Consider the following 142,485-nt stretch of genomic DNA (forward strand, 5'->3'; position numbering starts at 1 on the left):
CAGCCACCAGAAGCTGATTTTCCCCTGGAGCCTTCAGTGGGAACACAGTCCTGCCGACACCATGACTTGGACACAATGAAACCGATTTTGGAATTCTGGCCTCCAAAACTAAGAAAATAAACTTCTGTTGTTTTAGGCCACAGTGTCCATGGCATTTTGTTACAGAGGCCACAGCACACTAACACACCATGCAAATAAAAGGCCAATAGTAAGAGAGTCAAGAATGTAGCACTGGAAAGAATTTAATCCAATCCCTCTGTTCCTGTTTTACAGATCAGGAGACTCAACAGAGTACCATGTACCATGTCAACAGAGTATCAAGTACCAAGTACCATGACAAAAACCACACATAGTGGGAGGCAGAGCTAAAACCAGGTCTTCTGAGTCTCACAGCTCTTTCTTACGAAGGGAGGTCAAGCCTTCGGCCTGCATGGGTACCCTCCTAATTTTCTCAGAATGTTTCCAGCGCTGTACAATACTGTCCAATATGGTAGCCACTGGCCACGTGTGGCTGTTTAAGTTTAAATTAATTAAAAGTAAATGAAATTTAAAATTCAGTCCCTCAATCACACAAGCCACATTTCAACAGTCCTACACTCACATGTGGCTACAGGCTACTGAGTTGCACAGCACAGATATTACATAAATATTTCCATTATTATAGGAAATTCTACTGGACAATGCTGGGCCGACACACGGAACACCCAGTAGACTACTCACTGAACTTATAAGCACCATGTCTGTTGGTTCATGCTATGTTCCCGACACCTTGTACACTGGCCTGCATGCCCTGGGGATCCCATAAAGATTTGAATGAAGGTGCAGAGTGACCCTAGGGGCTGTGACTGCTCATACCTTCTCCTTGCTGAGTAGGGCTTTCCTGCATGCTCTGAGGGACACTGCAATATGGGTCAAGGACCACATCCTGGGAAACTCCCTTGTCTGGGCCCAGGAGCAGCACAGGGAGGCCGAGTATAAGACAGTGGGGGCTAGACTCTCCTTCAGAGCATCCCTAGACCCAGCTCATGCTCCAGGAGGGTCTACAGAGCATTCAGGGGCCACTCCCTGCTTGTTCTGATGCCTGTTGGGATGCCAAGAGATGTCTGACACACTCTCTCTAGAAAATATCAACGAATATTTGCATGGCCCTGCATAGTTCAAAATCAATGCCAGAGTCTCCTTTGATCCACCCAACAACTGGTGAAGCAGAGAACTCCATTTTATAACTGAGAAAATTGGGGTTCTATGGCATAAGGAGAGATAACCTGCCAAAGATATGCAAGGAAGCCAAGATTCCAGTGAAAACTTCTGACTCTGAAACTTGCCTTTCACACCACCACCTCCTTCTTCCTTCTTCCCCGAACACACAGAGATATGTCCCAGGCCTTCTTGAGGACACAGGTGGGGTCTTGCTAACCTCTGTAGCCCGGGTGATATCTAGCAGTGCTCTCCTCAGTTAATCAAATGGTCCTTAAGCCTGTGTTTCACATATCACTCTCTTCCCCTGGGGAAAGTTGAGAAGACAAATCAAGTCCAAAGGAAAATGAGACAAATATATGGAATTGCACTTCTGAGTGGTCAACTCCAAAAACAGCAGTACAAATTCACTTCAGAGGAGTGAATTCCTTACACTGACACAGGAAGTTATGTATCACAATTGAGATGGGGTTATAAAGACAGACAAGAGGCATCTGTCTCCATAAGGCCGTGTGCTTGAGTTTCTAGTTTTCTAACACATACATACAAGCTAGGAGTCTATGGATACTCACAGTATTCCAAGATCACCACATGTGAAATGTGATCATTTGATCCTCACCACAATCCTATGAGGTAGGTACTATAACAGTCTCATTTCACAGTTGAAGAAACCGAGGTTCAGAGACTTTAAATGTGCACTCCATCACTGCAGCTCAGAGGCGACAGAGCTGGGATTAGAATACAGGTCTGTCTGATTCCAAACTCCTGATCATGGCAGTGTTCTGACTCTCAACAAAGTCTGAAATAGACATTTTGGATTTATGGGAATTTGTCATGGAAAATAAGGCCCTGGGGGGAAAAAAAAGCCTTCAAAATAGTTATGAGTAGGTTTCTGTGTGGGCACATATATATCATATTTTGAACACATTTTCTATTCCACTCCTAGCATTTCCACAGTCAACATCTCTCGTTTTTGAAAGGCTGCCCTTTGTCTTCAGCAGAAAAACCCAGAACCTTTCAGAGTCAAAAAATTCAAAACAAATCTTAAGTATTTAGGAAAAAAAGAACCAACAGTACTGACTCCTTTCCTCAGAAAAATATGTATTTATGACAAATCATATTTCTAGATGAAATTGCTTCTTGACTCTAAACATCTAGGGCTCTTAAAAAAATTTTTTTATTATGGAAATTTTCAAGCATTCATTAAAGAAGAGAGAAAAGTATAATACACCCTTATGAATCTACCATTCAATTTCAACAGTTATACACTCATGGCCAGTCTTGTTTCATCTAATAACCCCACACTCACTTTGTTTGCTGGTATTTTAAAGTAAATCCCAAACATCTTATCACTCCCCCTATGAATAAAACCATAATGCATATTTAACTGACAAAGACACCTTTTTAAATGTAATCACAATGTCACTATCACACTTAACAAAATTACAGCAATCTCTTAACATCATCTGAAACCCAATCATACTCAAATTTCTCCAACTGTCCCCCAAAATGTCTGTTTTTCAGTTGGCTTGTTCCCATCAGAAGCCAAACATGATTCATACATTTGGTTCTTATGTTTCTTAGGTTTCTTAATCTTACACCACTCACAAAAATGCACTCAAAATGGATTAAAACCTTAAACATAAGACCTGAAACTGTAAAGCTCCTAGGGAAAAAAAAATAAGAAAAAACCTCCTTGGCACTGGTCTTGGCAACAGTTTTTTGCATATGGCATCGAAAGCATAAGCAGCAAAAGCAAAAATAAACAAGTGGGACTACATCGAACTACAAATCTCTGCACAGCAAAAGAAACAATCAACAAAATGAAAAGGCAATCAGAATGGAAAAAAACATTTGCAAACCATATATCTGATAAGAAGTTAATATCCACAATACATAAGAAACTCCTACAACTCAAGAGCTAAAAAAACAACCAACTTAAAAATGGGCAAAGGAAATGAATAGGCATTTTTCCAAAGAAGACATATGGATGGCCAATAAGTACCTGAAAAGATGCTCAACATTAGTAATCATCAGAGAAATGCAAATCAAAAAAACCACAGTAAGATAACACCTCACATCTGTAAGAATGGCATCAAAAAGACAGGAGATAATAAGTGTGGTAAGGATGTGGAGAAAAGGGAGCCCTTGTGCACTGTTGGGATATTGGCAAATATGAATCCTCCATGTACAGGGCAAACATTCCAGGAAAAAATAGCCAGGTCTAAAGCTCTCTATACAGAATGTTCCACTTTCTCAGTCCTCTACCCTACAGTGTTGAGTACAAAGCAAATACTCTGAGAATTTCATAATGGCTTTGCTCCAGAGTTAAGTAAGATTTTGCTGTCATATTCAATATGACAATCTCTCACGTTAACACTTCCTCAATATAATATATCACCAATAGGAATGTTCTCAAAAACCTCAATACAAAAGCCATTTCAGGAAAGTGCTTAAAAATGCTTAAAAGTTAACTGCAGAAAAAGAACAAAGCCAGAGAAGTAGTGATAAGAGTGGAGGAAAGGGAGTTCCCTGGTGGCACAGTGGTTAAGAATCCACCTGCCAATGCAGGGGACACAGGTTCGAGCCCTGGTCTGGGAAGATCCCACATGCTGCAAAGCAACTAAGCCCGTGCACCACAACTACTGAGCCTGTGCTCTAGAACCCGCGAGCCAGAACCACAGAGCCCGCATGCCACAACTACTGAAGCCCACATGCCTAGAGCCCGTGCTCTGCAACAAAGAGAAGCCACTGCAATGAGAAGCCCACGCACTGCAACGAAGAGTAGCCCCCATTCCCTAGTGGCTCAGCGGTTGAGAGTCTGCCAGCCGATGCAAGGGACACGGGTTCATGCCCCGGTCCGGGAAGATCCCACATGCCACGTAGTGGCTAGACCTGTGAGCCATGGCCGCTGAGCCTGTGCATCTGGAGCCTGTGCTCCGCAATGGGAGAGGCCACAACAGTGAGAGGCCCACGTACCGCGAAAAAAAAAAAAAAATTTTTAAAAAAGAGTAGCCCCCACTCACCGCAACCAGAGGAAGCCTGTGTGCAACAACGAAGACCCAACGCAGCCAAAAATAAAAATATAATTTAAAAAAAAAAAAAGAGTGGAGGAAGGTTTTTAACTTCAAAGAAGTAGTCATTTTAAGGAAGTAGTTAGATCAGGAATAGTCTAAGTCAAATTTTCATGTGCATACAAATCGCCTGGGCATTTTGTTAAAATGCAGATTCTCAGGAATTTCCTGGTGATCCAGTGGTTAGGACTCCACGCTTCCCTGCAGGGGACACGGGTTAGGTTCCTGGTCGGGGAACGAAGATCACATCGCTCGGCGAGGCCAAAAAAAAAAAAAAAAGATTCTCAGTCGGTAGGTCTAGAATGGGGTCTAAGACTGCATTTCTAACAAACCTCCCGGGTGATGCTGAAACTGCTGATCCATGGACCAGTTAAGTAGCAAGAGTCCAAACATCGATGAAGACACCTGGAAAAGAATGCTCGCAGGCTTCCCTGGTGGCGCAGTGGTTGAGAGTCCGCCTGCTGATGCAGGAGACACGGGTTCGTGCCCCGGTCCGGGAAGATCCCACATGCCGCAGAGCGGCTAGGCCCGTGAGCCATGGCCGCTGAGCCTGAGTGTCCGGAGCCTGTGCTCCGCAACGGGAGAGGCCACAACAGTGAGAGGCCCGTGTACCACAAAAAAAAAAAAACAAAAAAAAAGAACACTTGCTCCCTAACAACTCCTCTCTTTGCCATGCCCTTTTTATCTCCCCTTTCCTTCCAACCCCTTTCACTCTCCACTCACTCCCTAGGAATAGAAATTATTCCTTTAACTGTTTAAAATACAACCATTCCCAGTGAGCAAGTTAAATTTTATGCATGGGACATCTGTTTCTGGTAATATGGATGATTAGATCATCTGAACAACTTCCTACTAAAAAGCTATTTTAAAATACTAGAGCACATATTTCAAATGAGTTTTTTAAGGTACAGTTGAGCTCACAATAAAGTAAAGAAAATCCTTGAGGGTTGAAAGCACTGTTAAACCAGAAAGGTACGAGCATCAGGAGGTGCTGTGCATCCTGGACAAGTTCCAGTAACCTAGAAATAGGTTTTCATTCACACACTGAAAAAAGATGGAAGACACTGGGTCTGTATGAGGAGTGGTGTAGGAAGTAAGAATACCACATAGTGCCAGGACCACCAAAGGGTATCCCCTCTAAGAAAAGGAAACTAGAAAACATCCACTCACCAGCATAGGGAGACAAGAGTAAAGCCAAGACTCATCTTGGGCTCTGAGCAGAAAAAAAATTTTCACCTAGAATTCATAACCTTGAGTCTTCCCCCACCAAAACGTGAGCAATTTTCATTACTCAAGTGATCCAGAAATTCCCAACCAGCAAAATTAGCATAAAAGGTGGCTCTGAGTCAGTAATACCTCTGTGGTGCCTAGTAGAGGCAAATATAGTAGAGATACACCCTCAAGTTACACTGTACGAAGTCCAATTAAATAAACTCTGCTAAAGATATGCTAACAATAAAGGAATTAAAAACACACAAGGAAACAATCAACCATGAGGAAGAGACAGCAAACAAACAGAAGCATTAGATATCAAAAACTTCAAATAATAGAACTATTGGATAAAAACTATTAAAAAGGAAACTATCTTTAAAAAAATAAAGAGTTGAAAACATATGAAATAGCTTTGTGAAAAAAGAATGGGTAAATTTTGAAAATGTACCAAATAGAACTTCTAGAAAGGGAAAATCAGTCATTGAAATAAAAAACTTGATGGGTTGTTTAAATAAGCGAAGGAGGGCTTCCCTGGTGGCTCAGTGGTTAAGAATCCTCCTGCCAATGCAGGAGACATGGGTTCGAGCCCTGGTCCAAGAAGATCCCACAGGCCATGGAGCAACTAACGTGGAGTTTTGCCTGCTTCAATAGTGGGTGAGTTAAAAGGGGCCCGTGGATGGTGTGAAAAGGGCTGGAGCAGTTTAGCCCTTGTGAACTCTCAAAACCCACCCTCCAGGGTTCCCTTCCAGGACAAGATCCCACCCTGGGGAGGAAACGCAGGAAGCAGAATAAAGGCTGAGCAGGATATGACAACAGAGGTAAGGAAAAGTGAATGCCCAGAAAAAAAATGAAAGAGTAAAAGCCAAGGAATCTCAGAAAGCATAGCATTTGTTTAATACTATGCAAAACCAATAAGACTTCACACTGTCAGAAAAATCATCCGAATCAAGACTCCTTCTACAAGCTCAGAAACTATAAGGGTGCAAACTGTTATCATCATGCAAAAACCCAGGGAATATTGTTCCCATGAGACCTTCCTGAGGAATCTGCTGGAGAATAAGCTTCAGACATCCAAAATGACTAGAGACATATTAATATAAGACTAGCAGTGAGCATTAAATATACTTATAATATATATAATAAAGTACATTGAAAAGGAAAGAGTGTAGCATGTAATGGCAGAAAAGTATTTACTACAAGGTATTAAGTACCCCTACTTAACTACTGAGGGGGATGAAGAAACTTCAGGAACAAATCCCAAAGCCACTCTGCAGAGCTGGGTATATGTTCCTGACACAATTAGGAAGCTGCCTAGCCAAAAAAAAAAAGGGTGGGCGGGGGGAACCGCAGCAACAATGGCTGCCCCTCTGACTGCTCCCTGTGTGCTAGAATCCACACCAGCTAAATGGACACCTGATGCGCTGCTTCTCTGGCACCTTAAGTCAACTTTAAACTCAAGTCTCACTGGTGAATGGATACTAATTCGTATCTGAAAGCCTGACTGTAAGGGAACCTGAGAAAATGCAGCACTGAGCTTTCCCTTCTCAGTAGTTTGGGGAGGCATGTGGAACTGAGGTGGAGAAAGTCCGTCCATAACATGTACCACAGGAAGAACTTCCTTAACAACAGACAGGTGTTTTCCAAAAACCTACTACAAACACGTTCTCCGTGAAATGTTAGGATTTAGTGTCAGTAACAAGAGAAACCTGGTGTTTCTATTAAACATTGTACTAGATGCCCTAAGTGCAATTAAAAGTAAAAAGTCTGAGCACTGGAAAGGAAGAAGCAATACTGTAAACATTCACAAGTGACATGATTGTCTACATGGAAATATCTAAGATAAACTATAAACTACAGCAAGCTTTCTAGATATAAGATCAATATAAAGAAATCAATTCCATACCTATATACCACTAACAATAAGATCAAATATGTAATTTTTAAAGCACCACTTAGGAACAAATTTAGCAAAAGATTCATGAGATGGTTATTTAAAAATCATAAAAATTTATTTTAAAACATAAAAGACCTGAGTAAATTGAGAAATATACTATGTTCATAGACAGAAAAACTTAATATCATTAAGATGTATTAATTATATGTCTATAGCCATTTGAGGTGTAATTTAGAAACTCCTAGTAAAGTTGAAGATGCATACCTTACAGCTCAACAATCGAAATCCCAGGTTATACCCAAGAGATTCTCTCACAGATTGCACAAGAAGACATGTAAGAATGCCAATTAAAGCAGTTTATAGTAGCAAAAACTTGGTGTCTCAATGATCATCAAGAGGAAAATGCATAAACAAACAGTGGTACAGTTATACAATGGAATATTATATAACAGTTAAAATGAGTAAAGAGCTTCATTTATCAACATAATATTTTGTGAAAAAAGCCAGCTTCAGGGGGGCTTCCCTGGTGGCGCAGTGGTTGAGAGTCCGCCTGCTGATGCAGGGAACACGGGTTCAATCCCTGGTCCAGGAAGATCCCACATGCCACAGAGCAGCTAAGCCCGTGCGCCACAACTACTGAGCCTGTGCTCTACAGCTTGTGAGCCACAACTACTGAAACCCACACGCCTGGAGCATGCGCTCTGCAACAAGAGTAGCCACCGCAATGAGAAGCCCACGCACTGCAATGCTCGCCGCAACTAGAGAAAACCTGCGCACAGCAATGAAGACCCAACACAGCCAAAAATAAATAAATAAAATAAATAAATGTATAAAAACAAAAGCCAGCTACAGAAGGCTACACACATCATGACAACTTCTAATTAAAATGTTTAGACAGGCAAAATAATATAGTTTATGGATACTTAACCTATAAATGAGAAGTATAAAATCATACATGGGAATGAAATATAGCAAAGTCAAAATAGTTACCTCTGACAGAGAAAGGGAATGGGATCGAGGTGAGACACATACCCAGGCAGCTTCACCCACATTTGTAATGTACTATTTCTTAAAAAAAAGAAAAAAAGAAAAAAAAGAAAACAAAAAACATCACAACCCTGAAACATATATGGCAAAATATTAAAATTAATAAAGCTAGATGGTGGGTACCTGGGTGTTCATACAGCATCTGTATTTTTCAGTAAATCTGAAATATTTACTTTACAAAAAGAATGGCAACATTCACGCAGGGATGTGGCACTCTCCTCTGGCTCTTGTGTCAGAGGGGATCCACACGGAGCCAATTTCTTTTATGAGTGAGAGCAGCTCAGCCATATCGCTCTCACTCCCTGTCTCTCTACCATCAGTCTCATTTTCAGCCTCCTGTCTGCCCATGTGACCAGCTGCCAGTGAGATCAGACTTGAGCTTAGAGGAAGGAAACTACCAGCCTCCAGCCTAGGCCACCAGCCTCCAGCCTACGCCACCTGCTCCATCTCTAATACCACAGAGGAGGCAGGAGACTGGTAATAATAAAGCATCCCTCTGCTTTCGCTTTCACTCACATGTCTCTTTCAGTGACCTCACTGGGCATGCCTGTGGATGAAGGCAGGATTTGGCCTATCTGAACCCCTGGACCTCATTTAAAGGGCACCAATTTCCATCTCAGGGCAGGGTGGAAAAGGGAGCTCACTTGGGACTTGGGGACTTGTTCTTTTGCTAAGACTGAATAATCTCGGGTGTGTCCACCTGGCAGTCCAATGACATCACTGGGGTTCGCCCAAACTCTTTCTCAGGAAACTAATTCTGTGCTTTGAGCTAAAAACCCCATGGAGATTAACCTGATTTTAAACTCCATTTATGAAGGGTCAGAAGAAGCTCAACTTTCTCTCCTCAGTCTTAAGTAGAACTGTGTAGTGCTCCTTGCAATAAATCATTAATAAATTTGTTGTGACCAGAACATTAGGGCTGACAGTGTTCTGCAAAATTAGATTTCTCTGGAAAACACTGGCTTGAGCTCTTCAAGAGATGGTTCTTTATGACCCATAGGCACTGGACACTAGGTAAACCTATCACTTCACTCTGCAGCCCACAGAAACCCGACAATGTCTTCCAGTGCCCTTGAAAGGAAAGCCAACTCTGTACCAGGACTTAGGTGGTCTTTCATAACACAAGACCCCACCTGGACTATGTCCAGCTTGTTCATCACTGCATCACCAGCACCCAGCACAGTGCCAGGTGCTTGAAAAAGGCAAGAGAGCATAGGACCTCTGACCCTCCCTACCCCTCTCTCCCTCCAGCCTCTTAGGCTTCTACTACAAGTGGCAACTGAAAAACAAATTTAAAAGCCAGAAATCCCTAGGAGGAAAGTGCTCTTTCTCTAGCAGCCTGGTCCCCTCTTCTGCCACATACCAAGCATTTCACTGTGACCCGCCCCACCCCTCTGCCATGGCCCTGCCCAAATGGGACCACCCCAAGTGATCTGGTACATTCTACCAAGGTGCAGGGGAAGTGTTTCTATTACTCCAGTTTGAATGCACTTATAAAGAATAACAGTATTGAGCGAGCCCTACTTTGTACTAGCTAATTTGCTAAGACCTTTACATACATTATCTCAACTAATCCCCACAGTAACCCTATGTGATAAGTAATGATATTATTCCTCATTTACAGATTTGGAATGTGAGGCTTAAAAATTTTTAAGTAACTAAACTTGGGTTGAATTAGTTTCACCATAACCATTCTTCACCCAGCCACCAGACAGATCTTTGTAAGATCCCAATTCCTTGCTGTGGCTCCCCAGGCCCTGCCCACCTTCCTCTTCTTACCTCTGTCCCCTCTCTCCCTCACCCGCTGTGCACCAGCTCCACAGCCTTTTCTGCTTCACAAACTCCCTTCCTAGAAGGAGCTAGAAAAGTAGAAAGGGCTGATATGGCCAAGGCCTTGAGTGTGCACATTATTGTACAGGGATTAGGACCAGCTGGAATATTCAGAGTAGGACATGAAAAGCAGAGTGCAGGGTTTCTCTGGCAGTACAGTAAGTCCCCTCTATACCAACCTTCAAGTTGCAAACTTTCAAAGATGCGAACGTGCGTTTGCATGTCCAATCACGTAAGTTAGTTCACGTGTCTGGTGTACATTATCACGTGTGTGCATCCTCTACAAGTGGTTGTGCTTTTGTGTACTTTCCTGTACAGTACTGTATAGAGTACAGTAGTACAGTATCTTTATTTCTTGCCTGTTCACTAGATGCCAGCCCCTGTATGCCAGCTGTTGTACTGTACTACTGTACTTTTCAAGGTACTGTACTGTAAGATTAAAAATGTTGTTTATTTTTAGTGTTTGTTTGTTTTTTATGTATTATTTGTGAAAAGTATTATAAACCTATTACAGTACAGTACCATATAGCCGATTGTGTTAGTTGGGTACCTAGGCTAACTCTGCTGGGCTTAACAAACAAATTGGACTTACTAACATGCTCTCGGAACGGAACCCGTTCATACGTAGAGGACTTACTGCACCGGGAGAGTTGGTTGTCTAGAGGAGGCCAGACCAGAGCAGGGAAAGGAGTTCTGAGCGGTACTTTGTAACCTTCAATTTAGCCTCCATTCTCCAGGGATACGATATAGTCCTGTTAGTAAAGGTGGTGTCTTACAGCAGTCAGAAAGAGATGTGAAGGTAGGAAGCTAAGACCTAGATGGGATGGAACTTTAAAGGGAAAATGACACAAAACAACAAAAACATCCGGGCCAAATTTCCCTGACAATCATAGCTTTTTTAATTGCAAAACAAAATTATCTCCTACTGATTACTTAGTGCTTAGTAGGCCTGAGGTAAACAACACAGTAAACTAGTCCGACAACCTCATTTTAAAAGTAAGAGTTGGGGCTTCCCTGGTGGCGCAGTGGTTGAGAGTCCGCCTGCCGATGCAGGGGACACGGGTTCGTGCCCCAGTCCGAGAGGATCCCACATGCCGCAGAGCAGCTAGGCCCATGAGCCGTGGCCACTGAGCCTGCGCGTCTGGAGCCTGTGCTCCGCAATGGGAGAGGCCACAACAGTGAGAGGCCCATGTACCGAAAAAAAAAAAAATTAAAAAAATAAGAGTTGAAATCCAGACTGAACAACCTGTGAGAAGTCACACAGCCAGGTGACAACTCAGAGACAGCCTGTGCCCATTTTTGAAGGTCCCCAAAGTCCTTGAGATGGCTACGAAGGTAATGTGATTATGGAGAGGAGGGTTGAGGACAGGAGGCATCTCAGCTCCTGAATTCTGCTGCTGGGGCCCTCAGGGCAGAGGCAGGTCTCATTTCCTTCCTAAACCACCTGGCATATGGTTATTCGCTCCTCTACAAAATGACACGCCCTGGAGACTCTCTGAACTCCAGGAGTCCTGGACCACAGCTGCCCTGTCACAAAAGTCACATCACAACACTCTCACTTTAGCGTTCACCTCAGTTACAGGAACTGTCAACTGACCAAACGCTGGAAGTGAGAAAGGCGACAATCGGGGCAATCAAATGACTTGCAGTCCCTTCTGTGCATCAGTGGAGTGCCCTACAGGGCAGGTGCCAGCTGATACCAGCTCAGGAGAGACCCCTGTGCGCACCTCTTCCCAACACCACCTTCAGCTTGGTACCTTAAAATCTGCCATGGCAGGAGTATTTACACTACGGGAAACGGAAGAAGCTGCAAAGGAGTTGTTCCATTCTGTTTTTTGTTTTTTTTTCTGAGAGCCAGTTATTAAACATTTACCAGCTTATCATTGGTAACTGGTGACCATGTTAGTGTGTCTGAGCTTTTGGTGCTCAGAAAGCAGAAACAGAACCTCCTAATTCTTTGGAGAAGAAACAGCACTGCGTCCTGCACAAATAGGTATTTAATGCTCTCTGAAAGGAATACTTAACATTTCCTACAGTGCTTCAAGTTTTCAGAGTTTCTAATTTGCCTTCTGGAAAAAAAACATATCACTGTCAGCATGAACCCTGAATCTCATCCATTTTTGCATCCTCAAAGACTTGACTCCATAAATGTATCCCTCTCTCTTTTCTGGCATTCTTTCAACACATACCCATTCCCAAGTGTCACTCACCACTTCTTTTGATTTTGTAAAAGACTGTCTCGGGCTTCCCTGGTGGCTCAGTGGTTAAGAATCCGCCTGCCAATGCAGGGGACACGGGTTCGAACCCTGGTCCAGGAGGATCCCAAGTGCCGCGGAGCAACTAAGCCTGTGCACCGCAACTACTGAGCCCACGTGTCACAACTACTGAGCCCGCGTGCCACAACTACTGAAGCCTGCGCCTCTAGAGCCCTGCTCTGCAACAAGCCACTGCAATGAGAAGCCCATGCACCGCAACGAAGCGTAGCCCCCGCTCACCGCAACTAGAGAAAACCCATGCACAGCAACGAAGACTCAACGCAGCCAAAAATAAATTAATTAATTAATTAAATTAAAAAAAAAAAAAAAAGAAGACTGTCTCTCAACTCTCCACTGCCCTTCCCTTCAGAGCCAAGCCTTTTCAAAGGTGCTTGAATCCTCCAGCTCCACCCGGACTTCCACCCACTTCTCCACACCCCACACCACACCATTCTAAGGTCACACATGACAGAGGAACCAAATCAACTGGTACCTCAGCCCTTACTCTGACCCAGTGAAACTCCCTCCTCCGTAACTACCTGGCAATCTGAGGCACCTTCCCTGTGGTTTGCCTTCTACCTCTATGCCTGCTCCTTCTCTGTACCAGGGCTCCTTCTCCTGTCCTGAAATATCCATGTAAGTGCATAAGACCCACCCAACTGTCAACTACAGATTCCTCTCGGGAGTCAAGTAATATAGGGTATAAAGGGTTTCAAATTTTTACTCTGTAAGACATAAATTGTTTGAATGTTCCATAAAAAATGAACTTATACAATTGTTTTTTAAGTTAAGTGACCCCAAAGTTTCATTCTGGTCTATAAAACACCACTCACAATCCACTGTCAACATGGGCCCATGGGCATTAGCTGCCACCTGCATGCTGCCCTCTCTCAAATCTGCTCTAGTCCCGGTGACTCTAACAAGCTCCAGGTTTGAACACTCAAAAGTCTAAGAGCCATCTCCATCCGGATCTTCCCCACACACTGCAAACCCAACACTTCACCACACCTCTGCTGTACTCCCTCCAGCTCAGGGCAGGGACCATCAGCATGAAAACACAAATCAAAAGCCTACGGCTGGCCTTCCCTGGTGGTGCAGTGGTTGAAAGTCTGCCTGCCGATGCAGGGGACACGGGTTCGTGCCCCGGTCCGGGAAGATCCCACATGTCGCAGAGCAGCTGGGCCCGTGAGCCATGGCCGCTGAGCCTGCGCGTCCGGAGCCTGTGCTCCGTAACGGGAGAGGCCACAACAGTGAGAGGCCCGCGTACCGCAAAAAAAAAAAAAAAAAAAAAAAAAAAAGCCTGGACTCTTCTTAAACCCTCCACCTAGTCAGTCATGCTGACTCTAGGTCCAAATTCCCCTCAAATCTAGTCCCTCTTCTATTTTTTTTTTAGAACATGTTGGGGGTAGGAGTTTATTAATTAATTTATTTATTTTTGCTGTGTTGGGTCTTCGTTTCTGTGCGAGGGCTTTCTCTAGTTGTGGCAAGCGGGGGCCACTCTTCATCGCGGTGCGCGGGCCTCTCACTATGGCGGCCTCTCTTGTTGCGGAATACAGGCTCCAGATGTGCAGGCTCAGTAGTTGTGGCTCACGGGCCCAGTTGCTCCACAGCATGTGGGATCCTCCCAGACCAGGGCTCGAACCCGTGTCCCCTGCATTAGCAGGCAGATTCTCAACCACTGCGCCACCAGGGAAGCCCTCTAGTCCCTCTTCTTGATCCCCAAGCCACTTCTTTAACTCAGGCCGTAATTTCTCATTTACGTTGGGGCAAAAACCAAATTGGTCTCCCATCTCTTCCAATTTATCCCCCAAACCATAACCAGAAAAATATTATTAAAATACAAATTGAAACACATCATCCTTCCAACTAAGGCCCCTCCACAAATCCCTAGTCACCATTTCTACTTCCCCAACTGGTTATCGTAGCACTGAAGATAAAATTGCAACAGAATTCAAAGCTGTTTGGGATCTTCTTCCACCAGTAGTTCTCATATTCCAGTCAGGCTAAACAACCTTAAGTTCCTGAGAAAGTTCCATTTTCACTGTTTGCCAAAGGTCACCTTTGCTAAGGAGCCTTCTTGGAATGGCTCCTTCCTCCTGAAGGCTGGGCATGGATGCCCGATGTTTTCCATGACACCTACCTAATCATGGTACTTACTACACTACTGTAATAGTCAACTTGTCAGTTTACTACAAGCTTCTGAAGACAAAATGTCTCACTTCTGTACCTGTTCTGCCTGACACTTGGGGGAGGGCTGACTGAATAAATATTCATAAATCTCAGTCTTGAAAGGGACCTCAGAATTCTGCTTCTTCCTCCATGCCTTTATCGAATGTCTGTTACCCTGGGTAACCCCCTTGCTAAATGAATGTCCAGCCTCTTGAACACCTCTTGTGATGGGGAAATCACTACCAAACACTGATGCCCAACAAGGCCTCCTGCTGCACATGAAGGCAGAGTTCACTACAAAGAGCTCATGGCTCACAGTCTGCTGACACCTCATCCAACAGGAAGTTCAAGGCCCTGCTGTGGCCATGGCTGGAAGCTGGCTTCCAGACTGTCACAGGTCTCAGAAACACCCGGCGAAAGGAACACTGGCAGGATGGCTGCTAGAAATGAGACTGGGAAGAAGGGCCCTGTGTCCAGCAAAGAGGAGGCACGCGTGCCTAAGGTTGATGCCCACGAGACAACTGGCACCCAGGGTGGGCACCTTCAACCAAACGGAGAAGCTAAGTCTGCTGAGACTTAAATCCTAGCCAGACACAATTTTACCAATGCTAAACATTTAACCTTTTGGAAAAGAACTCTTTAAAAACAATAAAGTTGGAAGACTTTCATAGAGTTAACACAGCTGGGATTTCCCCAAGCTCTGTCTGCCCTAGCTGTGCCTTCAACGTTTAGGCTCCAGAACTGCCACACTGCAAAAAGAGAAGTCTAACGGCACCATTTTGCCCTAATTCCAAGAGAGTCTAAGAGAACAGAGAAAATATGATTAGAATCAATGATTTTATTGAGGGAGATAAGTTACTCAAATGTTAACGGGCTGTAGGCAAAGGGAACAAACACGTTAGAAGTCTCAGGTGCGGTGGAAGAGGAGAGAGAGTACTAACGGCTCTGCCCAACCAAAATTCCAGATCCAGGGCTTCCATACTTCTCCAAGGCTCGATTTCTCATGGGTCACTTTCCATTCAAAGGATTCTGAAGACCAAATGCAACGGGATTCCTTCAACTACCACCCAAGAGTCTTTGGGTCTTCTCTCAGCCAAGGCATCCAATGAAAGTATGATCTATTTTTCAGATTCCTCTGGAGGATTAAAAAGTCTCTTTCGCATTGCATTGCCACGCTCCCTGCTCTTGTTCCTCTTTTCCATGTACTAGAAAATAAAAGGAAGGGGGGGAGAAGAGAGACAATAGATTACATCATCATTTACATACGTTAAATATTTAGATATATTTGCAAAATAAAAATAACATTTTTACTGACAAAATTTCTACATGGCTCTTATTTCACTGAATCTGAGATTGGAAACAGTGACCTTAGAGGCCATCTAGTAAAATTTCATTCAATACAGTACAGCACCTAACTCCTAATAGGTGCAGAAATATTTGCTGAGTTAATTTCCTCCCAAAACGTGAATTCAATAAATATTTAGGATGGATGAATCTTGTCCCTGTTCTCCAGAAGCTCACAATCTAGCATGTCATCTAACCTCTACTTGAACACTTCTTAATCAGGAGGCTCCCTACCCTGAGAGGCAGCCTGTTTAACTGTTGGACACTTCTACTTGTTCCAGAGCTTCTCGTGTTGAACCAAGTGTTTCCCTGTAAATTCTCCTACTTCCCTCTATTTCTCCTTGCCTGCTACAATCTTCCAAATATCTGATTACAGGTAACCCACTCACTATCTCTTTTACAGGCTGAACGCTGCTGGTTTCTACAACTGTTCCACAGAACACAGCTTCTGCCTTCTAAAGTCTTATCTGTAAAGTGCCTTTTATACAACACTTTAATATGAATAACCCCTTATAAAAAAATACCACACCAGAATTAAATACTCTAGTGCTCTAAACAAAGTCCGGCAGATATGGACTACAGGGGGCTTTCTAGTTCTTATGACCTAAACACACCATATTTCTATAAATATTGCCAAAAGAGTAACTGGCTGTTAGTAACCATATTATCCTAATGGTTCATATGGAAACTTATAGTCAGCTGAACTTCCTAGGATTTTTTCATCATGAATAGTCATCAAACCCAATTCTCCCCAAATCTTATGTTTCTGTAATCGGTTGGATCTAAATGTAGTTTTCACCTTGGAGGATTTTAGCCTAGTATTCTGATCTGGCCAGCAGGTTATAACTAACAGGAAACCCAGAGCCTGGCACTGAGAAAAAGTACTTGTTTAAAGCAGAGAAACTTGAATGTAAGTGGTTTCATACGTGTATATTTACATGCTTATAATAAATACACCAATAAAGACATATTTTAAAGGTGCAAGAGGGGTTCTTAGGCAGAGTGGAAAAAAAGGAAAAGCAAATTCAAGTTGAAAAAACTGAGTATATGTGAATAATTGGACATCAAAATCTTTCAGCTGTCAGAGATATGGAAAGAAGCCATAGAAGCAAAAGATTAGTGACAGCACTAACCAGGGACTCTGGCTGCCCTCCCCTGAGTCCTGAGATTAACACCTTTGAGTTACTTCATCTTCTGGGCCAGAAAGCTCAAATGTAAGGAGTTGGGTTAGATAATCTTTAAGAAGTTTTCTCGGTCTAAAGTTTTGACTGAAGAGTTCTAACATATCTTCTGGAATAGTAGCAGTTTTCAAACTTTTTTTTTTCCTCATCAAAGGGCCATTTCAAATAACAGATGAAACACCAGGTCCCTTTAACCAAAACATTCCTTTTATCCGTCATACATTAATTTTCTTCATAAGACTGTCGGTGGGGAGAGAGGAAGGGCGTTTCATTGCTTTAAAAGGTTAAAAAAAAAATGTTGTAGAACATGGAGGGATACCTGCTCTGAGAAAAATATTTGATATCCCTCTTTAATCATATGAAGCCTCCAACAATCAGGTTCAAAGGAGGGTCTAATGGGTAAGTCTTCAGAAGACAATACTCTGTAGCAGGCCAATAAAATAAGTCATAAAGCAAATTAAAACAGAGTGTATATTAAAATACATGTTACGATATCTCCAAAGGGAGTCAACATGGCCCCTGAATAAAAGAAGAAAAAAAGGGATAGCTATAATGTTATTCACAAAACACCACCAAACAACGCAGATAGCATGGAAGGTCAATTAGCCAAAAACCAAACCAAACCAAACAAGTAAGAGAGACAAAAGAGGATGCTGCAAAAGTAGTATTAGCGATTATTTCAATAAAAAGAACAAAAGCAGCAACAAAGCAGCAAAGAGAGCATCAGAAAGAACTGGCCGGACCTTTTTTCTAGTTAAAGCTTCAAAGAATGAAGTACTTAAATGACACATGAAGGAAATGGTAGGAGGAGAGCATTAGAAGCAGTAAATGGGAAACTGGGAAGCATTAAAAGCAGAGAGGAAATAAATGAGCACAGGTTCGGAGAATTGAAGGATGAAAGAACAGACAGAAAAACATCTATAACTCAGGTAATGAAGCAATATAAAAAACTACATAGAGGACTTAGAAAGCAGTCAAGGAGAAAACCTGACATTTATACGAAAACAGACTCAGACAAAATAAGAAAAATATCTACACATTCTTCTACCAAATAGGAAAAAAAAAATTTCATATGAGGATCTAATCACCAAACCAATGGCAAAATCACTGAAATGTAAGGGAAAAAAAAAATCTAAACTTAGGAAAAAAGCTATCTTATACAACTGAAAGCATGTAAGAAACAAACAGCTATACCAAATAAAACACTATGGGTTTTATTTTTCCATAATCTTACTAAAACAGGAACACAGCCCTAGGTTTAGTTTCCATATAAACTACCATTTACATATGATGAAAAAACTCTTTTCAAAAACCAGTTTAAAACACTTATACCCATTTGTTCACACAAAGAAAATTATCAGAACTCCAGGAAGTTTTTCAAACAGGAAAGATGTTGTAAAGGGATTCCAGGAAGGGCGGGATGGCGGGGGGAGAGCCCCAAAGTGGAAAACACAAAAAATGATTCATAGATGCTGAATGGCTTCAAATATCATATCTAATACCTTTCAATATGAGGCTCATAGGGGAAAAAACGTTCAAAAGTACAGAAAACGCAAATTGGAGGGCAGATTTTTAGTAGTTATATATTTTTAAAGGTTCTGGACCTAAAATATCTGATGAACAAAACAGAAATGGAATTAAATTTCTTTTCAAAGATTTAAAACGCACTCTGTTCAGTTTGCAGTACCTGCAAAAAGACAATAAACTTTGGCCGTTTGCCCAAGTCCAAGTCATAGCCTAAAACTCTATTCAGGAAACGAGTCTTTCCAAACAAGTCAAACTAGATCCCTACGGGTTGTACATACTATAATTATAAAGAAATTCAAAATTTTAAAGCTGGAAAGAGCCTAAGTCTAGCCTCCTCATGTTATACAAGGAAACTGAGGCCCAGAGAGTTTTAGTTACCTGCTATAGCTAAACACTGACTAACAAGTCTTTCTGCTGAACAGCTTCAATGTCCTAAACCTTAAAAATCCATCCAAAGGAGTTACAGTGACTATTATAAGATAGTTGTTTTCATTTATGTACATGCAATAAAAAATCAGCAATGTCCCCAAACTGTCCCCAGAAGATACTTTCATTTCTCCTCTTGGTTTTAGGGGAAGACATACATATAAAGTCAATTTTTGGTGTTATACAAAAATTTGCAAAAAACTCAATATTGTTCCAAGATGTTCTTTTCTATTGTTCAACCATTTCCATCCTTTAACATTTTCCTTACCTCATTCTTCAAGCATTTTCTCATCTCCCGATCAAGATCATTGCAATGACCAAAAAATTTCAGAATGCTGTGCTAAAAGGAAGAAAAGGTGTAAAATATTTCATCCTATAATATGCTAAGGTCTCTGGCACACAGAATTGAAACACTTATTCCTACAGAAATGGGTTTCATGGGTCACGTTGTCAATAAGCAAACAGTTAATAGTTAAGTCACAAGTATAAAATATACAAATAAACAGGCTTATTCTGGCATTCCTACAAAAGAGGAATAAATGCTCTATAGGTAGAAATGAAAAATAAAAAGACTTTTCTTTGATAAAAGAGAAGATTATTAACCTACCAAAACCTCATAATGACCGAGTGAAAAGCATTTTATTACCTAATACCCTTTCTTTAAGGGCATGTTATCCATCCTCTATTATAGAGTGATGTCAAAGGGCAGTGTTGCCATATTGACACGACCAGTAACTTCCTTCACCAGCAAACACTCCTGTCCCATAGAAGAGTTACTTATGGAAAGCTTGGTGCCAAAGCCATTCTCTCATTTGCCTCCATTCAAAATGTCATCAAAATAAATTAGAAACACATAACACTATTATTAGATGGCCTGTAAGGGCCACATAACCAAGCCAGTAATTCACAATATAAGAAAATCAATGTCTGAATTCAAAGTCTGCTTTGTTTGAAAAGCAAAGATAAAAATCTTCTAGTGGTTTCAAGTCCTGTGACTATCATCATGGCAAAAAGTATATATGCTCCAAAGCAGATAAAGACTGACATCAAGAACCTGAATTTTAGTAGGGCCATAATTACTGTGTTTGCACGTCACGATTTTTATGGGCAGGTCGGACAGCATGGTGATCTCCTATAATGACATGCCATAAATGCTGAACTTGTAACAATAAGCACATCTTTTCCTTTTCTTTCTAATTAAGGCTTTCATGGAAACCAGACAACACATAATTAGTAATAGTCATGCTACTTCTTTTTTCCCTGTTTCTTCACCACTTTAAATGTACTTTTCTGGTCCACATTGAATAAATGGTCAGAGTTTTTCCGGCAAGCATTTAAGATCTCCTACTGATTACCTAATTACCTTTTCAGGATAAATATTTCCTGTGTATAAACTACCTCTTTGACAACAAACAGGGACAATGCTTTTTCACACACCTTCTGGCCAAAGAGAAATACCAGAAAGGGTTAAACTTTTAGAATGTAAGGTAATATTTCATAGTTTAGTTTATATTTATTCATATCATCCCATACACATACATCTTATTTTAAAATTCAAGACAAAAACTAATTTATATTTTCACTTTCACCTCAACATTAGCCCAAATGAGAATTATACTCTTGTGACATTATGTGAAAAACAAACCCAAAACGCCCCAGTGGAGTTGGTAAAAGAAATGCCCATGGACTGCACTTCTCTTGTATACACGTGCATAAGCCTCCAGTGCCTGGTGTCTGTTCATAGAGAACAAACTGGTAGAGCAACTGACTGAATAAGTGAATCAATTAGTCAGTGTCTGGAAGACAGTGTCCCAGGCACTAGGGACACAACAGTGAGCAAGGTGGACCTGGGCCCTACTCTCATAGCTCAGAGTCAGAGGAAAGAGACAAATTATGAAGTGATTGCTATAAAGCAGCGGTTCTCAAAGTGTAGTCCCCAGGGCTACCCAAGACCTTTCCAGGGGAAGGTAAAATCTATCTTCCTAACAATTGAAGATCTTATTTGCTTTGCTCACTTTCATTCTCTCACAAGGGTACAGTAGATTTTTCCAGAGGCTACATGAAGTGTAACATCACCACAGATAGAGTGCAGAGACAGATATGAGAATCCAGCTGTATTCTATTAAACTAAACATTAAAGAGAACTGCAAAAATGCAAAAGCAATGTCACTCTTCCCACCGTTTTTTTGTTTTGGAAAATAAGGTCTTTTTTACGAAAAATAACTATTAACATGTAATGGGTTTATTATTATAATTTTTAAATAAATTAGTATTTTTCAATTTCTCAATTTTAATTTCTAATTCACTAAATATTGGTAGATATAGTCCACATAAACAAAAGTTCTTTGGGGTCCTCAATAACTTTTAAGAGTGTGCAGGAGTCCTGAGACCAAAAAGAGTAAGAGTAACTGCCATAACGTAGGAAATCTATTCTGTACAGTATTACTGGAGTACAGAGAATCCGGGTCAGGAAAGAAAAGGAAGAGGAAATGACAAATTAAGCAGAATAAAGCCTGGAGGATGATAAAACCTGATCAAGCAAATGAGAAGTTGAGACAGTGAGGAAGGCTCTAAGTTAAGCATAGGAAAAAAGCAAGTACAAAGGCTTAGAAGACAAAAACATGCTCCAGTACAACTGCAGACAAGAACACGCAGGAAGGATGAGGGGTGCGGGTGGCGTGTAGTCAAGCCCAAGAGTAAGTAGGGGCCAGTACATGAAGGCCTCGAAACACAAAGAAATTTTAGAGTTTATTCTACAGGCAAAGGGAGCCATTAAGGGGAACAGTGATTAAACTTACGTCTGAGAGAGAACTCCAGATAGAGCATAGAAAGTGAACTGGGACAGAAAAGAGGACAAAACAGTCATGGGACCAGGTGCCCCAGTAAGATAATGTTGGAATCAACTGGTGTTAAGAACAGACATATAAATCAGTGGAACAGACTAGAGAGCCCAGAAGTAGACCCATTCACATATGGTCAGCTGATTTTTGACAAAGGCACCAAGGTAATTTAGTGGGGAAAGGACAGTCTCTTCAACAAATGGTGCTGGAATAACTGGGTATCCACAGGGAGAGAAATAAACCTTGACTCATACCTCACACCATACACAAAAATTAACTTGAATCACAGACCTAAATTTTAAAAGCTAAAACTGTAAAACTTCTAGAAGAAAAAATAGGAGAAAATCTTTGTGACCAGGAAATATACAAAGATCCTTAGAACACAAAAAACAAACAATAAAAGAAAAAACTGGTAAATTAGACCTCATCAAACTTACAAACGGCTCTTTGTAACACATCTTTAAGAAAATAAAAAAGGATGCCACAGACTGGGAGAAAATATTCACAATACACTTATGAGACACAGGACTTCTATGCCAAATGATAAAAAGAATTCTTACAATTCAGTAACAAGACAAAACAACCCAATTTTAAAATATGGGCAAAAGACGTTATATGAATGGCCAATAAGTACATGAAAATATGCTTAAAGTCATCAGCCCCCAGGGAAACACAATTTAAAACCAAATAATATACTATGACACATCCATAGAACGGCTAAAGTTAAAAAGACTTACAATATCAATTCTTATTAGTTATCTATTTTATACATATTAGTGAATATATGTCAATCCCACAGTATCAATTCTTAATCTAGATGTATGGCAGAAATAGTTTACCGAAAAGCATATTGTCATCAACAACATTCTTTGAACCAGTATAAATACCTGACTTCACAGGTCATCGGCATTCCTTACTACCTTAATTTTAGTCTTAAAATTTTACTCATTTAAATAATACTATTATTGGAATCTGATATATCTACAGTTTATGAATAACATGAAGGAAATAATGCATCATGCAAAGTTAAAGAAAAACACAAATGCTCCTTATAACTGTCTCATACATCAAACACATGAAAAAAGCTAAATAGTTGACATTGGGAAAAATATCAGATTAATTTAACGCATTCCAAAAATGGGCTTATTTTCTATTTTGGTTTTAACCATGGAATTTTATTTCCATTCCACTAACAACTAAGTAAACCTGTCAAATTAGGCCAGTCACAATTTAAATCTAGTTAACATATAATTATAAAAAATGTTTCAACTTCCTTTAAACACAGAACTGTAGAAGTCAAGGACAAGGAACAGGGATTCTAATTACTATGTATCATTTCAGAAGCTCCCTAATAAACTACCATGCTTGATTTCTACTCATCATAAAGGGAAATGGTTTCTAAAAAGATCACAAGCATCAATCTTTACTAAGCTAAGACCCATAACTAAGACATTATCATTTCCTTCCATTAATGGAGATAACGTTTTACATAGGTGTGCTGTACCTAGGTTTCATTTTTGCTTTATGGTCATTTTCTGAACTCTTACATTTTTGTGACATTCCTTAAGCAAGTTAATCAAGACGTTGCATTCTTCAGTATGCAAGTGTGGAGATAAGTCAGGATGCATCTTTAGGAGAAGGAGATGGAGCACAGCAGAGCAACCTGTGGATACAAGAGTGTCTTGAATATGTGTGACTGTACTTGTTAATGCGACCTAAAAGTATTTTCAGTAAGAACCTGCAGTGACTTTTATCAGAAAAGAATGCTGACCTCAGGCAAATTATTAAACTTGAGCCTCAGCTTCCTTATCCAATGACTTAACAGATTTGGCAGGTTATCAGGAGTGTTTAGAGAATATGCAGGTTCAGAAAAAAGCGGACTCCTCAAGAGACCCAATCCTGGAAATAGGTGCTCAAGCAGAAACAGCTTGCCTATATTAATAAGTGTGCCTTCAATTACTTTTCCCACATTCCTGAAATTGATTACAACTCATTTTGTTCTGATGAAATTCTACCAATGACGAGAACTGGCCTATTAATCCTTTTTAAATGTATAAGGGTTAAAGGGCCATTACTCAGTCTCACATCAGTGTGAATTAATGTAGACTGCTTTCTTCCTAACTAACATCTGGCTGAGAAAATCTAACTAAACCATGAAGAGAAACAAGAAGCAGATGTGGAAATTTTTTTCTCAAATTTAGCATATATACTCATAAAATGCAATTATTACAATGAAAACAAGAACCTAAAATCCCTGAAATTAAGTTTAATTGCTTCATTTCACAAAGAAGAAAATTAGCAGCCAAGGTCTAAGATAAAACATCATTTTCAGGTTTTGCTATATTTATGCAGCACTATTCACCTATTCTTTTCTTAAACCTATTCTTTTTAACTCAGAAAAGATTACTACACATCCACCAGAATAGCTATAATCACAAAATCAGACGATACCAAGCACCGGTTAGGATGTAGAGGAAAGGGACCTTACTCATTGCAACTGGGAACACTAAATAGTACAGACACTTTGGAAAACAATTTGGCAGTTTCTAAAGAAGTTAAACACAGACTTAACATATGACCTGGAAACTGCACTCCTAAGACCACACCCAAGAGAAATGAAAACATATATCCCCACAAAGACTTATATGTGAATGTTCATAGCATTATTCATAATAGTCAATATTGGAAACAATCCAAATGTCTAATAATCAAGTAATGGATAAACAAATCGGTATATCTATACAATGGGATACTACTACCTAGCAATTAAAAAGAATGAACTTATACGTGTGCCAACATGGAAGAATCTCAAAAGCACTAAATTAAATGAAATAAGCCATATTCAAAACACTGGAATGTATGAGTCCATTTATATGCAATGTCTAAAAAAGGCAAATTTGTAGAAACAAAAAGCTGATCAATGCCTAGGCCCAAAGGTGAGAGTGGGGATTAATATGCAAATGGCACAAAGAAAACTTTGGGGGACGAAAATGTTCTAAAATAGGATTGTGGTAATGGCTGCACAACTGTAGCTTACTAAAATCACTGAATTCACTTAGAGTGAGCGAATTCTATGGTATGTAAATTATACCTTAATAAAGCTGTTAAAAATAGTTCCAAGAAATTCAAACTGCCCATCAACATCCCACCCCCGACAAATAAAATCTTTAAAAATGACTAAACAAATAATTGCAGAGAATTATAATATACCTATTTCAGATTTCAAGTGATAAAAATATCAGAAGATCACTGTTCCACTGAGTCACTACTAAACACACACACATACACACACACACACACCCCCCACAGCTAAAGATCACAAATCAGGCCGCTGTGCCAAGTAAGTATTTGAGTATTTGAAATGGAAACTGGAAATGCAGCCAAGTTCAAGTTCTGTTTGCCTGTCACTGACGACAAAGTCTTTTCAATGATATAAAAATTTTGCCTCAGAAAAATGAGGTCTCATACAGTCCAGCAATTTAAGTCATCTAATATTATACCAGTATTATATACCTACACTTATGTATATATTAGTTATCCTACTTCTGCCTTGCTTATTTTTTCTGAAGGGAGATGTACACTGGTTTAGTCACCTAGAAAATGCCATTAACATTTTATTCTGTAAATATATTTGACAAAATATTCTTGCATATTTCTATCACCCAGCCCTCAAATGTGTGCTTTTACAGTTCAGAAACAAGCTTCTGATGTACTGAAATGACCTCTCTCATTGGTAAGGTAAAACTTAAGAACACACTTGGCTGCTGAGATAAATATACACATGCACCTTGTATATAAGCGTAAATGTATATCATGATACATACTTTTCCTCCCTCCACAAAAGTTTACTTCAAACACGTACGTTACTGTAGACTCAGTCATGGTGCCAATGAAACGTCTTCCTGTCTACCTACTTATCCTAGGTGATTGTGTCAAACAAGAAAATGGTTTCATATAGTTTCCTTTTCCTATTCTTCTTGGTGAAAGCTGTGACTTAACCTAAAGCTCTAAACACTTACCTATCCCTTATCTAACAAATTCCTTGCTTTATCAATCATTCCCCTCTTGCCTCCACCCTATCTTTATAGTTAGATATTCTCTTTTTCCCCTTTCCTTCTATCTACTGGCTTTGGCTAACTGTTGGTGTATATGCAGATGCACTGCTATACTCTTGGGTGTAATATACAAAACATAACTCTAAAACAATGGCATTGTTCTTAGAGCACATTTAAATGAGTGCTGACACCCTCCAGTAGTCATCTTTAAAAGCTTATTCTATTAACACTATTGTAACTCAAAGTAACGTTTTATGAACTGAATAAAAGCTAAATATATATTGCATATGCTTATTTTTAAAATTCCATCAAAGCCATAAGAATATATCCACATTATTAGAGTAGAAAATAATTTCTTGAACACTTAACCACCTGCAGGCACAAGTCTTATAATCCTCCCAATAACCGGAGGAAGTAGGTACATTTTTAAGTTCAGTTGAACCATAAGAAAGAGCTTTTTTGTAGGTCAAAATACGCATTACTCATATTTTCATAGCAAAACTAAGCCCCGGGTCACACAGTAAGTGACAGAGTTACTACCCAACGTAATCTCCCACCGTGACAGATTTTTCCCGCATTCAAAATAGGAAAGACATGCCTTCCCAGCAGTTTGTGAATGAAATAAATTCAGATAGAAAAAAAACTATTTCCCAAAGAACCTCTGGTTAGCTACAACTTCAACAGGGACTAATTCTAGGCCTAGGTTCAAAGAAGTCAATGTAATATTATCCTATATTATTAGAAATACAGGATCTGTCTACATCAAGAAAAAGAAAAGTATTGTGTTTGTCCTGATCAGCCATGTCCAGAATACTGACAATTTGAGTACCCCCGGGGGGAATGCTCAGGATGGAGATGGCTGTGACACTAGGTTTAAACAGGAAGCCATTCATGAAATTGGGAATATTTACTAACTTAGGGAAACCCACAACAGAGGAGACAGATAAAAAGAACAGCCTGGTTAAGTACGACAAGTAATGGATTTCAAGGGAGAAGATGTGGGTCTGAAGGCAAAGGCTGTGGACACAGCTATTCACAAGTTATATCACTTTGGCTAACTTAATCTGAGACCTAAGTCTCTTCTTCCATAAAATGGAATTAGCTCTTGACCTATATCATAAGGTTTAAAATAACATATGTGAGAGTATCTGAAATAGTGAAGAGTGAGTGCGACAAAGGTAAAGTATTATTAGTATATCTGAAATGCCCTGTCACCTGATGGGAAAGGCTGAACTGAACTGACTCTGAGATGTGTCCGAGGACAGGACTGGAAACCAAAGTGTGGCAGTTACAGAGGCAGTTGTCATCTTCCTGGAGCTGTCCAACAATGAAACAGGCTGCTGTGTGAACTTCTCATTTATCTGTCCTAATGTGCCCAAGAGACTGGCTAAGTTAATTAAGGATGTTACAGAGTATATTCTTACGTTGCATCCTTACCTTTCTTCTCAAATCTAAGTTCACAATTAAATTTAAGTCATTGCCAAAAATAAAATTTGCCCTCAAGGGATAAACGCTAGTTACTACTGATAACACAGAAAACAATCTCAAAAGGCAGCACCAAGGTAATTATGAACATCAGCCGCACTGTTGAAGCAAAGGTGAAGGGAGTGTTCATTGGTGACAAGACTTTGTGTACAGGTATTTGCAGTGAGAAAGACAGGGATAAATTCCATTCAAACTGTTAGTACTTAGTTAAACACAAAACTTCAGTCCCACTTTTACACTGGCATTTTGAAACCATCAGAATGGTTTACTTGTCACAGCTACAACTCTTCCTTCCCCATGCCAATCCCATCCACTTCCTCAGGTATGCACACATTGATACCACAACAGTCCACTTAAACTCTTAAAAATGTTCATCTGTGACAATTTGATATTTTGATAACTGGCTAATCGGCCCCTGCAAAGCAACTGTAACTTTTACTTGGAGGTAAGCTGGGAGGGTTTAAGCAGTAGGGTGCCCTCACTAAAGATATAAAAACTATAGTCTTATTTTATTCACTGCTTCACCTTATTTTACCAAGACGCTGAGGTAAAATTTTTCTAACGAGTATTCTATGATAGGCAGAAGACTTCAACCACCAGGTGGCACAATTTTAGAAAATAAAAAAGCTGAGAGTAAGAAATACATTAACACTAGTGAAGAAAAGGGAGGAAGCATTCTAATAACACATTTCAGCAGAACTATGATCACAAGGGGGAAACCCTATATTTTAATGCCACTTAGGCTTTCTTTAGAAAGATTTGGCTATTGTGTGGTCCCACCAGAAAGAAATTTACACTACAGTTATAATTTCTAATGTCATTTTAAAACAAGCCCAGAAAAGCTCTTGTTCAGAGTCTGAAGAATCTGTTCTCCAGGAAAAATGATAAAGTAAGAGTTAATGCTTTCTAAAAGATATTTTTTTAAGTCTAATTTCAGAAAGCACTGGAATTAGTTAAGTGAGTGTTTCTCTACTTCAAACTGCCCCATATTCAGTAGAGGTAGCAAACATAGCAGGGGACTCCCTACCCTACCCACTTTTACTTATCACAGCTGCAAAGTCACCAAATCTAAACAGATGCTTTTGAGTGACAAGTGCTCCCAGAGTATAGACCATGCCCCACTGCTACTGAGAGCAACCCACATAATTTCTTAAGGAATGGGCCCAGGTGCAGCTTTCCCTGAACTAATATTTACCAGCACTTACTTGGTGCTGAGCACTCTGTCAGATCACTTGAATTTCAGAAGAAAAAAAATTAGTCCATGAACTTCAACGAACACACAGGCTAGTGAGGGAAGGGCCATTCCCCTAAATGCACATAGTAAATGCCCAATAAATGTTTACTGAACGTTGAATATAGGATTACCATGGATTTGAGAATTGATTCAGACATCGACATAGTTATTTTTTTAAAAAAGGTGGGAAATGAGGGTCACTTTAAATCAACCAAACAAGTGCAGAAGCCTGTGTGGATAGAAAAGGAGACACAAGGGGTGTCACAACAGAATTCCTTTGCCAGCGCAAACTTCTTTTATGCATTTAAGTCTTCAAATGAAGGCTTCCAGAACTCGGATTTACTTAAGACTCTTCATAAACCACTTACTGTGAAACGACAAGCTCAGTAATCTTGAAACCCAATAAACGAGATTTGAATGTCACTTTCCTTGAAAAGCGTACTGAGGGTGATCTCACTGGATTCTCGCATCGCAAGACGGATTAGTGGGAACTTTCTCTGAAGCTGAGATGCGCCCTAACAGGCTCCCACCTACCACAAGCAAATCCTAAACGCCTGGATACCCAGTAACAGTAATCATCACACAACGTACTGAGCGCTCACCGCGTCAGACACGGTGTTCAGGGCTTCCCTTCTCACAACCGAGGCGCTGGGTTATACCCATTTCACAGGCGAGGAGGCTGACGCTCGGGGTGAGGAGGAGCTCGCCCAAGGTCACAGGCTCGAGAGCGGCGGCGAGGCCGATTCCCGCAGGCAGTGAAGGTCTACACCGAAGCCGGCTCTCAACTACAGCGCGCGTCCCAGAGAATGCCCGAGAGCGGGGAGCTCAGGACGACTCCAACGCCCCGGCAACACCCAGCGCAGTGGTCCCAACCCCCCAGGCGGGCGCGAAGTCCCGGCAGGATGGCACACAGCGGGGCGCGCGAGTTTGGGACCTGAGGGGGGACAGGTGAGTGTCCCGCGGCCTCCCCTCACACCTCGGCCACGAAGAGAGCGCTCCTCCGAACGGCCCGGACCCCCGAGACTCACCCGACTGGCGGCCACACCCGGAGAGTGGAAACGGTATTCACCGGCGAAGACTCTGCACCCAAAAGCCGGCGGCCAGGGCGCCGGAACCCGAACAGCTCCGGGTGGCGAAGGTTCCGCGCCCTCCACGCCTGACCCCGCGCGGCCAGCCCCCACCGCTCGCCGCCCGATGCGCATGCGCCATCCGGCCTGGACAGGCCCATTTTCTGGCGCTGTAGGGGGAGAGAGAGCGAGTCCGCGAAGGCGCGGCAGAGCCTGAACTTTAAGTCGAACCGACGAGCCAGATTTCGTGGCTGGGATTAAAGCATTCAAACAATATTCTCTGCTAAGAAGAGTGAGGCGGGGACTCGGAGAGTTTCACTTCCGTCGCTCTCCCCACACGGTCCCCTGTGCCGAGGGTACAGTCCAAAGTTTTGGCTCCGCCGGGAGGGGCTCCAGGGCGGCGGGAACTGCAATTGGTGGCTTTGAAGGTGCAGCAGGCGGGAACATCTGATGAGGAGAGAGCCGGCCGGCGATGTGGTACGGTAAGAGGACCCCTGGCGGAATGGCATCGGGCCCCCGAGCGTGGAGGAAGCCTTGAAGAAGCCACGTCCCACGCCTCTGAGGCGACTTCTTCGCGACTGCCGCAAGTCCCAAGGTGTGGGATTGGCCCTTGCTCTCGGGCCGGAGGCTGGGGACTACAGTTGAGGCTGAGGTGAGGAGGGCGATGACGCTGGGCCGTGACGTAACATCCGCCCGTGGTGGGGCGGAGCCTTACGTAAGGCCTGCGTCACGCTGGAGCCGCGCCGAGCTGTCACCGGCTAAACTATCCCAGCCCTGCCTGGGTTGCTGCTTTCCCGAGTTGAGTGTTCTTGTTTTTGGTTAACCTTGGCGTCCGTCCTTTTTAGTCTTTGCAGCCTCTCGCATTACTCCTGCTGCTCCTTGTGGCAGCTCTTAGGCTGTGCAGATTTCCAGGAAAGTTACTTAAAAGGGACCTTTTTTGTCATGCGTTCATTCAGCTGTTATATCTCGAGCACCAAGCCAAGCACTGTGCTAAGCGCTCAGATGTAAAAAGAAGTTAGCTAATCACAGGGAATCAGAAGAGTTTATTCAAGGGTTTTCCAACTTTATTGATGAGATTGTGTGGACTCTACCAGAATTCTTTAGAATGGCATTCCCAAAGTTTAGCGGGAATTAAGACTCTTAGTCTTAAAATGCAAAAATCTCAAGCCCTTCTCGGTCCCCCACCCCACCCCCAGTTTAAATCGTTGGAGCCCAGGAATCTGCATTTTAACAACCACCATCTCCAGTGTTTTTGATGGGAGACGCTGGCTTGATATTGTCACCGACTGTTGGACCCTAATCCTTCCCAGGTTGTTTACCTCCTCAGGCACGGCTGCTTCAGGACAGCCTCTAAGACTTCATTCCACAAGTATTTCCACTAGACAGTTCTTGGGCTGACACTGTTCTAGATTCTAGGAATGCAGCTATGAATAAGACAAACATAGTTCCTGCCCTAGTGAAGCTTAATCAAATATTTAATGCAATAAAGCAATAAGCAAGATAATTTCAGATAGTTCTGTAAAGACAAGGTGGGGAAATAACTAGATTGGGTGGTCAGGGTAAGTCTCTCTGTGAAGAAGCATGGCTGAGACCTGAATTACAAGAGCCATGTGAATATGTGCAGAAGAACCTTCTAAGCAGGGGTCACCGCAGATGCAATGGCCCTTAGCTGAAGGGATCCTCTTGTAATAGAGAAACTAGAAGGGCAGTGTAGCTGGAGCTCAGAAAGCCAAGGAGAGAGTGGTGGATGACAGGGAGGCAGGAACCAGACAACGCAGGGCCTTGTGGACCATGGTGAGGATTTCAGTCCTGACATTAAGGCAGGTGGGTCCTGCATCTGGACAAGGAAATGAGTCAGGCTCAATTTTCATGATCCTCATGCTGCTCCCACATTCTTAATTCAGTTATTTTTCTCTCTAAACAACTAATCATTCCTCTTTATTTTTAACTATTGTTTTTAGTATCTTTTCAAAGTATTGGGTTGGCCAAAAAGTTCGTGTGGGTTTTGCCATAAGATGTTACAGAAAAACCCGCACGAACTTTTTGGGCAACGCAATATATTCAACTACCCATATATTTTCAGAAGTGGGTGATGGTAATAAATTATATGCCGTGTTCAACACTTAAATGGTAGAAATACGTCGCAGCCAGGATTCTTTTAGGGGAATCTCCTCTATTTGCCCTTGGAAATCCCATAGTCGTGGTGGAAGCAGGTGAGATTGACAGACTGACTTCTGCCTCTAGTCATAAAGGCAGCCCTTCATGATCTCTGACCTCACCTCCTCCTCTGTGCCTTTTCACTCACCACTCTGACCTCTCTGGAGGCCTCCTTCTCCCTGTCCCTTGAAGACCCCGAGGCTTTTGCACTTGCTGTTACATCTGCCTGGAAAGCTCCTCCACCAGCTAGCCCCATGGCTCACTCTCCCTCCCCCAAGGATTGGCTCAAATGTCACCTTCTCTCTGAGGCCTGCTCTCCATCCCCACCACCCATTGCCAGCCTGCTCCACTTTCACTGCTTCCTAACACCGCTCCGTTTTCTCCTCAGCACTTATCACTTTTAACATTTTTTGTGATTTTCCTGTTGCCTGTCTCTCCCAACTAGAAAGGACGCTCCATATTGGCAGGGATTTTTGTCTTTTTGGTTAAAGCTGTATCTATCCCCAGTGCCTAGAAAAGTGCCTGGCACACACAGATGCTCAATAATTTGATACATGAATCAGTAAATGAGTGAATGATTCACATGTCATTGCCATCAAAAGATCAAAACACTCTAGCCAGGAAAGGAGGGAGAGCACTAATTTTTAAAAACTCTAAAACATATTTAAATGTACGCTTAAGGAGAAAATAGTTTAATCCTCCTGTTGGAACACTGTTCGCAGAGCGCCTGAAAAATGGTAAACATTTGGGTGCTTGACCTACAAATCAAAATTCTGGCTAAAATATCATGCTGAAAATTCACTAAGTTACACTTTTGTGTTTGGTTAATACTTTATCGTGCTGTTTTTGGTTTTGTCTTTACGAAAGTGCCAAACAGATGGATGAAACTGTTTCCGAGTTTTTCAGGAGGACCATCTTGAAAATCCCATTGACTGAAATGATGACAATACTAAAAACCTGGAATTTTTTGTCTGAAAATCAACTGCAGACTGTAAACTTCCGGCAGAGAAAGGAATCTCTTGTTCAGGACTTGGTTCAGCTTTGTGAGGTAACAGTGTTCAAAATGATTAACCTTGAACATGATGCTACCCTTTGGTTTTTTTCTTTCCTTTCCTTAGTCCAAAAGAGATGTAAGGTAGCTGCTAGGCTGTGAAGTTAGGAGGGCTACGTACCACGATAGCGGAAAAGAAACTAATTTTTTTTTTAATTTACTTTTGGCTGCGTTGGGTCTTCGTTGCTGCGCGGGCTTTCTCTAGTTGCGGCAAGCGAGGGCTACTCTTCATTGCGGTGCACAGGCTTCTCAGTGCGGTGGCTTCTCTTGTTGTGGAGCACGGGCTCTAGAACACGGGTTCAGTGGTTGTGGCGGACGGGCTTAGTTGCTCCATGGCATGTGGGATCCTCCCGGACCAGGGCTCGAACCCGTGTCGCCTGCATTGGCAGGTGGATTCTTAACCACTGCGCCACCAGGAAAGCTCCTCCTCATTCATTTTTAAATAAATATACTTTATGACCCAGCAATTCCACTTCGAAATTTACATATATGGAAAACATAATTAAAAAAAGGAGGTATATGTAATATCATAATTGATAAACATTTATATACCTAGTTATAGATATGTAAATATCTATATATAAAGATGTTAACTAGCATTGTTTACACACAAAAAATTGGAAACAACTATACTTAGGAGATTAGATAAATAATGATATGTCCACATAAAATATTCCTTAACCATTAAAAAGAATAAATTAGATCTTTCTGTATAACACTGAAAGAAACTATATAATATGTAAACATATAAATATGTGTGTATAGAGCAGTGGTTCTCAGCTGGGATGATTTTGTCTCCCAGAGGACACAATGTCTGGAGACGTTTGTGGGTGTCAAAACTGTGGGATTGGGGTGCTGCTGGCTTCCAGTGGGTAGAGGCCAGGAATGCTCCTTTACATCCTAGGACAGCTTCTACAACACAGCTTTATCTGACTCAAAATGTCACTAGTGCCTGGTTGAGAAAACCTGGGATAGAGGAAATCTAGACGGATACCATAGATTAAAAAAAAAAAAGTTAAAAGTGATAAATGAGGATTAGATCGGGGGAGAACAGTTGTGAGAACCTGTAATGAGACACGAATCAGAAGGTGTATGTGTTACTTAACAGAAGAGCAGAGATGGGAGACAGGTTGTCAGTAGAGTACTGAGAGGGCCCTCATCTGCTCTAAGCATCCTAAAATGTGCTGTAGATGGGGTAGAACCACACCTATCACCACGATTACTAAAAATGGTATATTCTCTTTCAGGAAAATCGTGCAAGTCTCAATGATGCAGCCCTTTTAGACATCATTTGTAAGTTTTGGTGATTTGTATTTACGCTTAACCAGTCCAGTTTCATCAGAGAGGCAGTTTTGTATGTAACGGCTCAGATTCTAGTCAAGTTGACCTGGTTTCATATTTCACCTCTGTCACTTACCAGTCTTGTGTCCTTTGCCAAGTCACACGACCTTTTTTTAAGCCTCAGACTTTTCCTAAGTAAAATGGACATAATAACAGCTTCTACTTCACAGGATTGTTATGAGGGTTAAATAAGATAAGACTTGAAAAGCCCTTAGCACAGTAACTGGCATACAATAAGCACATAGTTAGTGTTTGTTAGGCTTTGTATTATTATTAACAGAATTTGAAAGTAGATGTCTGCGAATGTGTTCTAATTACAGTGCAGCCTGTAAGGAACGTAAGGATTAACAGTGACCGTACTTGCACATAGAGTGGTCATGGGGGCACTAAGTGGGAGAGGCACACATGGCTCTGGTGTCTGCATGTGCAACTAGAAGGAAATTGGGCCCCCGGCTAAGATAGGAGACACTAGAGGTGGACCAAGCTTGTCACAAATATCATGGATTAGTCTAGCATGTGTTCTATTTGAGGAAATATCTGCATTTGTATTTAAGTCCTTGCCATTTATCATGAACTTCTACACGGTGTTTAAAAGAATCATTAACGACAAAAAGTTTTTAATCTCCATTATTACGACAACAACCTTATTCAAAGATCATTTAGCAGGCCATCTGAACTCTGAAACAGAGAACCAAGGAAGAAAATACCGGAAAGAAACAAAACCCTTTGGATGCTATCTTTCAGGGCAGGCATCACATTATACCTGATTACACCTGTTTTGGACAGAACTGGATAATCAAGAATTGTCAGGCCATCGCCATAAATGGGGTGGGATGGGGAGACAAGGATGCCAAGGCACCAAAAAAAGAAAAAAAAAAAAAGACACAGGACAAGAAAAGTAATAAGACAAAGGCCCAGCAGGTTGGTGCCCTTGAGTATTGGGGCCAACAGCTCCTCTTATGGGGTGCAGAGCACCTTGGGCCTAGGTCCAAAGACACAGGGATGCAGACCGAGGTCAGCACAGGGATAGAGTAAAGCCAGGATGACAATGTGTTGGGACTGAACTCAGTAACTTCCTAGGCCCATTTTTACTCCAAGGTACTCTTAAGTTTGTAACTCCTGGAGGGTGTCTTCTATATCATACATTCATTCATTCATTCATTCATTCATCAAATATATATGTTTAATGCCAGCCAGTGGCTAGATGCTGGGACTACAGCAGTGAACAAGACTCAGTCCAACATCCCACAGGTACAAGAAGTGTAAAAATGAACATCTAAATGTATGCTGTAATGTCAGGTAGTGGTAAGTACTATGAAGGAAACTAAAGCAGGGCGGGATGGGGGGTCGATTTGGGTAGGGTGTTCAGGGTAGGCCATTCTGCACTGTGGCATTTTAGTAGAGACCAGAATGAGATGTGCAGCGAGCTAGGAGAAGAGTGCTCCAGACTAAGGAAAGCCGATAGAAACACCAGTTCCAGGAGCACATCATCCCTGGCTTGCTGCGCAGATGCAGCAGTCTATGGAGTAGACCTGTGTGGACAGAATAAATGGTCTAAGAATAAATGCTAAATCTCTACTATGTTGAGTAATTCTTTATGACTTGTTTTATTTGTCTGGAGTAAATTTGATCCATTTAAAATTTATATTTTGAATAAAGATCTGTATAACTTAATTTGTAAATTACTGTTAATTTGCTCCACTTTCACATTATTAAAAATATGTATTTATAAGTTGAAAGTTCTCTGATATGATAGTTACTCGAAAGTTCTCCTGATATGATAGTAATAAGCTCTTCCTCCCTGTCTCAGATACTCAATTTCATCGGCATCAGAAAGTTTGGGATGTTTTTCAGATGAGTAAAGGACCAGGTAATGTTTTCCATTTTTAACTGAACACTTGTATTTGATGTTTTGGCAATTTAAAAATAAGTAGCAGTTTGTTCCTCGTAAGTCTCTTTTCTTTCCAAATGCGGTGATTATTACTCATGTATAAAAAAATGAGAAATATATCTGGTGACGCTCTGTCAGGGGTACCAGCAGCGTTTGTGTGATTTGATCATTACTGCTCTTTGAGGTTACACCAAATGCTTATCTTCAGGATCTTTGTAAATGTATTGAAGACACTGTAGCTCCCTTGATTCTTCTTGATTTTTCTTTTCATTTTGACAGGTGAAGACACTGACCTTTTTGATATGGAACAATTCAAAAGTTCATTCAAGAAAATTCTTAAGAGAGCATTAAAAAATGTAAGATTAAAATTTATCTGAATTTCCATAAAATTCAATTTCATGGCATCTGTGCACTTAAAATTCGCTACTACATTCTTTTTTTCAATTTGTAAGAATTTCAGTTAGTAATATTCCATACTGTTCTATTCCGTATCAAAGACAAACTCTACTCAGTGTAAAAACTTTCCTCTCCCCTTACCTCTCAATTCAGGGGCACTGCTTCTTTCTCAAGAGCAGCACTGCCCGGTAGGACTGTACAACGATGGAACTGTTGTAGATCAGCACCGTCCAGGACCCAGCTAGTAGCCAAGTGTGGCTGGTGTGACTGAGAAACTAAAATGTTCGTCGTGTTTAACTGTGATGAATTTTAGTTAAATGGCCCTAGGTGGCTCGTGGTCACAATGTTAGGGTAGCTCGAGAGCACAGAAGAGTCCTCAGCTGCCAGTCTGTTTCCACAGGTACCACCTCAACATCTTATCCTAGGTTGAGGTGATTGCTTTTTTTTTTTAATTTTTATTTTATATTGGAGTACAGTTGATTAACAGTGATGTGTTACAGGCATACAGGAAAGTGATTCAGTTATACCCATACAAGTATCCATTTTTTTCAAATTCTTTTCCCATTTAGGTTATTACAGAATGTTGAGCCAAGTTCCCTGTGATATGCAGTAGGTCCTGAGGTGATCACTTTTTAACAGCCTCCCCTCCTTCATTCCCTTTCCACCTTACTCTGCCTTAGTCCTCCTTGCATATAAAGACATGCCAAAACTGTCCCATTCACTGTGCACTGCCTGTCCTCTCTGGCATAGCGGTGTTCCCTCTTCTCTGATAAACTCCTTGACCTGTCTCTCCATCCCCTTACCTCATCCTGTCTCTAACTGTTCCTGCTTTCTACTTACCCACCTGTCACCGAACATATTCCCTCATCTCCTTTCTTATAATGACCCTCTGTGTGTGCTGTGAATCCATCTCCTATGTCCTCATCCAACAGACCTGCTTTATTTTCCTCTGTTCTCTTGCATCCTTAATCTCTTGCCTCTTCTGATTCCTACTATACTGCTTACAAATGTGCTCAGGTCTCAGTAAAAGTACATCCTTTCCCCAGGCTCATCCTCAAGCTCTGTGCTTTCAGCCACAAGACTCTTGGAGGGAAATATTTCTTCTTGCTCCAGATGTGTCCCACACATGGAAGCAATCCCACTGGCCCCTCCTCACCGCCCCCTTCACTTTCCTCCAGCAGGAGCAGGGCCTTAGCCTGAGTGAGAGCAGCTGCCTGCAGGCAGCACCTACTCTGGTCTGTTCCTCCAGGGCCGGCTCTGCCCCTGCAGGGAGACCACTCAGAGCGGTCCTGCCAGTTACCATGGAGGCTGCTCTGCCTGCTTCTGGATTTGGTATCAGGAGGGCCACTTGCCTGGAGCAAACTCCCCATTCCTTTAATCGCTGTATTTTTTAAAACATTTCAATAACCCTTAAGACAAGTCAACCCGGCCCCTACCCCCAATTACTCTTCTTTGTCAAAAATGTCCTAACTGTTTCTCCAGATGAACCTTAGAAACATTTTCTCAGGTTTACAGAAAACAAAATCTTCAGCCGTTTGAGTAGGGGTGCATTTATTTATTTTTTGACTGCGCCACACGGCTTATAGAATCTTAGCTGCCTGACCAGCGACTGAACCCAGGACCTCAGCAGTGAGAGCGCAGAGTCCTAACCACTGGACCACCAGGGAATTCCCTGCATTTAATTTATAAATTAATTCAAAGAAAATTGTGAACCAAGAGAAGGTATGTCTCCTTTTTTTTTTAATTTTGTGAATAAGCAAGCACTTTTTTTTACCTTGCTCCTAAGTTCTTATTTTGGATTATATTATTTGAAAACTCTTCTTACCATGAAATTATGAACTTTGCAGACATTACAGGAGAGTCCTGTCTGGACTGTGGCTGTGGCACATGCACCTGCTTTTTTTTTTAAAACAAAGAGCCTCATTACCACATGACCCCTGGCCAGCCCTCCACAAGTGTTGTGGATATGTGGTTTGGACCCTTCTGGAAGCAGCCTTCTTATGAAGCTGAACATGACTGGCTAACTCATCTTGAGAAACACTCGTCTCTCTCTCCTTCTCTCTCTCTCTCTCTCTCTCTCTCTCTCTGGTCCAGTTCAGAGTTTATCCCATCTTCTCTCCCAACACCTTCTCACTTGATGGTCTTTCCTGTCCCTGTTTTAGGCATCAGGCACTTTTGTTCTTTTAACCCCAGGCCACTGCCCTCACCAGGCATGGAGAAAAGAGTCTGAAACACTCACATTTATTCCCACTATGATGCCCATGTATTTCAGTTGTTAGATTTCTCTTTTCTTATCACTACCAAAAGCTTTTGCCTCCTGAATGAATTTCAGGCACACTAGCGGGGGAGGCTGGGGGGACAAAGGAGCTTTTTTACTGATCATATCTGTCCTGCTTGAAAGGCCAGCTAGAGAGTGACGTGCTTTGTATACTGCAGGTTTTAGATGAGGATGACCAGGTAAAGGCCGTGTGTCTTCTCTGTCTCCCCGTCCCTCTACTCCAAGCTGGCCCACGTGTCCTCAGCCCTTTCCTCAACTGACTGAGGACTCCCGGCTTATCTTCACCTTCCTCCACATAACTTAACTAGTGGCTGGATAACTCCACTTTCCCAAAGGCTGATGATGGTGACGTCATGACAAATAGCACCTCCTGGTGCCCAGGAGTGAAGAGTGACTCACCTGCTGCTCTAGGACAGGCACCTTAACCTTTCTGTGCCAAGGACCCTTTGGCTATTAGTGAAGCTTATGGACCACTTCTCAGAAGAGTGTATTTAAATGCTATAAAATAAAATCCATAGACTCACAGGGGAAACAAAAGGTATTAAAAATACAGTTAAGGTATTAAAATGGCAAATTGTGATAAGTAATGCATGTGCTTCTTTATTAACACAATAAATAATCTCATGATGGGTCTAAAAGCAACTAGTTTCAAAGTACTAATAGGTATAAATGATATCTTTGAGGCATGTGCAACAATTATAATATGATAAGAGTATTTGGGATTTCTATGGACAACAAAGTAACGGGTCTTAAAATTCCACTGTTTTGATGCCTACTTTCCAGTTGAAGGAGATGCTAAATTTCAGTTAGAAATCAGTACAAATAAAGATGAAATTTTTCCCCCACCAAGTCCACAGATGCCCTGAATTCTAACCATGGACTTCAGGTAAAGAACTCCTGCCCTGAACCAATGGGGGAGAGAAGCTGATATGAAAGGACACAGGGAGCCTAACTGGGGAGTGATGGGTGGAGAGTGAGTGAGTGAGTGAGTGAGTGTGTGAGTGTGTGTGTGTGTGTGTGTGTGTGAGAGAGAGAGAGAGAGAGAGATTGACTGCACATCATACCAGGTAAAACTCTGCAAAATACAAAGTTCTTGGAAAAACTTACAAAGAAGAGACAAACTAAAAACTGCTTCAATCGTAAGGGAGCACCTTTTTTGTCCCTTTCTGTGCCTGTATCATGTAGTATAATAATGATGGTCTGTGTTAAGTATGTTAATGTGTTAAATATGTGGTGATTCTTTGTATTGTAAGCTTCCTTTGATTCTCACGCCAAACATACGTATGTTCAGTAGCTTGTGGGCCTTGGCCAGTTACTGACAGTTGATGGCTAGTGGAGGATACCCTGGCCAAGAGAACAGTCCCAGTTTCGCCAAACCACTTAGGACCCTTGGCCACACTCGTTTATGTCATCTTAAATTTTTTTTTTTTTTAATTTTTTGCCTGTTCCACATGGCATGTGGGATCTTAGTTCCCTGACCAGGGATCAAACCTGCACCCCCCGCATTGGAAGCACGGAGTTTTAACCACTGGACCGCCAGGGAAGTCCCTTGGCTGCACTCGTTTAAGCTTGAGCAATATTAATCTGAGCTCTCCTCTGTGAAACGCTTTATCCCAGGTATTGCAGGAGGATATCCATTGAGGTAGTTTCTTGGGAAAATAATAAATATCTATATTTGGGCCCTGCCTCTACGGGTATCTGAGTATCTTCTTTACTTTAAGAATGTGAGATGGAGCATCGGCCAGCCGGGCCAGGATTACACTGACTCTGTGGACGCCCTTTCCTCTTAGCCTATTGATTTTTAACCTTTTTTTGGACTATAGACCCTTATGAACATTTTGATAAGTGGCACAGCATATCTCTAGAAAAGCATACCTTTAGACATGTCCATCCAACGGTGCATCCAATTCAGGAGGTCACAGACCTCTTTAAGTCCCTTCATGAGCCCTCACTTAAGTTATCCTCATTCTAGACTAGAGACTACCTGACTCCGTTGAATGCTACCAATTTTCTCCTAGCGAAAATGTGCCCTCCGTACACTACACTCAATGTTGACTTTACACACTTATTTTCTTTTGTAATGTGATGCAAAGAGGCTATTCAGAATAAGATCCTGTCCTCTTCCATTCAAGCTGGCAGAGGTCCACTGCATGCCTGCTGGGGCCGAGAGCTGTGCTGTTCATCTAGGGGAAGGTCAGACTGCTCTGTACCCTCCATGCCCCTCGTCGTGGGTTCCTTGTCTGATACACTGAGGAAATTTGGGGAAGCAACCAGATAAAGAGTGGGCAGAGTCAAAATACAGTCGGCCCTCCCTATACATGGGTTCAACATCCATGGATTCAACCAACCACAAATTGAAAATATTCGGGAAAAAAAATTCTAGAAAGTTCCAAAAAGCAAAACTTGAATTTGCTTTGGGTCAGCAACTGTTTACATAGCATTCATGTTGTACTTATGATTATTTACATAGCATTTACTTTCTATTAGGTATTATAAGTAACATGGAAATGATTTAAAGTATGTGGGAGAATCTCACAGGTTATTTGCAATTACTACACCATTTTATATGAGACTTGAGCATCCTCGGATTTTGGTATCCTGAGAGGGGTCCTGGAACCAATCATCCAGAATCCTTAGGGCCAACTGTAACTGCCTTCTTTGCTAATGTCAGCAGCCATGTGATCACCAGGAATAAGATACAAGAGGGAGGAAATAAAGAGATGTGGGCAGGGGATTCCCTGGCGGTCCAGTGGTTAGAATTCCACGCTCTCACTGCCGAGAGCCCGGGTTCAATCCCTGGTCAGGGAACTAAGATCCCGCAAGCTGCGCAGCACAGCTAGGAAAAAAAAAAAAAAAAAACAGGGATGTGGGCAAGCCAAGTGTGCCTGTCTCAAGTATCTCCAGGGTCTGAGCTGCAAGGGGGGCTAATAATCTAGGAGTGAGCTATTAATTCCATAGAAACTGGCAATCATATTTAAAAGTTTAGAAAGGTCTATATTTTATCCATGAAATGGAAACCACGTAGAATTTCTTATATTCTCGCTATGTAACTTTGCTTTGGGGTAATTTTTAGCACCTGAGCTAAATGCGTAAAAGCATTAGGATTAGTATTTTTTTAAGCCCATTGCTACATAGAAGTCTTACTATTAAACTTTACAGTGCATGCTAGGTCTGTGTTCAATGCTAAAAATGCTTCCTTATAAAATATCTCATTTGTGAGGCTGCTTTGCTTCATAAACTCTTATAGTTTTTCAGGACAAAGCCCAAGAAATTACTGAAAATTTCTGATGTCATATCCTGCTTGTAGGATTTAAAATTTTTTTCCTTCCAAAAGACTTTGCAAGGCACGAATGTATCTTTACAAAACGACCACAAAATATTTTCCCAAAGATTTCCCAAAACACTGTAATGAAGAGTAGGAGAGGGACTTCCCTGGTGGTCCAGTGGTTAAAACTCCATGCTTCCACTGCAGGGGGCATGGCTTCAATCCCTGGCTGGGGAACTAAGATCCTGCATGCCTCACAGCACGGCCAAAAAAAAAAAAAACGTAGGAGAAAAGACTGCCAGACCTCAGCCGGTGTGCAAGATTATAATAACATCCTTCACCCCTAAAAAGCACCTGTTGTTGGTGCCCCATGAGATTTTAATTAGGAAACTTACATCTTTTTTTTTTTTTTTAAATAAGGTGACAGTCAGCTTCAGAGATGCTGAGGAGAATGCAGTATGGATTCGAATTGCCTGGGGAACACAGTATAGAAAGCCAAACCAGTACAAACCTGCTTACGTGGTGTATTATTCCCAAACACCATATGCCTTCACTTCTTCCTCCCAACTGAAAAGCAATCTACCCCTTCTGGGTCAGGTATGGAACCAATTACTATAAGTTATAATGCTGTATTATCCTTATCTCAGGTCCGTGTAGGTTTAAACTGCTCAATATCATTTGATATAAAATGCGACCTGTAGGGGGACTTCCCTGGCGGTCCAGTGGTTAAGTCTCCGCGCTTCCACTGCATGGGGCACAGGTTCAGTCCGTGGTCAGGGAACTAAGATCCAGTATGCTGCACGGTGCAGCCAAAACAGAAAATACCACCTGTAATTCTTTATCTCCTAAAATAAGAAGCAGAAAACGTTATTATTCTACAAGTGGGAGGACAGCATAAGCATTGGTTTAGAACTCTTCATTACTGTCTTGTAATTGAGAAGTAGTACACAATCAAGGTAAAAATCCAACCAACATAGAAGTCTCTGAACAGTCTTTTTTTTTTTGCGGTACACGGGCCTCTCACTATTGGGGCCTCTTCCGTCACGGAGCACAGGCTCCAGAAGCGCAGGCTCAGCGGCCATGGCTCAGCGGCCATGGCTCATGGGCCCAGCCGCTCCGCGGCATGTGGGACCCTCCCGGACTGGGGCACAAACCCATGTCCCCTGCATCGGCAGGCAGACCCTCAACCACTGCGCCACCAGGGAAGCCCTCTGAACAATCTTTTAAGACTCCATACCCTTCTGCGCAATCCCATTCACCCAAAATAACTGCTTTTAACAGTTCTGCTATTTCCTTTCAGAAGATGTTTTATTACAAAAACCACACTGGTATATAGGGTCTGTAATTTGCTTTTTCTAACTTAACAGAACATTTCAATGAGGTTACATATGAATGTACCTCACTACTTTTTCATGACCTCATCATTTACCTATTAATGAACATTATTTTCATTTGTAACCATTTTCCCCACATTGCGTACACAAGAAGCGTGCTTTAACAGCAGATGGTCCTCTGGTCAGAGCCTGCTTCTGTTTATGGTTCTGCCTTTGGTGTCATAGGCTTCCTAGCATCTTCCCCCAAATAAGCCATCCCTAAATTAGCCTGGCAACTGCTGCTGCTTCCACCGTCTTAACATTCACAACTACAATGGTGCTTCAGTTGGTTCCAGAGCTGATTGTAGATAAGCAGCTCTGCCATCCTGGCTGCATCATCTCTAGTGCCAAGTAGAACACCAAGTCCTCCAGGCAGGCGGACTTGTCATTTAAATTCCTTAGGTGTTTACTGAAATGGCAGAAAGATTGCTACTGCTGCTCACTTCTATTTCTTTCTAACACTTAACTCTCCTTTACATTTGGAGTCTCTTCCTCCATAATAAATGGTGGTTTTCCATCCACTGACAGCCAGGTGAGTCCACCCTGTCCCACCTAGTTTAAACATCACCCCAAAAGCTAATGTTCTTTTCTAATGTGTATCTTAAGGCAAACTTATTTCTACGCTCTAGTTCCAGGTAAATACCTTATTCTATTAATTCTGTTTCAGTCTTCCAACTTGTTTCCCCAGACGATGGGAAGCTTTTATAAGTTGCATTTAATTTGCACTTTTTTCTTCAAAATTTGTCCTAGAGCGTACACACATATTTGCATTTTTGTATGGCAGTATCGTAGTATTAATGACTAGTAATCAAAAATGGTAACATTTGAGTATTCACTGTTTATTCTTAACTCTGAATTTCATTTATTATAATTCCTAACTTTAAACAGGATCACTTTGGGACTTCCCTGGCAGTCCAGTGGTTAAGAGTCGTGCTTCCACTGCAGGGGGCACGGATTCGATCCCTGGCTGGGGAACTAAGATCCCACATGCTGCTTGGTGCGGCCAAGAATTTTAAAAAAAAAACTTTTTAATAAAAAAAATAAACAGGATCACTTTTCTAAAAATGGTATTACAAAAGACCTTACATTTGTGAGAATCTTAATGCCATTAGCCCCTGTTTTTGTTTTTCAAGCTGAGTAACAGGCCATGAGATTTAATTGTTCTGGATTTTTTCCTGAACAAGTATTGTAAATACAGAGATAGACACAGTAATGCTAATAGTCTTGCTAATTTTCACTTCAAGGCACTGACAATTGCTAGCAAACACCATCAGATTGTGAAAATGGACCTCAGAAGCCGGTATCTGGACTCTCTTAAGGCTATTGTTTTTAAACAGTATAATCAGGTGAGCCCATCAGTGACTCTATTTAAAGTTAAGTCTCCATTTTCTCTTTCACACATAATTTAGAAGCTGAGCAGGTGGGAAAGTCTACCTCCAGCGATAGGAGATCACGTCAGATATCCCTGGAATGCAGAAAGTTTTCAGTTAACATGAAAGGAAACAATATAATTTCTCTCTCTCATCTTTTTATAGTTGCGTTGTATTTTATACTGCCCATTAGTCATTAGGGTCTATGTTATAGGTCCCCGTTTCCAAATCATCTATTCCAATCACAATTTATTTTCTCTTCAGAGTAACTCGACACTGTCTTTTGAAGCTGATTATATTATTCTGTTCTGCAAGAGAGAAGCAGAATTTTTTGTCCCATCAGTCAAGCAGGTGATACAGGAGTTGGAAGTAAAGGAGAAGGCATTGGTTTATTAAGTCCCACAATTTATTTGTCAAAATTATTTGAACACATTGTTCCCCTTTAATGATAAGAACGGATCTGGCTCAGGGGGTTTTTGTTTGTTTGTTTGTTTTTTCCTCTGCATGGCATCTGTGTGCTCAGATGTTCACATTCCTATAGGATTGTTAAGGCTCTGTGTATATCTTTGAGCCCTTAGGTATGTTATACTTATGTATTTTCATCTGTTCTAAGTAGAAAGAAGTGATGGCTCTCTGCAAGCTACTCTTTAAGGAAAAAATCTAACATTAAGAAGTTAGATAATGATTTTCTCCCACAGCAGCCCCTCCCTCTTACCTACCACCCTCCTACCAAATTGCTATCAATGGTTCTCCTATGACAGTTGCATTTCTAGGAAAATTCATATTGTCAAACACTTAATTATAAAAACAATGGCTTCAGTGGGGAAAGTAAGCGAAGGGGTCTGAGAGGTTCAGACTTACAATAGGAAAGTTATTTTTCGATAAGGAATCTCAGCAAATTTTTTACAGTTATAAAGACATATATATAAAGCTGAAACATCACATTGTAAATGCTGCCTCTGATTCCTCTAGCTTTTGCATTCACCAGCTATACTTCTTCCAGATCCATTTTTTACATTAACAAGGTACAGAGCTCCTCAAATAAAGCAGCCATGTTGCTGGCATTCTCTGCCAACATCGCTCTAGGAGAAATGCTCAACTCAGTCTGCAAATGGCCTCAAATCTTTGTGTTGGGAAAAACTAAAGATAAGATTTGCCATATTTTTATGCATTAAAAGCAATTAATATCTATACTTCAAGGTGATAAAATTAGGAAAACATTCACTTTTTTCTTTTTTCTTTTTCCTAGATCTTTGAAACTCACAACTCTACTACACCTCTACAAGAAAGAAGCCTTGGGCTAGATATAAATAGTATGTGTGTTTTAAGATAAAAACTGAAATTTGGAAGGACATTCCTTTTCAGATTTCTGTCACCCAGGAAAACATTTATGTACCAGGATGTGATTCAAAAGTATTTACTGTTTTCAGAAAATTGAAAATTACATTTCTGTTGAAGTGGGGAAGATAAGCTACCATAATCTCTTTTAGAATTTACTAGACTGGCATCTAATAATAATCAGAACAAAAACAAAAATTAACTAACAGTTGTTGAGCATTTCTTCTGTGCCAGGCACCATACTAAGGTGTTTATATGAGTCATTTCCTATTTCTTCACAGCAGTCCCATGAACAAGCTCTTTTCATCAGGAAACTGGGTTTCAGAGAGGTTTAGTAACTTGTGAGGCAAAATCACATAGCTAGGAATCGGCAAAGCCAGGAGTGAAATCCGAATCTGAGTCTGGAGCCCAGGCTCTTAATGCTTCCTGAGTACTTTATTGCATCTCACAGGTATTACGTTATTTACAAATTGAAGGTCTGTGGCAACCCTGCGTTGAGCAAATCTCTCAGCGCCATTTTTCCAACAGCATTTGCTCATTTCACGTCTCTGTGTCACATTTCCATAATTCTCACAATATTTCAAACTTTTTCATTATTATTATATTTGTTATGGTGATCTGTGATCAGTGATCTTTGATGTTACTACTGCAAAAAGATTACAACTCCCTGAGGGCTCAGATGATGGTTAGCATTTTTTAGCAATAAAGTACTTTTTAAATAAGGTATGTACATTGTCCTTTTAGACATAATAGTGTTGCACACTTAATAGACCTCAGTACAATATAAACATAACTTTTATATGCACTGGGAAACCAAAAACTTCATGTGACTCACTTTATTGCAGTGGTATAGAACTGCACCTGCTTATCTCTGAGGTGTGCCTGTAATCAGAATTGTTACCCTGTTGCTACTCACAGGTGACATGAGTCCTTTCCTAGAAAACCCAGGAGAATATAGTATGAAACTACTAATGTAGATCAGAAAGTTCAGAAAAGTGATGGGGTACAATATAGATTTATAAAAATGAAAATGTTCCTCTCTCTTGGCAGTGACTTGGCAATAAAATGAAATGGTACAGCCATTATGAACTAAACATATTTATGACTTTCCAATGGCATAGGAACTGCTATTGATGTCATGTTAAGTAAAGAAAGCAGGATACAAAATTGTGTGTATTTTATAATCCCAGTTTAAAAAATACATATCTTTTTATTCACTGAAAAAAGGGTTAGACAAATAGATTAAAATGTTAACAGTACTTATCTCTGTGTGGTGGAATTATGGGTGATTTTTATTTTCTCTTACCAGCCTATACTTTCCAGCCTTTCAACAATAGGAAATTATTACAATCGAGAAGAAACAGTAAACATTATTTTTAAGTTATGCAAGCAAGTTGAAAGGTTAGCAATGAAAGGATGATACTTTATGGATGAAATATATATTATTATAATAATATTAAATATATAACAGCTGTTTCTCTTGAAATCTTCCATCTGTAGTGGATTCAAGGATCATTCATGAAAACAAAACAGAAAAAGAGAGGGTCCAGAGAGTGACTCAAGAAATTTTTGGAGACTATCCACAACCAAGGCTAGAATTTGCACAATATAAGGTAGGACACTGCTATAAACTAACTACAACTTATCAAGATTTTTTAAAAAGAACTAAAACTAAGTGGAAAACAGATCTAAGCAACTGTCTCTTATTCATTTGTCACTTTAATGTTGTATAAAAAGTTTATGAGTTAAAATAGACTTCTTTATCATATTTAGTAAGTTCCTCTGTTGCAAAGGAGACCTTTGGAAATTTTGAATTTGTCTTTTCATTTCACCTTTCATATTAATTCAGTTATGTATAACCAGCTGTGATCTGTATTTTTGAGAAAAAAAAAAAAAGGTAGGTTATACCTTTCTAGCCCACCCACACCTAGAACAATGCTTGCACATGGTCAGTGCTCATAAATACTTATTAAATAAAAGAGTGAATAAATAAGTCATTACAAAGCCCAGTTGGCATCATGTGGAGAAAACCCAGCAGCCTGCAAACCTGGCTCATTACAGAAGCTTGCCCACCAGGAAAGCCAGGTGGGGGGCAAGCCCATGGCCACCATTAGAAGAATTCAAGGCTTATATCATGATCACGCTAATCTAATACTCATGCTCATACTCGTAACACCCTCCTCCCCTCAGACCTTCCAATAAAATTCTTTCTGCTTAGAAGGAACCTTCTGCAGCTACGGACCACACTTTAAGTCTACCATTGATCTGCTCACTCAGGCCCAGTGCCTGTTTGGTTTGATTTGTTTTTAGTGGGAAAAGTTGACTGACACCTTTCAAGTTATGCTCCCTGAATGGCAGGTTTCAACCCATTTCTTTTAAACAGCTCACACTCTTAAGAAAGTCATTCTCAAAGTGTGGTCCCTGGACCAGCAGAATCAGCCTCAGCTGGGAATACGGGTAAGAAAGGCAGGTTCTTGGCCCCATTCTAGTCCTACTGGATTGCGGACTCTGGAGGTGGGTCCCAGACAGCTGTCTTCACAAGCCCTCTAGCCGATTCTGCACAGAGAACCACTGATCTAGGATACATAAGATTTAGTCCACAAAACTTCTCTTTATACACATCTTAGAATGGGTCTGTTCTATAAGTCAAGGCATACATTTTTTCATACCTGCTACTAATTTTTCCCTACCTTTTCTATTTTGAAAAATGTCAAACCTTCAGAAAACATGCAAGAATATTACAATGAGCATTCATTTCCCCTTTGTTTCAAAATTTACTAATGGTTAACATTTTGCCACATCTGCTTTCTTTCTCTTTCTTTATTCTGAACCATTTGAATTAACTGCAGACATTACTCACCCTCTAAATATTTCAGCATTCTGTCTCTAAATTTTAAGGATCATTTTAAGTTAAAAAAAAAAATAAAATGAAGTTAGAATCTAAGAGCCAAGTACCTACTGAAGTAACAGTACTTATATATTTGATGATATGAAGGAACTGTTATTAATTTTTTTAGGTGTGGTAATGTTATGGGGGTGAAGTTTTGAAAAAGAGTCCTTTTTAGGACTCTTTTAGATACATTGAAATATTTGCAGGTGGGATACTATGGTGTCTTGGATTTGCTTGGAAATAATCCAGTGGGGGTGGGCAGTAGGGCACGGAAGGTAGGGTAATAGATGGAACAAGACAAGTCATTGTTTCAGCTGGGTGATATGCACATGGGGACTCATTACACTGTGCTCCTCACTTTTGTATGTTTTCTAAATCTTCTATAATAAGAAGTTAAACTGCGGTAGTGACTCAAAACACAAGACATTTTTACATCGAAATGACAGATTACAAAAAACTGCTCATTTTCCATTAAGAATGCAAACCTAATGCTCAGGTAAAGGGCATCTGAGGGCAGAACTGACATGCAAGGTCTCCTGTGTGTCAGGCACTGTGCACGCTTGGCTTTTTGCATGCGATATTGTTGGATATACTGGTTGCCCTCAATGTTTGCAATTAGCAAATTAAATGGTTCCCACCCCCATTAGTCCCTGTGTTTCTTGATAACAAGAATTAGTGAAATACATAATCCTATTTCTTTATATTTTGCCATTGCAACTGATATATTTAATCGTCACTTAAAAATATATCTGTTGACAGCTTGAAACGAAATTCAAAAGTGACCTAAATGGGGGCATCCTGGCTGAGAGAGAAGAACCCCTCCGGTGCCTAGTTAAGTTCTCTAGCCCCCATCTTCTGGAAGCACTGAAATCCTTAGCACCAGCCGGTAAGTAGTCAGGACACTTCATCAGCCAGAAGAATTAACAACATACTACATTCGACCCTCTCTTTGCTGACTAATTGCCCCTGAGCTTTCTCATGGCTCTAGTCTGCTATCCCATCATGCCCTGTTTTGCATATTCTGCTTCACTTAATGGGGGTCCATGATCCACCCTCTAATCTCGGTCATTTTTAAACTGACTCAAATCGTTGTCCCTGTGATTATTTTCATTTTCTTTTCTTTTCTTCTTTTTTTTTTTTTTTAATTTCAGGTATTGCAGATGCACCACTTTCTCCATTGCTCACTTGCATACCCAATAAGGGAATGAATTATTTTAAAATTAGAGATAAATAAGATGTATGTGGTTTTGTAAGTACAGCTTGACTGTATTGCATATGCATTTTATAATGACTAGCTGGATAGCTTCTATCTGCAAACTTGTTTTAGAGATTAATCCTTGATGTTGATGATTTAGAAATGTTCAGTATAGTTCTTGGGACTGATTCTTTCCTCCTCCTGCAAAGCATAGCAGTTGTGGGACTTTAAGATGTGACAGGATGTCATTTCTCTCACTCCTGTCTCTCCTCAATCCTGGAGAGGTCTGGTTCCAGTTGCTGGTTTCCAGGGATTTTCTCTTAAGCCTTGGATCACAGAAAGAAGCAACAAGAAACTATACCCAACCCAAAACTTTCCAGGAGAACCATAAAATTGGTCCATTCAAAAGGTAGAATTGGGCCCATTAAGTTATTATTGCAGGAGGTAGCCTATCAGTTGATTCAGCTATATAAAATAATGATTTCATTGTAAATATGGTACTTCTCGTCTATTTTATCATACATATGGCATTCGAACTGACAGATAATATACAGGTTTGTGAATAAAGATATTTAAAAATGGGTGTATCGGTCACTTGTGGTGAAAATCCTACAGTGATCATCACTAAATTGCATGTCCTTTTACAATAACACTTTAAAATCTACTCCCTATCTTGATCCACAAAGGATTTGGGGTTATAACAACATATGTTACAATTATGATAAAATTAAAAGGTGAGGGGCTTCCCTGGTGGCGCAGTGGTTAAGAATCCAACTGCCAATTCAGGGGACACGGGTTCGAGCCCTGGTCCAGGAAGATCCCACATGCCGCAGAGCAACTAAGCCCGTGCGTCACAACTACTGAGCCTGCGCTCTAGAGCCCGCGAGCCACAGCGACTGAGTCCACGTGCTGCAACTACTGAAGCCACGTGCCTAGACCCTGTGCTCCACAACAAGAGAAGCCACCACAATGAGAAGCCTGCGCAACACAACGAAGACCAAACACAGCCAAAAATAAATTAATAATTAATTTTTAACAAAAAATTAAAAGGTGAGGAAATCTGGGCAAATGAAGGACAGAAAAAGAATAGGAGGACAAAATAAAACTAGAGGTAAGATTACCACGTAAGAACATACAAGTGCCTCCTCAACTGCTAGAATAAAAGGAAAAATTTGGATGGTGTTAGCCAGTGGCCAAAGCAGAGGAGAAAAACACCAATTTAAATGAGATATTTAAAAACTAGTATATCAGTTACTTCTGATGAAAATCAAAAAGAGGCTTAATATACAGATATAAACACAATCAGAAGGGGCTAAACAACGCTTTATACCAATATAATGTATTGGTATTGTCTATACCAATAGGTATTTTATGTGAAATATATTTGTTTAGATTTAATTAGCAAATGGCTTAGACACTTCAGTTATCTCAGAGTGAGGCACTGAGTCTGTAGGGGCTTAATAATGCTAATTTTTTTTGTAGACCACAGTCATGGTTTAGAGCATCTGTTCCTATGTGCACACATATGGTAGGCACTTCTACTCAGTGCCTGAATGCCCATATTAGGTCTGTACAGAGGCCCTGCAGGTTCCTGGGATGGTTTCCCATAGGCTCACAGCCCTTTCTGGTGCTTTGCAAGGATGTGCAATGAGAGCCTGAACGAGAAAGCCACTATTCATATTGGGTTGGCCAGAAAGTCCCTTTGGGTTTTTCTGTAACATCTTACAGAAAAACCCAAAGGGACTTTCTGGCCAACCCAGTATTACCCAGCCTAGAGTGGAATCACTTGAACCTGCACCCTGCAGCCCTCCCAGACAGAGGCTTCTGCTTCAGGAAATGAGATACAGGGAATGCTTACCTGGTATGTGCTTGACGGTCCAGAGACACATACGCCATTCAGATGCAGTCGTGGGATCAGATGGAGTAGTAAATGCAGATCCAAGGATCTCTAGGCCAAAGGAATTTAATGCACATTAGGTAGGGTCTCCAAAAATGGAAAAAGAGCTCATGTTTACTGAGCACTTACTATGTGGCAGGCGCTGTGCCAAGTATTTTATACGCTTTGTCTTATTTTCATAATAATCCTATAAGGCAGGTGGCATTACTAGTCTCACTCTATTGGCGTGAATACCAAAGCTTAGTACTAGCTAGTAAGTGACTGAGCCCACATTAACCCCAGGCAGTTGGCCTCCAGAGCCTGCCCTCTTGGACACTGCTGGAAGAAACAATAGCCCGTGGATGCTATCTCTCACACAGATGTCGGGGGTTTGGGGCCCACAGTACTTTTTAATTCAGAATTCGTTACTGTGAAGCAGAATAGTACCCTTCTCAAAGATGTCCACATCCTGATCCCTGGAATATGTAAATCTGTTACTTTACAAAACAAAAGGACTTTGCAGTTGGGGAGGTTATCCCGGATGTCCTGGATGGACCCAGTGTGATCACAAGGGTCCTCAAAAGTGGAAGAGGAATAGAAGAGAGCAGAGGGAGACCTGACTACTGAAGAAATCAGTGATGTGAAGAAGCCTCAACTCACCATTCATTAATGACTTCGAGAAGCTGGAAAAGGCAAGTAAACAGATTCTTCCACAGAGCCTCCCGAAGACATGCAGCCATGCCAACACCTTGATCTTCACCTAGTAGACTCATTTCAGACTTCTGACCTCCAGAACTGTAAGATAACAAATCTGTGTTGTTTCAGGCCACCAGGTTTGTGGTGATTTGTTATTGCAGCAATAGAAAACAAATAGAGCTACTAATATATAAAAGCTGGGAGTTTTCACATAAAAATCTTGAAAAATAAATCCTGCAATACCAAAGACGAGTAGTAGCCACTGCCCCCTTTAAACAAAGGATGTAACTCCCATTCCGCTGCAGTCCTCACCCCTCCCTTTTGACTACACCTGGCCTCCTACACTCATTTAAATGACCTATCTGGTGGTCCCTCTTCCGACTTAGGATTTGGAACCCTCCTCTGAGCTACACTGTCTCCCAAACAGTAATCAAATTTCAGCAGTTAAAATACAGGCAAGTAAATCTACCCTCCCTAAAATGATTAACTCTGTCAATTATAACAATCCTTTTTTTTGTATGTGACCTCGGGCTAGTTACTTACTTCTCTTCAAATATGGGAAAACTTATAATACGTACCTGCTAGGTCTGTTTCGAGGACAAAATGAGATACTGAATGAAAAGTGCATTCCCAGTGTCTAGTAAACAGAGATAGTTGTAATGCACATACTCTCGCCTCTCCTCCTGTTGAACACTTGGGTTATTTCCAATCTTTGGGAAGTAAAGTTCCTGAACGCATTGCTTTTTCTTCTATCCAATTGTGGCCTGAGGTAAGATTTCTAGGAAGGCGAACAATGGATCAGCGCGACCAATACGTGCTACCTGTCCCCAGGAACCCCTGTGACGTTTTGTAACCCGCCCGCCTCATCTGGTCGTGGCTCCTGGCAGACGCGCCCTCCGCCACCCGCACGCGACGCCGCGGCCGCCCGGGCCCGCCGGATGCTAATGAGCCGAGAGGCCCCGCCCCCTTCCGGAAGTCGCTGCGGCGGGAGGCGGGGCGTCCTAGCTGTCCGGACTGAGGTGCGGGAGCCATGGCGGCCTCTGAGGCGACTGTGGCGGCGGCAGCGGCGGCGGCGGGGCCCACGGCTCTGGCCTTGGGCGCCGCGGCCGTCCCGGCCGCCGGGAGGGGAGCCGCTGCCGCCCCCGGCCCGTGGGATCCCCCCGGGCGGCTGAGGGGCAGCCGGCCGCGACCCACGGCAGCGAGGCAGCAGCCTGCGGGTGCGGCGCCGCCGGCCCGGGAGCTCATCCAGCCGTCGGTGAGCGAGCTGTCCCGGGCCGTGCGGACCAACATCCTGTGCACGGTGCGCGGCTGCGGCAAGATCCTGCCCAACAGTCCCGCGCTCAACATGCACCTGGTCAAGAGCCACCGCCTGCAGGTGAGCCCGCTGCGGACGGCGCCTCCCGGGGCCTGACGCGACCGACCGCCTGAAGCGGGCGCTCGGGGCCGAGGGCGGCCAGAGTCGCGGACGGGAAGGCGCCAAGGTCCGGCCGGCGTCGGCGGGGGCTTCCGAGGCCCTAAAGGGCCGGACCGGGGAGGGGGTCCGGGCGGGGAGAGTGGGACCTAGGAGGCAGGAAGGCGCTGCGGTAGGAAAACCCTGTGTCATGCCACTGCGCTGTCGGGCTCGGGCCGGCCGGACCACCGGCCTCGCACTTGGCGTCGCGGGCATATCTCACGTTCGTCTCGTGAGCTCTCACGGCACCTTCGTTCTACTGCAGAGAAACCGATGACGCACCTGCGTAGTGCTGGGCTTTAAACCCGGGCTCGGGTCGAAGCCGGTGCCGTTTGCACCGCACCCACACTGCCTCCTCCTCCGGGCGAGTTGTTAGCAGGGAGCTGCAGCTTTGGCAACATGTTCCACAGTGTTGGTAAACATCACCTTTGCTCAGGGATGAGACCTAAGGGAAATTTCTCCCGTGAATCTTGTTTAAGAGGGGACACGGTATATAATAACAGGACAATAATCTGAACGTCCCTTCCACCTTACGTAAAATGGGGCGACTTTCAGCCTTCAGTGCACATCTGCGGAAAGCTTCTTAAAAATCCAGATGTCCAGCCCCATCCCAGACCTATTAAATCATGATTTCTCAGTCATTACAATGGGAAGTTTACTTGCACCACTTCTTCAAGTCTTTCTAGGCCAACAGGGGCATAATTCCAAAGAACGTTACTGAAAGGAGTTTTGCGACTATGTAGCTTTCGGTGGTCTGAATTGATTCAGGAGTAAGTTTAAATTACCTCGCCTCTTGCATGTCCCGTCTGCCCTTCAGGTAAATCTTCCTCAGAAACGTTTTTAGAATCAGGCTTCTGATAAGAATTTAACAGCAGAAAGTTTGAGGTGATGGTCTCTAGTAGGGCAGATGTGATGCCCACGAAGGGCAGCCCCCTACTAGCACCAGCTGGATACAGAGGCAACAACGTCCTGAAGTGACGATTAGGGAGGCCCGATCGGGAGAGGTACATGGAGGTAGGCTGGGGAAGACCTTGCAGGTGGGGCTGCAGTTTTCCTGCAAGTTCTGCGTTTCTTCCACAACACAAGTGAAGTAACTCTGGGAATGGTCTTCGTTCTCCTGTTTTCTCCTCCATCCCGAATTTTAATTAAACACTTCCTTTTCTTAACCATATTTTATCTTGAGTGGATGAACTGTATATTTGCAGGAATTCTTCAGCCTAATCCCTGGGTTCTCTTCAGCTCATGTATAACAGCCATCATCCACCTTTCAGTATCCTCCCCTCACTGGTAGACAACTAAGGCAGACATTACATCTCTGAGCACAGAGGAAGCTGCCAGTCTGACCACGACTCTCTTTGTGTTGGCCTGAACATCACTCTCGCAAGCACTTTTTAACAGTTTACATTGTTCTTTTCTATGGAATTGCTCTCAGGGGCTGTGTATCTCTGCAGACTTTGTGAAGCATCTGTTAAGCGCAAAGATACCATTTACTTGTCAGGACTAGTATACAATGGGTTTGGTAGTATGCAGTAGGTTTATTTCTAATAATGTTTTTAAAATATGTAAAGTTCAGGAATTCTGAAGCTACCAATCCGAAGCATATAATAGGCCTAAGAAGGAGGAATATATTCGAGGCAACTGTAAATTTTAACAGTCAAACCTTTACTTGGACCTTAGCACGGCAGAGAATCAGCATCCCCCCTTGCTTAGTACCTGTGTGAAGCCATTTTTCCAGTTTTAGTCATTTTTTCAGAGTTCTCTTGGCTGCAGACAGCACAGTACGCTCAAAATTGCTTTCTGAACAGCAAATCTTGAACAACCGAAAAATGGACTCTCCTGAGTTTCCTTCCTGGGTCACTAGAGAGACCTGTTTCAGCAGGAATTAAAGAAACCTCACCCTGAACCATCGTTGTTTCTTCCATGTCAAACAGGCTCACTTTCCTGCCTTGTTCCGTCTTTCTAACCATGCAGCCCCTGAACATCTGCTGTCTTGGTGGAAAGGGGGTTCTTTTTTTTTTTAATGAAGGTAGCCTATGTGACAAAATAGCCATATCTGTATAGTGTTGCCCCAGTGTGGTGAATCTGTCCGCACAATTGGGAGCCAAGTAGTAGGCTCTTGAGTTCAAACATCATGCTTGACCCTTGATGTTCTCAAAGTATTGGGAGGAGGGAGGGGGAAGAAGGAGGCCTAATAAGGACAAGAGCTGACTGAGAGCTCCCTGTGGCTTTGAAGGTGGGCTGCGTTTGGACCAGAGGCTCCACTAGCAGTCCAGTGTGCTCCTACGGGCCCTGAAGCGTGAGTGTATCTGCTTGGCAGATCTGCGTCGTATTCAATGGCAATTTTTCCCTTTGTTCTCTTGGTTACGGCTACTTACATAATTCTAGTTTCTGTCCTAGTTGTTGTGGGTTTTTTCTCCTAGATTATGATAATATATATATTTTTAATTTATTTTATTTATTTATTTTTGGCTGCTTTGGGTCTTTGTTGCTGCGCACAGGCTTTCTCTAGTTGCGGCGAGCGGGGGCTACTCTTCGTTGCAGTGCGCGGGCTTCTCACTGCGGTGGCTTCTCTTATTGCTGAGCATGGGCTCTAGGCGCGCGGGCTTCAGTAGTTTTGGCTCGTGGGCTCAGTAATCGTGGCTCGTGAGCCCTAGAGCACAGGCTCAGTAGTTGTGGCGCACGGCTTAGTTGCTCCACAGCATATGGGATCTTCCTGGACCAGGGCTCGAACCCATGTCCCCTGCATTGGCAGGCGGATTCTTAACCACTGCACCACCAGGGAAGCCCCTATGATAATATTTTATTCCCGTCCCCATTATTTGTTGTAAGTTTCTTATTTATCTCTAGTCTTCAGAAGATACCCTGCCCTCAATCAAATACTCCCTTCTTAATGATTAACAAATCCTTCTGAAGGATGATGAATAAAAGTGGAGATAGAGTTGTAAGGTGTAAGGTACATGATACCTTTTGGTTTTATGTGGGTTCTTAAGATATATGTCTATATTCCATATCCTGTAAGTAAATCTGGAAATATCCTAGTCCAGCCTTGCCTACAAGGGGTTCCATGGAGAAATGAAAGCTGGTGATTCAGGGAAAAGAAGACTAGGAGTAAATGGGCATTTCTTGATTCTTTTATCCCTCACGTTTGAAAATAGTGAAGGGGACAGGGGCCCCCTTAAAGAACCTCTTATCCAGCAACACATATTTTTAAAACATGGCTTAGTGGATTTTGTGTTATGTTCAGTCCAGGGGTTTGCTTTTAATGATTTGCCAGGAATTTTTTTTTTTTTTTTTTAAGGAAAGACAACGTTCCAAGTTGCTCTATAGATCATAGTGTACAAAGACTTCTAATTTTAAATTTACAATAAGACAACAACAAAGCAAACTACTTTTCTTCTTGGATGTTTTTCTGTGAAGGCAGAGAGATGCTAGAGTAGCTATAATGCCTTTTCTTCTTTTTTTTTTTTTTTTTCCCAATTTGTGCCAGTTCTTACACTCCTTTCCTTTTATCCTCACTTCATTGGGGGTCCTTCCTCTTGCTTTGCTTTTCTTCTCTTCGTTTAGTTTTGTCCATCTTGTTTTTCAGTTATTTCCTCTCATAGGTTCTTTTTCAAATTCTTTTACTTAAAATGTTTTATAAACAGGTACCCAAAAGGTACAGAAAGCATGAAGTATTTTTTGTCATTTTTTTCAGTTATGCACACAAAAGGCACAGTTAAAAAATAAGTCTGCTAAGTTTTATTCTAGAATGTATATAGCACTTCAGAACAAAAACATCACTTTCTTACTTCAGTTCATGTCTTATTGTGCCATTACCATTTCTTATTACCCCATTCTAATCTCAGAGCTTATTTTCTAAGGACAAGAATGGGAAGAAGGTCAGGAACTGGGGAAGAGAGGTGATGATGGGGAGGAATGAGGAGTTGGCCCTCAGAAAGCAGGAAAGCAAACAGCGTCGGGTTGTTTCCACACCTGTAATGACAGCAACAAGGAGATGATGTTGATGTCCAATATGACTGCCTTTAGTGTCTCATCCTGGTGTGTGATACAGTTTTGACTTAGATGGCCACTTAAACATATTCAGTATAATGCCCCAAGTTTTTACTGAACATTTACTCTTTTTAAAACATTCCCAAGTGCAACAAAGTTATAAATATATTCCTCCTTTTGAAAAGGTTTGGGGAATTTCAAGTAATTCCATTAGATATAACAGAGAAATGACGGAAAAGAAGCATAGTTTGAAGCTATATAGTACAGGACTTTGGATGTCCCAGTGGCTAGAGGAATTTGGACTTGGGGAGTGTTGGGGTGCCGTTGAAAATGTTTGAGTGAGGTAATGTCATGATCAGAGGTATATTTTAGAAAGGTGAATGTGGCAAAGTGTGAATGAAAAAGAAATTGAAGGTCTAGAAATTAGTTAAGAGGTTAGTGACAAAGTCCAAACAGAGAGTCAGGAATACTTGAACTAATGGTGGTAGCAGTGAGAAAGGAAACGCGAGGAGGTGGTAGGAGACATTTTTAAAGCATAACTGCCAAAACTTGGAAGCACCCAAGATGTCCTTCAGCAGGTAAATGGATAAATGAACGATGGCACATCCAGACAGGGGAATATTAGTCAGCACTAAAAAGAAATGAGCTATCAAGCCATGAAAAGACATGGAGGACCCTTACATGCGTATTACCAAATGAAAGAAGCCAATCTGAAAAGGCTACATACTGTATGATTCCAACTAAATGATATTCTGGAAAAACCAAAACTACAGAGACAGTAAAAAGATTAGTGGTTACCAGGGCTTAAGGGGAAAGGTGTCATGAATAGGTGGAGCACAGAGGATTTTTAGGAAAGTGAATATACTCTGTATGATATTATAACGATGGATAGCTGTCATTATACATTTGGCAAAACCCATAGAATGTGCGGCACGAATAGTGAACTCTAATAAAATCTATGGACTTGGGTGATAATGACGTGTCAGTGTAGTTTCATCAATTGTAACAAATGTACCACTCTGGTGAGGAATGTTAATAGTGGAACAGGCTGTATTGGGGTTGGGGGGGCGGGGGCGCTACAGTGTATGGGAACTCTCTGTACTTTGTGCTCAATTTTGCTGTGAATCTAATAAAATTTCTCTTAAAAAATAAAGTTTATTAATATTTTAAAAAGTGAAGTGAACAGGTATATTGAGAACATGATAGGGAGTTTGAAAAGGGATAATAAAAGGATTGCTAAGCAAATTGAAGATGTATTAGAAGTAAGCATGGGGACTTCCCTGGTGGTCCAGTGGGTAAGACTCCATGCTCCCAATGCAGGGGGCCCGGGGTTCGATCCCACATGCATGCCACGACTGAGACCCGGTGCAGCCAATATAAATTAAAAAATTTTTTTAATTGTCCTAGACTTAAAAAAAAAAAAGAATTTTAAAGCTTTCTTAATATTCTCTCCGTATTTGATTTTTTCTTGCAGATAACACTAGAAGGAAAATAATATGAGTTTAAAAGTATTTCATTTAAAAAAAGATGAACTGGTAAATGGGATGAGTTTGGTGATTGAGAGACAGTGTTGGTTGTCATTAAAGCTAGCAGAGGCCAGTGTTTCAATAAAAGCAGCATTTCAATCAGACTTTCACAAGGACAGTATTTTTTTTTTTTGAGATGAATCCATGGATTTTTCTTTCTTTTTTTAATTGAAGTATGGTTGATTTACAATGTTGTGTTAATTTCTGCTGTACAGCAGAATGATTCAGTTATATATACTTTATATATATATATTATTTTCCATTATGGTTTATCACAGGATATTAAATGTAGTTCCCTGTGCTGTACAGTAGGACCTTGTTGTCTCTCCATTCTCTATATAATAGTTTGCATCTGCTAACCCCAAACTCCTAATTCGTCCCTCCCCTACCCACCCTCCCCTTGGCAACCACAAGTCTGTTCTCTATGTCTGTGAGTCCATGTCTATTTCATAGATAAATTCATTTGTCATATTTTTGATTCTACATATAAGTGATATCATATGGTATTTGTCTTTCTCTTTCTCACTTCACTTAGTATGATAATCTGTAGTTCCATCCATGTTGCTGCAAATGGCCTTATTTTGTTCTTTTTTATGGCTGAGTAGTATTCCACTGTGTGTGTGTGTACACACACACACACACACACCCCACATCTTTATCCATTCATCTGTCAATGGGCATTTAGATTGTTTCCATGTCTTGGCTATTGTGAACAGTGCTGCTGTGAACATAGGGGTGCGTGTATCTTTTGGAATTATAGTTTTGTCTGGATATATGCCCATGAGTGGGATTGCTGGATCATATGGCAACTCTAATTTTAGCTTTTTGAGGAACCTCCATACTGTTTTCCACTGTGGCTGCACCAACTTACATTCCCACCAACAGTGTAGAAGGGTTCCCTTTTCTCCACACCCTCTCCAGCATTTGTTATTTGTAGACTTTGGTGATGGCCGTTCTGACTGGTGTGAGGTGGTACCTCGTTGTAGTTTTGATTTGTATTTCTGTAATAATTAGCAATGTTGAGCATATTTTCATGTGCCTGTTGGCCATCTGTCTTCTTTGGAGAAATGTCTGTTTAGTTCTTCTGCCCATTTTTCGATTGGGTTGTTTTTGTTGTTGTTGAGTTGAATGAGCTGTTTGTATGTTTTGGAGATTGAGCCCTTGTCGGGTCCGCATCATTTGCAAATATTTTCTCCCATTCCATAGGTTGTCTTTTTGTTTTGTTTATGGTTTCCTTTGCTGTGCAAAAGCTTGTAAGGTTGATTAGGTCCCATTTGTTTATTTTTGCTTTTATTTCTGTTGCCACAAGGACAGTATTTAATGTAAAGTACTAGTTTAGATTAGCTTATTGGCCTTAAGTTGGTTGGCAGAAAGCAAAAGAAGCAACAAAAATCTCCACAGCCGATAACTAATAGCTGTAATAATTAATTGAGTGATTATATGATAAGCACTGTTCTAAGTCTCTTAAATTATTCACTAAATCCTCACAACAACCCTGAGGTAGATTGTACTATCATGCCTACTTCACAAATAAGGAAACCAAGACAGTTAAGTTTTTCAAGGTCACAGGAAAGGAGCAATGTAGAGAATTCCATATTCCAGAACCCATGCGTTTAACCACTGCACCATGGTTCTTAAGCTAGGCTATACACTGGGATCATCAGGGGAGATTTTTAAACCAAATACCAAACCAAATACCAAACCCACCCCAAACTAATTATATCATTACCTGGGACTGGGACCAGGCACAGGTATTTTTTTTTTAACGCCTCAAGTGATTTTTCACAGGCCGCTAGATTTCAGAGCTGCTGCCCTACACTGGACTGCCTTTCTAAAAGTGCTCTGCCTTTAGTGTGCAGTCTAAAGCATGAAAACAGTACCAAGAGGTGTATAAATTAGTTTCTGCCCTTAAGAAATTTAGTTAAGGAGGCAGGAATTGTAGAAGAAAACGATAGTTTACAAGTTAAGTTAGCTGCTACCTTGGAATTCAGACAAGGAATAGAGCTGGGTGGTGAGCAGAACAAGGGAGTGCTATTTATTGAGAATGTGAGCGGGCTCCATGGCAATCCAGTACTAGATAATCCTGAAAGTTAACTATTCTCTCTGTTTTTGAAATGAGCAAACTGGCTCAGAGATTAAATAACCTGTCTAAAGTCATGTGCCTAATCAGTGGTGGAAATGGCTCACAGGCCTCTCCATGCCGTGTCCTCTTCCCACCGTTGCATTCTGCCTGAACCGAGACAGTTATCCGAGAGTCGCTGTAGAAGGTGGAAATGGAAGTGGGAAGAGTGTTTAGGCTGAGCTGGGGAGTGTATGAAAAGGGAACAGAAAAAGATATGGTCATAATGGTAGATTGGAGGCATAATGAGATGGGATTTTATTTTTTTTATTTATTTATTTATAAATTTTCTTTCTTTCTTTCTTTCTTTTTGGCTGCGTTGGGTCTTTTGTTGCTGCGCGCAGGCTTTCTCTAGCTGCAGCGAGCAGGGGCCACCCTACATTGCGGTGCACGGGCTTCTCATTGCGGTGGCTTCTTTCGTTGTGGAGCACAGGCTTTAGGCACACAGGCTTCAGTAGTTGTGGCATGCAGGCTCAGTAGTTGTGGCTCGCGGGCTCCAGAGCACAGACTCAGGAGCTGTGGCACACAGGCTTAGTTGCTCCGCGGCACGTGGGATCCTCCCAGACCAGGGCTCGAACCCGCATCCCCTGCATTAGCAGGTGGACTCCTAACCACTGCACCACTAGGGAAGTCCCAGGATTTTATTTTATGTGCCTTTTTTAAAAAAATAGTATTTGGTGATATATACAAATAATTTTTTGGAATGTCAAATTTGTTCTGACATTAGAAGAGGAAGGAAAATTATTTAAGAAACCATTTAAATAATCCAAATGAATATGAATATCTAGACAGTGTAGTGCAGTAGGATTATAAAAAGATGGACCAAGGTAGAAGACATGGAGGAATAACTGACTACATTTGATATCACTGAGAGATAAATTACGTTGTTTAAAAATGAAACAAGAATAGCTTCTTTTCCCCTCTACATGAGTGGACACAGACTCAACAAGATCAACATGTTCCTCTTGAGATCCAGTAGGAAAGCAAACGGAGGGAGTCCTAGCCGCAGGGTTATTCGTTTCTTCTCTAGATGCATACTGATGGAAGCAGAGGAGGTGGGCGTGTTCCAAAAGTAGTGAATCCTTTCCCATCACAGCACCTAAGGACTAAAACGTCTAGGTGCTACAGCGGTAGCTGAGGCCTGAGCACGTGTCCAGTTGTTTCCATCCGTAGTGGGGAGGTCCTTCCCCACCCCAACCCCCCATCCACACACCTTCCTCTGGGGCCAGCTGGGGATTGCCAGATAAGAATTATACTGGAGGTCATAGGTTTCTCACTCCTGAGGTATGTGGGCTCATCAAGGGCAACAAGACAGCAGTTTAAGCTAAATTAACTCACCAATTATTTTAAAATTCCCAGCCAAAAAGTCAATCACATACTTAATAAGAAAGGATTACTAGGATGAGTTAATATATATAAAGTGCTTAGAACAATGCCTGCCACGGTAGTAAAAGCTATGTTAGCACTGGCCATTATAATGATTACTGAATTTCAAACAGAGCATGGTGCCTATATTCACGCTACTGTATAAAAGTTGTGTTAACTAGCTTTAGCTACTTTAGGGGGCATTGTGGTGATCAGAGAAAGTCACAGTTCTCTTTATCAGGAAGACTAGATCATAGTCAGGTTTTTTTCAGAGACTCACACTAATTCAGTGGGGTTGGGATAAAAAAGAAAGGAAGACTTAAGGATGATACCAGGTCTTGAGCCTGAGAAACTATAAATATACCACTTAACGATTAGAGAAGCTGGCTTGAAGGGCAGAGATTTTTAAGTCTAGAAGGAGTGCTAAAGGAATGGATAGAAGATTTTAAAACAATATAGTTGGTTTTTGTTTATTTTGTTTTGAAAAATTTTAACAGATTCATTGAGCTATAGTTTACACATGATATAATTTACCCATTTTAAGTTAATAATTCAGTTACTTTTTAGTAGATTTACAGTTGTGCAACCATCACTACAATCCCAAATTTTAGAACATTTTCATCACCCTAAAAAGATCCCTTGTGCACATCTTTGCTTATTCCTTGTTATCACTCCCAGCTCGTTCTGTTGGGGTTTTTTTGTTGTTGTTTTTTGTTTTTTTTGGTACGCGGGCCTCTCACTGTTGTGGCCTCTCCCATTGCGGAGCCTGTGCTCCGGGCGCGCAGGCTCAGCGTCCATAGCTCACGGGCCCAGCCACTCGGCGGCATGTGGGATCTTCCCGGACCGGGGCACGAACCCGTGTCCCCTGCATCGACAGGCGGACTCTCAACCACTGCGCCACCAGGGAAGCCCATCTGTTGGTTTTTGAAGATAATTATTTAAAGTAATTTTTCTTTTGCAGGATGGCATAGTGAATCCAACAATAAGAAAAGATTTGAAAACTGTGCCAAAATTCTACTGTTGTCCAATTGAAGGATGCCCTAGAGGCCCTGACAGACCATTTTCTCAATTTTCTCTCGTAAAACAGGTATTTTACTTGTCTTTAAGTATACTTCTCTGAGGATGAAATGCAGATGTCATAAACCTCATGTATTCTAATTACTTACCAATCATAACTAGAGAATTGAGCAGAAAGCTGCTTGTAAGGACAGCCACCCAAGTCTCCCACTTGGGGGAAAAATGAGTAGGGTGTAAGTGAAGGAGGAGACATGGCTTGTTCTGGAGGGGAAGTTGTCCAGAAGTGGATTTGGAAAGGAAAGAAGACCAAGTCAGCAAAGTATGATAAATTGTACTTCCAGATCTCTTGTGTGAATCTGCTTGCTTTCAAGGTCAGAGGAGCAAAAGCACAAAGGAAATGTTCTCCCAAGGGATTAAGAAACTGCAGGGAAAAGAATAATTTCAGAAGCAGCTATCTTAAAGAGGAGGGAGGGACCCAGCCAGTGGGGAAAGAGATGATTCTGGACTGGAAGAGTTGCCTGCTTTTACATTCTTTTGATTTGCACTGCTATATTGTATCATGTAAAATCATTGTTAATTTGGGTATGTTGATGGTTTTTGAAATGTTTTGAGCAGTTGCAGTTTTTCATTTTAGTCCTTTTGTGTTCTTCCTAGCACTTTATGAAAATGCATGCTGAAAAGAAGCATAAATGTAGTAAGTGCAGCAATTCGTATGGCACTGAGTGGGACTTGAAAAGACATGCAGAGGATTGTGGTAAGACCTTCCAGTGCACATGTGGCTGTCCCTATGCCAGCAGGACTGCATTACAGTCCCACATCTACCGAACTGGCCATGAGATCCCTGCAGAACACAGGTAAAGGGGAAAAAATGGTGGCCCAAAAGCCAATAGCTGTGGGAAGATTTTCAAATGAAACTTCCTGTAGAGCCATTAGTGTGGGGAGAAAGGAGGAATGGCGGAGAAAAGATGTGACATGAAGAAGGGAACTTTTGGAAATAGCAGCAGTACTAGCAAATGATCCACATCTACTTGACCCAACTGTTCTTCCTTATTCTTTCACCAGCTCCTTTTGAGAATCGCTTAATTATTCCCAACTGAAAATCTGTTGGGTTTTCAATTCTTCAAAAACTTCCAGCGTTTTCTGTTAGAGGGATACTAGATTATTGACGAGTTTTTTTATCATGAAACTGTGCTTCATTTGAAAGGTCATATTTATAATTGAACTAAGAGCTTCCTACTTTAGAAATGATAATAGTTGCATTATATAATCTGTTAGCTTCCTGATGCTTACGGATCTAAGTTGAGTTCTGGTACTTAGCACTTTACTCAAAAAAAGGTGTGCTTCCCTGTTTGCATGTTTCTGAACTTCTACCTACCATATATTGATAATAGGCCGAGTTACAAAAGAAGGGATTTCTCTTTGCTGGGTTGAATCTGACCTCTGCTGTAGATGTGGGAAATAGAATTTGTAAGTGAAGATACAGTGCCAGGGTTGATGAAGAAAACTGCAGTTTAAAATTGTTTTTCTCTTTTTACTCTGTCATTGTTTTCAGGGATCCACCTAGTAAGAAAAGGAAAATGGAAAACTGCCTGCACAACCAGAAGTTGTCCAGTAAGACTGTTGAATCCCTGAGCAACCAAGCAACCCCAAGACCAGATGCTCAAGAACTAGAAACTTCAGAAATAAAGCTAGTGGCTTCGTTTGAAGATTCTTGCAGCTCTAATGCCAGAAAGCAGACTCTTCCAACACCTCCAAGGTATCCTCAGAAGTTGCTTTTACCAAAGCCCAAAGTGGCTTTGGTTAAATTCCCCGTTATGCAGCTTTCTCCTGTGCCTGTATTTGTGCCTACAGCCGACTCCTCAGCCCAGCCTGTGGTGTTGGGTGTCGATCATCAGGGCTCTACCCACGGTGCTGTGCACTTACTGCCCTTGTCCGTTGGAACCCTGATCCTCGGCCTAGATTCGGAGTCTTGCTCTCTCAAGGAGAGCCTCCCTCTTTCAAAAATTGTAAATCCTGTTGCTGTTGAGCCAGTTAGCACAGGTGTTCAAGTGAACTTGGGTAAAAGTCCATCTAACCCTTTACAAGAACTAGGGAACACATGTCAGAAGAACAGCATTTCTTCAATCAATGTACAGACAGAACTGTCTTATACCATACCACACTTTATACCGTCTGCAGAGTGGGCTAGCCCTGATTCCTCTGTGTCATCTTGTTCTCAAACTGATTTGACATTTGGTTCTCAAGTTTCCCTTCCCATTAGTGTTCATACTCAAACTTTTTTGCCCAGTTCTAAGGTAACCTCATCTATAGCGGCTCAGACTGATGTGTTTATAGATGCCAGTTTCCAGTCAGGTGGGATCTCCAGAGAAACTCAGACCAGTGGAATGCAAAGTCCAACCGATGATCGAGTACAGATGGACCAAGCTGTAATGTGTGGAGACATTTTTGAGAGTGTCCATTCGTCATATGGTGTTTCTACAGACAGTATTATAAGCAGCAGCTTAGTAGCAGAGACTGTGACTCATGGTTTGTTACCTCAGAACCACCCTAAAACTTTAAATCAAGATATTGAGAAATCTGCACCAATTATAAACTTTAGTGCACAGAATAATAGTATACTTTCTTCACAGAATATGACAGATAATCAGACCCAAACCATAGATTTATTAAGTGATATAGAAAACATCTTATCAAGTAATCTGCCTGGTCAGACACTGGACAATCGTAGTCTTTTGTCTGACACAAATACTGGACCTGACACCCAGCTTCCATCTGGCCCAACCCAGAATCCTGCAATTGATTTTGATATTGAAGAGTTCTTTTCGGCCTCAAATATCCAGACTCAAACTGAAGAGAGTGAGCTTAGCACCATGACCACGGAGCCAGTCTTGGAGTCCCTGGACATAGAGACCCAAACTGACTTCTTACTTGCAGATGCCTGTGCCCAGTCCTACAGTTGTAGGGGAAATTCTAACTTCTTAGCCCTTGAAATGTTTGACACGCAGACACAGACGGACTTGAACTTCTTTTTAGACAGTAGCCCTCATCTGCCTCTGGGAAGTATTCTGAAACACTCCAGCTTTTCCATGAGTACTGATTCATCTGACACAGAGACCCAAACTGAAGGAATCTCCACTGCTAAAAACCTGCCTGCTCTAGAAAGCAAAGTTCAGTTGAACAGTGCAGAAACACAGACCATGAATTCTGGCTTTGAAACTTTGGGGAGCTTATTCTTCACCAGCAATGAAACTCAAACAGCAATGGATGACTTTCTTCTGGCCGATTTGGCCTGGAACACGATGGAATCTCAATTCAGCTCTGTTGAAACCCAGACATGTGCAGAACTACACCCAGTCTCCAACTTCTGAAAGTGGAATCCACATGGGGGATGGCATTTACAGTTGGTTCCCTTCTGGATTTAGAAGATGGAGAACGGGGACAACAGTGTTAACTCTATTGAATGTACTTGATGATACAGTTACTTCGATTATCTGAGGTTCTTTGCCCTTTGTACTGTAAACATGAAATTTGTGTAAAAATGTGTGAGTGTATTATAAAGTATAAGATGTTGATCTAACAAGAATTGTTTTTGTGTTGCCTACATTTGCCCTTTCAGTGTATTCTTCCCTTCTTAAAAAAAAAAATGTATTTCACATCTTTAAAACCCATCTAGCCATTCACCTGAAGCCAAGCTCAGCAGGACTAGGGTACAAACTTTTCAAACCTTCAAAACACTTTAGTCAAAGTATGACTTACTTAAATTGCACCTAAAATACTTTTGCCAGTGCTTGTTAGAAATTCCTGTGTCCCAATAATGTCTAAAGAAGTCTGATGCTGTACCATCAGATTTAAACACCAACAGCTTCATCTGCTTTGACATCTTACTCTCCCCTGATTTGAAGACACAAAGGAAACTACACTTGTCTTTAGCTTTTGAGACAATTTTCATATAGTCAATGCCATCCCTCCTCTACGTGAACTCTTACTGATACCAACGTTAAGTGTATAGTACTTTCCTCACAGGACGTGTTGCTGTAAAATTATTGCTTAAAGAAGTAGCGGCAAGCACTTAGTGTAAATAGTGATCCTTTCAGTCTAAGTGACAGTAAGTCACCCCAACTATGGAAACGCTGGGCTGTGAAATCATGCCTGTTAGCCCAGACTGGAGTGTGTCCTACCAGCATCTCTCCTACTCTCTACAGAAGGCCAGGACGGTGCTCCAGAGCTGCTCCTCAAAGCTCACCCACCAGCTGAGCCTGAGTTTTTCTCTCTAAATGTTTAAAGAAAAATAACATAAGGAGAAAAGGACATTCCCCCCTAAATTTCAATAGTTTGCATAAGCTTGATAGGGCAAGAGTGCAATCAGCAGCTATTCTAAAGTGAATCTTGTTTTCATCCACCTCTCATTTTTTCCTTAAATGAGGAAACACATTGGTCCAGCAAGGATAGTATTTGTGCCTTGAGGATAGTAATTATAGAATAGATCCATCTAAAGTATGGTGTTCTGCATTTTGTTGCTTTGTTTGTTTAGAGAGGGTAATACCAAACAGTCTTCAAAGAAAATGAGGTGAAGACCAAGTGCTTCAATAATCAAGAACATCTGTGTTTTGAGATGGGTGTGTGGTTAAGTATGCTTTTGGAGTTTTCTGTGTTTAGGAGATTCTGAGTTCTTGATTGTTGGCCAACTTTCAGGCAAGTAAAAATCAGTGCAGTCTGTAACTTTTTCTGAGTTTACCCAGAAAAATGCTCTGTTCTTTCTGTGGCACATGCTTATGCTGCTGAAGGCTAAATCCTCAAAATAAAACCTAAGGAGGGGACTAAGAATTCATTAAAGTAACTCAGCGGTGTTGCTACTAATTCCTATCCTGTAGAAGAATTATTGGTAGTGGATAAATAACATATCCTGAGTAGATGAACTCAGTCTGATAGATAAAAGTTTGCTTTGGTCACAGTTGCCTATGAATATGGGTTTCAAAACAAACATAAAGCCTTAACTTAGAATTTCATTATGTTTTAGAATCATCACTGCCTTAATGTTCAAACATCTATTTAAGTTCTCCTAATAAGGAGAAATGCATGTTTGTTTATGGCTTTTTGTAAATATATATGCAGCGATCTATGGCTTTAAAAAAATTCTGTGTTTCTGTGACAGTGTTTGTTAATCCAGCCAATAGAGTTATTTGCAGAAAAATGGAGCATGTAATAGTTCTTCATGTACAAGTAAGAACTGTTTCCCCCAAAAACCTTAGTTACCTGAATTGTTCTAAGATTATTTGTAAAATCTGAAACTCAGTGATTAAAGAGAAGTGAGAATTCTACCTTTTGTGTGAATTCTTCAGCATACTCATAATGTGACTTCGTTGCCTTAACTTTTCACAAACTCATCATCGTCTGAAAGTCACACGATGAAATGACTGTGCCTAGTTATTTCCATTACTGTCTTACCTTTGTTCATGAAAATATGCTAACAATTTTCCTAGTAGAAAATGAAAAGACGTTCCATTACCAAAACTTCTGGTTTTTTTGGGCCACGCCATGCAGCTTGTGGGATCTTACTTCCCTGACCAGGGATTGAACCTGGGCCCTCAGCAGTGAGAGCAGAGAGTCCTAACCACTGGACTGCCAGGGAATTCCCAAAGCTGCTGTTTTGATGTAAAGTTTTTATTTTGATAAAAACTGCCCTATGATTTAAGTTTTGGGAAAATTTTTTCAAAGGAAATTTGAAAAAATAATTTCAAAGGAAATTACTCTGATTCATTTTTCATCCAAATGTCACCATTTCATAATGGGGTGTCTTTTATCTTTGTAAGTAATATGGTTCTGGCTTAAGAGCAAAATTAAGAGGGTAGGACTATGACTAGTTCTTTGCTCATACTCAGTCACTAATTGCAGGAAAGCCCAATCAGTGTGTTTGATTCCCTTTAGATAAAGGGAAATAAAAGTAGAAAATTTTTATAGACTTACCTGAAAGATGCAGAGTAAGGTTTGCAGCTACTTTTTTTTTTTTTTTTTTGGCTGCGTTGGGTCTTCGTTGTTGCTAGTAGGCTTTCTCTAGTTGCGGAGAGCGGGGGCTTCTCATTGCGGTGGCTTCTCTTGTTGCGGAGCACGGGCTCTGGGCACGTGGGCTTCAGTAGTTGTGGTTTGCGGGCTCTAGAGCGCAGGCTCAATAGTTGTGGCGCACGGGCTTAGCTGCTCCATGGCACGTGGGATCTTCCCAGATCAGGGCTCGAACCCGTGTCCCTTGCATTGGCAGGCGGATTCTTAACCACTGCGCCACCAGGGAAGTCCCAGTTTGCAGCTACTTTTGATTGGAAGAAAATGTATCAGTGTCAGGGTAGTTGTGAAGTTGAGTTGTTTAATGACAGGATGATATTTTCATGTAATCCTTTATAGTCTCAATTTTAGAATGCTTATCTTATTCCCAGTCCAAACTTATTATCTAATTAATATTGACTCTGAAGAGTACTTTCTATCGTGTATACTTAAAGAAATGCTTCTCAGACTTGTTTTCGGAAGGCTCTTTAATAAAGAGTAGGAGGAACATGTAACTTTGGGGCATTTAGGAATGAAGCCTTTGAAGTCTCAAGTATTATGCAGTTTTATTTTCCTTATATCTCAATATATGTGTGTGTTCTCACCTGAAGTGTGTTAAAGTGCCACAGATTATATTCGACACTAGGAGAGGACACGTCAGTCTGTTGGCTTAAATGGCATGAATTTAATCTAGTTTTTTCAGCAAGATGTCGGCTAGTCTAATGTTCTTATAGTCAAGAAGATAGTCGACTAAATACCATTGTTTTGCAATGCTTAAATCCAAAGCGTTCTCTCAATTGTGTGAAATGTATTTATTAACAGACACACTGATACACTAGTTTACATATCGAGAGAAGCAGGCTAAAGAGCAAATGGAAAGGCCTCTCAGGTTGTTGGTGTCCTCAAATTAACACATTTGGGCACTGTAATTTAAAAGTATGCATGTTTGAAAGGAGCAAGTGTCAAAGTACGTGAATGAATAAGAGCATTGTCTATAATACTGAAACTGAAAGAGGGCTAGTATTCATTCAGTTCTTTCAACTTCAGAAAAAATCTAAATTTATATATTGCCTTACTAATAACTAACAAAATAAAACACATTTGTAACTTTGTTCTAAATCCACAAAATCAAGAATAGTGAAGGTTGTCATGGGAGAAACTCGTGGTCAAGGCCCTTCCATTAACTTTTGGTTCTTTACCATCAAGCAAGTTAATATTACAGGTCATAAAGGCTACAAAAAAGAAACAACAAAATTAAATAATATTCTTTTTTAGTTTATCAGTGAAATAGTCAAATGTTTCAGAAAATAAAAAATTGTTTAAAAAAATATATCTCCACATGGTGACTTTGTTATTCTCAAAAATATATGTTACCTATGTGAACAAAGACTTTTTTTTTTTTTTTTGGCCTAAAGGAGTGAGCTGATTAGCATATTATGTGTCAATAAGACCTTGTTCCAAGTTTGGCATCTTCTTATTGCTTTTGCTTGCAGCTTTTTACTCTTTGCTTTCTGGTGATCTAGTGCTTTTTCCATGTCCTAGGTGAAATATTTGGTTTTATGATTGCATCTCAAACATTGTTGCTGCTTAGGACTGAATTTGAAACTGATCCCTTTCCTACTTTATCTTCCTTTTCCTGTGCTGTAACGAGAAATTTAGTGACTTCAGAAATCGTAGCTCGTGCTGCAGTAAAAATTTGGCAGGAGTCAATGCATCTGAATTAACTTAATCACAAAAGGATATCTAACCTTAAAATGCTCTTCAAAGACTTTTCCCTATTTAAAAAGTGAGCCTTCAAAAACTAAGATTTTTATAGTATGCTTTTTGAGAAACCATCCAAACTTTGGCAAACTATGCTTTAGGAACTGTTTATATTATCTTAGTTCAGTTCGTGGTAATAGTTTTTGTTTAGCTATATTTGAGAGTCTAGTACTTGTTAATGAATTGTAAGCTGGTATCAGTTTTTTTTTCTTTTTCTTTTGGTAAGATGTGTATTTTAAAACCATTTAAATCCCATTTCTCTAATGAGATGTGTGTCTAAGGAGTAAGCCTTCAGATTTCAAGTTCTCTCATTAGCTGCCATAATGGTATGTCCCTGACAGCCCATTTTCCTGGAATTACATTAGAAAAGTCAGTCATGAGGATTTGGGTGAATAGCCATGAAACTAAACCTTCACAGAGTCATGAACAGTATCAGGACCAGTGGTTTTTATCTCAAATTAGTTAGATTTCTACTTTTCTTCACATACAGAGCTTAAAGCGAATGAAATTGCTGAGAGTCCTTTCACATTTACAGACTTAGTGAATAGTCCTAACCCTCCTGTGGTGTTGGAAATAAGACTAGTTTTATGCTATGTTTTCAAGTTAGCAGTCTTCAAGTTTTAGTAAGCGAGAAATTGTTTCATTTTAAAAGATACAAAGGGAAGAAAGGCTTGTAGTTTGAGCTAAATGGGAGAAGAAAGCCATTTTCATGTGTGTGTGTGTATATATATATGTGTATATATATACACACACACACACACACACACACGAAGTATAGATTTTCCAGCGTTACTGAGGAGGGTCATACGTAGTGTTGGCTGCCTCTCAATATTCACAGTGATTTAGCACAAGCAGTGAAGTTGAGGAGAGTACTGGTTAGAAAAGTAGAGAATTCTGAATGATGCCATTAAATGTAAATAAAGCAACTTAACATCTTAGAATTTTCTTGAAAACCTTGCCAAAACAATAATGTACATTCTCCTAAAAGAAGGATAAGAGAATGCCAACAGCTCTTCCTGGCGCTGGCTAAATGAGCCCTACTGTTACTCTGAGAGAGACTGTCTCAGAGAAAAGCAGGCCCGGAGTCGCTTCCTTCAGGAGGGAAACCGGGCAGGTGCCCCCAGAAGGCCCTGAAAGACTAGGACAAAACTGAGAACACCTGTGCTTTCCAGGATGAAGCAGGCAGGACATCTCCCACATTTCCTTTGCCTCTGTGCCAGGGCTGCTTCTTGCTCTGTAAGTAAAGTTGTCAGGGAAGCAGCAAACAGAGGCATTCTAGATAACTAATTCTAGTATTCTAGATAACTAATTCTAAGATTCTAGATAACTAATTCCCTAAAGCACTGGTCCTCACCTGAGCCGGTTTTACCCTTGTGGCACTTGGCAGTGTCTGAAGGCATTCTTGATTGTCACAACTGGGAGGGGACTATTGGCATCTAGTGGGTAGAGGGACAGAGATGCTGCTCAATATCCCTCTGTGCACAAAACAGCCCCACCACAAAGAATTATCCAGCTCCTGAATGCCAACAGTGAAGGTTGAAAAGTCCTGCCCGAGGCATAGGGCCAGTTGGTGGAGTGGAATTGTAAGCACTGCTATGGATGCAATATCAGCTGAGCATTGGAACATTAAAGAAGTATGTGTGTTCACAAAAATAAACTCATAATGGATTAGAGACCTAAATGTAAGACCAGACACTATAAAACTCTCAGAGGAAAACATAGGAAGAACACTCTTTGACATAGATCACAGCAAGATCTTTTTTTATCCACCTCTTAGAGTAATGGAAATAAAAAACAAAAATAAACAAATGGGACCTAATGAAACTTAAAAGCTTTTGCAAAGCAAAGGAAACCATAAACAAGATGAAAAGACAACCCTCAGAATGGGAGAAAATATTTGCAAATGAATCGAAGGACAAAGGATTAATGTCCAAAATATATAAACAGCTTGCAGCTCAATATTAAAAAAACAAACAACCCAATCCAAAAATGGGCAGAAGACCTAAATAGACATTTCTCCAAAGAGGACCTACAGATGGCCAAGAAGCACATGAAAAGCTGCTCAGCATCACTAATTTTAGAGAAATGCAAATCAAAACTACAATGAGGTATCACCTCACATCAGTTAGAATGGGCATCATCAGAAAATCTACAAACAACAAATGCTGGAGACGGTGTGGAGAAAAGGGAACCCTCTTGCACTGTTGGTGGGAATGTAAATTGATACAGCCACTATGGAGAACAGTATGGAGGTTCCTCAAAAAACTAAAAATAGAATTACCATATGACCCAGCAATCCCACTACTGGGCATATACCCAGAGAAAACCATAATTCAAAAAGACACCATGCACCTCAATGTTCATTGCAGCACTATTTACAATAGGCAGGTCGTGGAAGCAACCTAAATGCCCATCGACAGATGAATGGATAAAGAAAATGTGGTACATATATACAATGGAATATTACTCAGCCATAAAAAGGAATGAAATTGGGTCATTTGTAGAGACGTGGATGGATCTAGAGACTGTCATACAGAGTGAAGTAAGTCAGAAAGAGAAAAACAAATATCGTATATTAACGCATATATGTGGAACCTAGAAAAATGGTACAGATGAACCGGTTTGCAGGGCAGAAATAGAGACACAGATGTAGAGAACAAACGTATGGACACCAAGGGGGGAAAGCGGCAGAGGGTGGTGGTGGGATGAATTAGGAGATTGGGATTGACATATATACACTAATAAAATATATATATAATAGATAACTAATAAGTATAAAATAGATAACTAATAACCTGCTATATAAAAAATAAATAAAATTCAAAAAAAAGTATGTGTGTTCAGAACATACAATACCCAGAATGATGCTGATGTAAACACTTTAAGTGATTATGACATGTCAGCGTAGATTCATCATTTGTAACAAATGTCCACACTCTGGGGATGCTGATTCTGGGGGAGGCTGTGCATCTGTTGGCGGGGAGAGGGGGCATATGGGTAATCTCTGTACCTTCCTCTCAATTTTGCTATGAACTTTAAACTGCTCTAAAAAATTGTCTTAAAAAAAAAAAAGTACATGCGTTGTTTATAAAGAATGTGTTAGTAAAGTTGAATTCTCATAGTCTTATGTAAAATAATTTTTTTTCTTAATCTCTTTAGGATTTTTACTATAAACAACTTTTGAAATGTACAAATTGAAATTCATTTAGATTTTTTTTAAATTTCACACTACAAAAGCCAGCATCCAGAGGAAGTCTGATCGCAAATCTGCAACAAAAAGAACTGTTCACATTTTGAGTGTCTGGTAATATTTACAGTCAAGTTAACTGCACTAAAATGACAGAATTAGGAGGGACCCTAGGTATTAATCCCCTCATTTTATAGGGCAGAGTCAACAATGTCCAGGGGGAAAGCTGGGCTATTAAAAAAAAAAAAATCCTAGTTCTCAGCTCTTAGGAAAAAGGATGATGGAGCTAGTTTTACTTGTTGCACTGGAGTTATCCTAAGACTGTGTTCAGGAAGATATACAATAGTTTTGATCTGGGAGATTAAACTGGAAAAGTAAATTTTTTGCTACAGCACTTCAAGGTGACACAAAATCAGTATGAGCGGCATGGTATAAATCTGCAGAGCAATGGTGTTCAGACTGGTGCACTGGAAATTCAAGCAAAACAGATGAGGAGAAGGGCCAGGGAATGAAGATGGCCCATGGATTAACAGGAGTCCCAAGCAAGGACCCTGAGTCCACAAGTTAGGAAGCTGAGTTCTGAGGACTTTTTTTTTTTTTTTTTTTTTTTTTTTTTTGCGGTATGTGGGCCTCTCACTGCTGTGGCCTCTCCCGTTGCAGAGCACAGGCTCCGGACATGCAGGCTCAGTGGCCATGGCTCATGGGCCCAGCCGCTCCGCGGCATGTGGGATCTCCGGGGCACGAACCCGCGTCCCCTGCATCAGCAGGCGGACTCTCAACCACTGCTCCACCAGGGAAGCCCTCTGAGGACTTTTAAAGAGTGAAGACCCATCGAACTCCAAATGACAACTGGCCATGCCCGCAGGATTTCTAGGTGATTTTGAACAGCTATTCGTTAAAGGGAAATGATCCAGCTATTTGTATTTGATCTGATCACCACATTCAGGAAGACCACAGATCAAACCTCTGTTTGATTTGTTTTACATACATTACCTCCTCGTCTTTACCACATCCTATGTCAAATTGTTCCCATCTTACAGGAAGGAAAGACATTCTGAAGCCTTCCTTCCTGCCTTATGTGATACTTTCCACCCAGTGCTCCAGCTGTTCCCTCACCTTGGAGATAAGTTGGCACCTTCAGATGCCCAAGGTGCACACCAGCCCTGACTAAACACAAGCTCTCTGTTGATTGGATTCTCCTTGGGTCACAGGAGAAAATGATCCCTGACGCTCATGAATTTGCTCAGGATAAAAAGAGATAATACCCAGAAGAGGCTTTGAACTCTTAGAACAGTGCCTTGCCAATTCAAGTGGAATTATTGTATCATGTGACCGGCTAGTGGCGCTCGGGTCAGAGTTTAGCCTGGGCATCAAGCGCACAGCACTGAATCTCTCCTGGCTCCAGTGCCCCAGTTAGCCTGGCAGACAGTGGGAGAGTGTTGCCCGTGGTACCAGGGACCACCCTCATCTGCCCTCAGTCACAGCCACAGGAGCCCGTTTCTTCCCCATCTGACTTTTCCGTAGCCCCTAAACTACAGCACTAAGGCTGCACTGGACCCAAGCCCAGACACCCAAAAAGTCCCAGATGCGGGACTCCAACTGTGCAGCTCGGCCTGCTTGGCCAGCTGGGGGAGCCCACAGGGAGACGGGCTGGGGCTCCGGTGCTTCGGGAGGGGTTGAAAGCAAATTTGATTCTGGGTTCAAGTCATTTTATAGCATGGTCCTGGAAGTACAGGTAAATTTCACAATAGGGGGCAAAGTCCAGAATAAAAAGAACATAGCTAAAAATTAGGGAAAGTCTCCCTGAGTAGCCAAAGCCCTACATACTTGTCCAAATGTCGCCGGGTCTTATTCTTAGTCTTCCCCTTGGCCTTGTCCCTCGTCTCTCTGTCAGATCTATACTCTTAACGAGGTTTCCAGCCCCTATGGCCCTGCCCTTGCCCAGGAGCATCCCCACACCTCAGCCTGGCCTCACCCAGTAGTTGACCTCAGGCCCTGCAGGAGCCCTCTGTCGGGTGCTGCCACAGTTCCACTCGGTGATTTTTTTAATTTCAAAAAAGAATAGGGGTTTGGAAAGCTTTACTAATGAGACAGCCAAACATAACAGAATGAGGGGTGAAACACAGAGCCCTCCATGCTTGGTTTGGGGAGGACTAGAGGAACCAAAACCTAACTGAGATCATCACCTGGAGGTAGGAAGAGGGCCACTGGCAGTGAATTGTAACATGCTTAACTCCTTAAAATGGCAGGATTTTTGTTAGTGACCTAGAACCCTAAGGGGGGGCTGCATTCTAGTAAACATTTAGCCTTTATCTAAACTTGGACATCAAAGACCAGTTCGGATGTCCTGATTTAATCTGAATAGAAATTGGGACAAGGCCTAGAGTGACTATCCACAGAGAAACAATTTAAACCACGGCTAACACAGATAAGATATCAGAGGGCCTTTAACAGGTACTTGAATAATTACCTAAAGAAAAAGATGCCAAATGCAAAGCATTCTTATCTATTCACAGAGGGATCTTCTAGTCAACATTTTGTTGACCAAATTATTTGCTCAAAAAAGATACTACAAACCTTTAAATTTGGCCCTTCCCTTGTTCAAACTGGCTCTCCTCAATTCTAAATTATTATATGTTTACCCCCAAAGCTATAGAATTTATAACCCTTATCTCAACAAATGAGTTTTTCTTAAGGAAAAAAACATTATGTTGTATCTTGGATCAGTTCAAACTGCCTCAAGATCTCAACAGGTAAGTACATCTGGGCTGAGCAGGTGGGCTTTGTCCCTCATACTGGTGGATACTTTTTCCCTCCCAATCAAACACTTATGACTGCTTTACATAGTGAGCTTATTCATTATTCTGCAGCTTATAAAGAGAGGCTTGAAAAACCACTGACTTAGGTGGGCAGGCTGCCAGAGCTGGAGGGTCCTCAAACAGTACTGGGTCCAAGACCCCCACTGTCCAGACACAGTGGGAAATCAGAGCCTCTTCTTGGGGATGAATCCAGATGGTTTCTTCATTCAGAGAAGAAAGAATGAGTAGAACCTGTTAACTGCTTCTAGACTATAAAGTGTATGACCTCAAAAGGCAAAATACGCCTTTCAGTGACGGTTGTACTATAGTCACTCCTGCATTTCTGGTGTTTTGTAAAGACAAACCAACAAAACAAAACCAAAAAACCTAAACTTAGACAAGACATCACAAAGACCAGTTATGGAAAGCAGATGTTTACAAATACAGTCATATATTCTGTCTGCCCATCATTTAGGAGACGGAAAGCCTAGAGTTCAAGTACAACCTACCTTAAGCACATGCCAACTATGTAATTACAGAGCGGCTAAATGGTTATGCATATTACAGAATGGTTCTTCAGAGCATTTCTCTACATAGCATTGTCACTTCACATTTAAAATATAACTAATTTACAAAAGTTTAATTTATATACAACTTCAGGAAATACGCACTCGGGTAAAATGAGGGGAGAGGAAAGATGGAAGAAGGAGGAAAGTCACAGCCCCATTCCATACTTGTCTGTTTGGGGTTGTCGAGTTCCCAAATAGTAGTTATAAGGTAAGACTGGAGGAAGCATGTGTGCTGATAATAATCACAGCGACATTTTAAAAAAAAATTATTCTTAACCTGCCTCCCAAGATGAATTTTGTAGAATGGTAAGAAAAACTTCCCAGACACAGAGACCAGCATGAGGCTATAATATATGAAATATATGAAATGTGCGACAAGCATGAGGCTATAATATATGAAATCTGGGGCATATAGGAAACAAGGGATACCGTACATCCATGGATATAATATAAGGATACACCACCTTGGACAGAGGATATTCATTTGGACACAGGCTGGAATTTTTCTCTTATAACATTGTTTCTATTAAAGCAGATCTTTGTTGCAAGAGAAAATGCGGCAACAGACAGACATCTGCCAGGTTCAAAAGATCAAGAAACGATGTGGTCTACACATGCCCAGTACCCTTGGCTTAAGGCACTGGGGTTGAGGGGGCAGGAGCCCCTGCAGGTTGGCTCAGGGCTGGCATGGGGGCATCCCTGAGGGAGGCCCTTCAGATTCCCCACCATCCAGTTGTCTTCCAGTGCAGAGATAAGTCAGGCAGAGGCTGAGACTGGCATTACCAGTTTGCGTTTTGTAAACGGCTAAGCAATAGAAGCAGGTAACACATAAATATCGGGGCTTTGAGAGCACATCAAAACCCGTACAATGAGGTTCAATTTCCCCTGATTATACTACAAAAAAGCACCAGGGGAGGGGGGAGAGAAAAGTGTACGAGAAGACAAGGGTGAGGATGAGGAAGAGACTGGGGTTGGGGCAGGAGGGAGAGAGCGAAGAGAAGATGAACAACTTTCAGACGGTGTTTATTCCCAGGGAATTACATCATGGCAACTCAGAGGAGTCTGTGAGTGGGAACGGCCATAACAACTCTGCTCACCGTGAGGGACGGCAAGAGAGGTCTTGAGAACACTTTGGTCTCCAGCGTTTGGGGCCTGTTTTCCGGCTTGGCCGCTGTGAGAACGCGGTGTGGGGTTTTCATGGGAGGTCTCGGCTCCCTGGCTTTGAATTTGGCTTTGTAGGTCTGCGCTCCTTGTTTCTCCACAAGCTGCAGGGTGGCGAGATAGCGAACACTGTTGTGGTGGGGAGGGCACACCAGGTGTTTTTCAGGCAGGAGGGACCAGGGCAGGCAGCAGGGCTCGGGACCGGCCAGCAGGGATGTCCGGGCCGCCGGGGTGGGGAAAGGCTGCGTTTCCTTCACCTTGTGGTGCTTGGCCAGCTCAATGGGCCTCTTTTCACCTGTCCCGTCAACTGTTTTCACCCCATATGCACAAGCCACTTGCTCATCCTTCGCCACGCTCAGCCCCTTCTCTTCCTGCTGCAAGAAAAAGTTCTGACTCTTCTTACCTGGCACATCCAAGCCATTTGGGGGTGAAGACTTCAGGGCAGGTAGAACTAAATGGGCCTTGGAAGTCAAGGAGTCTGCCACGGAGGCACTTCCGTCAGCGCCTCCGCTGGGGCTTCCGGGGTCGTTGCCCCTCACAGCCTCGGGAGTGGCCCAGTCTTCCAGGCACCAAATAAACTCTTTTATTTGCAGACTTTTTTTCTCTCCCTGACTGTAAGTGGGAAAGCAGATCCTGTTAACTTCCCGGTAGGCAGTGTTGGGGCCTGGCGGGGGGCCCGGAGTCTGGGAGAGGCTGCCTCCATCCTTCTCCGGCCCTGCCTCAGCCGGAGCTGAAGCGCCCGACTCCAACTTCCCGGCCTCCGACTGAAGCCTGTCCTCCGACTGAAGCCTGGCCTCCAGGCTCCCTTGGGAGAGGCTGACACAGAGTAAGCAGCTGCTGGCACTTTCTCCCATCTTCGCCTTTTTAAGCTTCTTCCTGGGCCAGATGCAGGCAGTTGGAGAAATCCTTCCCCAGCCTCGGACCTGCAAATAAAACAGCGTGTTACTCTCAGCTGAGCTGCCTAGACTCCAGTTGCCCCTACTTTGGCCCCATTCCCAGTTTGGCTGTCCTATTTAAATCAATATTTCTCTAAAAATTGACTTAAATGTTTTAGTTTTAACTTCTCATGCCTAGTTTAGCCTCATACTAAGCAATAGTATTTGTAACAGTATTTTTAAAGACGAAAATACTAAGCGATAGTATCTATAAATGGCCACATTGATGTGCTGACTCTACATTTTTTAGATGTGCGTTAAAGTAAATTCAGAATTATTAAAATAAAATCAAAACTGTTTGTTCTTGTCCCCTCTGCCAGCCTTTCTTGTACTGCAGGGTCTGTTTACCACACCCGGGAGACTGCTGCTCGGAGAGGCTGAAGGAAAGGCAGAGGAGCAGAGGCAGACGCAGGGTCAGCTGGGCCCAGGCACACCCATGCCCGCGGCCACACCCGGAGTCCCCTGGCTGACCCTGCCACAGAGGTCACAGGTAAACAGAGCTGTTAGATAAAAACACAAGACCACATTCGGGATATACTTACACTAATTAGGTTTACCGAAAGCCAAGTTCAACTGGGTGTCTTGTGTTTTCATTTGCTAAATCTGGCAACCTTATATGTTAAAAAAAAAAAAAAGCAAAAACAGCTCCCACGATTTTACTATGTTCCAGGCACTGAGCTGAGGATCTCTTGGCATTCGTTCATTTAATCCTCACAGGAGTGCTACAGTTTAGGTATTCTGATATCCAGGTTACAGAGGAGGAAACTGAGGCTCAAAATATCCTTACAGCCAACAAGTGCTGGCACATTCAGGAGGTCTGTGCATCCCCAAGCAGAGGACAAGGAGAGCCTGTGAGGAGCAGCATTGTCTCCTGGGCCTGAAGATGGGGCCAGCCTCTGGTCCTCCTGCACAAAAACATCCCTTTCCCATCATCCCCTTTTCACCCTCCACACCCTCTCACCTCAGGTGTTCAGCTCCCCAAATTCCTGTTAGAAATTCATAAGTGTCAAGAAAAACTCCTTTTTATTTTTTTTTTATTTTTTAAAGGGAACTTCTTATTTATTTATTTATTTATGGCTGTGTTGGGTCTTCTTTGCTGTGCGGGCTTTCTTTAGTTGCAGCGAGCAGGGGCTACACTTCATTGCGGTGGGTGGGTTTCTCATTGCAATGGATTCTCTTGTTGCGGAGCACGGACTCTAGGTACGCAGGCTTAAGTAGTTGTGGCACAAGGGCTCAGTAGTTGTGGCTCATAGGGTCTAGAGCGCAGGCTCAGTAGTTGTGGCGCACAGGCTTAGTTGCTCCGTGGCAGGTGGGATCTTCCCAGATCAGGGCTCGAACCTGTGTCCCCTGCATTGGCAGGCGGATTCTTAACCACTGGGCCACCAGGGAAGCCTGCAGCATCACTTTTTTAAAAAGTCTAGTAAGTGCTATTGGAGTCCGATACTTTCTTATTCCACAGGCCTAGCTCTTCCCAAAGACGTGCTGCTGAAACCTTGAATATGTTCTCATAAAAAAAGAAAAACATTTTCTTTAGCATAGTGAAGTCCCAGTTCTTGGACGGCTACAAGGCTGCTGCCCAGCACTGCACGCTGAGTCAGCCTGAGCACATCTTCCCCAGCTTCCCCCTCCCTCTGCCTCTGTTCTGGGAACCCCGTCCCTTCACGTGCTGCAGGGTCGGCACTGCATCTTCAAGAGGACCATGCTGCTTGCCTCACACCTCACTGCTCTTGACCCTGGCTCCCCAGGTGGTTTTCCAGCTTTTACAGAAAAGCAAGGGTCCCAGCCCATTTGCTAATAGGTCCTCAGGCTGACAGCCTCTCTCCAGATGGTGGCTTTGGTGGAGTGAGGCAAGTCGCTTGGTCCCCACCTCCACCCAGGCAAGGGGATTTGTCTCCAGGCTGTGTGTGTGGAAAAGGCCAACTCTGGCTTAACGGGATGTTGAGTGAGGGGAGCCTAAAATGTGCAGCAACCCCTGAGCTTTTGTCTTTCTGAATCTATTAAACAGGTCCAGCTGAGTCAGCGAAGGCTCCCCAGTTGCCTGACCCTAAGAGTCACCTGAGCTGCTTTTCAAAATCCAGATTCCCGAGGCCCACCCCAACCTACTAAGGCAGTACTCAGGGGAGGGGCTTGGGAAGGGTCAGGGAATCCCTGGGAAGGTAGATTTTAAAAAGCACCCCAGGGACTTCCCAGGTGGTGCACTGGTTAAGAATCCTCCTACCAATGCACGGGACATGGGTTTGATCCCCGGTCTGGGAAGATCCCACATGCCACCAAGCAGCTAAGCGCATGCGCCAACAACTACTGAGCCTGCGTGCCACAACTACTGAAGTCCGCGTGCCTAGAGCCTATGCTGTGCAACAAGAGAAGCCACCGCGGTGAGAAGCGTGCAGTGAAGAGTAGCCCCCGCTCGCCGCAACTAGAGAAAGCCTGCGTGCAGCAACGAAGACCCAATACAGCCAAAAATAAATTAATTAAAAAATAAAATAAATATATCTTTTTAAAAAAATAAATAAAATAGAAAGCACCCCACATGGGAGATCCCTGGCAGTTCAGTGGTTAGGACTTGGCGCTTTCACTGCAGAGGCCCCGGGTTCAATCCCTGGTCCAGAAACCAAGATCCAGCAAGCTGCAAGGCACAGCCAAAAAAAAAAAAAAAGGCACCCACATGAGCCTTGGGTCGAGGCTGATACAGAGGATCTACATCTCCAGGGTGTTCAGATGGCCGGGCAGGGGATCCAAGTCCCAGGGCAGGAGGCAATGACACCTTGCCTTTTTGGTCCTTACAGGTGAGGTGTCACAGGTAAGCTAGGTGTTTCCGAAAAGGTCTGGATGTCTGCCAGGACTTCGAGCCCAGCTGCAGTGCAAGGTGACTGTGCCTCCCTCCTGACTGAGTGTCCACAGAGCCACCAAGTGGTGTGGGCGTCCACAGGCTGCCACGGGGAGAAACAGCAGGGTAGTGATAGGAAAGGCTCCTGCACTGGGTCAGCCTGGGTCAACACTGTGCAGCCCTGAGACATCCCATCACCTGCCTCCTGTGAGGTCCCTTGGCTCTGCAAGCATAAGAAACTCTCAGGAATTGCTACCAGCAAAGTGTTCTCTGTCCTCCTCTAAATGCTGGCCCAGGGGTCCCTGGCACCAGCACAGAAAGGGTCAGGGGACCATGAGCCAGTGCAGGAAGCCAGCCTTTGCAGGGGGCAGGGACAAACCTCAGTCAACCCTCCTGAGGCAAGGCTGTCTGAGAGGTGGGGTAGGGCTGGGTGGGCAGGGGTCGGGGGCTGGACAGAGAGAGCAAAGAGTAGCAGGCAGCAGGCAGGAGGAAATGGTCATACCAGACAGTGTGAACAGCAAACGTACTCTCAGCATGGGACACGGGGCAATTTTTCCAATTAAAAGAAAATTCTTTTCCAACAGCCCTTGGTATTTCAAAGTAATTACCTTGAATAGTAAACTGAACCTTCTAACTTCTAAGCTTAGAAATGGAACCTTCTAACTTCTAAGCTTAGAAAGTTTTCCATGCTTAAATAGAACTCTCTACCACCTTGACTTACCTGATCTGGGTGTGTGTGTATGGAAGGTCATAGGTCATATATGCTTAATGAGGTGGGGGGGGGGGTGGCGTACAGTAGAGAGAGCACCAGAGGAGGCCCCGAAGACACATTCTTGCAACTGTCAAGTGGACTTGGGTAGAGTCACTCTGCCTTATTTTGGCCTCAGTTTCCATATTTATAAAATAAACCAATTAGATCAAGGTTTCTCAACATTGGCACTACCAACATTGGGGGTTTTTTATGGGTTGCATGTTTGTGTACCCTCCCCCGGCAAATTCCTATGCTGAAACCCTAATCCCCAGTTGATGGTATTTGGAGGTGGGTGTTTGGGAGGTGTTAGGGTTAGATGAGGTCAAGATGGCAGGGCCCTCATGATGGGATTAGTGCCCTTATAAGAAAAGGAGGGGACTTCCCTGGCGGTCCAGTGGTTAAGACTCCACACTTCCACTGCAGGGGGCAAGGGCTTGATCCCTGGTTGGGAAACTAAAGATTCTGCATCCCATATGCTGCATGGCACAGCCAAAAAATAATAAAATAAAATGAAATAGGGCTCTCACCAAGAACCCAACCATGCTGGGACCCTGACCTCGGACTGAGAAATAAGTGTCTGTTGCTTAAGCTACCCAGTCTATGGTATTCTATTACAGCAGCCCAAGCTAAGACAAGGCTGGATCATTTCTTTTTTCTTTTTTTTTTTGGCTTCGTGGCATGTGGGATCTTAGTTCCCCCACCAGGGATCGAACATGTACCCCCTGCAATAGAAGGACAGAGTCTTAACCACTAGACCGGAAGGGAAGTCCAAAGGCTGGACCATTTATTGCGGTGGGAGCCACCCTGGGCATTGTAAGCACTCCTGGCCTCTACCCACTACATCCAGTAGCATCCTTTCTCCCTCCCCACCAGTTGTGACACTAGCAAGTGAGAATCATTGGATTAGACCAAATTCCCTTACAGTTCTAAATTTAGAACTGTATTTCTATTACTGATTCTAAGAATAGTCTAAGAATAAACCCACAGGGTTCTGAGTAGAACCACCAGGATAAAAATCTCAGGTCTCTTGGGGAATTAAGTAGCTTGGGTTAAGTTAAGCAGCTTGGGTTCTGGAGTCCAGAAGAGCTGGGTTCAAGCCCTGCCTTGCCCACTGCCTGGGTGATCTTTGACACATTTCACCTTTTGGGTGCTTTGGTATCCTTGTCCAAGAAGTGAGGCTGTCTCACATAATATTATGCCTCACATAATACCTGCCTCACAGAACTATTGAGAAAATGAATGAATTGATGTACGTAAAGCATTCAGTACTGTGCTTGCCAATAGTGAGTGGCCATAAATACTCAATAAAAGGTACAGCTATTATCATCATTAACATTCTACCTCTGTTCCAAAAGGTTTCTATATTTCATCATTTACACTTTTTTTTTTTTTGGCAATAGTAACTGTTTTTGAAAATAGTAAAAGAAAGGGCTTGTATCAAAACACTGACATGCAAGAGACCTAACTCAAGAAAATACTCACTGCTTCTTCCCATCCAGTTCCAATGACAAACTCTTTGGCTTCTTCATCTTGTTCAAGTGTAATGTCACTGATATTGAGAAGACAACAAACGTGATTCTTTTCACTTCTTTCATCTGGACAAGTATAGTTTAATTCAGTTTCTTCTGTGCTTTGAATTTCATTATTTTCACTATTTTCTAATTCAGTCTCGTTTTTCAGACTGAGATCCATTACTATGATGGTTGCTTAAAGTCTTTAACATCTTCTTCCTGTGGTTTGAAATGCAAATTGAACTTAGCATTTAGTATTGTTTTTTGTTTTTTTTTTTAAAGCAATTCAACAACTCAGGCGAAATATCTTCAAGATATGTTCAGGAATAGACAGAAGAAATATTACAAAATCATCCTTTGCCAGCTATTGACATTGTAAAAGATAAGGCTAATTTTAAAGACTGATGGATTTAAAGACCAAAGTTGTAAGTGAAGAAAAGAGGGTAGAAAGATGTTACTACAGACTCTGTCTCTCGTGATGGGGTACCAAGTGCCCCTACAGAGTAGGAATGTAGGGTTAAGCATCCCTACCCTCCACTCCCAAAACATCCAAATGATACTGTGCTAATATGAAGAGAACCATCGTGCTATGTGTGACTGATGCATCCCAGCCACCTCCTCTGTCCTGTCCGAACAGCCCTGGATGTCGGCTTGGGGATCCTTTGGCTTCTGAGGAAGCTGGTGGAGAATGTGGTCAAAGCTAAGTCAATTGGTTCACCCTCATCCACCCTATATGAAGGTGTCCACATAGAGAGGGGAACTCTGGACACAGACATGCTTAGAGGGAAGACAATGTGAGGAGACCCAGGGACGAGACAGTCATCAACAAGTCAAGGAGAGAGGCCTGGAACACATCCCTCCCTCACAGCCTCAGAAGGTACCAACCCAGGGGGGAGGGATAAATTAGGAGTCTGGGATTAACATATACACACTGCCATGTGTAAAACAGATAACCAGCAAGGACGTACTCTATAGCACAGGGAACTATACTCAATATTTTATAATAACCTATAAGGGAAAAGAATCTGAAAAAGAATATATATATTCTTTCTGAAAAAGAGTATATATATTATAGATATATATTATATCTATAATATATATAATATAACTGAATCACTTTGCTGTACACCTGAAAGTAACACAACACTGTAAATCAATTATACTTCGATATAACAAAAAAAAAGTGAGGGACTTCCCTCGCGGTCCAGTGGTTAAAACTCTGCACTCCCAACGCAGGGGGCACAGGTTCGATCCCAGGGCAGGGAACTAAGATCCCACATGCTGCACAGCGTGGTCAAAACAAACAAACCAAAAAAAAAAGTGAAAAGACAACCCAGAAAAAAAAAAGAAGGAACGAACCCTGCCAACGCCTTGACTTTGGACTCCAAGTCTCTAGAACTGAGACAGTAAACTTCTGTTGTCTGTGGTGCTTCGTGGTGGCAGTCCTAGCAAACTGATAGAGTAGGTGGTGGTGATGATGGTGTCGGTGGCTGTGGTGGTGGTAGGTGGTGGTGATGATGATGCTGTCTATCTTTAGCTGATGTTTTTCCAGCTTGAAAAATAGGACTTGGCATTCATAAGCCAGCCAAAGTGTGAGGAAAGTAATCATCCTTATCAGGAGAGCACAGACTCGGGTTCCAATCAGCCAGGGTTCCAATCCTATGTCCTAGCTGTCTGTTTTGTTGGGCGAGTTACTTTTCCAGGTCTGTTTGCTCATCTATAAAACCAGCATGATTGTAATACAGTCCCACAGACGGGTTCCTCCTGGGGACCCCGCAAGCTGTGTGGATGGACTCTAATGCCCAGGCAATGACCACCAATATTACGTCAGCACAATGGCTGCTGATGAATGGCCAGGGCCTTCCTGAGGAAAACTTTGCTTGTAATGAGACAGAGGCCACTGGGGACCACACGCCTTGCTCTCTCACCCCAAAGTGACCCCTGCCAGAAGCATACATTTTCACTTTCTGTCTAGGTAGCGATCAGCAACTTCTTATAACAATATCTGTTTAATTACCATTTTGGCTTTTTCACATAGGCTTAAAATGGCATTTTTTTTTTTTTTTTTTTTTTGCGGTACGCGGGCCTCTCACTGTTGTGGCCTCTCCCATTGCGGAGCACAGGCTCCGGACGCGCAGGCTCAGCGGCCATGGCTCACGGGCCCAGCTGCTCCGCGGCATGTGGGATCTTCCCGGACCGGGGCACGAACCCATGTCCCCTGCATCGGCAGGCGGACTCTTAACCACTGCGCCACCAGGGGAGCCCTAAAATGGCATTTTGATGCTAATAAAGTTCCATGTACCTATGGAAGGTCAAATATCTTCGGGCATCCTAATCTTTTCCAATATGACATCAGAGGAAATGAATGAACGCTGAAAGGGAAAGAAATGATATTACAAGTGACTGAAAACTAGAAGCGCTATTCTGTTTCCAAACAGAAGTATGATTAAGGACCAGACAGATTGTGCAAACCAGCCTGGGCCTTTCATATTGTGAAATTTCACTTCAGTTGCTGCCCAGGCCAAAGAAGCTCCTATAAGTACACTCATACCTTTGTAATTTTGAATTACAAATGCAAATACCACAGAACCCATAGACTTAACAAGTGTACAATTGGAAAGAAAAAAAGGAGAGAATCAAAAGTGAAGTCATTTCTTAAATAATAAAATAAATTTGAACTTGAGGTTAATAGAGCAAAGAAATAGATACTGTTTAGGAGAGATTAAGTATAGTTAGAATGTTCAGATCAATAAGAAAAATGTTCTGTGCTTGAAGTATCTCCACTGACAAGGTGCTCACTACTTAAAGAGACTGTTCCAATGGCAAGGTACTCTAATTGACTGATTCCTGAACTCAGCTGCACCTTGGAATCATCTGGGGAACTTTATAAAAAGTAAAAATGCCCAGACTATACCCACAGAAATTCTGATTCTTGTCAGTCTGGGCACAGCCTGGCCATCAGAATTTTTAAAATCACCCTAGATGATTGTAAAATCCTACAAAGTTGGAGAACTACCACTCTGTTAGAAAGACCATCCTTATATTGAACCAGGACTTCTTTCCCTGCCCATTCAACATCGTCCACTCCCTGGTCCTCGTTTTGCCCTCCAGACCAAGGCAGGAAGCCTTCCCATCCACGGATGGGTTTCTGGAGGTCTATGATGCCTCTGCAAACGCTCAATCATTTTTGGGGGGAAGGGCTTGCATCAGAGGTACAAAGCAGTCTGTCACTACAGAGGATTGAAGAATCATTGATCCAGAGACTGGCCACTGCCTCAGCCTCCCAACAGCCCTATGAAAATGCTCCATGTACTCTTCTCTCTTACAGGTTAACCATCTCCATCTACTTCTCACATGTCAAGAGAATACGTGAAATCTGAGGGGAAGACTATATCCCTATCTCTATCTCTATATCTAGAGAGGAGAACCGTAGAGGCCAAAGATGTGGTATTAGGTGAGCCCCCCCGTTTTTTTTTTTTTGGCAGCGTTGGGTCTTCGTTGCTGCACGCGGGCTTTCTCTAGCTGCGGAGAGCGGAGGCTACTCTTGGCGGTGCAAGGGCTTCTCACTGCGGTGGCTTCTCTTCTTGTGGAACATGGGCTCTAGGCTCACAGGCTTCAGTAGTTGTGGCTCACAGGCTCAGTAGTTGTGGCACACGGGCTTAGTTGCTCCGCAGCCTGTGGGATCTTCCTGGACCAGGGATCGAACCCGTGTCCCTGCATTGACAGGCAGATTCTTAACCACTGCACCACCAGGGAAGGCCCAAGCCCCTATTTTAGAGTCAGTAGAGGGAATTCGCTGGTGGGTCAGTGGTTAGGACTCCATGCTCCCACTGCAGGGGGCACAGATTCGATCCCTGGTTGGGGAACTAAGATCCCTCATGCGACAGCCAAAACAAACAAACAAAAAGAAACAAACAAAAATCAACAACAACAACAAAAACTAGAGTAAGTTAGAAGACAGACCTGGTGAAGGCACCAGAAGAGGTTCCAGTCACATTATATTACCAAGTGCCAAAGGAAACCCAGGTAACAACAATAATCTAATAATAAAACTTACTGTTACATAGCTCTTACTATGTGCCAGGCACTGCTCTATGCACTTTACTTATTCGTTATAAATGCTACATTTTTATTGGGCTGGCCAAAAAGTTCATTCGGGTTCTCCTGTAACATCTTGTGGAAAAACCTGAACAAATTTTTGGCCAACCCAATATAAGTACTTTGCGCATTTAATGGGCGGATCATGGGAACTATACTGACTCCTTATGACTGAAAACAAAGCATCATCTCTGAGTTGGTAAATGCAGTATTCTTAGTCAAATGGTCAGATTACTGCATACCAGATTGCTAGGTGCTCCTCTGGAACACTGGTGCTCTCAAGCTGCTCCACTACTAAAACAGAATACTGGTGGGCTTTTCCTAATTAGAAAAACTTCAGTAAGTGTAAAGAATCATCTTAATTTTCAGTTTTCCTCCTATAAACACGCCTTCAAGATTTTTAAAAATATTTAATTAGTTTATTTATTTATTTTGGCTGCATCGGGTCTTAGTTGCAGCACGTGGGATCCTGTTGCAACATAGTGCGGCATGCAGACTCTTAGTTGCGCCATGCAAGTGGGATCTAGTTCCCTGACCAGGGATGGAACCTGGGTCCCCTGCACTGGGAGCTCAGAGTCTTACCCACTGGACCACCAGAGAAGTCCTGTGCCTTCGAGATTTATTGCCCATTCTTGTCCTCCAGCTCATGTAAGAGGTGACAAATAGAAACGTGCAAGAAGCAATCAAAGGTCAACTGAAAGAGTGGATATGTGATTTCTTACAAATTACATGCAGTTTTCCTTTTATGTTGGAATGCAGAAATCTGCAGTGATATAATATTCACTTTCTGATGATAAAATTATGCCTTGTTTATAGATTTGAAGTAAATCAGAACTCATGTTCTTCCACTTCTTGATTTCCACGGACCTTTACAACCTGATTTGGTTTAAGAATCACTGGTGTAAAGTATACATAAAAGTGCATATGTTTTCCAAGAAAATTACATCAAGGAAACACAAAGATCACAGTGAAAATGCTCCCATGGGAAAATGCATTTGCAGATGCAACTAGAAGATTGGATTTGGAGTACAAAGCAGGAAGGCACACAGATGTATGCCAGAAGGTATTAAATTCTCTGACATACGCTACTGAAGTGGCTAGAACTGAAATATACAAAGAAGAAAATTTTGACTGAGGTGCAAGCCCCGAAAGTACATGTTTGGATAAACAAGAATAAACCCAAAGAAAAACTGATCCAAGGAACTTAAGCTATGTGGAAATGAAATAAAGAAGATGAATGAGAGTCTAAGAGCCTATGGAAATTCAGTATGATACAGAAAATATCATTTCTAGTAGCATTTAAAGTAAACAGAAATGGGATCTCCCTGGTGGCGCAGTGGTTAAGAATCCGCCTGCCAATGCAGGGGGCACGGGTTTGAGCTCTGGTCTGGGAAGATCCCACATGCTGCGGGGCAAATAAGTCCGTGTGCCACAACTACTGAGCCCGCGTGCAACAACTAATGAAGCCCGTGCTCCTAGAGCCCATGCTCCGCAACAAGAGAAGCCACTGCAATGAGAAGCCCCTGCACCGCAACTAAGAATAGCCCCCGCTCGCGGCAACTAGAGAAAGCCCACGCGCAGCAACAAAGACCCAATGCAGCCAAAAATAAATAAAGTTGCAAAAAAAACAGAAATGGAAAGAAAATAATCAGCAAAAAACCTGTAAAGTATGTTATTATTTTACCAATTAAACATAAGCCGTTATGATTTGTTTCAAAAGTCCTGCAAGGGGGTGGGTGTGGCCATGGTTAAAGAGAGAATGAGGAGATAAAAGTAGCCACAAATTCTGTTTGTTGTAGAAGGGTATGACAACACGGAGGTTACTTGCACTATTCTCTCTACTTTTATGTCACTGTGAAATTTTCCATAATAACATGTTTTTTAAGCCATCGTGTTATCAGAATATGGTGGAGGTGAGCGAAGCATGAATTTTGACCTTAAGCAAACTGAAGTAAATGTATCAAAGAATAGATTACACGGTTTGTATAATTTTAAGCTGGAGTAAAGACCTTGAAGAGGGACTTACATAAAGAGAACAGATGTACCACAAAGTCAAAAATACCAGAGAATAAAGCTTACGAAGGTGACTTGGAGACACTCCATAAATAATTGGCCAACTACTCATAAGTCAAAGTACTCAAAGCCTTCTCATTGAATTTACTGAATGCAAAAGAAAGGGCTTGAAATGCAGAGGAAAAAAAAGTAGACATTACCTTCCAGATCTCTGACCCCACACTATGATGGTGTAGTATGTTAATGAAGAAGTACAGAGACTACCAAATGTCTTTTTGTTATACATCTGGCAAAATCAATGGCGCTTTGACAGCCTAACCAATCTGTAACTTAGAATACAAAGTGTCCTGCTCCTGAAATGAACAAAGATTTCCATTAAGCTGCCACTGGCCGGTGGCAGAGGCACACCGCTATTACAGTGGAGTCCAGCAAAAGGACACGTCTTCTGTTGCTATGCTCATGGATGTGTTGGATGAAAGTTAAAATAGGGTGGCAGGGGTTGAAATTCTTGTAAACCAGGAACAATGACCATATCTACTAAACCAGGAACAATGACCATATCTACTATTTGCAAATAAATAATGCTGCCCAGAGAGAAACCTACTTGAAAAGAGAAGACCCCCCCACCGCAACCCCAACCAAGAACACAAAGACATTTCCAAAAGGCTAGTAGCTGAAGAGAAGCTAAGAAAAGGGATAGCAGAAGACACAAGAAGAGACAGATAGAGTATGCTATATCATTACATAAAGAAACTTTGTATTTCCTTGGTCAAGAAGGTGATAATGTAGTTACTTTATCATTTTAACAAAAGTAGAAATGGGTCTATTTGAAAATGCCCATAAAACTCTGAATTTTTGTTTGTTTTGTGTGTGTTTGCCCCCGATATGGCTTAAGCTGTCAGGTTCTTTTTGGAAAAGGTTGCCCTGGCAGCCTTACCAGGGTATACTTCAGTTTGACATGGTCACTGTCTGTTAGCCTCAGCTACCTAGTATTAGTCAAGATAGTCAAGGTTATCATGCAATAACAGGCAATCCCAGGGGTTTTTTTTCCAGTGGTAAAAAACAACATAAATTTATTTCTAACTCATGCTACATGTCCACTGTATGATGTTTTGGACTCTGTGGCACATTATCCTCACTCTGGAACTTGAACTGATGGAGACACCATCCTGGGAAACCGTAGCCAACTGCGATGGCAGAATGTGATGGCAAACATGGGGAATCACTGGCTCTTATTTATTTATTTTTTTGTGTGTGGTACGCGGGCCTCTCACTGCTGTGGCCTCTCCCGCTGCGGAGCACAGGCTCCGGACGCGCAGGCCCAGCGGCCATGGCCCACGGGCCCAGCCGCTTCACGGCACATGGGATCCTCCAGGACTGGGGCACAAACCCACGTCCCCTGCATCAGCAGGTGGACTCCCAACCACTGTGCCACCAGGGAAGCCCTCACTGGCTCTTAGATGTTTCTGCCCAGAAGTAACTCATATGACTTCAGTCCCCATGTGATTAACTGGAACAAGTCACAAGGTACTGCTTAGCTTCAAGGAGAAGTGGAGATAATACTTCCTCCTCTATCTCCAGAAGGAAAAGGAAGCCAGGTTTTGGTGACCAGTAGTAATGTCTTGGTTCCACACTGGTCTGGTATCATCAGAGGTGAGATACAAAGCAAATGACCTTTAATAACTATAAATATCGCTACCTAAAATGTAGACATTTGTGGTCTTTGAAAATAGAGTCCAGGGGCCCTGGAAATGGGAAGTCCTAGATCTTGGGAAGATAGGACTATAAAGTTAAAATTATTTTCTTAACACTGTTTTCAATTTTCGGGATTCAAAAACGTATGTGAAAATACAAAGGCCCAAGAATAGATAGACAATCCCAAAGAAAAAGTTGGAGGAATAACTGCTGAATATCAAGGTATGAATCTAGAGCAGGATTTATTATAGATATTAACAAACTGGTTTTTAAATTTATTAGGAAATGTAAAAGGAACTATAATAGCTAAAACCATTATGAAAATGAAGAACAAAATGGAGGAATCACATTACCCAGTTTAAAAAATTACCATAAAACTATAGGAATCAGTATGGTATCTTGTTGTGGTCATCCATTTACAATGCTTGGTGTCAGTTTATTTAGCTCTTGTAAAAATAAAATACAGTGTGTGTGTGTGTGTGTGTGTGTGTGTGTGTGTGTGTGAAAAAAAAAGAAAGAAAAACGTTCTGGAGGTGGACAGTGGTGATGGGTGCACCAACAATGTGAATGTAGTTAATGCCACTGAACTGTACACTTAAATATAGTGGAGATGGTAAGTTTTATATTATGTATATTTTATCACTATTTTTTAAAATAAAGAATAATGCCTTTTTAAACTCAAAAACAAAACAACAAACAGAAATTACCATAAAACTATAGGAATCAGTATGGTATTGGTGAATGCAGAGACAAACAGATCAATGGGCCAGAATAAAGAGTTCAAAAATATGCCCACATAAACACGGCCAATTGATTTTTGACAAAGATGCAAAAAAAATTAATTGCAGAAAGAACATCTTTCAACAAGAATGTTGCGATAACTGGCCATTCATATGCAAAAAAATTAACTCAAAATGGATCATAGATCTAAATATAAACCATAAAACTATATAACTTTTAGAAGAAAATACAGAAAATCTTTAAGAACTGGGGTTAGGCAAAGTGTTCTAGACATGACACCAAAAGCATGACCCATAAAATAAATAAATAAATAGATAGATAAACTGTAGATAGATAGATAGATAGATAAACTGGTCCTCATTAAAATTATGAACTTTCACTCTGCCAAAGGCTCTGTTGGAGAATGAAAAGAGACAAGCTACAGACTGGGAGAAAATATTTGCAAATCGCTTATTTTATAAAGGACTTCTATCCAGAATATGTAAAGAACTCTGCAAACTCAATAGTAAGAAAATAACAACAAATAGAAAATTGAAAAATTATTTTTGCCAAATACAAGATGGACAAAACACTTGAACAGACACTTCACCAAAGAGGATATAATAAGCACATACTTCTTAGAGGGACAAAGGGCATTCAGCCACCCAAGACTGAGCAATAACAGGTCTGTGATGCCTAGCTCAGTGTGTGCCTACCCTATGCCGGGAGATGCAGGTAACCTGTTGAACCCCATTTGTGATGGGGATCAGGGATCACAATTATTCCCCACAAAAAAAAAAGCACATAAAAAGACATTCAACATCATTAGCCATTAGGGAAATGCAAATTAAAACCACATATTAAAATGGCTAAAATTAAAAATAGTGACCCAGAAATCCCACTACCGGGGATGTACCGAAGCAACCTAAGTGTCCATTGACAGATGAATGGATAAAGATGTGGCACATATATACAATGGAATATTACTCAGCCATAAAAAGAAACGAAATTGAGCTATTTGTAGTGAGGTGGATGGACCTAGAGTCTGTCATACAGAGTGAAGTAAGTCAGAAAGAGAAAAACAAATACGGTATGCTAACACATATATATGGAATCTTAAAAAAAAAAAATGGTTCTGAAGAAACTAGGGGCAGGACAGGAATAAAGAGGCAGGTGTGGAGAATGGAATTGAGGACACGGGGAGGGGGGAGGGTAAGCTGGGACGAAGTGAGAGAGTGGCATGTACATATATACACTACCAAATGTAAAAGAGATAGCTAGTCGGAAGCAGCCACATAGCACAGGGAGATCAGCTCGGTGCTTTGTGACCACCTAGAGGGGTGGGATAGGGAGGGTGGGAGGGAGACACAAGAGGGAGGAAATATGGGAATATATGTATATGTACAGCTGATTTACTTTGTTATAAAGTAGAAACTAATACACCATTGTAAAGTAATTATACTCCAATAAAGATGTTAAAAAAAATATATATATATTGACAATACCAACTGTTGGCAAGGACAGCAGCAACTGGAATTCTCATACATTGCTGATAGAAATGCAAAATGGTAAAGCCCCTCTAGAAAACAATCTGGCAATTTCTTATAAAGGGAGACATACACTCACCAAACTATGCAGCAATCCTACTCTTGATTACTATTCTAGAGAAATTAAAACTTATATTCACACAAAATCTGTACATGAGTATTTAGAGCAACTCTGTTCATAATTGCCTCAAACTGAAAACACCCCAAATATCCTTCAATAGGTGAACAGGTAACCCAACTGGTATATGCATACAATGGACCACTACTCAGCAATAAGAAGAAACAAACTCTCTCTACGTATAATGACATGGATGAATCTCAAAGGCATTATGCTGAGTGAAGCCAGTCATTTTCAAAAAATTGTACTGCATGCTCTACAGTATACAGGAGTGTATACTCTATATGACATTCTCAAAAAGACAGAACTATAGCAATGGTAGAGATTGGTGTCTATATATATATGTTAAAATTCATAGAACTTTACACAAAAAGTCAATTGAGATAGCACAACATAACCAAAATTTTGGTAAAGTTTAAAAAATGCCTGTTGATAAAGTGTAAAATGTCAATGGTAGGAGAGTAAATGGGTATAATTTGGAAAAGAGTTTGGCATTAAAGATGAAAATTTACATTAAAAAATAACTCATGAGAGCTCTTTATAAACTATGTATAACTATGAGACATTATTCTTACATAAGTGTTATGTTAATTGTTGGATCTGAGGCTTAAATTGGAAGTGTACATTTTTATTAGTTGGGCCTTTGTTGTAAATGACAGAATCCTCATTGATTTTTTTTTAATCTCATAACTCCTAATTTGTCTCTCTTCCCTTCCCTCTCTTGATTGTAACCACAAGTTGTTTTTTTTTCAAAACAAACAACTTTTTATTGAAGTATAGTTGATTTAAAATGCTGTGTTATTTTCAGGTTTACAGCAAAGTGATTTTTATATATATATTCCTTTTCAGATTCTTTTCCATTACAGGTTATTACAAGATATTGAATATAGTTCTCTGTGCCATAAAGTAGGTTCCCGTTTATCTATTTTATATATTCCTCATTGGTTTTTAATAACAAAATTATCAGAAGTTATTAGGTAGCCTACAAAATCTTCAGGGGAAGAGTGGGTCAGAAAGCCAGACTTTGAGGCTATAAAGTGAGGAAAAATTTGTTCCTGGAACTATTTATTCAAAATATGTAACTGACTCAGCTTTCAGAAATAGGACACTTGGGATTGGATTCCAAAGCTCTGCCACCCCAGCCCCAAAGTATCAAATGCCTCTGCCACCATCACGACAATTTTCTTTCACCCCTTCGCAAACGACCACTTCTTCCTGTTATTCACTTCTCAATGCATGTATTGTGAGGGTGCATCTAATTGGTGGAAACTAGGTCACATGCCAGAATCCTTGCTACAAGGTAGTACAGGGGTCTTGAGTTTTCTGTTCTACCTCAAAGAGGGTACTCATAATACGGTATATATTACCGAAATGTAAAGATGCTGGGCTGCAACCAATTTCTACCACAGCATTGCAGAGTCAGTCTTGTTTCTCAGGAAACTAGTTGAAGAAAGATAAGCTTGAGGAAAGGAAGGACAACTAACGCTTGCCAAGTGTTTGATATCATTACAATATTAGAATAGGCAGAAGCTGAATTGCCTTTTACGACCTAGCCTCATAAGTCACATCGTTTCACTTTTGCTGGACTCACCTGGTTGACCAACCACTGAGGTCATCCCACACACAAGAGGAGGGGACACCCACACTCCACTTCTGCATGGGAGAAGGATCAAAGAATTTGCAGACATGTTTTTCTGACTCTAAAAGTCCATGCATGCTTTTCTTCATGATATTGTGTGGAAATTCTTGTTCCTGGGAATCCAATACCAATCAGAAAGCAGCAGTCTGATGGTTCTGGCGGTATGAGACTCTCTGTCTAGCCACATTGAGAAGGGTGCAAGGGACATCCATAACTGGTCCCTGTCTTTATTGTTCTTTATTAGAGATCAGTCTATTCAGAATGCTTCAACCCCAATTCAGAATGCTTCAACCCCACTCTAGGTGGGAAGGGACAGCTCAAAATGACTCAGTCAAATGTGCACGTTATTACTAATCAATACAAGCCACCAGCTGTCTGTGATCAAGGTTGGAAGAATGCCAGAAAAGAAAATATAATGGCTGGAGGGGAATGGGAATCATTATATTGAAAATGAACAATTCCGAGACAAAGATGACATACAAGAAACACTGGTTTCAACTCAGCTAAATAAAAATAAAAGTCAACATATATTTATATCTGGTACCTATACTGAACCTCTGAAAGAGAGGAACTCATAGTTACTGATTATTAGGATAATTTTATTAATGAGAAAACATATGGGAATGTTGGGAAAATTTCCGTGGTCACTGTGAGAAAGTTAGTTCTCCCAAAAGAGCCATTGTCTTTCCCTACATTGCAGCCTCTCTTACAGTTGTGTTAGAGCCCTGTGACTAGTCTAGCCAGCAGAACGAGTGGAACTGATTATATCACTTCCTGGATGAGACATTTAAGAGGTAAAGTGTCCCTTCAGTTCTCTCTTCTCCTCCCACTATGACCTTGGAAGTCACATGTTGAGTTGGTAGCATCACAAAACGAAGGAAGCCTGAATCCCGAGTCACAGCTTTGGGAAGAACCCCCATAAGCACTCATCAGACTATGCATGAATGATAACACACTTAATGAGTCAAGCCATTGAGATTTTAGGATCTGTCTGTTACTGCAGCAGAGCCTGACCTCTACCAATGAACACAGTCACTGAGATTGTTAGTGTCAACTGAAATTCCAAGGCCAGACCTTTCTGATTCTAGCGCTGATTCATTTAACTATTACACCTGAAGCAAAAGAAGAAACTAGCTAGCTATAACATAGTTTTTAAAATAACTGGATGAAGAGTTACGTATTAAAGGGACTAGAGTGCTATTTACTCCTGTAAGTTATCACTATTGTATATAAAGCTACATAATGATAGAAAACAAGAACTAGCTTCAGGTATGAAAGAAAAATAAATGTAGTTTTTCTATGAAAAAATACCCCCCAAAAGCGTATTTCAGCACTATAGAAAGGAACAAATTTCTATAGGTATTCTACCGTGCAAAGCCAGGCTGGTACGTATCATAAAGTCAGAGTAAAACATGAATATTACAGATTAAAAGTATCAGAATACAAGCTCCATTCTTTGGAAGACCAAGAGTGTACTTGAATCAATTCAAAGGTAAAATGATTAGAGGTGGAACTAATAGTGTATAAGTGTGATTTATGTTCACGGAGAGAAACTGGGAAAATAAAAAAAAACCTGTTGCAGTAGCTTTTCTACAGTATTCCTGAAAGATAATGTAGTAAATTGAATTCTGCCAATCCTCCCTCCACAAGGTTTCCCATCCTAATCCCTGGGACTATGAATATGATGTGCTATAACATCCGTGAGTAAGTTATATTATGTGGCAAAAGGGACTTTATAGATGTAATTATGGTTGCTAATCAGTTGACCCGAAGATAGGGAAATTATCTTGGTTTATTGGGGTGGGCCTAATCTAATGATATGAGCCCTTTAAAAGCAGAGAGTTTTCTCTGGCTAGCAGCAGGAGTAGCAGCAGCAGAAGTCAGAGATTCAAAGCACGAGAGGAATTCGAGGCACCTTACTGTCTTTGAAGAGTGCCGACACTCTTCTTTCTTTCTTTTTGCCATCATCTTTGCCACATATTCGCTATCACCTGTCCATGCAGTCAGACCACAAATGCCTTACCCTCTATTCCTATACCTAGTTGACATATTCTTAATCAATTAATGATGAAGGGAATGTTAATGGGCCAGAAGAGGTGAAAAGCCCAGAGTGTTGAAGTCAAAAGCAGGTTGTTTCTGTCGAAAGCAGGCTGTGATTACCTCAAAACTCCTTACCCGCTCCCTGGCTCTACGTCATGCCCACACACCTACCCCCACTTTCCTAGAAGTTTCAGGTTTCAAAGAATCTTGAATCTATGTCAGAATTCCAGCCAGGGAATGTCGGGTCTCTGGCAGCCTCACTTGGAATTCTGAAAGGTTATTCCTGTGGATCCTTATCAACATGTGTTGAATGAAGAAATCAAAGAATACAAACACTCTTAGCCATGATGGAACTTAAGTTTCTTACTGCAGAGCTAAGTTTTATGCATATGAACTGGTTAAATAGGTCTTGAAGATTGGCCTGGGCATGCTGATCACTGGCAATATAGCTTCTAAAGGAAAATGATACTGGGACTGCGACCTAACTTACCGTCTGGGAACACAACTTGGCAGTTGAAACTTCGCCTCAAAGGTTGCACCACCCCATTCGAACAATTTGTTCACATTTTCAAGAGTATAAATGTTATCTCCCCATGTACATTATCTGTGCTTTATGCTTCTTATACACCTACAAAGCACAGCAGCTTTGATTATTCACAGAATGATTCCTAGACAGCAGTTTCTACAACCATCCCTCCCTACCAGAACATTTCTACTCCAATCCCAGTCTCCAACTCTTCTGCTTTTTCCAGTCACATTCATTACTCACGAAGTGCCTATTAGATGCCTAGCACTGGTAGTAAAATGGTAAAGCAACGCCCGTCTTCCCGGCTCTCACACAGCATACAATGTACAGGAAAGTTCAAGTCTTGAAACACACACTCACTCAACCTGTGGCTCCTGAAGCCCAGGCAGTTGACACCTGGCTCCTCTCTTTCCTCTAGTAGCCCCACCCCTCCCCCACAGGCCCCTCCCCTTCTTCCACGATCCTTCCTTCTTCCTCATCTAGCTCCTCCCCTTCCTCCAGCAGTTCCTACCTTGCCACAAAAGATGCTCCCCTTCTTTTTGAATTTTTAAATTTTATTTTATTTATTTTTTATACAGCAGGTTCTTATTAGTTGTCTCCTTTATACATATTAGTGTATATATGTCAATCCCAATTTCCCAATCCCCTTCTTTCAATAGCTATGCCCTCCAGCAAAGCGCTCCCGCTTGCCCCACAAGCCCCACCCCTTCCCCATTGGCTCCTCCCCCACAGGCCTCCGCCCTTTCGATGGCTCCTCCCACTGCCCCACCCATTCCGCGCCCTCCTCCCCAGGCCCTCCCCGCTCTCATTCCAGCCCGGGCCCACCCTACCTCTCCTTTTTGCCTCCCCGCCTCGGAAGGCAGTTTCCTTCCGAACTGGGCAGGGGGTCTCGCGCTGCAGCCCGTGGAGGGGTCTGGGGACTTGCACCGGAGGTGGGGAAGCGGCCGCCGCCGCTCACACCCTCCTGTGGGGCCGGCGGGGTACAAGGCCCCCGGATAGCTTAGTCCCCGCCGGCGAGCTGCAGAGGCAGTTGCCCTGGGTTACGGACGCGCTGGGGGCGGGGCGGTAGGCGGGCCTGCGGGGGATTCGCAGTGGAAGTGACGTATACGCGCCACGCGCAACAAAGCTGAGCGCGAGAGGCGACGCCCGCTGACCGCGGTGGGCGCGTGCTCCCGGCAGGCTGTGCGCGACCGCGAACATTCCACCCGCGCCTGAGGAGCTCACTGCAGCTGAGAGCGCGGGAGGCCGCCTCGCGAGGTACCGTGTAGCCTTAAGTGCTGGTCAGGGAAACCCACCGAGGGGTTGGGTGCCCGTCGGACCCTGGAGTTAGAAAGTGAGGGCTTTGGGACCAGCTTCCCCTCAGAGACCCAGGACCTCTCCCTCCGCACTGCTGCCCTTGGCGCGGATAGTTCTGTGATGGGGAGTGGCTAGCAGCGTCCCTGGCCTCTACCCACTAGATGCCAGGCGACCAAAAATGTCCCCAGACTTTGCCCACTGTCCCCCAATCGCCTCTCCCCCATAAGGACTGTGCCAGGGTGGTGCAGGCCAGTAAGTTTTTAAGGCGCCACCCCCTGTCGTGTAGAAGCGCAGCCTGTGAAGTGGGCATTGGCATCTTTTATACAAATGTAGAAAAGTAGCCCCACGTTGCTAAATCAGCTGAGGAACTCGTTGAAGACAGTGAAATGTCACCCCCTGCTCCCCTCCCAGCTTTGGTGCTGGTATCTTCGAGCATCCCAAGGTGCAGCCAGGGGTGGGAACCTGTGCCCGGAGTCAGGCATTCGTGGTAGAACCCAGCTCAGGTCTGGTTCCAAAGCCCTTGTGCTTTCTGGTTTTAAAAGTGTGAAGATTTCTGCTGGAGAAAAATATCATAAGCCTTTTATACCCCTGTGATTAAAAGCCATTTGGAGGGAATTCCCTGGCGTTCCAATGTTTAAGACTTCGCCTTCCAATGTAGGGGGTGTGGGTTTGATACCTGGTTGGGGAGCTAAGATCCCACCTACCTCCAGGCCAAAAAACCAAAACATAAAACAGAAGCAATATTGTAACAAATTCAATGAAGACTTTAAAAAGGGTCCCCGTCAAAAAAAATATTTAAAAAATATATATATATAAAAAAAAATAGGGCTTCCCTGGTGGCGCAGTGGTTGAGAGTCCGCCTGCCGATGCAGGGGACACGGGTTCCCTCACTGCTGTAGCTTCTCCCGTCGCGGAGCAACAGGCTCCGGACGCGCAGGTTCGGCGGCCATGGCTCATGGGGGCAGCCGCTCCGCGGCGTGCCCGGACCGGGACACGAACCCACGTCCCCTGCATCGTCAGGCAGACTGCCAACCACTGTGCCACCAGGGAAGCCCCATGAAGGAGTTTTTGTCATTGCAGTGTCTCTTAACTTTTTAAACTCCACACCAGAAATCACCTAGTAAGCAACAAAATTTTTTTTAATTATCACCTGACAGTTTGGTTAGGAAGAACCTCCTTTAGTTCTGTTGAAAATAGAAAATTTGAAACCACCTGACTAGCAGGATTTGTTAGCCAAGTCATTAAAGCTGTGTTCTCAGTTTCTGGGAAGTATACCTAAAGTCTTAACTAAGATTTACTAAATAACTGTTAAACTTCTTGACTGAAAGCACATTCTCCTAAGTACATGTGGAAGTGGAAGATCTGGCAAATGATTTGCTTCACACTAATTTTGCCTGCATACCCGTTTTAAACGGGCTTCTAATCACGGTTGAAGCTTAGCAGGTAAAAGCCTGATAGCAGGGGTAAGCTGGGACGAAGTGAGAGAATGGCACGGACATATATACACTACCAAATGGAAAATAGATAGCTAGTGGGAAGCAGCCACATAGCACAGGGAGATCAGCTCGGTGCTTTGTGACCGCCTGGAGGGGTGGGATAGCGGGGGGTGGGATGGGGAGGGTGGGAGGGAGATGCAAGAGTGAGGGGATATGGGGATATATGTATACATACAGCTGATTCACTTTGTTATACAGCAGAAACTAACACACCATTGTAAAGCAATTATACCCCAATAAAGATGTTAAAAAAAAAAAAAGCCTGATAACATGACTGAGCAGAAACTTAAAGGGATGAGTGTCTAGTCATGTTTATAAAAAGCCAAAGTAGAGATGGAATCAAGATACAGAAGCTCTAGTAGAAAAAGATCTCAGAGTTGGCAAAGGAGTGTTTTAAAAACACCAAGATGGGGGCAGGAGGTATACAGAAACTACTCTCTGCTCAATTTTGAACCTAAATCTACTCTCTAAAAAAGTGTATTTAAAAGGAAAAAAAAAAAAGACTAATGGGGATAGGTAGTTAATAGTAAAGCCATGTTGCTGAGAAGAAAAAAGAATTTAATCACTGAGAAAGACGCATGATTAGGTCTGAAATAATACAGTGATTGCTGAGAAGTAATGAAGGCACAGTTATAGTTAGCGTAATTTTAAAAACTGAAGGTGGGTGGTACTCTGACATTTTAGCAGCCCCAGAAAAGCTGCAGAAATTCAGAAAAATTCAGAAATTGATTTGCTTGAGAGTTGATCTGAAATACCAGCCTCATTTTCATACTAGCATGCCTGTACAGAGAGCCCTCTAGTGGTTTCTTTATTAAAACTTAATGCCATCAACTTCTTTAAACTATTCAACTATCTGCGAGGTGATAAGAGAAAAAAAATTTTTTGAACACTTCCAGGGTTACCTGTTCCATTTCTTGAATTTTAAATTATTAGAAAGCATTATTTAAAACCTATATTAAGCTCCTCTATTAAGACCAAAACCATTCAAAGGAATATGAGGTCTGAGAAATTGAATTCTCTGTTGATTTAGTCCATTTGGAGGGCCATTCAACACCTCTTATTTTCAGCAGCACTAAAATAGAAATGAAGGTTGAACTGGCTCTGTATTCTAAACAGTGAAAAAGAGCAAGTTGTCATAAAGTTTTGTTCTTTGATCCTCCCCCCGCCTGCCAGATTCCCATTTAAATATATTTTTGGCCGCATTAACGCATCTTGTGGGATGTTAGTTCCCTGACCAGGGATTGAACCTGGGCCCTGGTAATGAAAGCGCCTAACCACCGGACTGCCAGGGAATTCCCTTAAGTATTATCATAGTAACTTACATTTTGCTAAGGAACTGATGAAGAGTGAGCCAGGAAATGTGAAAATCCTAACCATATCCTCTTATCCTCTCCGTCACCTTATCTGTGAAATGGTGGTAGTTATGGATATGCCCTACCTAGCTCTGGCTACTGTGGTAAAGATGAAAGAAGGTAATATATGAGAGTAACTTTAAAACAAGATTTATTTAGATTTAAATGAGCAATTATTACTCATCCCTATTTCCAAAGCAGACAGTCAAATTAATTAACCTGATTAATAACAGACACAGCTCAGCAGTGATATGGCCACTGGCACAGTCCTGGAAAGAATGCATTCTTTCTGCAGAGGAACAAGAAAGACTTGTATGTTATTTACCTACCTACGTACTCTATGTTCTTTATTTGCTCTTTATTTACCAGAAGATAGTAGTGTCTACATACTTCCCTTTTCCTCTAGTAACTTGGAAAATGGTAGAAGTTTGTTCTTGCTGTGTGTGTGTATAAGTATATATATCTGTGTGTGTGTACATACTTATGTATGTTCTCTCCCCTGCCCCAAATATCAGCATACTACAGTACTACCATTGGCTTAATTAGAAAGTATGCTATGTTGGCCACTGTGTCCACTTCTGTCCCCATTACTTAAGTAGAAACCTTATGTGAATGTGGTTTAACTTTCTTAAGGATGTCATGTGCTATGCTGATCAAAATTTCACCTTTCCTTTTTTTACTCCTCTCTTCTAATTGGCATGATAGAAAAACAAAGTCAATGATTTCTTTTATGTTAAAAATGACCAAAAAATAGTACTTGATGCTATCAGGCAATTAGATCTTTGCTTAAGAAAAGCAAGATTTGTGACTAAAAGGAAACATTTTCTTGGAACCAACCTTTCATCACTAGGGCTTAAAATTCCTTTTTAAAAAATAACTTTCCGTAAGTTAAAATTAGCATCTTTACAAATACTAGTGGAGTCACTAAATGAAATATTAACAGCAAAACAAAAAACACGATTAAGAAGTTGAATATTTTATTATTAAACTGTTTCTTATTTTCCTGCAAGGCTGTTGCTTCACTGTATAAAAATAGCACCAGCAAACACAGTATATTGCAAAATTAAGATAGTAATGTTCTTCACTGGACACTCTACAACTAACAAACTTTTCTCCACTGTCATTTATTTCCAATGGCAAGTTCATTGAGTATTTTGACCCAAATCCAGGGATGGCTGTAAGCAAGTTACAATATTTTGTAGGTTAAGATAACAATGTTATCCTTGAATTACATAATTTTTATAACTAGTTTTACCACAGATAATTTCAGGAATTCTGAGTATTATAACTGGAGACTAGCCTAAAAATCACAGGCTGTTGTGAAAAAGATGCATAGTGTTTATGAAATCATTAGGAAGTTAAGGGGTATTTTCTTCAGGCAACATTGTTAAAAGTAGTTTCTTTTGCTAAAAGTTGCTTTTTAAAAATCTATCCACCACTAATTTAAGACAACTATACTAGATTAAGTTGTTTCAAACTAGTTTATTTAGGGGTTCCATTTTCACTCCTCAATAGATTTTATGTATTTCTCATATGCTTCTTCACTCATTAGTTCATCTAGTTCTGAAGGGTTACTGAGTGTCATCTTGATCAGCCAACCTGCAACCAAAAAAAAGTATCTTATATTCTAAATCACCTTTTTAAAGAGAAAGTCAGATTCATTCAAAATGTAAATTCTGAGTGCCTCAAAATTAACCTAGTATTCTTTACATAAATCACTCATTATTTGTTCAAAGAGCTTTAAATTTTAGCTGTAAGAATTAAATTAATATTCCTTACATATCATAACTGAAAAGAACCAGAAGAAATTCTACCATAATGGATTAAGAACTTCTAGGCTGTAATAAGCATCAACAACTTTACATACGGATCCAAATACACAAGGCCAGGTATATCTTTAACAAAAGGAACACCAACACTGTAACAACTTAGATTAATGGCATTAGAAAGCTTTACTATAGAGAAGAAGTAGGTGATAGGAAACAGAGAACTACAACCTAATGCTAATTTTGCATCTTGTTGGCTGTGTGACCTTAGCAGAGAAATCCTTTGGGGCCTCAATTCATCTACAAAATGGAAAAAACTGCTGCTAGCTTACCTTACTACATTATTATGAAGATGTGAGAAAACTGAAAATTAATGTAATAAATGTTATTCTATTACCACCTACATCACACAATGTGATTAGATGCTTTATGACTGAACAGGTAAATACTCTGAAGTGTTTACAATGAGTCTACAACTATGATACTAAGAACCCTATAAAATAAGGCAATGCTTTTATTGACAGATTTTAAACATAACCTTATATATTCAGCTAAACTGTTTTCCCTTTTTAAAGCAGAATATCTCTATTTAGTACCAAGAAGGGCAAAAAGAAGTCACCATCAGCTAAAGATTGCTTTAAATTCCAGATTAAATGTTAACTGCAGCAAACAATCCTTAAAAAAATTTCTAGCAACAACTTACCATCTTCATAACAAGATTTGTTGACAAGTCCTGGATTTTCTGCTAGAGCTTCATTAATTTCAGTTACTTCTCCTGATAGAGGAGAATAGAGTTCACTAGCAGCTTTCACACTTTCCAAAGCACCAAATTCCTCTAAATTGAGAAAATTAAAGAAAGTATTAAATGTCAAGTTAGTGACCTCAAAATACAAAATATGGAGACGTGATCACCTCTAATACAGTAATGACAGAAAGTCCTAAATATCTTTAATTAAAATAAAACCATAGGTTTTGTCATGCAAGATCTTCATTTATACAGTCTGTAGCCTGACAACATGGCCCCATCCAAAGAGCACAGTGTAACTAGAACACAAGTAGAAAACCACAGTCTGATTTGCTAAAGGCGTCAGAGGATGGAATGTGGGCCCCCAAGGTGGCTGGAAATTGAGGGTTGAAATTCTAGAAAGAAGGGAGCCATAGTTTAGAGAAAAAGTAGTCAGTATAAAGATCTCAAAATGATCCACAGACCCACATGTTGGAATTAGCAGAGAACCTTAAAATAGCTACTGTAAGTATGTTCAAAGACCAAAAAACAAAAACAAAAAAACTAGTGAGTGAATATATGGGGAAATAACTTGCAAAGAAATTATAATTTTTTAAATGGACATTCTAGAACTGGAAAGCATAATATCTAAAACGTTCACTAGATGGCATTAACAGTAGACTGGATACTGTGCAGAAGGGTCAGTGAACACGAAGATCATCTGAAACTAACCAATCTGAAGAAGAGTTTGAAAAGAAAAAAAAGAGACTGAAAAATTAACAGAGCCCTGGGATTTCCCTGGTGGTGCAGTGGTTAAGAATCTGCCTGCCAGTGCAGGGGACATGGGTTTGAGCCCTGGTCTGGGAAGATCCCACATGCCACGGAGCAACTAAGCCCAAGGGCCACAACTACCGAGCCTGCACTCTAGAGCCCGCGAGCCACAACTACTGAAGCCCGTGCACTTAGAGCCCGTGCTCTGCAACAACAGAAGCCACCGCAATGAGAAGCCTGCGCACTGCAATGAAGACTCGCCCCCGGTCGCCACAACTAGAGAAAGCTTGCATGCAGCAACGAAGACCCAACCAGCCAAAAATAAAAATAAATAAATAAATTAAAAAAAAAAAAAAAAAGCCCTGCTCACCTACAGGACAAAATCAAGTGATCTGAACTGAATGTGATGAATACAATACACCAAAGTTTGTGGGGGCAGAGCTAAAAAAGTGCTTAGAAGGAAATAAAATCTTTAGGCGTTATTTAAAAAGAACATCTTAAAATCAATGACCTGGCTTCTAAAGACACTAGAAAATGAACAAAAGCAGTCAGTTTATGGAAAGGAGGCAACATTAGAAAGAAGGGATGACACTGGTGATTTTTTTTAAATGACTTTTAGCCTTGAAGAAAGGACACTGATCTGTGCCAGGTGGAGCAGCCAAAATTCTGAAAGAAAATCTCAGTCTTACTGGTTTAAAGGACTAAGAGACAAGAGTTTGGGGCCACCATAGCTACTGGAAAGTGAGCTGGGAAATCTCATTAAGGATAGAGATAAAAAGGAGAGCCCCAAATTCTGTCTATAAATTCTGTCCAGGTCTCTGAATGATCCCTGAATCATATGTGCACGGGGCAGACTCCAAGTGTCCTAGATAAGGCTAGAAGAATCAGACTAAGATTTTAGCTGCCACTCACCACAAGGGAGACAGCATTTTACAGTATGGATAAAAAAAAGTCCAGTAAAAAAACCTGAAAACCAACAAAACCACAAGTTTCCAGAAGCTAGAAAAAGGAAATTAAATCTAAGTAAGTTGGAGGAAGAAAATAAAGATATGAAAGAACAAATGAAATGGAAAATAAGAGAAAATTTAACATAGTAGAAATTTGGTTCTTTCAAAAGATTGATAAATTTGATAGAGCCAGCAGACTGACTGAGAAGAGAAAATTACCACCAATATGAAGGAATGAAAAAGGAGTCCTTACTACAGATCGTATGGGTATAATAGGATAATAAATGAAAAATATGAGCATCTGTATGCTGAATATAACAACATGAAATGGAAAAATTTCTCAAAACCAATGTAAGATAATATAGAAAATCTGAATATATATTAAAGAAATTTGTATCAAAAACCTTCCTACAAAGAAATCTGGCTCATATTCCACCAGTTAAATCTATCAAACAATTAAAGAAGAAACAACACTAATCTTGCACTTTCTTTCAGAAAAAGAAAAGAGGTAGGAATATTTCTAAACTTATTCTATGAGGTCAATATAACAGATTCCAGAATTTGACAAAGCCATTATAAGAAATGACCAATATCTCTCATGAACATAATGTACAAATTAGCAAATCAAATCCAGCAGTATGTTTTTAGAGATAATTTTTAACTTTTGTATCATGACTACCAGGAATGCAAGGTTGGTTAAACATTCAAAAATGAATCACCATTCATCACATTAACAAGAAAAACCCTTTGATCATGTCAATAGATGGAGAAAATGAATTTGACAAAAATTCAACACCCACAAATGATAATTCTCAGCAAACTAGATATAGAAAGGAACTGCATCATCTGATAATGGGCATCTATGAAAAACTCCACAGCTAAATAGCATACCTAATGATGAAATACTATATCTCTGCGAACCTTGGTATGGGCCAGAGTTGCTCACTTTCTCAGTTCACAATGCCCTTAAGTGTCTCAGTAAGGTTTTGTGGTAATCTCTAGACCAAAACAAATACCTAACACTTCAATTTATTAAGAGGTCAGGTCCAAACTACTTAGTAAGTTTTTATATCCTAACAATTGAGTAGCGGTTTGAAAAAATTAACACATATAAATTGAACAAAAAAGAATTTTCATTTTTAATTACAATTTACAGATATAAATTATGTGTCTGTTGCATACTGTATTAAGTTCTCCCTCAGGGAATCAGGTCACATCAATCACTGCCGTACCTGATGTTCCATGCCAATTGTGCAGTACTTGCTTCAAAGTCACATTACCCAAAGTAATGTAGTAAGATCCAACACTGAAATTGTTACCTCCATTGTTTATTAGTCTGTGCTGTGTCCAACAGATGTTAAAAATTAAAAATACCCCACAGCACCTCATGGCACTGGGGTATATAGTCTGGGAACTATGAAGATAGACAAAAGACTTCTTAGAGAAGACAATGTTCCATACATATATATGACAAAATATTCATAAAATACATTTCTGAAAAAGGATTTGTATCTAGAATTTAAAATGATGCCTAAAAATCAATGGTAAAAAGATAACCCAAGTAAAAGACTAGAGACTTCACAAAAAAAGATGTGAGTGGCAAAAAGCACATGGCAAGGTGAACAATAATCTGTCCTAGGGAAATGCAAGTTAAAACCACAAAGAAATATGCAGCACCTGGAACTCTCTCATACTGCTGGTCAGAGTGTAAAATGGTATAACCTCTTTGGCAAACACGATGGGACTTCGCAGCATAAAAAAGCAAAATACTGATCACTCACTATGAATGAATCTCGAAATTATGACATTAGACAAATGAAGCCATACATAATACATATTGTCTGATTCCTTTTAAATGAAGTTAAAGAACAGGCAAAACTAATCTATGGTGACAGAAATCAGAGAAGTGGTTGTATATTGAGAAGCGTTTTGATTGGCAAGGTTTACACAGTGTATAAACACAGTTGTCAAAACTCTTTGGCTTATACAATTAAGATCCATGCATTTTCACTGTATGTAAATTTTGTATCACTTTAAAAAACACCTTTAGCAGAAAGTTTAAAGAAAGCATTCATTAGTTCAAGGGTATTACTCAACATATTTAGTTTAATAGAATTTTTTCTATAATAGAAGCACAAAAAGTAGGTTCATGCTTCTCACTTGCTATAAAGAGATGTTCAGAAATTTCTGATCTGCTTGAGAACAGCAAAGTGCATACACAGTAAATAAAACATGATTAAAGAAAACAGATACTTAAATTCTGTAGGGCTACCTGACATATGTCAAGGAACCCATGAATAATAATACACGTGGTTCCACTGGCTGACATTTATCAAGCACTAATCTTATGCTGGTTATTATGCTAGTTTCATTTAATCCTTACAACTACTCTATGAGGTAAGTATTATTATCCCAACTTACAGATGAGACCTACATTAAGTAATCTCTCCCAAATCACACAGCTATGTTGAGAGGCCAGGATTTAAAACCAGATTCTGACTCAGAAGCCCATGTTCTATCCTGATATTCTTTACTGCCTCCAAAGAAAGACTTTATTTTTTAAACTTCAGAGACTTCAGCTATATTATACTATATCAACATGTGGCGGGGAGGGTGCTAAGAGCCATTTCCCTCTACTTCCTGCCTTCCATTGTAAAGTCTGAAAATGCTCATTTTTCTCCTCACCATCATTCCTTACAGTTAGGCATGGCAATACGACCCAGACTTGGCTAAATTGATAAAAGAAAAGGTGATCTGAGAGATTTCTGGTTGAGATATTTGTTCCCAATAAAGAGACAAAGAGAGCCTGTCCTTCTCTTCCTACTTTTGGATACTGTCATTGAGAACATGATGCTTGAAGGTTCTGCTGCCATTCTGTGACCTCTGACATGCTGAGGCAGAAAAAGTACCAGAGAGGTTGTGTCCTTGATAATCTTCACTGAGCCACTGAGTCAATCCTGTATCCACCTATTTCCAAGATTGCTTATATGAGATATAATAAACCCCTGATCTACTCTTACATAAGTTTTCTGTTACTTGAGGAAAAAGCATTCTAAATGATCCTGGGTACAAACAAGTTATTATGCAAGATAAAGAAAATTCATGGCATGAATCATGACATACCAAGATGAGAAAAACACTCACCTTGTTTGTTCAATTTTGTCCCAACTTCAGGCAGACTACAGTAAACAACATCTCCCAAAGCTTCCTTTAAAAGACAAAAACAAAGCACCAAACCTCTAAGAAATCAAATTAAACCTAGTAAATAGGAACAAGCCAAACACTGAATCCCTTTAATTCACACAGTACATACTTTACACTTGAGGGGCCAAATTCTTTGGTTTTTCTTATAACCCTTTAAAAATGCAAAATTATTCTTACCTCAGGATCTGCAAGAAAACAGGCCACTAGCTGGATTTCCCAGAGGTGGCAGTGACCCCGTCACAAACCATATGCCCCCTAAAAGATTACTGGCTCCTCTAAGAACACACTTTGTGCTTTTCCACCTCTGCAACTTTACTGAGGCCATTTCCCCTACTGCATCTGCTGACTAATAAGTAGTGATCTCTCCATCAGGTGACAATGCCTTGTACTACTCAAGGCATCCGTCACATAATGTTTTGTATGTCATTTTCCATGTAGTTGATTCCCCCTCATAAACTCCAGGAGAGGAGGACAATACTTATGCAGTATTTCACAAAGCATGCTGTATTGGGCCTCAGTAGGTACAGATATGCCAATGAAGATACAGTTGTCATGGATTCTCAGTACCTGAGATGGCAGCATTTCTGAAGAATACTGTATACTCCCATCAGTTAATACCCCCGGCCCCTTCTCCACACCCCACCCAGAGATCGTGGAAGATCAGTGACACGTGCTGCTATTTGGCTTCTCAAGTTCTTTTACACAATATCTCAATATGGGATCAGTGGCAATAAGGGAATTAGTAGAGACAAACTCTAAATAAAAGGTTTATCTTTGTGTAATCTGTGCCAATCTAGGTGTTCCCTCTTCAAGTCCCCAGATCATGTGTATATCATTGCTATCCACAAAACACTGTCAACACTCCAGCCCTTTTGCTTGCTCTGCTTTTTTCCTTAACTGCCCCAATATGAAACAAACATTTCTCTCTTGAATTTAATTTTTAATTTTAAGTGTTAACCTTTCAATATCTCTAAAAACACTATACGCTGCCCTAACTAAACTATGTTTTACTTTTTCCATCTATGACTGATGTTCTTCTAAGGGCCTTTAAGGGGCCCAAAATAATACTAAGGGGCAGAATAAACAATTTTTAAAAGGTAAAGCAATCCAATTTAGGCAAGAGCAGACTGAAATATTGCAAGACAATCCAATACCTGTGCAAAATTGCTGATTCCCACTGTTCCAACACCGTTTTCTGTTGTTACCCATTCATGTTTGTCTGTGAATTTACGACCTAAATAGAAGACCAATATTTCAGAAAAGCAGTGGCATCACTTCTTAAAAAGCATTTTTTTACATATCAGTGCTGTCAAAGGGCAAGACCTTCCCAGTATTTGTGTTTGACTTATTGGCATTGCCATTCAACAGTATACTGCCCAGGACAAAACAGATCATGTGAGAAGACACATCTCAACATTGGTATCATTTAGGCAAAGATGGCTTGATGTGAACACCTTTGCATCTTTTGGAGATATGATTATTTGCCCTTCACATTACTCAGTCTATATCACACACACACACACAAATTTTGGAGCACATTTCAAATATATATTTATCTATTACTGGCCTGTCATACAAAGCAAGTCTGTCCCTCTGAAGAAAGAGTGATGAGCTTTTGGGAGGAGCATAAAGACTGCTCATAAATGATTTAACCTAAAAAATTATGTGCCTCTTTAGGTAGAGCTGTGTGGCATCTTAACAGGAATAAAATTGACCTGGAACAATTATAGCTTGTCTAAGTTCTTGATTCCACCTTAAATGAATTCAAGTCTCCCCTTGAGGAAAGTGACTACCATCATTTAAAGAAGCAAACTATACGATCAGAACTCAATAGTCACCTCAGAGCTAAGACATTAAATGGTAGAAAGGCAGCCTCTGCTCGACATTCATTGGACAGGTTAGGCCTTGGCTTTATGAGCTGCTTCTCTTCAAATACACTGATGGCCAAAATACTCAAGGATTCTTGGAAGAAAGACCTACCAAAGTTCGAGTGATGTGAAAAAAATTCCTTACGATTTAATGTCAAAAGTACTTGCTTAAAATAATATTTTTTTTAAAAAACTTACCTTCCTAAATATATATCACATTCTGAAGTGAAGCAGTATTTTTCCAAAAATACTGCATCGGAAGTTAATAAGAAAATGGCTCGTTAATTTCAATACTGTTTTACAATAAGCATTGCTGGTTCACTCTTACCCCTTACCCAAAAGATAACTGTACTTAAAACAACATTAAACTGCCTTGATTACACAGCTCTGATACACAGCAGAGTGTAAATAAAGAGTATTTCTTTTCCTCCCAGTCATTAAAAAACTTTAATACCATACTCCTCAGTGTAAGAGGTTGCAAAATCTGCCACAAAGTAACTTGCTTTGCTTCACTCCACTTCAAATACTAAATGCTTCAGGTCAACGTGTGTTTCCCTAAGAAAGTGTGTTTGTACTTAGTGTTCTGACTGCAACCCATTCTCCCCACCGCCTTTTCTTGACTTTCAGATCTCAATTTAGCAGCTCTGCCTGCCAGATGCCTTATGCAGCCCACCAAGCCTGGGTTCCTGGGCCGTCCAACCTGCTCCCACAGCACTCTGCACCACTCTCCCACACCGTTCCCCCCACACACTCATAGCACTTAACAGGCTACAGTTTCCCTCAGGCAGTAGACCAAGTACAAAGCAAGCAAGAGCAGGCTTTATCTCATCTGTATTCCAGTTCAAAACACAGTGCTTGGCATATAGAAAGCACTCAAAAGCTGGAGTGAAGTATTTTTTTTTTTTTAAGTTTAAGAGGATGCTCAGCAAAACATCTAATATATAGTTATTTGGCTACAGGACTCAATTCTCCCTAACATTCTGTCACAACTCTAAAACTGGCAGTTTAAATCTAATATACCTTTTAAAAGTAAGGACTGGACAACCATAAACATATGACTTCTCTGAAATTACTGTCCTGACTTTGGTCTTGCCATCTTACCTAATTGTAAAGATAATTTTAGGAGTAAGAGTGTTCTCACATTCAATTTAGCAACTGAGCAACCTCAAGTTTAGAGGAAAAGGTGGCAACATTGCTAAGCTAAATGCACCTAGGTCCACTTGACTTCAAAGGCCATGCAGTCTTTGTACTAGGCCATGCAATTTAGGCAAAAGATGATGATTCGTACAATTCTCCTTTAACCCTTGGCCCGACAGGAAAGAAGGGAACAGGAGATTAGGTAAATAATTACTTTTCCTCTGAGTCTTGAAAAACATGGGTTTTGGCCCCCCCAAAATTAGGTGTGTTGAGTAATTTATGAGAAGTTTGCATTCTCCTCCCTTCAGTCACTGAGTCAAATAAAATACATTAACATTTGATCAACTTTCCGCTATTTATTTGATTCTATACACTAATATTTAATAAGAAGTAACATTTATCAAGTACTTACTATGCGTCAAACTATATGTACAGCAGTTAAATTATTTCATTTCATCCAACAAATCTGTAAGGTATGGATTATCATTTCCATTTTTCTGATTAGGGAAACAGACTCAGAGAAGTTAAGTGACTACCCAAGATGTCACAGCTCATAAGAGGTGGAGTGAAATTTTGGAACTCGGTCTCTTTAGTATTAAAAACCTAGGTGTTCAACCAGATCATGGGTATTGATATCTTGGGCAATATTTAACTAGATAACAGGAAAATGCAAAAAGCTAGTGATAGTGTAACAATGAATAACCAAAATACATAGGTTTGAAATTCAGTTCTTATCTGAGAAAGGCTCTTCCCTTGAAATGCGGCACTAACAGAGCTGAGAGATTTTAATTGGGTGGGTGGGGTGGGGAGGAGGTAAGCTTCATTATGTTTGACTTTGGACTTAAACCTATCAACTTTGCTAGTCCCAAACAGGTTTCTAAAACAACGAACTTAATGAGAGAACAGCCACCAGAGACCTACGCTCTGTCAGCAAGAAGCCTGAGTTCTCGGAGGTGCAGTTAATGTCTCAGGTATCGGTGCATGAAGTAAAACGTTTTTTCCTCTGCGGTAACGCGTGCTAAAGTAGGACAGATGGCCAAGACATTTACGGGCATGTCTCCCTGTTCCTTCAAGTCCATGTAACTAAGGCCTCGTTTCAGCCCAACACACATTCACGACTCGATACAGACTTCAGTAGAACGTCTTCTGTGGAGTCCAGTGGAGTTTATCTCACTGCTTTAGAAAATAGCTCTCTCCAAAGTTGTGCCAGCTTTAGCTGGTAAAAATCTAGACCCAGTGCTTTAAATTTCAATAAATGCTCTTGCTTTACTTTTACTTCAGAATTCAGTGACGATCCGTGTAGCAAAGTAAAGCCTATTATTTGTCTTCACTCTTAGGGTCCACGATGCTCACAAATGCTAGAAATCTAAGGTCAGGAAGGAGCTCGGCGACGCTCGCCCGGGTCTCCAGCAGCGAGCGGCCGACGCTCCTGCCGGAAGCAGCCGGGACACGGCGACCGCGCGTGTTCTCCAGGCCTCCCCGCCCTCCTCCCCCCTCCTCCCAACCCGCAAGACAAAGACTGCGGGGTCGTTTAAGTCACTCAGGGAGTAGCGGCCTCGCGACACGGGATCCCAACAACAATAAGCGTGTGCAGGGGTCGCCTCCCTTGACCGGGGCGACCAGCGGCGGGGACCCGAGGTAAGGATCGAGGCCCCAGTACCTTACCCCGAGTCAGCTTGGCTCGCCCCACGTGCCCGCCCGCACTTACCCGACAGCAGAACGGGACCGGTGCGCAGCGCCCGGACGGCGCCCGCCCGCAGTCCCCAGGGCCGCGGCGGGCAGGGCGCGTTGGGCGCAGAGATGGCGCGCAGGCTGCAGACCGCGGCCCGCACGCTCCGCGCCACTCGCAGCGCCATGTTCGCAGGGGTGCAGAGGGTCTCCGCACAGCATCTAGAGCACCCCCGGCTGGAGGGGGCGGGGCGGGGAGGGGGCGGCCCCGGGGCCGGAGCGAGCCGGAGCGAGCTGGCTGGACCGGCGCGCAAGGGCGGGGCCCCGGGAGGGGCGGGGCCTGATGGGGTGGCAGGCGGGAGGGGCGTGACACTCGGAACGCCCTGTGGCCCGGAAGGGGCTGCGGCGAGGGGCGGGGACTAGTACGGGGGCGGGCCGGGCCGGGCCGGCCGTCAGGGGCGGGGCCTCCCGGGAGGCGTGGAGCCACGCCTTCCGGCATTGCTTCTGGGCGAGTGAAAGCGCTGGGTCAGGCCTTCTTGCCTCCGCGACCCAGCGGGCGGTGAAATGGGCTCCAATCAGGGGTGGTACTGCTGGGCCAGCGCATTCCAGTGCCCTTGGGCCCTGGGGAAGGCAGGGTGCTCCCAGTTCTGTTAAAAGATTAGTTCCCACCCTTCTGCGAGGATCAGGGTCACCCAGAGCAGGATTCATAGTAGGTCCAAACAATCATGCCAGCCAAAGATGGTTATTGGGCATTGGCCAAAGGCTCGGTGACACAAATGCAGTTTCTCTTTGACTTTTTGAAATATTGAAAACAGTCCAGGAACCCACTTTATTACTTTACAGATCCCAAAAGGCCCACGGTCCCCAAAGAGGGGACAGACAGAATCATGAAACTTAGAGGGGCAAGGACTTGTTGAAGGGGGAGGAGTGGCTTCTTGGTGGGGTCTGGACTGCAGGAGCAATCAAAAGGCAGAGAGTTGAGACCCAGCATGATCAGTTCCTTACTTAAGCAGGAGACATGTCCCACCCAATCCAAGGAGACAAAATAATTAGGTTTGAGGAAAGATCTCACCTTTAACATGGATTTTATGGAGTGGGCATGAATCAGCAAAGAAACGGGGGAGTGAAAAACACTTCAATCTCTACACTTTCAGTATTACAGGATGAGTACCTTGAAGCGTGTGTGTGTGTGTGTGTGTGTGTGTGTGTGTGTGTGTGTGTTTGCGTTTGGGTGACCCAAATGTTGCAGTGAGATTCTGCCTCATTTATAAAATTGGGGATGTGGGCACATGTGTGTGGTGGCTTGCAAGGGCTGCTGTGCTCTGTTTTCCTCTGAGTAAATCATAGACATTAATTGAGCCCTTGTTATGTGCTGGGGCTGTGCAGATATTATCTTTGTAATCTTCTCCAAACCCCTTCTGGTAGGTATTATACTCATTTTGTAGATGAAGAGCTGGAGACTCAGAAAGTTTAACTAACTTTCCCAGGAGTGGAATGAGGAAGGCATTTTATGACTTAAGCAGTTACTAGGTGGCAGTAGCAGAACTTGCCCTCTAGTCTGATTCACAATCAACTGCTCTTAAGCTCTGTTCTACTTGCCGCTGTTTGGGATGCTGACTGGCTCACAGTGGTCTACTGTAAACTCCAGATCTTGTCTGGTTTCCATAATGTCAGTGTTCTGTTTTTATTGTTTCATTACAAGCCACTGCAGCATAATGCAAGCCATGCCCTAAAATATTTGTTCCTAGCTTCACTAACTCATTTGGTATGAAGAACAAGGTCACATATCAATGTGTGGGCTATGTCGTGGGCCCTTATGCCAAAGCAATAGGAAGTGTGTCTTTTTTTTTTTTTAATGTAACAAGCATTGTGGATTAAAAAAAAATTTTTTTTCGTCTGATTATCTTTGTAACATCCATGGCTTGGAATGTGAAAGGTCATCTCATTGCACAGTTGGTACAGGCACCTGAAAATGCAGGTGGTCATTTCTTTCAGGTGTCTCAGGGGGGCCTTCTCATCTCTTTGAGCAGATATATTTTTCTCTCTCACAACAAGAAATTTCCAATTTGATATTTATAGTCAACAGAGAAGTGGAGAGTGGATGGGAAAGATGGGAAAGAGAAATGAAGAATTTACAACTTCTCTAGATCTTAGAACTTTTCCTATTTAAACTAACGGACTTTATGTGTCTGGTTAGATTTCTGTACCAGACTTTCGGGAGACATGTGTGCACTTGGTATGAATTATTTGATGCTTATCTGCTTATATAGCTCATGTTCATACCTGACACAATAAAGAATGGATGATGGGCTTTGGGGTGGATAGAAGATAAATCCCCAAGGTCTTACGTGTATTGCCATGTTATGTGTCTCTCTGTTTATAAAGGATTCTGGCTTTTGATTGTCATGGTAGTTAGGTGGGATCCTGGTTCAGCCATCATAAAAGGATATTTAAGCTCTCATCCAGATAGAAGGCTGGCAGTAGTTCAGCTTCACGGTTAAACTAGCTGTTTAATGACCTCATCAAGTGTGCATGTTCCTCTCATCTTTCTGCTCTGCCATCTTCAGATTGTTCCCCATGGTCTCAAGGTAGCTGTCAGAGTTCCAGCAGTCTTAGACCAGACAATGTCCAGCACTAGAGCCTATCTCCTCTTTTTTTTTTTTTTTTTGCTGTACGCGGGCCTCTCACTGTTGTGGCCTCTCCCGTTGCAGAGCACAGGCTCCAGACGCGCAGCCTCAGCGGCCATGGCTCACGGGCCCAGCCACTCTGCAGCATGTGGGATCTTCCCGGACCGGGGCACGAACCCGTGTCCCCTGCATTGGCAGGCAGACTCAACCACTGTGCCACCAGGGAAGCCCTGTCAAGGGCTATTGCTAAGACAAATCAAGATTTACTTTGAGGTGGCCACAGGGTCACCTTACCATGAGTCATGTGGGGTAGGGGTAGGGGCTACCTGAACAAATTGGGATTCTGATAGCAAGGAGGGACACATGGAATGGATTTGGGGCAGGCTACCTAGAGTACCTGCTACAATGGGTGTGTTAGGAGGAGAGACAAGACAGGGTGAATTGGAGAGGATTCGTGAGGTGCTTCTCCTGCATAGGAGAGGGGAAATGTGCAGTTATCCACACAGTCACCTGAAAGGCTTTTATTATCTAGGACTGTGGTTCTCAGAATTTAAAGCATGTTTATCAAGTCTGACTGCACATTGGAATCATCAGGGGGGGCTTAAAAAATATTGATGCCTGGGACCCATAGATTCTGATCAATTGGGATGAAGTCTGGGGTTTCTAGCGTGTAGCCAGTATTGAGAACCACTGGTGTAGATCAACGATTCCCAAAGTATTGCCTAAGGAACACTAGCCCTGACTGAAGTGCTTCAATACCAGAAGCCATGGTCATAGGGGTTTGGGAATCATTACACACTTTATTGCTCACATTCATCTCATCCCAGAAGACTCATAGTGCACATTTAGCATATTAAAAGCTCTAACAATTCCCATGCTAAAGCACTTGTGTATCCAGTGTTTCCCACGTTTGATCTAGAAACATTTGGGGGAGGATGACACCTGTCATGAGTTGAATCGTGGCCCCTAAAGAGATAGGTTGAAGTCCCAGACCCCATACTGGGAAGAAGGCCATGTGGCAACAGAGGCAGAGGTCAGAATGATGCATCTACAAGCCAAGGAGCGCCAAGGATTGCTGGCATACGCTAGAAGCTAAAAGAGAGCCTTCCAAAGGAACACCTTGATTTTGGACTTCTCTCCTCCAGAACTGTGGAGCAATACATTTCTGTTGTTTTAAGCTAGCCGGTTTGTGGTACTTTGTTCTGGCAGCCCTAGCAAACTAATATGACACCCATTGGCATCTCCTGGACACAGTTGAGGAAACCCTGAACTAGAATCATTCAAAGGCAACTCCTGACTGACCAAGAAGATGAAATAATCAGTCTGTAGAGGGGATTTCCCACCCCCCCCCCGAACTCCAGACAATATTTGTTATATTTCTAGTTGAAAATATATTTGAACAAACAGTCTATGATAGTGGTGGCAACTGTATAGAGGTATGTATGTATTTTTCCTTTTTTTTTTTTTTGCTTGCCAGATTTGGTAACTCTTCTATGGACACCAAAAAATATTGACCAGGAGAGATTACAGAATCACTGGTAAGTGTAGGCCTAAGATGCTGACCCTCCCCTACTCTACAGATGATTGTGCCTGGACCAACAGCTTAAATTTGGGGCACAGCTGATACAGGTTGAGGGGCCCAGGCCTCTGACAGCAGCTCAGGCTGCTCACTGCTGCTTCCAGGCTCCTGTCTTTTACATTTAATGCCCAGGAAACTGAGTATCTTCATCAGTAGCAAATCGATGATCTCTCCTTCCTCCGACAGCTGCAGAGGGAGAAAGAACCATACAACTTAGGTAGGGCCATTCTCTTTGAGGGCTTTTCTTTCTAAGGGGAAACCATGGTTTTATCATCCAATTTGGTCCCTGCCAAAGTCACTTCACTGTTTAGTGTTGCTTTTGTGTTGGAATTGACCTCCTTCTGGGAATCCCAAGGGTGTTCACTCCTGCCTTTATCCCCACAGGGTTCCTTCTTTATCCCCAGGGGGTTCCTTCTTCCCCTCCATTGAGAATGACAAGATGCCCTCCACCACCCCCCCAACCCCCACAAAGGCTATTAGGAATTTGTGTACAAAGACGCTCATTGCTGCTGGGAATGTGAAATGGAAAACAGTTTGGTGGTTTCTCAAAATTTAAACCAAAGTAACCATATGAACATCCTGAAATAAATTTCTGGGCCCAAGATGGAGCTGCTCCTATGCAGGGTGCCATGTCAGCAAACTGAAACTTGGATAACTTTTGGGTCTCTGTAAAGGCTCCCCTTGACCAGAAAGGCAGTATATCCAGTCAGCTAATCCCCAAACACCAGGCAAATTCCAGGCTCTATACTTATTTCCTCTTCCTTCTCATCCCAAACAAGGTTGACTCTGTGGCCCTGGCCAATCAGATACTTTCTATTTTCCGCTTCCTTGTTCATTATTCTTTACCCTACAAAAGCTTCCTGCCTTCCACTCCATTTTGCAGATCTCTGAATGGAGACAGTCCACTTCATGAAAAGTTAAATTTGTTTGTCATCACCTAAATTGTTTTCTTTAGGCATTTTTCCAGTGGGTTCTCAATCTTGGCTGTGTATGCAAACCACACGGGAGATTTCAAGATACCAGTGCTTGGATCCTTCTCCTAGGAATTCTGTTTTTATTGGTCTCAGGTGCAGTGGCAGGCATTGCCAAAAGCCCCCAGGTGTTTCTAATGTACAGTCTGGGCTGGGAATCACTGATGTAATGAACAGCGTCCCATGAATCAGGAGACGTGATTCTAGTCTGCCCTTCATTTGCCATGATCTTGGGGAATTAATTTCCTCCTTCTGGGCCTCAGTTTCCCATCCCATGTGCAAAGGTCCCCTGGCCGTCAGAGCAGAGGTTCGAAAATGCAGTCCCCAGACTGGTAGCATCACATCATCTGGAAACTTGTTAGAATTGCAGATTCTCAAGCTCCACCCCAGATCTCCCCAGTCAGAAACTCTGGGGGTGGGACCTGGGAATTTGTGTTTTGATGAGCCATCCGAGGGATTATGACTGGCGGTTTTTTGGTTTGTTTTAAACATTATATCTATCTGTCTGTCTATCTATCTATCTATCTATAAGTATAGTTGATTTACAATGTTAGTTTCAGGTGTACAGCATAGTGATTCAGTACCTTTATAGGTTTTACTCCATTAAAAGTTATTCCAGAGACTTACCTGGTGGTCCAGTGGTTAAGAATCCACCTGCCAATGCAGAGGACGTGGGTTTGCCCCTGGTCAGGGAACTAAGATCCCACATGCCGCAGGGCAACTAAGCCCACACTCCGCAACTACTGAGCCTGTGTGCCACAACTAGAGAAGCCTGCGCACCACAACGAAAAAGATCCCGCATGCCACAACGAAGATCCCGTGTGCCACAACTAAGACCCTGTGCAGCCTAATTAATTAATTAAAAGTTATTACAGAATAAGGGCTATAATTCACTTGGGAATTATATTTTTTATATATATATATATATATATATATATATATATATCCTTGTTGCATGCCTATTTTATTTTTTATTTTTTTGGCCATGCTGCACAGCATGTAGCATCTTAGTTCCCCGACCGGGGATCGAGCCCATGCCCCCTGCAGTGGAAGCACAGAGTCTTAACCACTGAACCACCAGGGAAGTCCCAATTTTATACATAGTACTTCGTATATGATGCATTTTAAAGTTTGAGGACCATGGTGTTAGAGCAGCCACATAAAGCATCAGGGGCTTAGGCAGGCAGCAGCTGCAACTGTCACAGTCCCTCTTGGGCTGGCAGTCCACAAGACCAGTTCCTGGAGATCTGCTCATGGGTGCCGTGGAAAGAGCACATGCCAGAGGGACCTGGGTTCAAATCTTGCCTGCCTTGTGGGAAAGCTGATAATGTCTTCAGGCCTCAGTTTCCTCATCTGCAATAGTGTTAACACCAGTGCCTCAGGATAACTGTGAAGAGGAAACAGAAGTGTGTGTGTGTGCGTGTGCGTGTGTGTGTGCACATGTAGTAATAATAGCTATTATTACTTAGAGCAGTAATGATGGGCCTGTTTTAAAACATGCCCTGTCCCTGGTGGGTCTGCGTCCTGCTTTGATACATAGAAGCAGAGAGAGAGTATCAGTTGTTCAGAGTGGCAGGAAAACACCTATTATGTGGAAATAAGCTACTCCTGGCCTGTCCTTAATCCCAGGGGACCCCTGCCAGGTGTCCTCCTTTGGGGCTTGCTCCCTGTGTTCCTTGGTGCTGTAATAGTGCCATGGAGGAGATGGAGGTTCACATGAGTTCACTAACTCACCTGGGACTACACAGCTAACAGGAGCAGTGCCAGGGTTTCAAACCTAGGGCTCTCTGACTCTAGAGCGTGCTGGGAGACACAGTGTGTGTGGGCCCTGAGTGTCCCTGCACATTTGTGCTGAGTAGTCCAGGAATGCAAGGCTCTGGCAGGGCTTTACCCAGGCATCATCTCAGGGCTGAGTTTGCAGTGAGCAACCTCAAGGGATGAGGTGACATCCTCCTTCAGACAAAGAGCAGGCTTGCTTCTGCCACTGTAGAAACAGTGAATGCTCCAAGCTCAGTGTTCCTCCTTGGTACTGTAACTCACTGCATGGGCAAGCATCTGTCGTGGCCCTTCCTAGGGAACTGACTTCAAACACCATGAAACTCTGCTACTGCTTTTGCTGTGAGTAATGAAATCCTTTGTCTCTGACCTAGGAGTCTTGTGTCTTCTGCCAGCATCCATGAAACAGGCTAGTGTGTTAGCTTATAAGTAGGGTAAGACCTCAGACCCTGCATAATTCTTGGTTAAGGTTAAGAGCCTTCACCACTTCCTACTTGCCTGGTGGTGGACACTTTACGTCGTACTAAGTTTCCCATCCCTGTATTGGCTCTAGCAGAGGCCACCAGGCTTGGTGCACCAGGCTGAGAATGCTGGAAGCAGGATTTCCCTTTGAACTCTGAGATTGCACAGTTTCCAGGGGCCTGAAAATATGACCTGAATGCCTCTGAATCCCCCAGCCCCTCCCCACAATGATACAATGAGCTTGGCTCGGCCCTGTTTTGAAAGCTGCACCCTCCAATCAGACCTGGACTTGAGCAAATGTCTTTCCTCTGCTGCATGTGAATCCAGTGAGCCTTACCTTGACGCACTTTGGCGATCAGTCCCCAAGGGGACCACGTAACCTCCTCCCCGGTACACAGTGAGTTAGCCCCAGATGGGATACCCTCGGCGCTGGCTCTGGCTCTGGCACTGCCAAGCCTGGGAAAAGTCATTGCTGTTATTGAGGACGGAGGCATTCCAGCCTTCCCCATAGTCTGACAGGTCTTCAACGTCCAGGGAATATGGCACACGGCATCCATCAAGGGAAGCCTGCAGGGCTTCCCTGGTGGCGCAGTGGTTGAGAGTCCGCCTGCCGACGCAGGGGACACGGGTTCGTGCCGCAGTCCGGGAAGATCCCACATGCCACGGAACGGCTGGGCCTGTGAGCCATGGCCTCTGAGCCTGTGCGTCTGGAGCCTGTGCTCTGCAACGGGAGAGGCCACAACAGTGAGAGGCCCGCGTACAGCAAAAAAAAAAAAAAAAAAAAAAAAAAGAGAAGCCTGCAGCTGCAGGGCAAGAGCGCAAGAGCTTTCTTGGACCCTCACTTGGTGAATCTGGGCACTGCCCACCAGCTTGGAGTTCCCATCGGTGATAAAGCCTGGAGATGAGAAACAAGTGGATGAATCTAGCCATCAGCATCATCTTAACACATCCCAAGCTTTCTGGCCTGGATGCTAACGTGAATTTCAGTGTGCCCGTTGTAGAATTAGCCAAGAGAAGTTCATGGCCAACCACAGACTACATTCAACCATTCATCACCATCTCCCCACCTTGGACCTGGTCTACTTCTTGCATAACTTCTCTTGGGGAATGGCAACTCCTACCCAGTCATCAACTTGGAGACCATTTATGTCCTTTCCCTCAATGCCCACATCCTAAGGGTCAACGAGGCCCACCAATAGTACCTTTTCAATGTTGTCTGCACCCACCCCGTCTCTCCATCACCTCTGCCCCCATCCCTACATCAGTCGCATCATTTTTGCCCAGCATCCTAACTTACCTACCCTCAACTCCAACTTCCAATGCAGCTTCTACCACAGATTTGATTATGTTACTGCCTCACCGAGAAGCTGTCAATGGCTCCTCACTCCCTTAAGCATAAACTGTGAGCTTCCAGAGCCTTCGTGATCTGGCCCCTGTTCCTCTCTCCTGCTCTGCTTTTTGTGGGTCCTCAACTCCTACTGTACACTGAAGTCGCACTCCACGCTCTGTAGTTCCAGGAAGATAGTGCCTTGGTGTTTCAGGCTTGCCTTTTCTCATGTTGTCCCTTCTGCCTGGCACACCATTTCTACCTGGCCAATTCCTGCTCAGTTATCTAAGAAGGAGGTTCTCCACTCTGCATCCAGGGAGGGCTAGGGACCCTCAGAGGGTCTCTCCTTCAAAGCATATGGCTCTGTGGTTATTGGTTCTCTGTAAGGCTGAAGCTGACAGTGACCCACAGTTGTTCCCGGGAGGGAGCTGACCCACGTCCTGGGGTGGGTGGACGGTACCTGGGTGATGACTGTCCAGGTTGCTCACGAGGGTGGTGTTGGCCCACGTGAACAAGTCCTGAAAGTCCAGCACGGCTGAAAAGCCTCGGGTGAAGCTGTGCCCAAGGTGTCTGTTGAAGTGGTAGTCTCTGGGGTCCCCCTGCCCGTAGGCCACCAACAGCGGCATGCACAGGGAGCCCAGGTGCGCTGGGAAGGGAGGCACAGCCCCTGGTCAGGCAGAGGCCCCAGCTCCTACCAAGTCCAGGGCAGGAACTGGAAAGGCACATGGCTCAGAACAGTTGAGGTCTTGTAGACCAGCCACTCACCCCTCTGGTGACAAAGGAATCAGTCCTTATAAGGACAGCAGAAAGTAGTAAAGTTCACAGGCCATGAGCCTCCTGCCTGGGTTCAAATCCCAGCTCTGCCACTTCCTATCCATGTGCCCTTCACAAGTGACTTAACCCCTCTGTGCCTCACTCTCCTCGTCTGTGAAATGGGGATGATTCTGTCACACAGGGTTGTGATGAGGGAGTCAACAAATTCATATTTATAAAGCACTTAAAATAGTGCCTGAACGGACTTCGTGCTGTATGAATGTTTCTTAAATAGAATTTTTTTTAAATGGGGCTCTGGGGAGTTCCCAGGCGGTCCAGTGGTTAGGTCTCGGAGCGTCCACTGCAGGAGGCAGGGGTTCAATCCCTGGTCGGAGAACTAAGGTCCCACATGCTGCATGGTGTGGCCAAAAAAAAAAAAAAAAAAAATGAGGCTCTGCCATGTTGCAGTGCTGAGGATAGAGCAATAAAGGTGACAGACGTGTTCCCTGCCCTCATGGAGCACACCTGTAGACAGGTGAGTGTGACCTAAGGGCCCATTAGGTACAAAGATTTAGTTTAGGAGGCCCGACATCAGAATCATGTTGGGGGATGCAGAACGTTACTGAACCAGAATCTCTGGGCCCAGGGCCTGGGAATCTGCATTCTGGCACCCCCACTCCAAGATGACTTGTTGGGGTTCTACCCACATCTGTCTTGTTTTTCATTCTGTACATGCAGCTCCTACGCAAGCTCCGCCACTCTGTGGTTTGGCCACGTGGGCTCCCCGTGGCAGGGCAGGCCAGGGCTGCGGCAGGGCCAGCGCCCTCCTCGGAAGCAGCCCTCACCAGTGACCTGGTGGGTGGCAACTAGGGGGTACGTACTACGCTCGCCCCTCCCGAGGTCTCAGCAGGACTGAGCCCCAGTTGCCCACATGGAACCCACTCACCAACCACCTTCCATCGGCTTCCGTCTCTTTCCTGCACTTTTTCCTACCAGTGCTTCTCAGGATCGCCTCCCAAACCAACTGCTTATGCCCAGATCTGCCTGTGGGGGAACCCAGACTAAGACACACAGTGAGGTTTGAAAGCGTCTGGTCAGCGGGCCAGAGGAGCCTCTCTGACGACACAGCCTTTGGGCTGAGAATTGAAGAATAAAAGGAATTAACCAGAGGAAAAGGCAGGGAGGAGGGTGCGCACATTCCAGGCAGACTAGATGCCAGAGGGTCTGGGTCAGGAGCTGCAGGACGCAGTGTCACTGGAGCTGAGGGCACAAGGGGCCGAGAGAGGTGACCTGGGTAGGTGGAGGACAGCAGGGAGTTTGGACGTTATCCAGGGGCCTGGAAGAGCCACGGAAGGATTTTAAGTTCAGGGGAGAAGCTGGGGAGAGTAGATATCTGGGGCGATGGGCCCAGAAGCAGTGTGGGCCTGTCAGAGATTGTACCACATCTGCTCAAATCTATGTTGAGAACCAGCGAGTGGGAAGGTTGCTCGTAAGTAATCTTGGCTGCCTACCCAAGATTTCTCTGATTAAGGCAAGTGCTTTCTGTTCCTTGAGGTGGGTGGTTTTCATCTTCTCAACGTCAGAGGCCAGAGGCTTCTGGTAGATGTCCCTTCTGCTGTTTCTTCGTGCTTGGAACAAGGCAGAGGGGTCTGTGAAAGCAAGGGCACAAGGACAGTCCCCCAAATGGGCAGTGGAACCAGCTTGTACGTTTGCAACCAAGAGACTCCCGTCACCAGGTACAACGGGATCCACTGTTCCTCCTCCTTGGGAGCCATTTCCCAATGCTACCCTCCATGCCTCTGCCCGTGCTATCCCAGTGCTCAGAATTCCGTCCCTTCTTCTCTAGCTGGAGAATTCTCCTCATACTGAAAGCACAGATGCCTTCCTCACCTGAAGTCTTACTGATTCCTGGATGCTGTCTTTCTGTGTTCCTGAACTCTAAGATGGATCCCAGTGCTTCCAAAACTTGGAAGGATGGAAGGATGAAGGTTACTAATATCTCAAAGTCCTGTTATATGTAATTCCAAGTATCTTCTTTTTCAAACCACCTTACTGACCTATAATTTTCATAATTTCACCCGTTGGAAGCCTGCAATTCAGTGATTTTAGTAAATTTGTAGAGTTGTGCCACCATCACCACAACCTAGTTTTAGAACATTTCTGTCACCCTCAAAGGTTTCCTCATGTCCCTGAAATTGGTCTCTACTCCCACTCTATCCCCACCCTTAGCCCCATTAATTTTCTTTCTGTCTTCATAGATTCTTTTCTCTGGACTTTTCATATAAATGGAATCATATGTACATAGTTTCTTGTATCTGGCATCTTTCACTTAGCACGATGGTTTGGTGTTTGTCCATGTTGTGTATATTAGTAGTTAGTTTCTTTTTCTTTCCCTTTCTTTTTTTTTTTTTTTCTCCCGCACCACGTGGCTTACAGGACCTTAGTTCCCTGACCAGGGGTCAGACCTGGGCCCCCTTCAGTGGAAGCGCAGAGTCCTAACCAATGGACCGCCAGGGAATTCCCTGTAGTTAGTTTCTTTTTATTGTTGAGTAATATTCCATTGTACTGACATACTACCTTTTGTTTATCCATTCACCTGTTGATGGACATTTGGATTACTCCTAGTTTGGTCTATTAAGAATAATGTTGCTAGGAATGTGTTGTGTGGACATATATTTTCATTTCTCCTGGGTAGATTACTAGGAGTGGCTAAATATCTTTTGACTGTTACAAATGAAGCTTCTGTGAACATTTGTGTACAAGTTCCTGTATGAAAATAATTCTTCATTTCTCTGGGATAAATGCCCAAGAGTGTAATTTCTGGGGTGTATGGTAAGCCCATTTTTAGTTTTGAAAGGAACTGCCAAACTTTTCCAGAATGGCTGTACCATTTTACATTCCCACCAGCAACGTATGAATGCTCCAGTTTCTCTGCGTCCTTGTCAGCATTTGGTGTTATCACTCTTTCTAGCCAGTCTGATAGGGGTATATTGACCCAGCTATCCTTTGGATCCATGCCCCTCTGTCCACCCCCACTGCTAATGCATGCCACCTCTAGTCTGGACCATTTCAGTAGTCTTCCTACTGGCCTCCGCACTTCTACTTTTGACCCAATACCTCTGGTCTCCAAGAGCAGTCACAAAATCACAAGTCCAATCATGCTGCTCTCCTATTTCAAACACTCCAAAACCCCGGCATGGCCCCGGGCCCTACAGGGCCCTGTATGACCTGCTCCCCATCCACCTCTCTGCCCTCATCTTGAAGCATTCCTTCCATGCACACACAGCTCCCCATGCTCTGGCCACCCTGTCAGTAATTGCTATAAAATGACAAGCTCTTGTCCCACCTCAGGGCCTTTGCACATGCCCAGTGTTCAGACCCTCCCTCTCCCATCCTCTAGGAGCCACCCTCTTATTCTGCCCCCTCATTCTCTCTTACAAGTCGTTTTGTGCATTTACTTGTTTAATGCGTCTTCCCAGATGGGCTGTTCATTCCAAGAGCAGCAGCCTGTTCCCTCCAGTCAGTGCTGTGTTGCCAGGGCTGAGGCTGAGAGTGGGGATTGACTTCAAATGGGCAAGAGGGAACTTTTGGGGGTAAGTTCCAAAAAGCTGTTCTAAATCTGAATTGTGGTGATAGTTGCACGACTCTATAAATTTACTAAAATCAGTAATTATACACTTACAATGACTGGATTTTATGTAAATCATGTTCCGAAGCCATTGTACTGCCTGGCACACAGAAAGTACTCCCTGGATAATTGCCAAAGGAATTACTGAATGAATATTTGATTGGTCAGGAGGCTGTCGTCTCTTTGGAGAAAAATTACTCTTTTGACTTGGGAAGATGGTTTTAATGGACTTTTTGGATCTACAAAGCCAAATCCCTATTGTAGGGCAGAAGAATACAGTCCCATGAGGAGGTCACCACACTGCATGATGATGTAGGGATGTGGGCTTTCGTTTGTTCCCGTTTTACTTCCCCTGAAAGTCAAAATCTCTGTGTAGACTATTAGAGTGTTGAATCTGTTCTGCTTGCTTGTTTGTTTTTTGTAATTCTCTTATTGGAGACACCCTCAGGAGTTTTGGCTGGGAAGTAAGAAATCAGGTTGGGGGGAAGAGGGCTGGTCGTGGGCTCCTCTGACCAGTCAGCATGGCTGTGTTCCACTAAAACTCTTTACAAAAACAGGCGCTGGGCTAGATTTGGCCCCCTGGCTGTTGTTTGCAGACCTTTGTCTTAGAACCCTAATTATAGCTCCCTCACACCCCTCACGCACACAAGCTTGTTGTTTTTTGGTTGTCTAATGACCTGAGCCCTGGGGAAGAAAGCTGCCTGCTTGGGATTACACAGAGGATGATGGCCCTTGAAGAACCTGGACCCCATGGTGCCTCTTCATGCTTAGGTGTCAGACAGAAGGGCTCGGATAGGGGAGGAACAGGTTGCCCAAGAGACAGAGGAAGAGTCACTTGTCCCTGGATGGATTGGGGGTGCTTCAATAGTCAGGGTGAAGGCTGATGGGGAGCGAAGGCCTGAGGCCGGGACCACCCAGTGTCTGGGCTCCACGGGGCTTTCTCAGCCTTGTCAGGTTCCAGAGCCCTGCCTGCACCCAGGCACCATTACCTGGGCCAGAGACACGTCCCGGGAGGGGGGCCACAGGCTCCTCCTCATCCTCCACTGTCTTCAACACCAGCGCAAAGAAAGCAGCGAACCCCAGCACCTGGAAGGCACCCACTGTGAACCCCAAGCCTGTGTTGGAAACTCCCTGTCAATTCCTGGTCTGAGCTTGGGTAGAACGGGAGCCACACTTGTGTCCTGGGTGCAGGAGCCATGCTCTGGGGAAGCCATCCTCTGCAGAGAGGGGACGTGGTCATAAAGGGTCAGGGGCAGGGCTTGCGTGCCTGGCCACCAACCAGGCAGAGACCAGCAAATCCTTGAGCTCACGCTGCTTCCCGCATTCTCCAGCCCTCCCACCTGCTGGCCTTTCTCCTACCCCTCAGCCTGGTGACTCACTAGCATAGCTGCTTACACCTGCCTCCTCCCTCCTTCCCTCCCTCCCTTTCTTTCCGTGTTAAGTAATTCCTTCCATTACATTGTCTGTGCACCTTCAGTGCACAAGCACAGAAGGATTCTGTGGTTTGATTGGGGAAAAAAAGGTTCAGGACTCTGTTCTTAATATTCTCAGACTAGATTGAGGGAGGTGTCAGGAGCTGTTTAAGTCTCTGACGAAGGCTGTTCAGGGAAGAATGAGGGTGGGGGATTCTGTGATGCCTCGTAGGTGGAAGGATTTTCTCTAAATATTCCCTCACTTCTGCAGCTCCCCCGACACAGTATTCCTGCTGCCTGGCTCCTTCCAGGCGGGACTCAGGGTCTCTTTGACTCTCACTGCTCTCTTGCGTAATTTTACATTTTCAGAAATAGGAGTATTTCCAGTTCATGCACACATTTAATGGCTTGGTGGGTTTTTTTCTGAAGGTAAAGTTTGTGTAAGTTGCTGGCTCATCTCACAATCAAAAGCATCCTAGACCTGAGGAAATATGATATCATTCCTATTTATACATGTGGCCTAAGGGCAAGATTTTTTGGTGACCTTATTCTCTTAACCTCAGGTTTTCTCATCTGTAAAATGGAGGTGAGGCCCCTCCTAAGGGTGATTGTGATGATGAAATGTCAGCATCTGGCCCTGAGGGAGCATGGGTTATCCTGGTAGTTACCTTGCTGCCCCAGGTCCACCCAGAAGTGGTGCTCCAAGTGGGTTTGTTGAATGAATAGATTGAATAGATGAAGGAATTGCTGAAGCCTAAGAACTGAGCAGCTGGCAGGAGGGAAATCATGGGTGGAGGGAAGGAGGGCAGGAGGGCAGCCACACAGGGGTCCTGACCTTCAGGGGCTGGGTGACAAACACACTCTCCACGAAGGAGACGGCCATGGAGGTGAGCCACTTGAGGGGGCTGACCCGCCCGTAGTGCAGGCCATAAGAGCATGGTGAAGAAGACTGCCACTCCGCTGGTCACACCACCAGGGGAGGCCTCGAGGGGGCTTGCTCGCCTGCCCGGAGCTGCAAGAGAGGATGGGTATAATCAGGGGGGCACCATTTGGGCTCCAGTTCAAACCCTGCCCCAACCCTACCAGCTGCGTGACCTTGGCCAAGCTCCTTAACCCCTCAGACCCTCAGTATTCTCCTCTATCCTATTCTGTATTCTATACGGTACACATACATATATTCTATTCAGGTCACCTTTATTCAGTGCTTACTAGGAGCCAGTCCCCATGCAAACTGCTTTATACAGGTTTTATCTGTTATTCCTCATGGCAAGCCTAGAAGGCTGGTACTTAAGTTTTTATTATGAAAACTCCCCATTATACGGAAATCAGTGAGTACAGTGAACCCTCATCAACTACTTTCAACAACCATCACCTCCTTGTCAAACGTGTATCATCTATCCCCACATGCTTTCTTTTTTTTCTGGAATATTTAAAAATAAATTTCATACGTAATATAAAATCATCACCAGTTATTTTAGAATACATCTCAAAAAAATGGTCATTTTTTCACTGAATTATGGTGCTGTTGTTGGGGAAGAAAAAAAATTTCCCTCTACCCTTTCTAGATTCTTCTGGCTGGTCTAATTAACACGAGACAGATTAACAGGAGAAAAAAAAATTTAATTACATATATATAGGGGCTCCAGAAGAATATAAGGCTCAAGGACAAGTTAGGCAACTGAGGGTTATGTGGCATCTCAGAGAAAAAGGGGGTAGGGGTTTGGGACCTCAAAGGGGAGGAAGGCAGTTCACATGGAGATGAAAGCAAATGTTTGGTAAACAAAATGTTTGCTATGCCAGCAGTGACAATGGGACCCTGGAGAGGACTTTGGTCTCCAGGCCCTTCCACGCTTCGCCCACATGCTGCTCTTCATGGACCAGGCCCTTTTAAATTCTTCTTAGCTTTGAACCAGGAGATAGGCATTATCATTCCCATGTTACAGGTAAGGAAGCTATGGCTCAGAGAGGATGAGGGGCTTGTCCAAGAGTGTGCAGCTAGGAAACACCCACGTGAAAATGGTTATAAACTGTAAAGTGCTGTACAAAGGGCTCTAACTGTCATCTGGCAAAATCACCCTGTTCAAAGTCCTCTTCCCTGAATTTGTGCAGTCCATAATCGCTGCTTCTTGGGGAGATCTGGATGAATAACCTTCCAAGGTATTGGGATGTGCTCTCCCTGCAGGCCCCAGGCTGGGAGCACCCAAGGGAGTGTATTACCTCAAGTGTGCTGGAGGCGGGGTTCTGGGCTGTCCCCCTAGGCAACCCTTCAGGGTCTGCAGCTGCCCCAGTGCCTGGGTGTGGCTTTGGCCCTGGGAAAAGCCCTGGGGCTCCAGCAACAGCAGCTCTTGCTGTAGGTGCTCCACTGAAGGTAGAGACACTGCCTGTAGGCACTGTCCTTCCCAGCGTCTCTTGGGCCCACCTCGGGCCTGGGGCACTGCATTTCTTCTGGAGGACAAGGGAGAGAAAGAGCATCAGCTGGTGCTGAGTGACAGAGCAGACTGTGTGCAATAGAAACAGGAGCGTTAGTAATGGCTTTCTTGTATCGATCGCTTACTGTGTGCCAAACCATGGGGAATCTGAGGTTCAGAAAGATGGGATACTTGGCTCATATGGTCAGTTAGGATTTGAATGTTCCTCTTTTAGTCTTTTATGAAGGGCATTTTCAAAATTTCCGTATACGTAGAAGAGACAAGAATAGTATACCCATTGCCCTCCTGCAGCAATTACCCACATTTTGCCAAAACTGTCTCGCCTCAGCCCTCCAATTTTTTTTTCCTGCAGTACCTTAGGCAAATCCTAGACATAATGTTCTCTTATCAGCAAATATCTTAATACGTACAAGATTTGAATTTGAACCCAAGTTTGCCTGTTGCCAAAGACGGTATAAGTCTTAATCGTTTGTTTTTAACTTTTTATTATGAAAAAATTTAAATTACAAAAGTAAAGAGAATGATGAGATGAACCTATACCCATTGCTCAAAATTATCGCCTCATCCTATTACCAGTCCTGTTTCGCCTGCACCCCACCCACCCTCTCCATGTGGATTATTTTGAAGTAAATTCCAAGCCCCACGTCCTGACACTAAATATTTTAATATGCTTCTATGGAAGAAGAGGACTCCTTTTAAAAACAAAACCACAATGTGTCATTATCAGTTTTTAAAACAATAATGATAGTCCCTTAATAGCGTGAAACAACCAGTCAGTGGAGAAGTTTCTCCCTGTTATCTCTGAATGTTTTTCTACAGTTCGTTTGTTCAAATTTCAGTTTCCTTAAGTTGTTTCTTTTTAAAAAAAAACAAAGGTGTTGGGCTTCCCTGGTGGCGCAGTGGTTACGAATCCATCTGCCAGTGCAGGGGACACGGGTTCGAGCCCTGGTCTGGGAAGATCCCACATGCCATGGAGCAGCTAAGCCCGCGCACCACAAATACTGAGACTGCTCTCTACAGCCCGTGAGCCTCAAGTACTGAAGCCCACAGGCCTAGAGCCTGTGCTCCGCAACAAGAGAAGCCACCGCAATGAAGAGTAGCCCCCGCCTGCCGCAGCTAGAGAAAGCCCATGCGCAGCAACAAAGACCCAACACAGCCAAAAATAAATAAATAAATAAATTTATTTTTAAAGAACATTGATATTTAAAACAAAAAAACTAAAAAAAAAAAGGTGTTTTTTGTTTTAAATTACAGAGGTAATACATATTCATTGCAAGAAAAAAACAAATTTGAACCTTTGCATTATTCCCTGAGCCTTCTAAGGGAAGCTTGGACTCTCCAGGTGGAACCAGGCCTGGGTCCCTGGAGCCTGAGCTGGGAGGCCGGTGCCCAGGGGCACATTCTCCTGGGACAGGAAGGGCCCAGGTCTGGACCAGTGTGCACCTTCACAAGGGGTGCGTGAAACTGGATATAGAGCATGGCAAAATGGAGCACCCTGACCCCAGGACCCCTCCCCAGTCACCAGTGAGAAGTGAATGAGAAAATAACAAGTGATGTGGAGAAGGCTGTGGCTCAGACCCGATGTTGGTAAAGACCTGGCAGCATTGACTCTGACTCCCTCTGACTCAGGCCTTCTACCTCCCCCTCCCTCCTGGGCCTCCATCACTGAAGCCACAGCTAATGGTTCCAGCATCAACAGCCTTCGTAAGCGTTCTGGCAATGTTTCCGGAAGATACCATCATTTGCAATCATAAACACTTACTGAATCCTTACTTTGTGTCAGACTCGTATGATCTCATTCAGTCCTCAAAACAAGCCAAGGAGCTGGGTGGATCAGCGCTTCTGTTTTATAGGGGGGAGGAAATAGTCTCAGAGAGGTTAAACAACTGTCCAAAGTTGCACAGCTGCTTTGGCATCTGGGAGAGCCCCAGGTCTGGCCAACTCCAGAGTCCTGGTTCTAAGGCCCATGCTGTGAATGCCAAAGTCCCCCAAACCCCAAAGACCCCAAACAGGGCCAAGTGTCCAGCGTGGGCATCAGCAGAGCTACTGCAGGGACGACCTTCATGGGCAGCCCAAGCCCAGCTCTTCAGGGCTAATGCTCCAGAGTGGCTGGAACACGGGGGTCAAAGTAGGGCTGACCATGGGGTCAGCATAGGCCTGGCCAGGAGGGAGTGCTACAGTAAGGACTTGGGACCTGGTCTTGAGGACAGTGGCTCTCAACATTCAGTGTGCATAACAGTCACAAAAGTGACTGGTAAAAAATGCAGATTCCTGGCCTCACCTTAGAAAACTTAATTCACTGTATCAGAGGTGGAGCCAAGAGTCATGAATTCAAACTCCCTAATCTATAGACCCCATTTTTATATTCTAAACAAGGTTTAGACTGTGACCAGCCTTGTGTTTTAAAAATGGCAGCATTCTTAACCCACACCATCCAATATGGTAGCCACTTGCCACATGTGACTTTTTAAAATTAAAATTTTTTTTTTCTAGTTCCCTGACCAGAGATTGAACCCCGGCTCCCTGAGTTGGGAGTGCAGAGTCTTATCCACTGCACCACCAGAGAAGTCCCTCAAAAGATATTTTCAAAGGTGTGTATGAATTGCAAGCGAGGGTTGCAGGAGAAAGAGAAGGTGATTCTGAATTTTTAGTATTTCATAGGAATAAAGATTTCATAGGAATAACAAGGAAGAGGAACAGGTTTTTATGGGAAGATATATATGGTTTAGTTTTTTTTTTATAAACTTATTTATAAAATTTAGAATTAAAATAAAAAATTTAGTTCCCTAGTCACACTAGCTACATTTCAAGTGTCAATAGCTCCATGTGGCTAGTGGCTGCCATATTGGTCAGTGCAGATATAGACCATTTCTGTCACTGTGGGAAGTTCTATTGGACAGCCTGATCTAAACACTGGAGGCAGCGATCTGGGTGGAAGATGGAAAGGAAAGGGGCAAGAGCAGAGCCAGAGAGACTAGCTCAAACCAGAATAATGTGCAATACATATGTGCAGCTCTTCACACAATTCATGATTTGGCAACAAGCAATGTGAAAGCAGTACAAGAGATGCTTAGGGGCTAAAGAGCACATGGTTGGAGACCCTGTTGTGGGCTCAGAGGTTGGGTTGCTCCCCTGAGGAAGGGACACATCAGCCAAGAATAAAGTGTGAGTAGCCATTGGCCAAGTGAAGAGAGGAGAAAGAACGTTCTAGATCAGAGGACAAGCATGTGTGCAGGCCTTAGTGGGAAGGCAGCTTGGCATTGTGTGGAGAGCAGGATGCCTGTGGTACTGCGAGGGAGGCGGTGGCGAGTGGTTGGAGTGGAGGCTGGTGAGGGAGACCCCCCAGTAGGACTTCTTGACTCCCTCGTGATAGTGATACAGACGTGGCCCTTGGTCCTGCATCCACCTGTCTCCAACATGCCCCCTCTCGGCCCAGAAATGTTAGGACTCACCTTTCACTTGCACAGACCCAAGAGTGAGTGTTAAAGGGCCCCCTGTCTGGCTGGCTTCCTTCCAGAACACCTGCCCTGCTTTGTTCTGCTGACAGATGACGTCTTCCACCAAGGCCAGCAGTTGGTTGATGTCCATTGAGTTCGCGAAGTCCCAGCCCGAGCAAGAGGGTGGCACCTTCAGAGCTTTGAACAAGGAGCTGACGAGCCTCCACAAATCCTGCAAGTCACCCAGGGGAAAGGGGACGTGAGCTACAGGTGAGGGGGCAGCAGAGTGGTCAAGAGCACTCGCCCTGGGGCTGGACAATCTGGGTCTGAATCCCAGCTCTGCCTACTGAGACATGACGTTGGGCCACCCTGAGCTTCTGTTTTGTCCCCCATAAAAATCCCTCTTCTAGGATTTCAACTGATACATTCCAGGCTGTATTCCTTGAAGTGTGGAACACAGTAGGTGCTCAATAAATGCTTAACGTGTGCATGAATGCAGAGGGAATTCTTTCTGTGTGCTTCCAGCCTGCAATCTGTTTGAAAGTATAATATTTTGTACATAGTAGGTACGCAAAAATGTGTGTGCATGTGTGTATATGTTGTAGGTGTTTGTGTGAATATATGTGCCGGTGTGTACATGCATGTAAACATGCGTATGTGGCATGTGTGCACTTGTGTGTACATGTGCAGGTGTGTTTTCAGGTGTGCATATGTGTGTACATGTGCACACATGTACATGTAGGTGTGGGGTGTATGTCTGTGGATGTGTACACGTGGCATGTGTGTATGCATTCATGTGTAGGTGTGTGCGTATGTGTGCATTGTGCAGATATATGTGTATATGTGTGTACACGTGCACATGTGTACACGTTTGTAGGTGTGTGTGTGGTGAGTGTGTGCACATGTGGCATGTGTGTATGCATGCATGTGTAGGTATATGTGTGTACTGTGTGCACATATGTGTATGTGCATGTGTACGCAGTTGACAAATCTTAGTGACTGATGCTGTCCGACACCGTGGGTTGTAGGCCTCAAACCCCAGTCCCCACCCCCTTCTGCCCAGGCTAGAGCTCCCCACACTGCCGGGGTTGAGGACCTGCCTTGGTCACTGCTTCAGGTGTCAGAAGACCATCCTCCACAGGCTGTGGTGAGGGGGCCAGGCTGAGGGGGCCCCCCCATCCCATTTCCCAGCGTTCTGCTCCTTGGTTACCCAAGGACGGGTGTTCCAAAAAATCTGAACGATCAGGAGGTTGATGGGAAACGTGAGGAGCCCAATCCAATCATCCAGCCCAATCATCACTTCCTGCCAAGTGAATTCGACTTTACCTGGGGCAGATGGAGGGAAGGGGTCGAGGGGAGAGTCCCCTCCACCCCTTCCAGTAAGGGTTAACCTTGCCCAAAGAGAGGTCTGCCCCTTGAGTGGCTCCTGGGAGGTGACCACTAAGCCCTTGGGCTGTCCTGCCTGGTGGGTATGCCTTTGTTTACCTGGGGTCTTGGGCCACACCATATAGTCTATGCTAACAATGTGATTTATGGTGGGGGCCTTGGTTGCACCGTATCACCTCAACCTCTGGAGGGGCTGGAGGCTAAGGTCAGCCATACTGGGTTCAGCCATGTCTATGTGAGCATGCCCCGATAAAAACTTTGGACACCAAGGCTTGGGTGAGCATCCCTGGTTGGCATTACTCCATGCGTGTTGTCACACATTGTCAGGAGGAGTGAGCGCTGTCCAGACTCCACTGGGAGATCATAACTGGAAGCTCCACGCTTGGTCTCCCATGGACCTTGCCCCACGTGCCTCTTCCCTTTCCTGATTTTGATCTGTATCCTTTCTCTAATAATTATGAGTATAATGGCATTTCTGACTACTGTGAATCCTTCTAATGAATTATTGAACCTGAGGGTGGTCTTGGGACCTCTGGAATTGCAAGGCATTTCTGGGGCAGTGACAGTTCATGTCCACCAGCCACTAGCCCTGATCGCCATGACAGTGGGAGTTACCCAAGCCCATCTTTTGCTCAGCTGGGTCCTTGGGGACACCCCAGAACATGATGGTGGTCAGTATGGTGCAGAGGAGCAGTGAGAAGCAGCAGGACACCTGGTGGGCATGGGTGAAGTTGCTCCAAGCTGAGTTGCTGAAGATGGAGTACCAAATGTGGCCATCCTGGAAGCCTGTGGAGGTCTTCATGAAAAACAGGTGGCTGTGGACAGGCCAGGGGAGAGGGACAGGCATTTAGGGAGACAGGAATGGGGAGAAGCCTAGTCTCTTTGGAGCAATCCTGGGATGAGAGGGAGGGATTTGTTTCTAAAATTCATCATCTGTTTTTTTCTTTTATAGAAGAAATACAGCATCATAGTAGCATCACTTCAAGTTAATGATGGGGACTCTGGACAGAGTGGTTGGAACCCTAGACGGCCCTCTTACTACTGTGTGACCTCAGGCAAGTTACTTTACTCTTTGTACCTCAGTTTACTCATCTGTAAAATGGGCATAATAACAGAACCTGCCTCACTGGATTGCTGAAAGGATTAAAGATGATAATTTTTGTAAAGCATTTGGCAAAGTAGCTGGCATATAGGTGAGTGTTCATCAGTGTTAGCAATAATTTTTGTTATAAGTTTTAAATAATAATGTATAACTCTAATATTGTTTGTTTTGTTACAATTAGGGCATTAGAGAATAGTGGTTAAAAATCCAAGGCTTTGCAGAGGGAGGACCACTCCCTAACTCCTTCTACGAGGCCACCATCACCTTGATACCAAAACCAGACAAGGATGTCACAAAGAAAGAAAACTACAGGCCAATATCACTGATGAACATAGATGCAAAAATCCTCAACAAAATACTAGCAAACAGAATCCAACAGCACATTAAAAGGATCATACACCATGATCAAGTGGGGTTTATTCCAGGAATGCAAGGATTCTTCAATATACGCAAATCTATCAATGTGATAAACCATATTAACAAATTGAAGCAGAAAAACCATATGATCATCTCAATAGATGCAGAGAAAGCTTTTGACAAAATTCAACACCCATTTATGATAAAAACCCTGCAGAAAGTAGGCATAGAGGGAACTTTCCTCAACATAATAAAGGCCATATATGACAAGCCCACAGCAAACATCATCCTCAATGGTGAAAAACTGAAAGCATTTCCACTAAGATCAGGAACAAGACAAGGTTGCCCACTCTCACCACTATTATTCAACATTGTTTTGGAAGTTTTAGCCACAGCAATCAGAGAAGAAAAGGAAATAAAAGGAATCCCAATTGGAAAAGAAGAAGTAAAGCTGTCACTGTTTGCAGATGACATGATCCTATACATAGAGAACCCTAAAGATGCTACCAGAAAACTACTAGAGCTAATCAATGAATTTGGTAAATTGGCAGGATACAAAATTAATGCACAGAAATCTCTGGCATTCCTATACACTAAGGATGAAAAATCTGAAAGTGAAATCAAGAAAACACTCCCATTTACCATTGCAACAAAAAGAATAAAATATCTAGGAATAAACCTACCTAAGGAGACAAAAGACCTGTATGCAGAAAATTATAAGACACTGATGAAAGAAATTAAAGATGATATAAATAGATGGAGAGATATACCATGTTCTTGGATTGGAAGAATCAACATTGTGAAAATGACTCTACTACCCAAAGCAATCTATAGATTCAATGCAATCCCTATCAAACTACCACTGGCATTTTTCACAGAACTAGAACAAAAAATTTCACAATTTGTATGGAAACACAAAAGACCCCGAATAGCCAAAGCAATCTTGAGAACGAAAGAAGGAACTGGAGGAATCAGGCTCCCTGACTTCAGACTATACTACAAAGCTACAGTCATCAAGGCGGTATGGTACTGGCACAAAAACAGAAAGATAGATCAATGGAACAGGATAGAAAGCCCAGAGATAAACCCATGCACATATGGACACCTTATCTTTGATAAAGGTGGCAGTAATGTACAATGGAGAAAGGACAGCCTCTTCAATAAGTGGTGCTGGGAAAACTGGACAGGTACATGTAAAAGTATGAGATTAGATCACTCCCTAACACCATACACAAAAATAAGCTCAAAATGGATTAAAGACCTAAATGTAAGGCCAGAAACTATCAAACTCTTAGAGGAAAACATAGGCAGAACACTCTATGACATAAATCAAAGCAAGATCCTTTCTGACCCACCTCCTAGAGTAATGGAAATAAAAACAAAAATAAACAAATGGGACCTAATGAAACTTCAAAGCTTTTGCACAGCAAAGGAAACCATAAACAAGACCAAAAGACAACCCTCATAATGGGAGAAAATATTTGCAAATGAAGCAACCGACAAAGGATTAATCTCCAAAATTTACAAGCAGCTCATGCAGCTCAATAACAAGAAAACAAACAACCCAATCCAAAAATGGGCAGAAGACCTAAATAGACATTTCTCCAAAGAAGATATACAGGCTGCCAACAAACACATGAAAGAATGCTCAACATCATTAATCATTAGAGAAATGCAAATCAAAACTACAATGAGATATCATCTCACACCAGTCAGAATGGCCATCATCAAAAAATCTAGAAACAATAAATGCTGGAGAGGGTGTGGAGAAAAGGGAACACTCTTGCACTGCTGGTGGGAATGTGAATTGGTTCAGCCACTATGGAGAACAGTATGGAGGTTCCTTAGAAAACTACAAATAGAACTACCATATGACCCAGCAATCCCACTACTGGGCATATACCCTGAGAAAACCAAAATTCAAAAAGAGTCATGTACCAAAATGTTCATTGCAGCTCTATTTACAATAGCCCGGAGATGGAAACAACCTAAGTGCCCGTCATCGGATGAATGGATAAAGAAGATGTGGCACATATATACAATGGAATATTACTCAGCCATAAAAAGAAACGAAATTGAGCTATTTGTAATGAGGTGGATAGACCTAGAGTCTGTCATACAGAGTGAAGTAAGTCAGAAAGAAAAAGACAAATACCGTATGCTAACACATATATATGGAATTTAAGAAAAAAATGTCATGAAGAACCTAGGGGTAAAGCAGGAATAAAGACGCAGACCTCTTAGAGAACGGACTTGAGGTTATGGGGAGGGGGAAGGGTGAGCTGTGACAGGGCGAGAGAGAGTCATGGGCATATACACACTAACAAACGCAGTAAGGTAGATAGCTAGTGGGAAGCAGCCGCATGGCACAGGGATATTGGCTCGGTGCTTTGTGACAGCCTGGAGGGGTGGGATGGGGAGGGTGGGAGGGAGGGAGACGCAACAGGGAAGACATATGGGAACATATGTTTATGTATGACTGATTCACTTTGTTATAAAGCAGAAACTAACACACCATTGTAAAGCAATTATACCCCAATAAAGATGTTAAAAAAAAAGAAGAGACCTGAGAGAGATGATCTCTCTGTTTCTGCCACATGAGGACACAGCAAGAAGGCAGCCGTCAGCAAACCAGGAAGAGGGCGCTCACCAGAACCCAA

General features: G+C 42.6%; 7 protein-coding genes and 1 long non-coding RNA gene across 23 annotated transcripts in view; 3 read left to right on the plus strand and 5 right to left on the minus strand.

Annotated features, from left to right (window-relative positions):
- Positions 1 to 15,496: 15,496 nt before the first annotated feature.
- Positions 15,497 to 29,972, minus strand: CMC2 (C-X9-C motif containing 2). Of its 3 annotated transcripts, XM_067720932.1 has the most exons (4): positions 29,799 to 29,952; positions 23,544 to 23,659; positions 19,425 to 19,496; positions 15,497 to 15,883 (listed from the first exon to the last, which is right to left on the minus strand). In XM_067720932.1, the coding sequence occupies exons 2-4, from the start codon at positions 23,622 to 23,624 to the stop codon at positions 15,797 to 15,799; spliced, it is 240 nt and encodes a 79-aa protein (XP_067577033.1). In that variant the 5' UTR covers positions 23,625 to 23,659; positions 29,799 to 29,952; the 3' UTR covers positions 15,497 to 15,796. The 3 variants fall into 3 exon arrangements, with proteins under 3 accessions (XP_067577033.1, XP_067577030.1, XP_067577032.1); XM_067720929.1 differs by lacking the exon at positions 23,544 to 23,659 and having other exon boundaries at positions 29,799 to 29,972; XM_067720931.1 differs by lacking the exons at positions 19,425 to 19,496; positions 23,544 to 23,659 and having other exon boundaries at positions 29,799 to 29,972.
- A 210-nt stretch (positions 29,973 to 30,182) lies between these two features.
- On the plus strand, positions 30,183 to 50,965 carry CENPN (centromere protein N). Of its 9 annotated transcripts, none has more exons than XM_067720921.1 (11): positions 30,183 to 30,319; positions 32,901 to 33,042; positions 34,293 to 34,338; positions 36,197 to 36,256; positions 36,557 to 36,633; positions 42,637 to 42,813; positions 44,834 to 44,935; positions 46,209 to 46,272; positions 47,798 to 47,910; positions 49,947 to 50,073; positions 50,339 to 50,965. In XM_067720921.1, the coding sequence occupies exons 1-11, from the start codon at positions 30,288 to 30,290 to the stop codon at positions 50,419 to 50,421; spliced, it is 1,023 nt and encodes a 340-aa protein (XP_067577022.1). In that variant the 5' UTR covers positions 30,183 to 30,287; the 3' UTR covers positions 50,422 to 50,965. The 9 variants fall into 9 exon arrangements, with proteins under 9 accessions (XP_067577022.1, XP_067577025.1, XP_067577021.1 ...); XM_067720924.1 differs by having other exon boundaries at positions 30,193 to 30,314; XM_067720920.1 differs by having other exon boundaries at positions 30,195 to 30,314; positions 32,862 to 33,042.
- Positions 35,879 to 53,879, minus strand: LOC137215558 (uncharacterized). 4 transcript variants are annotated; one of them, XR_010939318.1, is made up of 4 exons: positions 53,533 to 53,879; positions 52,919 to 53,053; positions 52,241 to 52,330; positions 35,879 to 35,918 (listed from the first exon to the last, which is right to left on the minus strand). It is a non-coding gene; the product is annotated as an uncharacterized lncRNA (long non-coding RNA). The 4 variants fall into 4 exon arrangements; XR_010939316.1 differs by lacking the exon at positions 35,879 to 35,918 and adding an exon at positions 42,808 to 43,061; XR_010939317.1 differs by lacking the exon at positions 35,879 to 35,918 and adding an exon at positions 47,465 to 47,791.
- A 105-nt stretch (positions 53,880 to 53,984) lies between these two features.
- Positions 53,985 to 75,997, plus strand: ATMIN (ATM interactor). 2 transcript variants are annotated; one of them, XM_067719485.1, is made up of 5 exons: positions 54,161 to 54,329; positions 64,366 to 64,491; positions 65,076 to 65,275; positions 65,974 to 66,177; positions 75,375 to 75,997. In XM_067719485.1, the coding sequence occupies exons 1-5, from the start codon at positions 54,300 to 54,302 to the stop codon at positions 75,397 to 75,399; spliced, it is 585 nt and encodes a 194-aa protein (XP_067575586.1). In that variant the 5' UTR covers positions 54,161 to 54,299; the 3' UTR covers positions 75,400 to 75,997. The 2 variants fall into 2 exon arrangements, with proteins under 2 accessions (XP_067575585.1, XP_067575586.1); XM_067719484.1 differs by lacking the exon at positions 75,375 to 75,997 and having other exon boundaries at positions 53,985 to 54,329; positions 65,974 to 69,739.
- A 2,637-nt stretch (positions 75,998 to 78,634) lies between these two features.
- On the minus strand, positions 78,635 to 101,384 carry C20H16orf46 (chromosome 20 C16orf46 homolog). 2 transcript variants are annotated; one of them, XM_067719487.1, is made up of 3 exons: positions 101,181 to 101,384; positions 85,926 to 86,173; positions 78,635 to 80,853 (listed from the first exon to the last, which is right to left on the minus strand). In XM_067719487.1, exons 2-3 carry the CDS (start codon positions 86,133 to 86,135, stop codon positions 79,822 to 79,824), a joined length of 1,242 nt encoding a protein of 413 aa, XP_067575588.1. In that variant the 5' UTR covers positions 86,136 to 86,173; positions 101,181 to 101,384; the 3' UTR covers positions 78,635 to 79,821. The 2 variants fall into 2 exon arrangements, with proteins under 2 accessions (XP_067575588.1, XP_067575590.1); XM_067719489.1 differs by lacking the exon at positions 101,181 to 101,384 and adding an exon at positions 100,315 to 100,768.
- Positions 101,385 to 101,471: 87 nt separating this feature from the next.
- BCO1 (beta-carotene oxygenase 1) overlaps positions 101,472 to 142,485 on the plus strand; it is a 157,687-nt gene continuing 116,673 nt past the window's right edge. The window contains exons 1-6 of the mRNA XM_067719486.1: positions 101,472 to 101,607; positions 115,775 to 115,882; positions 120,684 to 120,744; positions 136,037 to 136,134; positions 137,061 to 137,250; positions 139,319 to 139,421. The gene's annotated coding sequence lies outside the window, so the exon portion shown is untranslated. The remainder of the gene's footprint in view (positions 101,608 to 115,774; positions 115,883 to 120,683; positions 120,745 to 136,036; positions 136,135 to 137,060; positions 137,251 to 139,318; positions 139,422 to 142,485) is intronic.
- On the minus strand, positions 105,962 to 116,913 carry GCSH (glycine cleavage system protein H). The gene is made up of 5 exons (XM_067719490.1): positions 116,620 to 116,913; positions 113,061 to 113,140; positions 111,847 to 111,910; positions 106,964 to 107,095; positions 105,962 to 106,093 (listed from the first exon to the last, which is right to left on the minus strand). Exons 1-5 carry the CDS (start codon positions 116,765 to 116,767, stop codon positions 105,996 to 105,998), a joined length of 522 nt encoding a protein of 173 aa, XP_067575591.1. The 5' UTR covers positions 116,768 to 116,913; the 3' UTR covers positions 105,962 to 105,995.
- The window catches only part of LOC137214538 (polycystin-1-like protein 2), an 85,726-nt gene continuing 64,050 nt past the window's right edge, over positions 120,810 to 142,485 (minus strand). The window contains 16 exon segments of the mRNA XM_067718419.1: positions 120,810 to 120,971; positions 122,916 to 123,003; positions 124,332 to 124,561; positions 124,792 to 124,889; positions 125,782 to 125,967; positions 127,586 to 127,723; positions 130,692 to 130,788; positions 131,950 to 132,045; positions 132,047 to 132,080; positions 132,082 to 132,126; positions 133,332 to 133,476; positions 133,479 to 133,559; positions 136,996 to 137,212; positions 138,081 to 138,143; positions 138,146 to 138,306; positions 138,982 to 139,181. Coding sequence (XP_067574520.1) covers positions 120,810 to 120,971; positions 122,916 to 123,003; positions 124,332 to 124,561; positions 124,792 to 124,889; positions 125,782 to 125,967; positions 127,586 to 127,723; positions 130,692 to 130,788; positions 131,950 to 132,045; positions 132,047 to 132,080; positions 132,082 to 132,126; positions 133,332 to 133,476; positions 133,479 to 133,559; positions 136,996 to 137,212; positions 138,081 to 138,143; positions 138,146 to 138,306; positions 138,982 to 139,181 — 2,041 coding nt within the window.

Source organism: Pseudorca crassidens, chromosome 20 (genome assembly GCF_039906515.1).
Source record: "Pseudorca crassidens isolate mPseCra1 chromosome 20, mPseCra1.hap1, whole genome shotgun sequence".
NCBI classification, from domain to species: domain Eukaryota; kingdom Metazoa; phylum Chordata; class Mammalia; order Artiodactyla; family Delphinidae; genus Pseudorca; species Pseudorca crassidens.

Bases quoted from the DNA above. Each gene is read 5' to 3' on its own strand.
- C20H16orf46 (XM_067719487.1), bottom strand. From the start codon at position 86,135: ATGGATCTCAGTCTGAAAAACGAGACTGAATTAGAAAATAGTGAAAAT. The intron at 80,854-85,925 runs GTGAGTATTTTC...TTTTATTTGCAG, and splicing joins GAACTGGATGGGAAGAAGCA to GTCCGAGGCTGGGGAAGGAT.
- ATMIN (XM_067719484.1), top strand. From the start codon at position 53,985: ATGGCGGCCTCTGAGGCGACTGTGGCGGCGGCAGCGGCGGCGGCGGGG. The intron at 64,492-65,075 runs GTATTTTACTTG...TGTTCTTCCTAG, and splicing joins AATTTTCTCTCGTAAAACAG to CACTTTATGAAAATGCATGC. The intron at 65,276-65,973 runs GTAAAGGGGAAA...CATTGTTTTCAG, and splicing joins GAGATCCCTGCAGAACACAG to GGATCCACCTAGTAAGAAAA.
- CMC2 (XM_067720929.1), bottom strand. From the start codon at position 29,972: ATGCGCATCGGGCGGCGAGCGGTGGGGGCTGGCCGCGCGGGGTCAGGC. The intron at 19,497-29,798 runs GTGAGTCTCGGG...TCTTCCTTTTAG, and splicing joins CGGGTGTGGCCGCCAGTCGG to CACAGCATTCTGAAATTTTT. The intron at 15,884-19,424 runs GTAAGGAAAATG...TTTATTTTCTAG, and splicing joins GAAAATGCTTGAAGAATGAG to TACATGGAAAAGAGGAACAA.
- GCSH (XM_067719490.1), bottom strand. From the start codon at position 116,767: ATGGCGCTGCGAGTGGCGCGGAGCGTGCGGGCCGCGGTCTGCAGCCTG. The intron at 107,096-111,846 runs GTGAGTGTTTTT...TTCTCAATTTAG, and splicing joins GACAAAATTGAACAAACAAG to AGGAATTTGGTGCTTTGGAA. The intron at 106,094-106,963 runs GTAAGTTGTTGC...TTTTGGTTGCAG, and splicing joins CAAATCTTGTTATGAAGATG to GTTGGCTGATCAAGATGACA.
- CENPN (XM_067720919.1), top strand. From the start codon at position 30,288: ATGAGGAGAGAGCCGGCCGGCGATGTGGTACG. The intron at 34,339-36,196 runs GTAAGTTTTGGT...TCCCTGTCTCAG, and splicing joins AGCCCTTTTAGACATCATTT to ATACTCAATTTCATCGGCAT. The intron at 42,814-44,833 runs GTATGGAACCAA...TTTCACTTCAAG, and splicing joins ATCTACCCCTTCTGGGTCAG to GCACTGACAATTGCTAGCAA.